This window comes from Balaenoptera ricei, chromosome 4, assembly GCF_028023285.1.
Source record: "Balaenoptera ricei isolate mBalRic1 chromosome 4, mBalRic1.hap2, whole genome shotgun sequence".
NCBI classification, from domain to species: domain Eukaryota; kingdom Metazoa; phylum Chordata; class Mammalia; order Artiodactyla; family Balaenopteridae; genus Balaenoptera; species Balaenoptera ricei.
Window position 1 is genome coordinate 19747916 of NC_082642.1, and position 144179 is coordinate 19892094.

A 144179-nucleotide genomic window follows, 5' to 3' on the forward strand; every position below is an offset into this window, starting at 1 on the left:
ATCGTATTCCATGTACTTATGCAAAAACTCTTTACATACGTTATTTAATAGTCAATAAGCTTAGGTGGAGAAATCTGTCATTATCCCCATTTTGAAGACAAGGAAACTGAGGCCCTAAAAAAGTTAGACAGGACTTGCCCAAAGTCACAGAGCTAGTAAGCAGTGGATCCAGGGTTTGAACTCAGATGTTGTCTGACTCAAGACCCCTCATCTTGCTGTCCCAGCTCCCCTCAGGATGACCCACTGTGAACTTGAATGGAACCTAAGCATGGTACAAGGCAGAGGAGGACCGTGCGGATCCTTGAGGGCTAGAACTTCACAGAAGGATCCTTGAGCAGAGACCTCAACCTTCTTCTTTAATGAAAGGATGGGAAGGTCCTATAGGCTGAGGGGAGGGAAGGCGGCAGTTCAGGTGTAGAGATGTGTGCATTGCAGCAGGTATAGAGATGAGAGGAAGGACTCAGTACAAATTGGGGAAAGGTGAAAGTAGACCAGATCTCGATGGCATTGGATACCAGAATAGGGGCTGGCAGTCTGTCGGATAGGCAACCAAGACAGTACATGTTAGAGATGAGGAGTAAGGGCTTAAAAGTGAGACTTTATAGAAAGACAAATGCCATGTGATATCACTTCTCTGTGGAATCTAAAATATGACACAAATGAACTTGTCTATGAAACAGAAACAGACTCATAGACATGGAGAATAGACTTGTGGTTGCCGAGAGGGAGGAGGGTTGAGGGAAGGATGGATTGGGAGTTTGGGATTAGCAGATGCAAACTATTATATATAGAATGGATAAACAACAAACAAGGTCCTACTGTAGAGCACAGGGAACTATAGTCAATATCCTGTGATAAACCATAAAGGAAAAGAATATGGTAAATAATGTATATACTATGTATAACTGAATCACTTTGCTGTACAGTAGAAATTAATACAACACTGTAGATCAACTATACTTCAATAATATAAATTTTTTAAAAAGTGAGACTTTTTGAAGTTCAGTGTGAGAGTGTTATAGAAATGGTTGGAGATGGGAAGAAATTGGAAGTCATCCTGTACTTATTTACTATCCTTATTTATTCTGGATAAGCATTTGCAATGTCTCTGCTAATGCAACATTTATTTCAATAAATTCCCCTAAATTCTTACTTTTATCAGAAAGCAGAATGTCTAGTCTGCTGATGAGGACTTATTTTGGTCTCTTATTATGGTTTTAACCAAATATATCTTGCAGCAGTTCTTTGCTAAAAATATTTTTAGGTTTGTACTTACTATGCGAGCGTGGATTGATTCCCTTATCAACCTACGTTCAAGAGCTAAATTCGGTAGGATAATTTTAGCAATGATTAGTCTTCACTATAAATCAGGACAGTCCATTTATAATCCTTGGATTATAATTTAGAAGATAATCTCAATCCTTGTATTTCATAGTATTTACTACACACTGAGATTCTCTGTTTATTAATCTCCACAATGGACACAAGATTAAGAGAAAAAGAAGCCACCCTGGAATGTGTGGCAAAGTCCCTTATGTACATTCAAGTCATGGGGCCAGGATTGGTACACAGGTCTGTCTAATCCTACTCTACCAGACTGCCTCGCTGAAATACTTGCTTAAAGATGTCTAAACATAGGGCATATTTATTGGATATGTGAATTTGGACTTGAGCTGAGTAAGTAGGGCAGATACCTTGAAGTACTTTTGTGGTCCTGTTCGCTGGCACAGAACCCCCTCCTCATTTGTGAACATATATTGTGATTCTCTGACTTGCTAACACAACATCTACAACAGATAATGCTGACAGCCCAGTCAACAGTCATTTCCCCTATTCTTCCTTGATAATCGGACCTTGATTTTTTTCAGTATCCACTGCCCAGGGGTAGCTTGATTAAACCAATAATAGACTCACCATCTGCTTGTCAGTGATTGGTTGAAGGGTGGGCATGTGCCCCAGTCTGGCCAATGAGCGGGAGTCTGCTCTGATGTGGGATTCTGGGGAAAGTTTTCCTTGCTCTACACAAGAGTTGCACAGGAGGAAATGATCCCAGTTTTTCTGTTTTGAGATCTTGTTGTATTCATGTTACTATTTCACTGTTGGAATTAGGACGGCTTCCCTAAGACCATGAGGGGGAATGAGAGGAAGAAAGCACATCAATAAGATGAGGATGAGGAGTTGTGAAAGGGCGAGAATTTAGTTCCTTGATGATTTCATAGAGCTACTGCATTAACTGAACCCAACTTTGAAACTTTTTGATGAGTGAGAGAAGTCTTTTTTTTTATTGTTTAAGTCCTTTCTGGTTAGGTTTTCTGTTGATGCAGTCAAAATCTGCCTATGTGGTAACAAAGCCCCCATCTTTAACATCTCAGGTTTTGTTTAAAATTGGACTTAACTGAATTTATACAACCACCACTAAGCTCTTATGTGTGGGAGCTGAAGCTCTTTTGGTATGCACATCTGAGTCTTCTTTTTATGGATTTTCTGTTCAGCTACACTCTATTTTCACATACTTTAATGTAGTAAAATTGTGATTATTTTTACTGACCAGTTTATATGGGTTGGCATCTGCTTGCTGTATAAATAACCCCTCAGTTTTGCAATTGGGGAGGAATAGGAATGAGCTGGGCTGAGTTTCTCCCTGTAATGATCTTGGAGCAGTAGATACTGCTGTCCTTTACGGCTGCTGGGAGCCATGTTGGCCCCAATACGATTGGGGGTCTAGAGAACGCCCTCCCCAAAACACACACATTGTAGCTCCTCAGCGCCTATCCCGAGTCCTATGATTGTGCTGATTTAGCCAGTCCTGATGCAGCTGCCCGTGGCTGCCCAGCAGTCCCTCTATTCATCTGTCATTCTGATTACTCTCCCTCAATGAGGCTGCAACTAAAGATCCATCAGACTCTAGCCATTTCATCTGTGAGGTGTCTCTTAGCATCTCTCTATGTCCAAACTAGGCTATTTCTTTCCCATCTTTTCTTTTTCTCCCAGTCTCAGAGGGAGAGATGCCTTCCTTTTCTCCAAAGTTCCCTGTACCAGAGGCTCATTATTCTATCTTCCTCTTGCTATAAAGCTGGAGCCTTTTATATTAACATGTCTTCTGCAAGGATGCCATTCTTTCTACCTAGGGATGGGCTCTGATTTCTCTTGTTCTCGGGCAAAAAACAAGACGACTGTGCTGTTCTTTCAGTGTACTAGACGTCGAGAGTGGAAAATCCATGCCTTTGCCTCCATGTCTTCCCTGCACCTCTGGTCCTTAACACCCTGCCTTCTGTTCCCTGCTCCTGTAAATTACCAAAAGGCAACTAGCGAAGGCAACCAGGCCCTTGTCCTGGCAAATGCATGACCTTCGCTCAGCCCTGCTTTCCCTCGACCATTTGCAGCTATTGGTGCTGTTCTCCATCCTCTAAACTTTTCTGCCAAAAAGTTTAACTTTAAACTTTCCCTGACCTCAGCCCTTTGATTCTTCCCTTTTCACTTTCTCTCTGGGACAGCCCAGTTGTGTATTGAAAACCTGGCAGCTGAGATCAGATGAGCTTCCTGCCAAGAACAGTCTGATTAACCTTGTACCCAGGACAATTCAGGGGCTCGTACCAAATAGCACAACAGATGCCTGGTGACTCAGACCTGTCTTCTGCTCAGACCTCTTTCCCAGCCTCTAACTCTGTTTCTGTGCTTAATGAGCATTTCCACGTGGATGTCTGTATATTGCTTCTTTTTCCTTCTGTCCAAAACAGAAGTTATCTTTCCTTCCATGCTGACTGCTCAGCTTCTTCCTTCTTTATTTCAGCCTGTCATAGCATGATTCACTGGGATTATTAGGGTTCTCACCGACTCTTCCTTTTCTCCTTTCTTTCATATGCTGCCACCCACCAAGCCTTGTCTACTCTTTCTTCTTACTGCCTGCCTATTGATCCCTCCTTTTTCTTTCCCATCTTTAACTTTTGTCACTCCATGCCTGAACTGACAGGAGCTTCTCTTTGTTTCCAACGAATCCACACAATTACCAGATTTCTATTTTAAAACCAAACTTAACACTCCACATGTCACACCTGTGTGCTGAGATGCCTTTCATAACATGGATGAGGTGTCCACTGCTCTCCTGACTCATAAGGAAATATCCAACTGGTTTTTCCCAGTCCACTTTGGTTAGGGGAGAGCCTTTCCCTTCCACCCATCTGCCATCCCAAGGTGCTGGGACTATTAGATGGTGGGTTTTAGGTAGACGGTGGGTCAGTTGGGCTGTGGAGGACCTGGCAGTGTCCTCAGGTTGGCGACACTGAGCAGGATTCCGCTCGCCCGCAGCTCCCTGGTTCTCAAGATGCAAAGACTCCACCAATCCTCCCTCAGGTAGAACTGAATTTCCCTTTCCTGCCCATGTGCCTCAGTTTTCCCACTCTTCCTCCTCCTTCCCTTCCTCCCACTGGGTCTAACTTTGTTTCAGGTTGTAGAAAAACCTCCCTGGACAAATAAGCACCCAATCCTCTGTCTTTTGTTTGGAGGCAATTGGTCTTTGTAGTTGCTCCCCAAGTGGGTGACTCTCACACTTTGGCAATGGCTGGCAGAGGGGAAAAGACCCTCAGGACGCCTGTGAGAGAGGAGGAGAGAGGGAAATCTGCTGAAACACAGGGACAGTTACTGAGGGAAGTAACCTTGCCACTCTTATATGACTTTCTGTCTTTAAAGTAAATTTCAAATGTCTATTTGAGCTTCAGTTTCCTGAACTATAAAAGATACTAATGCCTTTCCCACTGGCTGACATGGGGATCAAAAATAAAATACCATATAAGCAACAAACAAAATAGAAGCAGAACAAAGTGTTATTTCTCCATTATTTCTCTTCCTCACTGTGGCTCCAGATAACCTCTTGACTCTCACCCTGAGGTTACGCATATTCAATCTGTTCTGTTTCATTGTCCAGACCTGAGTCACATGCCCAACCTGGCTGTCAAGGGGGCTGGGAATTACAGTCTTTGTTTTGGACAGACGTGCTGCCCCAAATATTCTGTTACTGTGGAAGAAGAGAGGAGCTGGGGAGACAACCAGTGGTCTCTGCTATATCATCTTGGTGACTTTTAAATTTTTCTTCCTCTTGTCTATTTTCCTTGGGCACAGAATTTTAACAGAGTTCATAAGAATACGTTACACTGATCAAGAAATACATAGCCGGTGACACGGCAGCTCACGTGCTGGGAAAGTTGGTTCAGGGTGCAGGAGAAAGGTGGTTTGCGCTGTTTTGACTTCATTGGAGTCAAGCCTCAACTGTGACTGTGGCTCCTCCTGCTCCCACCAACTCTCCTTCAGCTTCTCCCGGTTCAGGTCTCTCCAGGCAGAACCTAAATGAACTCCAGGCTGCGACTGAGCTTTACCACCTTTCAGTGGACCATCTAGGAACAGCAGTCTGCCTTCCTCCATTTACCTCACATCAGTGTCAATTCTCAGACTCTGTCCTATTGCGTCTGCAGGAACCTTGATCATCTCACTAACCCACAGGCCATCATGCTGGTTTTCTACATTGTTGACATCCTACCAATCATCCCTGGAGAAAGAGGGTGCATGTTATCATGCTCAGTTGTTGAGAGAGAAAGAAAGCAACAATAATGGCATACTGGTGCTGCAGCCTTGTGGCTGACAGGGTCTTGGTGCTCCAGCCAGGTGGCAGGCCTGAGCCTCTGAGGCGGGAGAGCTGAGTTCAGGACATTGGACCACCAGAGACCTACTGGCCCCATGTAATATCAATCAGCCAGAGCTCTCCCAGAGATCTCCGTCTCAATGCTAAGACTCAGCTCCACTCAATGACCAGCAAGCTCCAGTGCTGGACACCCCATTCCAAAGAATTAGCAAGACAGGAACACAACCCTACCCATTAGCAGAGAGGCTGCCTAAAATCATAAGTTCACAGACACCCCAAAACACACCACCAGACGTGGTCCTACCCACCAGAAAGACAAGATCCAGCCTCATCCACCAGAACACAGGCACCAGTCCCCTCCACCAGGAAGCCTACACAATCCACTGAACCAACCTTACCCACTGGGGGCAGACACCAAAAACAATAGGAACTACAAATCTGCAGCCTGCTAAAAGGAGACCCCAAACACAGTAAGTTAAACAAAATGAAAAGACAGAGAAATATGCAGCAGATGAAGGAGCAAGTTAAAAACCCACCAGACCAAACAAATGAAGAGGAAATAGGCAGTCTACCTGAAAAAGAATTCAGAGTAATGACAGTAAAGATGATCCAAAATCTTGGAAATAGAATGGAGAAAATACAAGAAACGTTTAACAAGGTCCTAGAAGAACTAAAGAGCAAACAAAGAATGATAAACAACAAAATAAATGAAATTAAAAATTCTCTAGAAGGAATCAATAGCAGAATAACTGAGGCAGAAGAACGGATAAGTGACCTGGAAGATAAAATAGTGGAAATAACTACCACAGAGCAGAATAAAGAAAAAAGAACGAAAAGAACTGAGGACAGCCTCAGAGACCTCTGGGACAACATTAAATGCACCAACAGTCAAATTATAGGGGTCCCAGAAGAAGAAGAGAAAAAGAAAGGGACTGAGAAAATATTTGAAGAGATTATAGTTGAAAACTTCCCTAATATGGGAAAGGAAATAGTCTAGTCCAGGAAGCACAGAGGGTCCCATACAGGGTAAATCCAAGGAGAAACACACCAAGACACATATTAATCAAATTATGAAAAATTAAATACAAAGAAAAAATATTAAAAGCAGCACGGGAAAGCAACAAATAATATACAAGGGAATCCCCATAAGGTTAACAGCTGACCTTTCAGCAGAAACTCTGCAAGCCAGAAGAGAGTGGAAGGACATATTTAAAGTGATGAAAGGGAAACACCTACCACCAAGATTACTCTACCCAGCAAGGATCCCATTCAGATTTGATGGAGAAATTAAAACCTTTACAGACAAGCAAAAGCTAAGAGAATTCAGCACCACAAAACCAGCTTTACAACAAATGCTAAAGGAGCTTCTCTAGGCAGGAAACACAAGAGAAGGAAAAGACCTACAGTAACAAACCCAAAACAATTAAGAAAATAATGGTAATAGGAACATACATATATATAATAACCTTAAATGTAAATGGATTAAATGACCCAACCAAAAGACATAGACTGGCTGAATGGATATGAAAACAAGACCCGAATATATGCTGTCTACAAGAGACCCACTTCAGACCTAGGGACACATACAGGCTGTAAGTGAGGGGATGGAAAAATACATTCCATGCAAATGGAAATCAAAAGAAAGCTGGAGTAGCAATTCTCATATCAGACAAAATAGACTTTAAAATAAAGTCTATTACAGAAGACAAAGACGGACACTACATAATGATCAAGGGCTCAATCCAAGAAGAAGATATAACAATTGTAAATATTTATGCACCCAACCTAGGAGCACTGCAATACATAAGGCAAATGCTAACAGCCATAAAACGGGGAATCAACAGTAACACAATCATAGTAGGGGACTTTAACACCCCACTTTCACCAATGGACAGATCATCCAAAATGAAAATAAATAAGGAAACACAAGCTTTAAATGATACAATGAAAAAGATGGACTTAATTGATATTTATAGGACATTCCATCCAAAAACAACAGAATACACTTTCTTCTCAAGTACTCATGGAACATTCTCCAGGATAGATCATATCTTGGGTCACAAATCAAGCCTTTGTAAGTTTAAGAAAATTGAAATCGTATCAAGTATCTTTTCCAACCACAATGCTATGAGACTAGATATCAATTACAGGAAAAAATCTGTAAAAAATACAAGCACATGGAGGCTAAACAATACACTACTTAATAACCAAGAGATCACTGAAGAAATCACAGAGGAAATCAAAAAATACCTAGAAACAAATGACAATGACAACACAACAACCCATAACCTATGGGATGTAGCAAAAGCAGATCTAAGAGGGAAGTTTATAGCAATACAATGCTACCTTAAGAAACAAGAAACATCTCAAACAACCTAACCTCACACCTAAAGCAATTAGAGAAAGAAGAACAAAAAACCCCCAAAGTTAGCAGGAGGAAAGAAATCATAAAGATCAGGTCAGAAATAAATGAAAAAGAAATGAAGGAAATGATAACAAAAATCAATAAAACTAAAAGCTGGTTCTTTGAGAAGATAAACCAAATTGATAAACCATTAGCCAGACTCATCAAGAAAAAAAGGGAGAAAAATCAACAGATTTAGAAATGAACGGGGAGAGGTAACAACTGACACTGCAGAAATACAAAGGATCATGAGAGATTACTACAAGCAACTATATGCCAATAAAATGGACAACCTGGAAGAAATGGACAAATTCTTAGAAAAGCACAACCTTCCGAGACCGAACCTGGAAGAAATAGAAAATATAAACAGACCAATCACAAGCACTGATATTGAAACTGTGATTAAAAACCTTCCAACAAACAAAAGCCCAGGACCAGATGGCTTCACAGGCAAATTCTGTCAAACATTTAGAGAGGAGCTAACACGTATCCTTCTCAAACTCTTCCAAAATATAGCAGAGGAGGAACACTCCCAAACTCATTCAACGAGGCCACCATCACCCTGATACCAAAACCAGACAGAGATGTCACAAAAAAAGAAAACTACAGGCCAGTATGACTGATGAACATAGATGCAGAAATCCTCAACAAATACTAGCAAACAGAATCCAGCAGCAAATTAAAAGGATCATACACCATGATCAAGTGGGGTTTATCCCAGGAATGCAAGGATTCTTCAATATATGCAAATCAATGTGCTACACCATGTTAACAAACTGAAGGATAAAAACCATATAATAATCTCAATAGATGCAGAAAATTCTTTTGACAATATTCAACGTGCATTTATGATAAAAACTCTCCAGAAAGTAGGCATAGAGGTAACTTACCTCAACATAATAAAGGCCATTTATGACAAACCCACAGCCAACATTGTTCTCAGTGGTGAAAGCCTGAAACCATTTCCACTAAGATCAGGAAAAGACAAGGTTGCCAACTCTCACCACTATTATGCAACATAGTTTTGGAAGTTTTAACCACAGCAATCAGAGAAGAAAAAGAAATAAAAGGAATCCAAATTGGAAAAGAAGAAGTAAATCTGTCACTGTTTGCAGATGACATGATACTATACATAGAGAATCCTAAAGATGCTACCAGAAAACTACTAGAGCTAATCAACGAATTTGGTAAAGTAGCAGAAGATAAAATTAATGCACAGAAATCTCTTGCATTCCTATATACTAATGATGAAAAATCTGAAAGAGAAATTAAGGAAATACTCCCATTTACCATTGCAACAAAAAGAATAAAATACCTAGGAATAAAGCTACTTAAGGAGACAAAAGACCTGTATGCAGAAAACTATAAGACACTGATGAAAGAAATTAAAGATGATACAAACAGATGGAGAGATATACCATGTTCTTGGATAGGAAGAATCAACATTGTGAAAATTACTATACTACCCAAAGCATTCAATGCAATCCCCATCAAACTACCAATGACATTTTTCACAGAACTAGAACAAAAAATTTTACAATTTTTATGGAAACACAAAAGACCCCGAATAACCAAAGCAATCTTGAGAAAGAAAAACGGAGCTGGAGGAATCAGGCTCCGTGACTTCCGACTATACTACAAATCTACAGTAATCAAGACAGTATGGTACTGGCACAAAAACAGAACTATAGATCAGTGGAACAAGAGAGAAAGCCCAGAGATAAACCCACGCACATATGGTCACCTTATCTTTCGTAAAGGAGGCAAGAATATACAATGGAGAAAAGACAGCCTCTTCAATAAGTGGTGCTGGGAAAACTGGACAGCTACATGTAAAAGAATGAAATTAGAACACTGCCTAACACCATACACAAAAATAAACTCAAAATGGATTAAAGACCTAAATGTAAGGCCAGACACTATAAAACTCTTAGAGGAAAACATAGGCAGAACACTCTATGACATAAGTCGCAGCAAGACCCTTTTTGACCCACCTCCTAGAGAAATGGAAATAAAAACACAAATAAACAAATGGGTTCTGATGAAACTTAAAAGCTTTTGCACAGCAAAGGAAACCATAAACAAGACCAAAAGACAACCCTCAGTATGGGAGAAAACATTTGCAAATGAAGCAACTGACAAATGATTAATCTCCGAAATTTACAAGCAGCTCATGCAGCTCAATATCAAAAAAACAAACAACCCGATTCAAAAATGGGCAGAAGACTTAAGTAGACATTTCTCCGAAGAAGATATACAGATTGCCAACAAACACATGAAAGGATGCTCAACATCACTAATCATTAGAGAAATGCAAATCAAAACTACAATGAGGTATCACCTCACACCCATCAGAATGGACATCATCAAAAAAATCTACAAACAATAAATGCTGGAGAGGGTGTGGAAAAAAGGGAATCCTCTTGCACTGTTGGTGGGAATGTAAATTGATACAGCCACTATGGAGAACAGTATGGAGGTTCCTTCAAAAACTAAAAATAGAACTACCATATGACCCAGCAATCCTACTACTGGGCATTTACCCTGAGAAAACCATAATTCAGAAAGATTCATGTAGCATAATGTTCATTGCAGCACTGTTTACAATAGCCAGGACATGGAAGCAACCTAAGTGTCCATTGACAGATAAATGGATAAGGAAGATGTGGCACATATATACAATGGAATATGACTCAGCCATAAAAAGAAATGAAATTGAGTTATTTGTAATGAAGTGGATGGACCTAGAGTGTGTCATACAAAGTGAAGTAAATCAGAAAGAGAAAAACAAATACAATATGCTAACACATATATATGGAATCTAAAAAGAAAAAGGGTCTGAAGAGCCTATGGGCAAGACAGGATTAAAGACGCAGACATAGAGAATGGACTTGAGGACTCGGAGAGGGGGAAGGGTAAGCTGAGCCGAAGTGAGGGAGTGGCATTGACATATATACACTACCAAACGTAAAATAGATAACTAGTGGGAAACAGCTGCTTAGCACAGTGAGATCAGCTTGGTGCTTGTGACCACCTAGAGGGGTGGGATAGGGAGGGTGGGAGGGAGACGTAAGAGGGAGGGCATATGGGGATATACGTACAGGTATAGCTGATTCACTTTGTTATAACACAAGCAAGTAACACAACAATGTAAAGCAAGTATACTCCAATAAAGACCTTTAAAAAAAAATGAAAGAAATACAAAGCCCACCCTCTTGTTTCTTGCTGGCAAAGCCCACTTTTTCTTCTAGAGACTAAAAATGGCAAATACATACATTCATAGCCTCCTTTGCATTTTTGGGCGGCCATGACACCCAGTCGTGGACAGTGAGACCATGAGACATCACTTAAGAGCTTCATGAATGATTTTCCGCCCTACTGAAAAGAGAAACTACATTGGACACCTCTGGTGCATCACTTCAAAAGCCCCTCAGCCTCTCTGCTGAGGCAGTCAGCTCTGTGCCAGCCAGTGCCTGACTGCGCAGGTGCTGTCTGATGGGGCCTCACCTGGTCCCAGGCACTGTGCTTCTCATTCCCTGTTCTGGGGCTTCTCTGTTGCTGCAGCCTTGAAAGTCCACAGGAACCCTGTTCTCTGGAAGCAGAACCTGGGGGTGTTGGGGAACTTAATGCCTGTGAGGCAAACCTCAACCACTGGGAGGTCAGAGGTGATAAACCCTTTCTCCTTTTTTCTCTTGTGTGGACAATTATGAGATGCATTTTGTAAAGGCTCCTCAGAAAGCCCCAGTAGTTTGAGCACATCTCCCAGAGTGGTGGCCACATCAATAGTGCACCCTGCATTGGCTTTCCCTCCATTCCTGTTTCACTGCCCGTATCCTTACTCCTATTCTTTGTGAGAGAATCACATTCGCTAACCAACTACTTGCACACAAGTCTTTGTCTCAGGCTCTGCATTCAGAAAAGCCCAGACTAAGAGAATCCCTTGAAGAGAAATACCCTCACTCCCTATCTTCCTCTTCTCCCTCTTCCTCCCCTCCCCTCTCTTCTCTTTCCTACCTGGTGTCCTGTGGGGATGAGGTATGTGAAGCAACAGCAGCCAAGTTGTGACTATGAGGAGAAAGTCAATAGAATCAGTGAGAAGCTGATCCAGAGTCCTCACAGTGGTAAGCCATTGGACCAAGCCTGGAATGATCTATCAATACCTCAGATATTTCTGTTATGTGAGAAAAGTAAACTACAATTGTTTAAATCACTTTTAGTTGAATATTATGGAACTTGCGGCTGAAAGTATCAATATTTTAATAACACAGAATCCATAAATGCATTTGCTTGGAGATGAATAAATAATATTACCACACATATTTATTTACTCTTGTTTTTTTAATGCATGTTAGTGAACTACAAATTCATTTAAAAGGATGTGGGAGGCACTATTGTTTGCTTGCCTGACACGTATTCCTCCCTTCTTAACAGAACCCTGATTTTTCCCCTAGGCATCCACCCCCTTTCCCTTGCAGCCAGATACCCAGGGTGAGCTGACCCCACTCCCAGCTCCAAGAAGGAACCTGATCTGTTTTGGTCTAATCCTAATCTCTGTTCATTACTGGTCCAGGAGTGGGCATGTGTATATATTGAAGCCAATGAAACTTGAAGGAAAGTTTTCTAGGAGGCTTCTGGGGACACTTTCCTTTCTGTGAGCGAACTATGGGAAGATGTGGACTTCCTTGCCTTTCTGATGTGAGTCTGAACGTGACAGCTGGAGTGACAGCCCTTGTGCTGCCGGCCTGGAGGTGAAGCCCACAGGGAAGATGCAGAGTTGTCTGATGGGAAGACCCTGGGTCTGATGATGATGACCCAGACCCTGGGTCTGATATATATATATATATACATATATATATACACACACACACACACACACACACACACACACACACACGGGGTTGGCCAAAAAATTCATTTGGGTTTTTCTGTAAAATGTTACAGAAAAAAAACCGAACGAACTTTTTGGCCAACCCAATATATCCTGATTGGAAAAGCCAGTTTGAATCTGGATTTCTGTGTCTTGCTGCTGAAAGCATCCTGTTTCGAAGTATTACTGAATTCAGTGTAACTTTCTGTTCTACGTTTTCTCAGCCAACAAGTACTCAAAGCATATCCCCAATCATACTGAGGTCTGTGAAATACTTGGATGTTAGAAAGGGGTCTGTATCCTTGGGAACAGCTGGTCTAGAACATCTTTCAACCTCTTGCACCCTTCCTCTTTTGGTTCTTGTTAGCCTCTTCTCCCTTTCTGCTCCTCCAAGGGCTGGGAGAGTATTCAGGATGAAGAAACAAGAAGGAATTATCAAGGACACTGCCAGGCTACCTTTGTCAATAAGAGGGAGAGGGCTTATGCAGAGGAGGGCAGAGTGGACACTGGCTGGGGCAGAGGTTGGCTCTTGATGGTCACTCAGTAATTGGCTGTTGAATTTAATGAGCTCTTATGAGAAGGATGAGAGGGAGCCTTTGTAAAGACTTAGTGGAGATCTAGCCTCAAAGATGATGAGTGACCTATTCCTGGTAGAAAATTCAAGTCAGTTATACCCTAGTCAACAAATTTGTTCTGAGACCTAATATATGCAAAGCATCACGGTCGGTGCTGCATGAGCTTACACAGTTTGTAGTTCACACTCCTGCCATCCAAGTTGAAGAGTAGTTACATCATATACAAGATGCCATGAGATGCTACATGCCACATGCTACCAATCTGGTTGATGAGTAAAATTGTAGCATCTGAAAAGCAAAAAACTAATGGCTCCTCAGACTATATTGAGACCTTCTAATTCTACCTGGAGGGAAGTTTGATCTGTTGTCACCATGTGGATGGACCAACAGAACTAAGAATATCTCCAGATTGGGTGAAAATGACAAATCTTGTTCTTAGTCTAGATTTGTGAACACCAGTTTCATCAGATATTAGTAAGGAATAAGTGTCTAATTCTTTGTAGGAACCTTTAGGTTAAAAGTAGAAATAAGTTTTCTTTACTGCAAGTTTTCTGTGGCCTTTAATGTACTGGTGGGCTTTGTGAATCTTTCAGAGAAGAATGCTGTATGAATCTTTTCCTGAATTTATTTGGCTGAGCAATTCTTTCTTCAGTTGTCTGGCCTAGTGGAATATGTTTTGGGGAACACTGCTCCAGCTTAATGGAATTTAATGATAGGATCCAGTAAAAATGAAGCACCTGCAACTGGAAATGGTGGATTATCTATTGAGAATGTAAAGTTTCCATATAAATGGAATTATGATCAACATACTGTGTCTTCCCACAGTTCTTATACTGTGCTCTGTTTAGAACTCACCTCTCTCTTTTGGGAATAATAGCTAATAATGGGATCAGTTTCCCTTGAAAGTAACACTGAGTCAACACTCCTTTGTGTATGGCCTGTGTCCTTTCTGCAATAGCATCCTACAGCCGGAAACCTATTTGTGGTTCCCCAGCACAGTGTCTGATACCCAGCAGGAATGAATGCTTCTGTTGAGAAGGCCCAGACACTTCTCCTTTGACTATTGTCTTTTGCGCATTGAGGATTAAAGAAAACCTTCCTTCTGGATTCCCAGAGATTATGTTCCAAAGTGTGAGAAGACCTTGGATGTTCTGTGGATAGTGGTGAAATCTTTACCCATGTGACTAAGAAGCACATGTGAAGCAAGTAGTTACCCAAAACCTCACCAACAAGCCTTTGGGATAGATGAGATTGTTGGTTGCACAGTGTACCTGCCCAAGTCACAAAAGTACATAGAGTTATTGAATTCTAAGCAGGCAGAATTTTGTGCAGTTACTTTTGACCAGCATGGCTGGTTTCCCCATATTTCATGGGTGAGTGGAGGAAGTGGTACATTGCAGGGGAGTGAGGAAAAGCTGTCTTGCCATCAGTCACTGTGGGTGTACTCAGCAGACCCACGCACCAGGAAGTCCACCTCCAGGAGGCATACTATGAAGAAGAAAAGGGAAAATGATATGCCAGCTGATGTCCAGTCACAGCTGTGGGTGACATCATGCTGGAACAAGATTAAGAGAAGAAACAATTATTCATGTTACCTAGAGCAATAGTTCCCAAACCACAAGCCAGTTTTGTCTTGTGGGGAGATGAAGGAACTAAGAAAAAAAGTTATATAATGAATTTTTCATGTTTAAAATTTAAAGTATGACTAAGGGAAGTAAGTCAGAAAGAGAAAGACAAATACCATATGATATCATTTATATGTGGAATCTAAACTATGACACAAATGAACTTACCTATGAAACAGAAGCAGACTCACAGATACAGAGAACAGACTTGTGGTTGCCAAGAGGGATGGATAGATTAGGAGTTTGGGATTAGCAGATGCAAACTATTATATATAGAATGGATAAAGAACAAGGTCCTACTGTATTATAGCACAGGGAACTATATTCAATATCCTGTGATAAACAATAATGGAAAAGAAAAAAAAAGGAAAAAAAAGAAAATTTAAAGTGTGAGATTATGTTTTTCCTAATCTTTAAAAGTATACATGTCCTTGGTTAGGAAATGATAGTAGGTAGTAGCTGTTTTTCTTTTTTTTAATTTTGATATACTCGGCAAAATAAACAGTTATCAACTCTCATGTATATACCCGATATTTTTGTGTGTGATATTTTTCTTGTGCTTTGTTGGCAGTTATACTGCTCCACATGTCGGAACCACTGCTCAGCAGCATATTGAGAGCTTAGTCAAGACTTTCATGTTGGGTTGAAAGGTGGTGAGAATGGGCAAAGAAGTGAAATAGAAATGACTCAGAGGGTGTGAAAGTGAAGAAGAGTCCACCGAGGAGTTTCAGTGAAAATTGATGTATAATTTATATTTAAACAACATGTTTTAAGTAAGTTAGTTTTCCTGAAATAATAATGATACAGATATGATGCCTATTGGGGCAGCTGTGATGGTCCAACTCCCTGAGGGTTGGTTCTGGTTTACTATCCTGAGCGAATCCATACTCACAGGCTTGAGGGAAGGAAGCCTATGAGTCACTAGAAATCTTATTAAAAGGAGAATTAAAAAATTAATTGCTTCTGGTTTAAGCAGAAAATTTTAGGTTTATTATAAAATATTATATTGAAAGTTACTTATGATTCTGCTACCTAGTACGTGCCCATTACAAGTTATAAAATCATACATATTTTTTCCTAGTAAAGAATCTGTTATCTAAAATGGTGAGATACATCTTTTGAAATCATAGGATAAGAAGCCACTGGATTCAAGCTATCAAAGTTTCATAAGCCATTTCTACTGATGATACTAAAATACTTCATATATGAAGTTTGATTACAAGAGAGTTGGATGGATTTATATTTATGGTTGATGAAATCTGTCTCATTTATCCATAATAATACTTTGGACATGAACAAGAACTTTCATGTAGAGTAGAGCATAGTAACTTTGGAGTCAAACTCATTTCAGTCTCTCAAGCTTAGGCAAGTTGCTTAACCATTCTGAGTTTCACATTCTTTAACTATAAAATGTGGACAATAAAAGTTCCAACCTGAGGAAATTACGTTCAGTATGATGGGTTGAGGAAATGCTAAAATCTCCACACATACACCAAATCACCAAAATGATAATAAAAAGAAATACATAGCCAAGCCATAAAACAACAAAGGGGACTGTCTGTGTAGTGGAAATGAAGAGTCCTTAATAGAAAAAGCAGAACAGGAACCAGATCAGTAAGCAGAGGCCACCATACTGCTGCTAAGGACTCAGGTGGTCTCTTGGCTTTTGTAGCATCTTCTCTGTGAGTCTGAAGCTGCCACTGTCATGAGTCTTTCCCATCAAGAGAGGACAGGCTATATAAGTGACCCACAAAAAAACTGACCAGTAACTCAGGAAGGTCACCATCAAAAAAGAGACAATGTGACAGATTGTACTTTCTTAATTTGCCATCCCTACAACTCCCATTCCAGATTTTCTTCTTATAATATGACTTGGACACATTTCTTATTGAGAAATGGAATCTATGTTCTCATCCCTTAAATTTGGGGAGGTTTATGGCTACAGCAGAAGTGGTTATGGTACTTCCAAGGCTAAATCATAAAAGGTAATACGGTTTCCACCTGGATCTCTCTGGACATTTGCTCTTGGAACTGAACCACTCCATGAGGAAGCCCCAGCACCCCACATGAAGAGAAACCAAAGCCCCTGATTATCAGCACAGGCTGAGTTCCTAGCTGATAGCAAACATCAACTGGCCAGTCACATGAATCTATCTAATCTACCTATCTACTTATAGCTACTAAAAAAAAAAAATCCTCAATTTATGGTTTGAATAGCACATTGAACCACCTGAAGAGTGAATCAGTGAGCCAAACAGTTAAGCTGAGAAATTCTCCCAGAATGGTACTCAAATAGAACAAGAGATGAAAAGTAAAGTATAATAATGAGGGAAATGGTGCAGTCCCAGCCTTACTGAGGTGGAGAAACTCTCAGAAGGACAACAGCAGCTGCTGCCCACAGATGAGCATCCCACAAGTATTCCGTGGGTGAGATCACAATATTTTGTGGAAAATCCATAAGTAACTTGAGCTATCTCCCTGACTACAATGTCAGTGTGCTCTAGAGCACACAACTTTATTCAAACATCTACCAAGGACATAAAAATGAGTCTCACTTTTCCACGAAATGTGTTTACTTTTTATTTTATAAACCGTGTATCACCTTTTTTTTCTGGTAATCAATCTATATATGTTTGATCTTTCTCTTAGTCAAGTAAATTTCAGTTTTGCTTTTAACTAAACTGAATGTCTCGTCTTACTCTGACGAAAGTATGGAAAAAAGTAAAGGAAAAATGGAAATAGATAAAGAAACCCAAACATTGTGATAAGAGTATCAGGAAGAGAAAATGAAGAGAATGGAAGAAAGGAAATATCTGAAAAAATAATAACTGAAAAATTTCCAACACCTGAGATGGTCATAGTTTTCAGATTTATAGAGACCACAAGTGCAGAACAGGATAAATAACCCATACTTAGAGATGTTTCATGAAACTTCAGAACATTAAGAAAAAACAAAATTTAAAAGATAACAATTACATTAGAGAAATACAAGTCAAAACTACAATCAGGTATCCGCTCACACTGGTCAGAATGGCCACCATTAAAAAGTCTACAAATAACAAACGTTGGAGACAGGAGAAAAGGGAACCCTCTTATACTATTTATGGGAATGTAAATTGGTGCAGACACAATGGAGAACAATATGGAGGTTCCTTTAAAAACTAAAAATAGAACTACCATATCATCTAGCAATCCCACTCCTGGGCATGTATCCAGAGAAAACTCAAATTTGAAAAGATACATGCACCCCAATGTTCATAGCAGCACTATTTACAATAGCCAAGACATGGAAGCAACCTAAATGTCCAACAGATGATTAAATTAAGATGTATATATATATATATACATATATATGTATATATATATATATAAAATGGAATATTACTCAGCCATGTGGTATATATATATACATACATATGTGTGTATATATATGTGTGTGTATATATATATATGTATATATATATATATATAATGGAATATTACTCAGCCACAAAAAGAATGAAATAATGTCATTTGTAGTAACGTGGATGGACCCAGAGATTATCATACTAAGTGAAGTACGTCAGAGAAAGACAAATACCATATGATATCACTTATATGTAGAATCTAAAATATGATACAAATGAACTTATTTACAAAACAGAGACAGACTCACAGACATAGAAAACAAACTTATGGTTACCAAAGGGGAAAGTGAGTAGGGGAGGGATAAATTCGGACTTTGGGATTAGCAGATACAAACTACTATGTATAAAATAGATAAACAACAAGGACCTACTGTATAGCACAGGGAACTATATTCAATATCTTCTAATAACCTATAATGGAAAATAATCTGAAAAAGAATATATATATACATATGTATAACTGAATCACTTTGCTGTACACCTGAAACATTGTAAATCAACTATACTTCAATGAAAAAACAAAAATTATGAAAAAGATAACAATTACAAAAGGCAGATTAACTACAATGAAGTAATCATTTGAGTGACACCAGACTTCTATTCAAAACATTTAATTCAAGAAGACAACGGAGAAATATCTTTGAAACCCTGATGGAAAATAATTTTGAACTTATTTTTATACCCAGCTCAACTGTAATTCAAGTATGCATGTTAAATAAGTAAATTTTCAGATAATAAGGACTTGGAAACTTTACTACCACAGATCCTTATCCTTGAAAAATGTATTCCAACAAGAAGACAGTTTAATGAGATGATGCATAGGAAGCATTTAGTATGCTGTTAAATCTGCTTTTTCTCTACTATTAAATGGGACCGAAATATATAGCACCATTCTTCTCCTTATCACTTTATTCATGTATTGAATATGGATGTGATATGTGGAGATACAGCAATCGTCTTGTTACCATGAGACTATAAGAAGAAAAGAAAGAACAAAAGAGCCATAGAAATGTAGATCCTGAAATTTTTACCTATTGTATCATCTCCAGAAATTCATCTGCTTTCTTGTTATGTGAGAAAAATAAATTTCTATTTATTTAGGTCATTGTTGATTGGATTTACTGCTACTTCACCCAGTGTAGTCCTAAGTGACGTATGTCTCTACTTTTCTTATTCTTAAAGTATGAACTATTAGGATAAATTGGGCAATTAGGTTAAACTTTTCCAGTACGTAATTCATTCTCCAATAAATATTAAGCCTCTTCTTAATCCTACAGAATGTAAGCTCAAGAGACCATACTATCTTCATTATAGTATTTATCTCCATTCTCATTGTTTAAGCAATTCACTCCAGTTCATTGGATATTTATTGAATGCCAATTTACAGGTTAGGCACCTTGATAATTGCTAACACATAGTAGAATATCAATAAATATATGTTGAATGGAGAGATGAATAAAAGCTGCAGATAGGTCAGTAGGAATTAATATTGATGGTTGCCTTAAATATTATCAAATCAACCATCTGTCTTCTCTGTTTGTTTCTCCCCTGCTAAGACAGCTTTTGAGTTGTTCCAAAGAGTGCTTCTTACCATCTTTTGCCATCATCCTGGCTTCTTTTACTCTTAACATTCAACACATTTTTATTTCATTCTGAAGAGAGCTATAATTGGAGGGGAAAAGTGACTTTATTATCCTCTCTCAACTGACCCAGATTTTATCAATTTAAACTTATTTCAGGAGTTGTGAACTCCTTGAATTCTCAAACAAGTAAGCAAATGACAGCATATACAGAATGGAGCAGTGTTCTTTGTTCTTGTTTTGAAATAACTCATACACAGGGACAGAAAATGTTATGAGTGTTAATCTTTGAAAGGGAAGTGTCAGGGAAAAGGAAAAGGCATAAAAAAATACCCAAGAACATTATACACAAAGAATATTATACACATTATACACAAAGAAATGTCAAAGGAGAGCCATACTCATAAAGGAGAAATTTATGGATGAGTAGATGAAGTTATTAAAAATTGTTTGTAGAGGCTGCAGGAAATATCAATAGAATAACTTGGTCAAGTAGATAAGTCTTATAGATGATTTCACATTAAAAACATCTGAAAAAAATCCAAAACAAAACAGAAGTAGCACCAGGTTCTATATAAGAAAAGAACTATGTGTTTAAAGCAAGGGTATGAAAAACAGAAAACATGCCAACATCAGCCTTTGCTGTCATATAGTAGAAGATTCAGGAAGTTGGCTGCCCAGTAATATAGAAACAAAATCAGAGTTTATCAGAAAGGAAACAGGAAGAGCATATGTCTGTGATTCCCGCTGACAGATGGACTGCCTGGGAGAGCAGAAAAGGCAAAACACATGTATAATAAAGACTCAGGAGAGAAATGACCAGAGGCACCTGGTGGTGGGCAGCGTACTGGGCCTATGGTCAGACCTAGGCGGTCTCCTAGGTCTCCTTCCTAGCTGTGTGACCTTGAGAAGGTCACTTACTCTCTCATCATGATCTATAAATTGGGAATAAAACTGGGTTATTATGAGGATCCAGAGAGAATGGATGTAAAAGAGATGATTAAAATTATTAAGGAAAATAGAGGTAAGAGAAGGTAGAGAAGAGAAAATAAAAATGAGAATTAATTTTGTTCATAAGATAATGCTCATTGTTGGTTGGAGATGATTTTCTTGGTGCCAGGAAAAAGCTGTATATACCAAAAACATTTTAAGAAACGTCTCTGTTTGCTTACCACATACTAAGAACTATACTTTAATGATTCTACTATAAAAGATAGTCCCTTGGAATTTCATGTTAATCATGGAAATTACCACAGAAATGGAAGTAAAGAATAATTCAACAGAATATTGCAAAATCTATCATATATTATACATATATAGTGTGTGGTATAGGGACATGTAATGGTAAGTAATTTGGATTAGGGATTGGGAAGAGAGTTAGATGTATTAGTCAGCTATTGCTGAAATAATGTTGCATAATAAACCATTCCCCAAAGTCAGTGGCTTACAACAGGTAATATACAGTGTTCTCATTCATAGGTCTGCAATTGGGGCCAATGCTGGGCTCAGGTGAGATTAGCTGGGTTTATTGTCAGAGGCTATTGGGTTCAATAGATTGGGTTCAGGTCTGTTCCACATGTCTTCTCATTTAGGAGCCAGAAGGTACCTGGGGCATATTCTCCTCATGGCAGATGACAGACCTCAAGAGGGATGAGTGCACACTTGTCATGTCACTTAGGACCTCATCTTGAAGCTGTCATACTATTCTTTCTTTCTTTCTTTCTTGCTTGCTTGCTTGCTTGCTTGCTTGCTTGCTTTCTTGCTTTCTTGCTTTCTTGCTTTCTTGCTTTCTAGCTGCTTTGGGACTTCGTTGCTACACACGGGCTTTCTGTAGTTTCAGCTAGTGGGGCCTACTCTTCGTTGTGGTGTGTGGGCTTCTCATTGCAGTGGTTTCTCTTGTTGTGGAGCACGGGCTCTGCGCACGCAGGCTTCAGTAGTTGTGGTGCACGGGCTTAGTTGCTCCACAGCATGGGGGATCTTCCTGGACCAGGGCTTAAACCTGTGTCCCCTGCATTGGCAGGCAGATTCTTAACCACTGTGCCACCAGGGAAGTCCCCATACTATCATTTCTGCAAACAATCCATTGGTCAAAATAACTCATATGGCCAAGTCCACCATTAATGGGGAAGAATTATACTCTGCTCACAGGGGGAGACACTACAAGATTACATGGCAAAGGATGTGGAAGTATTATCTTACTGGTGGGGAATGAAGTATTGGGAGCAATAATTTCAGTCTATCATATATCCACAAAAAAAACACATATGCAGCATTATTCACAGTAGCAAAGACTGGAAACAATCAAAATGTCTATCAGCCAGAGAACAGATGAACAAAATGTGGTATATTCATAGAATGGAATCCTATGCAGTACTAATAAGGAATAGAGTTCTGATACGTTCTCCAATAGGGGTGAACCTAAAAAACATTATCCTACATGAAAGAAGCCAGACACAAAAGACCACATATTGGGTGATTCCATTTATTTGAAATGTCGAGAAAGAAAATTCTATAGAGATAGAAAATAGATTAGTGGTTGCCTGAGGTGGAGTTTGGGAATAGGGAGTGATGGCGAATGGGCTTGAAGGATCTTTTATTGGGGTGATGGAGATGTTCTAAAATTGTAGTGATGATTGCTGAACTCTGTAAGTTTACTAAAAGTGATTAGATTGCTCACTTTTAAAAAATGCATGAATTTTGTGGTATGTTAATGTACCTTAATAAAAGTATAAGAAGAAGAAAGAAAGAAAATAGATTCATTCTTGGGTTCCAAGAAATAGACAATTATTCTATCTCAAGGGTTTTTCTGAGGATCAAGTGAGATAATGTTTATAAAGTGGCTGACATAGGGACTGGCACATAGCAGGTGTACAATAAGTGATGGGCATTATTGTTATCATTTCAGGTAGATGGACCAAAAATGTGTACAGACTTACGGGTGAGAGGAAGCAAGGAATGTTCAGGATGCCAGTGGTTTGGAGTAGCTAGAAGGTGGATCACACGTGGGAGAGTAACCATAGAGGAACCTGCCCCAGGTCACCAAGCTGGGAGAAGGTAGAGCCTTTAATGGGGACTTGGCTCAGTCTGACAGCAAAGTAAATGTTTGTCTCCAGGAGCATGTGCCATATGAAGTGCAGTCTGGGGAGGGCCCTGGGTTGTAAACTTTCATTATCAATCCTTTAGGAAAAACAAAAGAAGCTTATTTGTAGGTGTTTGAATTAGTTTACAAACAGCAAGGAAACACTGTTTAACTCAGAAGGGAAATTGCAATGTCCTCATGGTGTATCCAGAGAGAGGGAGTCAAAAGAACAAGCACAGACTGGACACCCTGTGATCCCTGATTGGACAGATGAGTGTGGACTCGCTTAGATGTGACTAAAAGATAGTCTAAGGTGTTATGGTCCTCCTGATCGCTATAGGCTGGGCACCGAGGACAGAGGGTACATTGCCCCTTGCCAAGTGCATCCCCCAGGGACAAACAAGCCTGGGATATGGAAGAGACCAAGATGTGCTCTGGAAGTGGCTCACAAGGTCACCTGGGTTCAAAGTGGAGCCAGGCAACGATGTGTAGTGTGGAAGCAGGGGCCTAAGCCTTCTGCCAGAAAGAGTCACAATAAAGGGAGGAAAAGGCTGCTTCTGCATGCTGCTCAAGGTTGCCTTGGCAATCAAAAAAGATCACAAAGATCAATATGTATTGAAGAGTAAAGGCACACTTGATATACAGTAGAGTGAAAAAGAGCAACTTAGAGAATCATGTATGGTATGACCTCGTTTATGTACTAATGTGCATGAATATGTGTAATGTGTCACCTTCTGGCATCTATATTTATTTCTTCCTTTATTGTGTGCTCCCTAATTGGAATATGTACTCCAAGAAGGCAGGGACTGTGTTTTGTGCCTAGAACAGTGAGTGCCTGGCACATGGTGGGCACTCAATAAATAATTGCTGATTGATCTAATAATACATACAGGAATATGCAGCACACTATGTGTTCTCTCTGGGGAGTGTGGTTATGCACATGCATAAATATTTGTGTGTATATGTGTTAGGGAAGACTTTTGAGATCAGCTGGCAAAGATTATGGGGAAGAGAGTGCCAGAAGTCTACGTTGTCATTGAGAACTCAAGGGTTAAAAAGAGTGAAGGCAGCAGGGGCAATAGAGGGATCATGAGTTGGGCAACCTTGGATACAGTGGGAAAAGGAGTTGCATTTGGGAAGAATCAGGAAAAAGAAAACTTGCCCTGTGGATTAAACACACTAGGAACTGGAAGAGAAGAATGAGATGAAGGGAAGAAATTAAATCAGAGTACATGAGAATATCTGACTTTATCATGCAAGTTCTGTGAATTTGTCCTGTGCACTCCTGCCCCTAGTCCCTGGAATGTGCTGCTTTCTTTTCCAGGACACTCTTCACTCTTCATCTAATCAACATCTGCTCTTTCTTCTGTTCTCAGCTTAGATGTTTCCTCTAGAGAGTTTCTTCTGATGCCTCCTCCCTCCCCTGACTACAACCAGGGAAAGTGCTCCTCTGTGTGTTCCTATAGCATCTCCTTCTTCCACTGCTGTTGCTCAAGTCCATGGGGATTTTAACTGCCAGTTTTACTGGTCTGTCTTGTCCACTATACCGTGAGCTCCTTGAGAATAGGAACATGTCTTACTAACCTTGGTATTCTAGAATCTGCATAGCGGCTGGTTCAGAGTAGGTAATGAATGTTGATGAATAAATGAATGAACAGCATGAATTTGTGACTTATTAAACTGAGATTTGGATTTGGAATTAGAAAATCTTTGCTTAAATCTTGACCCCTCCAACTTCTAGCTCTATAACTATAGATAAGTCATTTAACCTCCTTGGGGCTTAGTTTTCTCAATTGTGAAATGAGATACTACTATCTATTTTGTAGTACCCTGAACACACTAATCTTGTCTGACCATAGGTTCTTGTGGAGATAAAGTAATATTGTGGTTGGAAAAGCTCTTTGTGAAATAAAAAGTGATTTTCAAATATGTTATTAGAGTTTAGAATGTGTGTGTGTGCGTACATGTGTGTATACATATATAGTTGATGAAGAAAGAAATTTTAATATGGAAAAACATTTATAATAAAACACAGGTAGCACCTCTGCTTCAGAATGTTTTTAAAGTGTTTTTGATAGGTTAGGACAGCACTGTCAAATGGAACTTTCTGTAATGATGGAAATGTTCTACATCTGTGCTGTCCAAAACATTAGCCCCTGGCCACCTGTGGCTGTTGAGCACTGGAAATGTGGCTGGTGCGAGAGAGGAACTGAAGTTTTTTATTTTATTTAATTTTAACTAATTTAAATAGCCACATGTGGCTAGTGGCTATCTAATTGAACAACATAGATGTTGAAAATTTCCCTCATGACAAAAACTTCTATTAGACAGAGCTGATTTAGAGTTTAAATTGGTGGTGAAAAATGCAGTTGACTTCATAAGTCAGGTAGATATTGTAAATGTCAGAAGTGATTGGGTGTGAGACTGAAGGGAATGATGTGCACCCCACTTAAAAGGCTTTTCTATTTATTTATAGAAACTTTGGTTTTGGATAGTTACCAATTTTAATTTCTGGATTAATACCTGGGGATATTTGCCAGTATGGAAGGAGCTGACCTGCCTCAAAGCGTCAAATCCACTGTTAAACTAGAGGAGTTAACTATCACTTATTTACCTACTGTTCTACCCACCTACCTACCTACCAAACTTACTCATATACATCAATAATAAAAGAAAGGATTTGGGCTATCTTGGATCCCTCCCAGATTCATGATTCCATCACTGTACTCCTAAGGAAATTGGTGAGAATTATACCCAAGTCAGTGATTCAATAATCTGCATATATGATGATGATGTAGTGATTCAGGGAATATGTTAATAATATTTAAGGATTGATAAGAAGACCTGCAGTGCTCACTTTAAATTTTGTGAGACCAGTATGAAAACCTCAAAAGAATTTTTTATCTGCATAATCTAATTTTTCCCTAAAATCTATGTTATACAATAGATGGCACTTAGAAAATGTTGCTCATCACATGGCCTCAACAGCAAGGAAAGACAGGTTCATTCTTCATTGTTTTCTAATGCTTATTACCTCCCTCTTCTGATAATTCTGCTTGTGTGTTCTGTTGAAGAAAAATAATAAGGTCAAACTACAGAGAGGATCTTGGAAGGAACTATAATTCACAGTATCTGGTGTATTATAACCATCCTTGGTTGTGTTGAGCAGCAGACACACTGAGGGCAAGTTTCTCCAGAGGCAAGTGGAAAATTCAGAAAGGTCACCAAGTGTAGATTAATGAGAAGAGCACACATCACCCACTTGAGTTAGAAAAATGAAATTCTACTTTTCTAGATGCAAATATTTTGTGGTGTTGATGGGCTGTGTTTTTCAATAATATGCCAAGATGATTTATAGTGACACATCGGTCTACTTTTAAAAGATATTTTCTGATTTTTCCTTTTCTGATTTTTTCATAGTGTACCTTTGTTTAGTCATGTCTAAACAAATAGGCTTACAGAATTAGCCATCACTAAAAAAACCTAAACCCAGTTTGCTTCAGTGTTCAGGGGTTCATTAAGGTCAATTAGTCTTTGTTTTCTAAATGACTTCAATGAGTGGCCCTAGGAACTGAGCTTTCTACCCCCTGCCCTGCCCCCTACCGTCAAGGTAGGTGTGCACAGTCACCAGCTTGGGCTCTGGTCACTGGCCACAAGAGTTGATTTAAGGCTTGCAGATAAAGTCTGTCTATAGCTTTGGCCTGGTCAGCGCTCCACTAGGATACAGTGGAGAGTAGATCCTATTTCAGTGCAGTGACTTAGCATAGCAAAATACTGCAGCTGAAGTACAGACCCTCCAAAGCAGCCTCCATCAGCTCCCTGCATCTCAGTGCTTCTGTGTGGGAGGCAAGGAGTCATCTGCTAGGATGAGTGAACATGGAAACACGGAATATAGAGGCCAAGGTTGGAAAACCAAACTCAGCTTCATTTTACCCAACCTCTAGAGCAGAACCTTCCATATAAAAGTATACAGAGCAGTAGAAAAACTCTAAACAATGGTTAAACTGTTAATTATTGTTCAAAAGGCCTTTGTAAACCTTTGAAACTCATAACATAAGTGAGGAGCATATTTAAAACTTTGATCCTACAAAGATTTATTTTCCTACAATTTCTTTTCCCCTCTGTCTCCTGTGCACGTGTGTGTGTGTGTGAGCCTCTAGCTAACTTACTAGAATTGTACCCTCTTTGTGATTGGAAATGTGCCCTCAAGAATATATTTTTCAACTCTTTGTTTTCTATCTTAATGTGGAACCCTTAAGATTTATTTTTAGAGGAACAATATCACTGATCTTGAGAAATTACTCCTTTTTATTTTTTAAACAAATGAGATAAGCTACTCAGGGAGCCCAGCATGACATTAGTTCTTGATAGCTGTGTCCCTCGGTTTTGTAGCAATGGAAACCCATTTCTGTTTGTGGAATCAGGGAAGGTTTGCTGAGGAGACAGCAGAGAAGATGCGCCTTAAAAAATGGGGCAAGTGTGTTTAGGGAGCATAAAGAACCAAAGCAGAAGCTAGGGATGCATGATGGGGCACCAGTGGTGATGGGCCTGGACAAGCTGGCTGGAGGTATTTTGGAGAACTGGGGAGACCAGAGTGGGAAGTCTGTACTTAATTCAAAAGGCAGAGGGACTTCTAGTTATGCTATGTCCCTAATGTCCCCCAAAATGACACTTACAGGATAAAACAGGGTAAAGGCATTGCAGAGAGATGTTAACCAAATATGGGAAGCTGGAAAGCTGATACACAACTGGTAACTGACCCAGTAGTCCAGAGAAAGCTGAACAGTGAAAGCCTGCAGAGGGTATGAGTGTAGGGGAAGTAAATGAAGAAACTGTCTCATTCCTTTCACAGAATCCTGAAGATCTTCAGAATTAGGGACACTGAAGGTGGGTGCAGCTGGTGTTAAAACATGTTTGACTCAAGAAGCAGTTAGAAGCCCAACCCCTGTCCAGGCCCCACATAGTTAAAAAGGGAAGGATTCCAGGCTCTGTATGTTAGGACTTCAGGAATATGACAGAGGCAAGGAGAAAAACTGTATTAGTTACTAAGGCCCAATGCCTCTGACACCAACTCCAAGAACACTGGCAGTCAGGATTTTCTCTCCTAGCCAGAGCTGAGAGGAGAACAAGATGCTGAAGAGAAAAGATGCACAGGCATTGACAAGTGGGAGCTCTTCTGACCCTGAACAAGCACAGCCAAGCACGCAGGGCTTCCTATCAGCTTTTTAGTGGCTCCCTCTTGAATAGGAGAAGATAGCTGTGCATCACCAGACATTTGAGGAAAATGTCTCCTGTGAAATATGAAGATCAAAATAAAGATATAGAAAGCAGGAAGTATAGAACAGAGAGATGATGCAGAGTGGGCCAAAGGAAATTGAACAACAAAAATAAAACCGTGTGAATAAATATTCTCAAAGAGATAAGGAAGGTTTGTGTTCATGAAACAAGAACAGAAAGCTAATAAAAAGGAAACATTCAGAGAGAAGGAAGAAAAGAGTTCTTGGAAATTACTATGAAAGCAGAAATGAAAAATTCAATAGCGGGTTTGAAAGATAAAACAGTAGCACAAATTGGCAAAGAATGGAAAACAGAGAAGAAAATAGGAGGAAAGGTAACATAATTAGAGGAGCAGGCCAAGAAATCCAATATCCAAAGAAAAGCCTCTTCAGAAAGAGAACAGAAAAATCACAGATGAGAAAATGACCAAAGAAGAAATTCAAAACAATTTCCTTTTGCCATGGGACATATGTTTCAAAGTTGGAAGGGCCCTTAAGAGAACTCCATTTCAGTGAAAGAAACACAACAATGGTAACAACAAGGCTTATATAAAGTTGTATTATTACAAAATTTCAAAACCCTGGGGACAGAGTGAGTACTTAAAAACTTCTGGATGTGAGAAATGGGTCATATAGAAAGGATCAAAAATCCGAATGGACTCAGAACCTGTCAACAGCAACAGTATAAACTAAAAGACAATAGAGCAAAATGTTTTCCAATCTGAGTTCCTATACTTAGCCAAATTTTCAAAAAACTGTGAGTAGAATAAAAACATTTTTTAGCATTCAGGTCTCAATTTACCTTTCATGCACCATTTCAGGAAAGCCACTGGAGGATGGGCTCTTCCAACATGGGAGATAGGATCAGCTGAAGACACTAGATTTGGGGAGTGAGAATCCCGCCTAGGAGAGAAGTGCAAGGAATTTTCAGGATGATGGTCTCAGGATGATGACTGTGTGGCAGGGATACAGAGAGCATATAGCTCAGATTAGGTTAAAAAAATCGGCTTAGACTCATCAAGAAAAAATGGGAGAAGACTCAAATCAGTAGAATTAGAAATGAAAAAGGAGAGGTAACAACTGACACTGCAGAAATACAAAGGATCATGAGAGATTACTACAAGCAACTATATGCCAATAAAATAGACAACCTGGAAGAAATGGACAAATTCTTAGAAAAGCACAACATTCTGAGACTGAACCAGGAAGAAACAGAAAATATAAACAGACCAATCACAAGCACTGAAATTGAAACTGATTAAAAATCTTCCAACAAACAAAAGCCCAGGACCAGATGGCTTCATGGGCGAATTCTATCAAACATTTAGAGAAGAGCTTACACCTATCCTTCTCAAACTCTTCCAAAATAGAGCAGAGGGAGGAACACTCCCAAACTCATTCAACGAGGCCACCATCACCCTGATACCAAAACCAGACAAAGATATCACAAAAAAAGAAAACTACCGACCAATATCACTGTTGAACGTAGATGCAAAAATCCTCAACAAAGTACTAGCAAACAGAATCCAACAGCACATTAAAAGGATCATACACCGTGATCAAGTGGGGTTTATCCCAGCAATACAAGGATTCTTCAATATATGCAAATCAATCAATGTGCTACACCATATTAACAAACTGAAGGATAAAAACCATATGATAATCTCAATAGATGCAGAAAAAGCTTTTGACAAAATTCAACACGCATTTATGATAAAAACTCTCCAGGAAGTAGGAATAGAGGGAACTTACCTCAACATAATAAAGGCCATATATGACAAACCCACAGCCAACATCCTTCTCAGTGGTGAAAAACTGAAACCATTTCCTCTAAAATCAGGAACAAGACAAGGATGCCCACTCTCACCACTATTATTCAACATAGTTTTGGTAGTTTTAGCCACAGCAATCAGAGAAGAAAAAGAAATAAAAGGAATCCAAATCGGAAAAGAAGAAGTAAATCTGTCACTGTTTGCAGATGACATGATACTATACATAGAGAATCCTAAAGATGCTACCAGAAAACTACTAGAGCTAATCAATGAATCTGGTAAAGTAGCAGGAGATAAAATTAACTCACAGAAATCTCTTGCATTCTTATACACTAATGATGAAAAATCTGAAAGAGAAATTAAGGAAACACTCCCATTTACCACTGCAAAAAAAAGAATCAAATACCTAGGAATAAACCTACCTAAGGAGACAAAAGACCTGTATGCAGAAAACTATAAGACACTGATGAAAGAAATTAAAGATGATACAAACAGATGGAGAGATATACCATGTTCTTGGATTGGAAGACTCAACATTGTGACAATGACTATACTACCCAAAGCAATCTACAGATTCAATGCAATCCTTATCAAACTACCAATGGCATTTTTCACAGAATTAGAACAAAATATTTCACAATTTGTATGGAAACACAAAAGGCCCAGAATAGCCAAAGCAATCTTGAGGAAAAAAAAACAGAGCTGGAGGAATCAGGCTCCCTGACTTCTGACTATACTACAAAGCTACAGTAATCAAGACAGTGTGGTGCTGGCACAAAAACAAAAAGAAAAAGAAATATAGATCAGTGGAACAGGATAGAAAGCCCAGAGATAAACCCACACCCATATGGTCACCTTATCTTTGATAAAGGAGGCAAGAATATACAATGGAGAAAAGACAGCCTCTTCAATAAATGGTGCTGGGAAAACTGGACATCTACACATAAAAGAATGAAATTAGAACACTTCCTAACACCATACACAAACTTAAACTCAAAATGGATTAAAGACCTAAATGTAAGGCCAGGCACTATAAAATTCTTAGAGGAAAGCGCAGGAAGAACACTCTTTCATATAATTCACAGCAAGATCCTTTTTGACCCAACTCCTAGAGAAATGGAAATAAAAAGAAAAATAAACAAATGGGACCTAATGAAGCTTAAAAGCTTTTGCACAGCAAAGGAAACATAAACAAGATGGTATGGAGGTTCCTTAAAAAACTAAAAATAAAACTACCATACGACCAGCAATCCCACTACTGGTCATATACCCTGAGAAAACCATAATTCAAAAAGAGTCAAGTACCACACTGTTCATTGCAGCTCTATTTACAATAGCCAGGACATGGAAGCAACCTAAGTGTCCATCAACAGATGAATGGATAAAGAAGATGTGGCACATATGTACAATGGAATAGTACTCAGCCATAAAAAGAAACTAAATTGAGTTATTTGTAGTGAGGTGGATGGACCTAGAGAGCATCATACAGAGTGACGTAAGTCAGAAAGAGAAAAATGAATACTGTATGCTAACACATATATATAGAATCTAAAAAAAAAAAAAGTTCTGAAGAGCTTAGGGGCAGGACAGGTATAAAGAGGCAGACGTAGAGAATGGACTTGAGGACATGGGGAGGGGGAGGGGTAAGCTGAGACGAAGTGAGAGAGTAACATTGACATACGTACACTACCAAATGTAAAACAGATAGCTAGTGGGAAGCAGCTGCATCGCACAGGGAGATCAGCTTGGTGCTTTGTGACCACCTAGAGGGGTGGGGTAGGGAGGGTGGGAGGGAGACACAAGAGGGAGGGGATACGGTGATATATGTATACATATAGCTGATTCACTTTGTTATACAACAGAAACTAACAACATTGTAAAGCAATTATACTCCAATAAAGATGTTTAAAAAAAGCAAAAAAAAAAAAAAAAACCCAAAAAGCAAAAACAAAAAACAAAAAAATCAATGGGCTTCAATGTGGTATATATATATGCATACAATGGAATATTATTCAGCCATAAAAAGAAATGAAATAATGCCATTTGCAGCAACATGGATGGCCCTAGAAGTTATCATACTAAGTGAAGTAAGTCAGACAGAGAAAGATAAATATCATATGATACCACTTATATGTGGAATCAAAAAAAAATGATACAAATGAACTCATTAACAAAACAGAAGTAAACTTACAGACATAGAAAACAAACATGTTTACCAAAGAGGAAAGGTGGGAAGTAGGGATAAATTAGGAATTTGCGAGTAACATATACACACTACTATATATAAAATAGATAAACAACAAGGATCTACTATATAGCACAGGGAACTATACTCAATATTTTGTAATAATCTATATGGGAAAACAATCTGAAAAAGAATATATGCATATGAATGTATATATATATATATATATATATATATATATATACACACACACACACGAATATGTATGTATAACTGAATCACTTTTCTGTGCACCTGAAACTAGACCAACATTGTAAATAAACTAAACTTCAATAAAAAAAATAAATTAGTTTAAAAAAAATGGGCTTCAGGAGGGAGGGGAGGTTGAGGTACTTACTGCTGGAGTTCTGGGTCTGTCTGAGTCTACTGAGATTATGTGATGGTCCACAGAAAAGTAAGCAAAATAGAAAAAACAAGACAATTGTATAAAAAAAGAAAAGAAAGAATAATACATTTCTTAACCATACATAGTATTAATATAAGCATAATAATGTAAATTCAGCTAAAATTTGTGATATCACTATATAGAAAGGATAGGAAGGTGTGAATGGATTGTGTTTTGCGTAGGGGTATTTTGTGAGTGTGTTAAAACTTCATCTTCCATAGTAATAAATCAATAGATAATATCATACACTGAAATGCAAGCGATGAGGATATATAATATGAATATCACATCATATTATATCACATAAATAATATAGTAATATATAGAGAAATAGCAGCAGAAGCGGCTTAAAAAGATGAAAGTGGCTGCAATTGGGTGGTAGGACCTTGGGGCGTTGGAGGGTGTGCGGTCAGGGGCCTCTGCATTTTCCATGATAAGCCTAGTAAAAATTTTCACCTTTTTAACAAAGTACATTATTATTTCGGTTTTTAAAAAGCAAAAGAGAAAAAGGTGATGGGAAACGAGTTTTGGTTTTTGACTTGGGGAGTGACAAGATCCGAGTTGCACTTTGGGAGGGTTGTCTTGTGTTGGGCAGGGCTGGGTTAGTAAGGGAGGGACCAGGAGCTCAGGTTGGAGGTCTTTGAAGTGGCCTAGCCAACAGATACAGGGGGCTAAGCTAGGAGGGCCCCCTCGTAAGGGTAAAGAGACTGAGTCTGAGGCCCTCTGCAGAGCCCAAGTGTGGAGAAATTCGCCCTCCTCATCTGGGCTTAGGAAATTATTTTTTTGAAGCAAAATGCAGGATCACACACTGTGTAGTTTAAATATCATGGTTTCAGTCCAACATTCCAGATAGTGTAAAGTTGTTATTATTTACTAGATTTATTTAAAATATATACATAGTGAAAACTCAGAACAGTTTTAAAATATATAGAAAAAAGTAAATTTTGATTCTAACTTATACCACAGATATCCTAGTTCCTCTCCCTAGAGACACTCATCAATTTCTTGATCTTCTTTCCAGTAATTTATCTATGCACCAATTATCTATGCACAAACTAGCAAAGACTATAAATATCTTCTTTGTTTTCACACAAGCTTAAACACAACATGTACACTCTTCAGCACCTTGCTTTTTTTCCCTCTCAATAGTATATTTATCTATTCAAACATATCTCTTGAGCACCTTCCATATGCCGGGCACTGATCCAGGCATTTGGAGATCTGAGCTACTCCAGAGATCATGTCGTATCCACATATGTGCATCTAATTTAATCTTTATGCAATTACCCAGCATTTAATAGGGTTGCACCACCATTTTCCATATCAGATTCCTCGTGGAAGGACATCTGAGGAATTCAAGGAAGTTGAGAGTGTTTTGATTTTGAGTTGATCCTTGCTGTGTTAGTGTTCCTCCCAGCTCTGTGCCACCGGAAAATTTGATTCATACATCTTCTTCGTGACACTGAAAGAAACGCTGAACTTTGTAGAGTGAGTCAGCACTGCTCCAGAGTATGCCTACGATTTTGCTGCAGTTTCTAAATTCTCATTGTGGGGATTTACCAGCTTCCATTGAACGACTTCTGGTAAGCAGTGCTCTCCACTCCTTCTCTAAACCCACTGAGGAGTTACCCTATTTTGCAGAATCAGGCTGGCAGCCTGCTCAGGTATGTCTAGGGCTCCTGCTGCTTCCAGCATTAAGGTTTATGCTTTCTAGGAGTTCGTTGTGTTTGCCCCAAGCCCATTGATACCAGCTGTTCTTGCTACTGTAATTATGGAAATTAATTAAATATCATGGGAACCAATGAAATATTAGTGTGAAAAGGAAAAGTTGTTTATATGAAAACTGAGCCAAGTGCTTTGAAAAAATTGATAAGGCTGAGATGCTTTAAAAAATTCTGCCCATTTAGATGTAGGTGAGAGAACTGTAGAAAATTGTAAAACAAACAAACAAACAAACAAATCACAAAAAAATATTAACGGGTTTAAATTTTTCTTTGCTAAAAAAAAAACCAAACCCAATAACCTAGAAATCATATAGGATTTATCAAAGATGTGCTTTTTGCAAGAAAGAGAGCAAAACATGTACCTTGGTCTCAATCCAAAGACTGCCAAGTGATTGTCCTTTTAATACATTTTAGCATCAAATAAAAAATTTAAAATATAATATATAGGTATCTTTTTTTTTTTTTAGTGATGCTTAACTCTGATTTGTTTTTTCAGTTAATGGGTGAAATACCAGGCTTCTACTGTAGATGATAAATGATCTAAATTCATCTGATAGTAATATCGTTGAGTACACAGTTATTTTATTCAAAATGGTACCATGGACAGGTGTTTCAGATGCTTACTGATATCAAAATACAGATATAAGTTCTCTAGTATTTTCCTTGCTCTAAGTAACTCCAGAATTGGGGATGTTGCAGCATGGTCTGTTCTTTGTAAACTCTTTTGTTCTGATTGATTTCTCCCTTTTTTTCTAAAAGATCACTTTTATGATGTGTCGGGATTTTCAAATCCTTCTAATAGAAATTATTCTAGTCTGAGATGCTAGGCTTCCAGTCTAGAAATTCTTCTAGTCTGGGATGTTGGGCTTCCATTCATTGGTGTGTCCTCCATTTGTGTATAGTAATTGGTGACATCTATATGAAGAAGTTACACCAACATATTTGGACTAGTATAACACCAAGAATGCAATTGCAGAGGAAAGGAGATGCACTAAAATGCAAGCTCCATAGGGCAAATGATTTTTCCCTGGAACTTGACTGTACATAATGTCAAGCTATTGGAGTAGATACTTAAGTGTGTCTTTTAACTTAAAAAAAAATTGGAATAGTATTTGCTTGTTTTCATTCTTCAGGTCCCCATTTCTAACATTGAAAGTGACCCTGAAATGATCCCTGCCTGCCTATAATTCAGGATTTGGAGACTTGAATTCAGATTCACTAAAGGACCCAGGGCTTTGTTGCTATTTCCTAACTCATTCTAGACATAATTACTTTGTGATGTGTCTTGCTTTTCACTTTCCATTTGAAGAGAATTCCACTTTCTGGTCACTTTGAAAATAAAACAGACGGTGTGATACAGTGGAAAGAGTCAGGAATCAAGACTCAGAAGAAATGAGTTCTATTTCCTGTTGTTTTTGACCATGAAAATTTCCCGGTAGGGCCCAGAAGTTAAGTGTCCATGCCACCGCTATGATTGCGGGAACACACTTCATGAACAAAGCAGGCATGGCTCTCCTTCAGATTTTCTTCTTTTGTTCTCCTTAAGAAGACCCCCAATCTGTTGTAAGCTCCCGTTCTCTCAGTAACTACTGGCTAGTTTTCCCCCCCATGTTCTGCCACTTCTGTATTCTTTGGCCTTTTTTATTACCTCCTTTAAATTAGCCTATCTCTGGTTTCCATTCTGGCTATTATTATACTTCTTATTGTTGTCAATCTTATTATAGTGGAGTGAAGTGAGCAAAACTTTACATTTTTTTCAAGGAAGGGATAATGCCATGTAAAAGATATGCACTTACACTGTTTCTCTGATGTACATTGTCACCTCTTCTTTCTTTCATTCTTTTTTCCCCTTCTTCCCTCCCTCCCTCACTCCCTTCCTCTTTCTTTCTTTTTTCTTCTTTCTTTTTTCTGTCTTTCTTTCTCTTTTTCTTTCTTTCTTCCTTCCTTGCTCCCTCTCTCCCCCTTTCTTTCTTCCTTCTTTCTTTCTTTCTTCCTTCCTTGCTCCCTCTCTCCCCCTTTCTTTCTTCCTTCTTTCTTTCTTTCTTCCTTCCTTCCTCCTTCCCTCCCTCCCCCTTTCTTCCTTCCTCCCTTCCTCTCTTCCTTCCTCCCTTCCTTCCTTCCCTCCCTTCCTTCTTTCCTTCCTTCCTTTTTTTTTGAGAAGAATGACTTGAATGCCTCCTATAGTTTATTCATTCATTTAACAACTATTTACAGAGTTCTTCCATGTGCACAGCCTTGTGCTAGGCACTGTGATTACAAGAGTGGATGAGACAGAGCTAACCTTCATGGGCAGAGGCATATAACAAAGTAACTAAACAACATAATTACAAAACAAGATGACCTAAAAAAATGAACACAGGACTGTGAAAGGTGGGGTGGAGCAAGTCCACTTTAGATGGCATGGCCCATGTAGCTGGACTGAGATTTAAGGTAAGAAAAAGTCAGCCATGTGAAGAGTATCCAGGTAAAAGGAATACATTGTGATGTCCTAGGAGGGGAAAGAGGTAGATATTTTAGGAATGGACCCAAGACTGATGAGGTGGGAATCCAGTGAGTAGAGTGGGAGACAAGGCACAATGATGTGAGTGGGGTAGAAAGATAGGGCCAGATAAATCAGGGCAAGACCATATTCATATCCCTGAGGTATACATAGACACCTGTTACATTACTAGTATATCACACAAGAACAGCTAACGTTTAATAACAGCTAGTGGCAGTGGAGCTCCTCATGATGTGTGTGGTGTTGTCCTAAGAGTCCCTATGAGACAGGTACAGTCATTATCCCCATTTTGCAGATAAGGAAACTGAGGCACAGAGATAACTTCCCCAAGTCCTACTGCTAGTAAGATTAACAAGTGAAATTCAGACCTAGCCAGTCTAACCCCAGGGCCTGAGCTCTAAGTTACTTTGTTCTACACTACAGCTTCTGAAGGGGTCAGTTGCCCTGCCCAAGTGGTTAAGAATGACTTTGACCAAGTCAGTTGCATGTGGGCAGCATGGGACTGGAGGTTAGATTTTAAAATTTGATGATTCATGTTAAAGAATTTAGGCTAGAATGTATCACAGGTGATATATTCATAGGGGAAAAGTTCCTTGACATTGGTCTTGATTTTTTGGTCAAATCATTGGTCAATGATTTTTTGGATATGACATCAAAGACAAAGGCAACAAAAGCAAAACTATACAAACAATACTACATCAGTCTAAAAAGCTTCTGCACAGCAAAGAAAAAAAATCAACTAAATGAAAAGGCAACCTGTGGAATGGGAGAAAATATTTTCAAACCATGTATCTGATAAGGGGTTAATATCCAAAATATATAAGGGACTTATACACCTCATTAGCAAAAAACCAAATAATTCAATTAAAAATGGGCAAAAGATCTAAATATACATTTTTTCCAAAGAAGACATATAAATGGCCAACAGGTACATGGGAAGGTATTCAACATCACTAATCGTCAGGGAAATGCAAATCAAAACCACAATGAGAAATTACCTCACACCCATTAGCATGACTTTTATCAAAAGACTAGAGATAACAAGTGTTGGGAAGGATATGGAGAAAAGGGAACCCTTGTACACTGTTGGTAGGAATGTAAATTGGTATGACCATTATGAAAAACAGTGTGGAAATTCTTCAAAAAATGAAAAATAGAACTACCATGTGATCTAGCAATCCCACTTCTTGGTATACACCTGAAGGAATCAAAATCAGGATCTTGAAGAGATATCTGCATTCCCATGTTCATTGTGGCATTATTCACAATAGCCAAGATATGGAAACAACTTATGTTTGTCAATGGATAAATGAATTAAAAAAGTGATATATATATATATATATATATATATATATATATATATACCATATATAAAAAATGTGATGTATATATCATAGAATTTTTTATTGAAATATTATTGACATAACATTTTAGGGGTTTTAGGTGTACAACATGATTTGATATTTGCACATATTGCCAAATGATCACCACAATAAGTCTAGTTAACATCCATCATCACACACAATTACAATTTTTTTCTTGTGATGAGAACTCTTAAGATCTCCTCCCTGAGTAACTTTCCAAATATATGACACAGTATCATTAACTGTAGTCCCCAGGCTGTACTAACATGGAATATTATTCAGCCACAAAAAAAGAAGAAAATCCTACCATCTGTGGCAACATGGGTGAACCTGGAGGGCACTATGCCAAGGGAAATAAGTCAGACAGAGAAGACAAATATTGCAGGGTGTCACTTATATGTGAGATCTAAGAAGAAAAGTTAAATTCAGAAACAGAGAGTAGAATGGCAGCTGTCAGGGGCTGCGGGTTGGGAAAAGAAGGAGATGTTGGTCAAAGCGTAGAAATTTTCAGTTATGAGTAGCTCTAAGTTAACAGTACTGTACTGTATTTCAATATTTTATTGAAATTTCCGAAGAGAGTAGATCTTAAGTGCTCTCACGAAAAAACAAAAACAAACAAACAAAGAAGGTAACTAGGTGAAGTGATGGATGTGTTATTTAACTTGATTGTGGCAATAATTTAACAAAGTATACATATATCAAATTATCACATTGTACAATTAAGTACATGTAATTTGTGCAGTGGGGGGGGGGGGGCGGAAATCTTCTCTGTCCTTAGATACCCTGAGTTTTCATAAAAGCTGCAAGTCTTTTTAAAACTCCATCTAGTTCCCACTTCCTTCCCCTGAACCACCCTCTCCAGCCTCCCCTCCATCCTCTTCCCAACAATACTGTTGTTCCTACTTCAAAATTTATTCTGTTTCCAGTTCAGGATTATTCAAATATTTACCTAAATCCTCCTCCTTGGTTGTGAGTTATGACTGTGTCTTCTGAAATTTAAGAAAGATAGGGACTTCCCTGGTGGCGCAGTGGTTAAGAATCCACCTGTCAGTGCAGGGGACATGGGTTCGAGCCCTGGTCCAGGAAGATCCCACATGCTGCAGAACAACTAAGCCCATGCACCACAACTCCTGAGCCTGCACTCTAGAGCCCGCAAGCCACAACTACTGAGCCCACGTGCCACAACTACTGAAGCCCACGCACCTAGAGCCCATGCTCTGCAACAAGAGAAGCCCCACAATGAGAAGCCTGCACACCGCAATGAAGAGTAGACCCAGCTTGCCGTAACTAGAGAAAGCACGTGCGCAGCGATGAAAACCCAACACAGACATATATACACTAATATGTATAAAATGGATAACTAATAAGAACCTGCTGTATAAAAAAGTAAATAAAATTCTAAAATTCAAAAAAAATGGAACAGAAAAAAAAGTAAATAAAAAGACCAACAATACCAAGTGTTGGTGAAGATAATTTTTTTTTAATTAATTAATTAATTAAAAAAAAGAAAAGAAAGATAATATGGCTCAACATTTAATCTTTCATTATTACCCAGTAACTCATTTTTCTCTTAGAAAACATATGTCTTTTCAGTTTAGAGATTCAAGTAGTTTGTGATTACAGTTATAAGTGAATTCTGAATCCTTAAAGAACATGTGTCTAAATCCACACCCAGTCTGTTCTTTACCTTCCCTCTTTAAATGTGCTTCCTATGCTGTTTTTTGTGTGTGGATGAATGTGTTTCTTAGGGCAGCGACACCCCTCCATTTTCTGGTTCCTGAGGACGGCAGGGAATTCTAGTTGGTTAAGCCTTTCCAGGACATGCTCTCTCTTTTTCCTGGGCCCAGGGCTGCAGGGCCTTTGGTGAAGGCTACTAAGGAAAGTCCATAGAGAATTAAACTGAAGGAGCCTCGGACTAATGAGCCTGATCCTGAGACTCTGTGGGTCTTCATCACCAGCACCTTAGGGGTGATGTTTGATGGATGGGTTGAAGTTGCCAGGGGGCTGTTTCACTAAACTTAAAGAAGTACAATGGATTACAACTGGACAGACGTCTTTAGCAAGACCAAATAACACTTCTGGGGATAATGTATCTATTAGGAATTTTGCAATTAATTAGTAAGGGTCTGGCATACAGTCTGGACTAGGAGCAAGAGTCAGACGGGCCAATAATAAGTGTGGAAAAAGACGTAGGTGAGGCCAGCCCTTCTCAAGATTGCAGCAGTGTAGGTGTCTGTAGTGGGAGAACACTACTCTCTCGAGTACGATGACTACCTTCACTGTATCCATCAACTTCTCTTTCCTCTCTAATCAATCACCTTTTTGGCCCATGCCTTAAATGTCAATCCCTAGGTGTTGTCCTCAGGCCACCTGTATCCTTAGTCTGCACACTCTCCAGGGGCTCTTTATTCACACATTGTTTCCAGAGCTTGCTGGTGACTGTTATATGTTTCACTCCCTGCCAGACTGCTCTTCTGGTTTGCCTCTGTACCTTGACCTTAGGACATCAAAAGCTAAGCATGTTATCTGCTCTTCTCTCCTCCTCAAGTCTCTGTTCCTCTTGTATTTTCTATCTTGGATAAATGGCACAAGCTTCTACCTGGTTGCCTAAGCAATGGTCTCCTTTACTCCTCCTTCTCCTGTCCCCCAAGCTGTCTATTGTGCCTCCTGTTTTACCTTTCAATGCTGTTCCCTTATTTCTATTCCACTTCCACCACCCTAGACCATGCCATCATTGTCTCCCACCTGGACTACCCTAATCCACCCTGAACATAGCTTAAAACCATTCAGTGGCTCATTATCACCAATAGGATCAAGTATCTACCCCTTAACTTGGTGTATGGCTGTTTATGACATACACCCTACTCATATTCCCAGCTTCATTTCCCCTAATGTCTTATGTCCCAGCTATATCAAACGGCCTGTCATCCTTAGAATAAGTCGTGGTGTGTCATACTCGTATACCCTTGCACATCCATCCCTCTACCTGAAATGTCCTCTTTCTGCATCCACCTGTAAATTACTGTCTTTCAAAACTTAACCTAGAAGTCACTTCTTCTGTGAAGTCTTCCTGAATTACTGGTTGCTTTCAGAGTTAATTGCTTTCTGCTCTGCACCACCTGTATGACTTGTGCACATTTTTATTATACAATTAATTACACTATGTTGATATTGCCTACTTACTTTTTTGTTTTTCACAATAAACTTTGAGTTTGAGGCGAGGGACCCTGCTGATTTATCTCTGATATTCCAAATCACACAGGTACAGAGGAGATCCAAGGGGGCCAACCTACAAAAGCAATTCAAGGAAGCCATAAGAACTGAATAGAGATATATCAACTGTAGCACGTAGTAGGAGATACAAAGTTTGCAGTTTGAGTCCAGGCATAAATGGACTAATGAAAAAAAAAAATCCAACAATTTCCAACTCAACCAAATCCAGAGTTGCTATAATGTATTATTTACGACATCCAGTTTTCAACCAAAATTATGGAAATGCAAAGAAGTAGGAAAATGTGGCTCATACTGAGGAAAAAATAAATAGAAATTGTCTCTAAAAGGGACCAAATATTGGACTTAGCAGACAGACACCAAAGCAGCTATTATAAAGATGTTCATAGGATCAAAGAAAAACATATTTTAAAATTTAAGGAAAAATAGTTTTTTAAAAACATTTTTATTGGAGTATAGTTGCTTTACAATATTGTGTTAGTTTCTACTGTGCAGCAAAGTGAATCAGCAATACGTATACATATATCCCCTCTTTTTTGGATTTTCTTCCCTTTTAGGTCACCACAGAGCATTGAGTAGAGTTCCCTGTGTTATACAGTAGGTTCTCATTAGTTATCTATTTTATACATAGTATCAATAGTGTATGTATGTCAATCCCAATCTCCCAATTCATCCCACCTCCCCCTTTCCCCCTTGGTATCCATGTTTGTTCTCTACATCTGTGTCTCTATTTCTGCTTTGTAAATAAGATCGTCTATACCAATTTTTTCAGATTCCACATATATGCATTAATATATGATATTTGTTTTTCTCTTTCTGACTTACTCCACTCTGTATGACAGTCTCTAGGTCCATCCATGTCTCTACAAATGACCCAATTTCATTTCCTTTTATGGCTGAGTAATATTCCATTGTATATATGTACCACATCTTCTTTATCCATTCCTCCATTGATGGACATTTAGGTTGCTTCCATGTCCTGGCTATTGTAAATAGTGCTGCAATGAACATTGAGGTACACGCGTCTTTTCAAATTATGGTTTTCTCTGGGTGTGTGCCCAGTAGTGGGATTGCTGGGTCATACGGTAATTCTACTTTTAGTTTTTTAAGGAACCTCCATACTGTTCTCCATAGTGGCTACATCAATCTACATTCCCACCAACAATGTGTGAGGGTTCCCTTTTCTCCACACCCTCTCCAGCATTTATTGTTTGTAGATTTTTTGATGATGGCCAATCTGACGGGTGTGAGGTGATACCTCATTGTAGTTTTGATTTGCATTTCTCTAATAATTAGTGATGTTGAACATCTTTTCATGTGTTTGTTGACCATCTGTATGTCATCTTTGGAGAAAAGTCTATTTAGGTCTTCTGCCCATTTTTTGGTTGAGTTGTTTGTTTTATTGATATTGAGCTGCATGAGCTGTTTGTATATTTTGGAGATTAATCCTTTGTCAGTTGCTTCATTTGCAAATATTTTCTCCTATTCTGAGGGTTGTCTTTTCGTCTTGTTTCCTTTGCTGTGCAAAAGCTTTTAAGTTTAATTAGTTTCCATTTGTTTATTTCTGTTTTTATTCTCATTACTCTAGGAGGTGGGTCAAAAAAAATCTTGCTGTTATTTATGTCAAAGAGTGTTCTGCCTATGTTTTCCTCTAAGAGTTTTACAGTGTCTGGCCTTTTATTTAGGTCTTTTAATCCATTTTGAGTTTATTTCTGTGTATGGTGTTAGGGAGTGTTCTAATTTCATTCTTTTACATGTAGTTGTCCAGTTTTTCCAGCACCACTTATTGAAGAGTCTGTCCTTGCTCCATTGTATATTCCGGCCTCCTTTGTTGTAGATTAGGTGACCACAGGAGCATGGGTTTATCTCTGGGTTTTCTATCCTATATCATTGATCTATATTTCTGTTTTTGTGCCAGTGCCACACTGTCCTGATTACTATAGCTTTGTAGTATAGTCTGATGTCAGGGAGCCTGATTCCTCCAGCTCCAATTTTTTTTTTTTCTCAAGGTTGCTTTTGCTATTCGAGGTCTTTTGTGTTTCCATACAAATTGTAAAAATTTTTGTTCTAGTTCTGTGAAAAATGCCATTGGTAATTTGATGGGATTTGCATTGAATCTGTAGATTGCTTTGTGAATGAAAATATCCCAATCTTAACAGAGAAATGGAATATATATGAAAATTTAGGAGATGAAATTACAGCCACTGAAATGACAAATTCACCAGATGGGCTCAACAGAAAACAGGCTCAACAGACCTGTGGGAGAATATAAAGTGGTACAATACATGTCATTGCAGCCCCAGAAATAAAGGTTAGAAAGAGACAAAATATTTAAAAAACAATGACTAAAAAAGTTCCCAAATTTGATGGAAAATACTAATTCACAGATGCAAGAAGCTTAACAAACCACATGCAGGATAAATACAAAGAAAACTACTCCTAGAAAACTACTCCTAGATACATTATACTTAAACTGCAAAGATAAGAGAAAATTTTCATGGCTGCTAGAGAAAATGATCCATTACATAAAGGAAAATAATGGTATGACAAAGAGCTGACTTCTCATCAGAAACAGAGGCCAGGAGATATCAGAATAACATATTCAATGTACTAAAAGAAAACAATATTAATTAAGAATTCCATATCCAATGAAACTATTCTTTAAAAATAAAGGTAAAACAAGGACATATTTATCTAAACAAGAACTGAGAGAATATACTGCCAGCAGACCTGTACTCTAAGAAATGCTAAAAGAAGTTCTTCAGGATAAAGGGAAAGTACACTAAATCTCTGGGAAGTAAGAGAGAAATGAAGAATGTATATATATATATATATATATACATATATATATATATATATTTAATATATATATATAATAATATATATATATATTTAATGTACCATTTTTTCACCCTAAAAGTTGATAGGAACAGAAGATGCCCCAATAGGTTTTAAGAGACCTTGTAATCGGATTTATTCCAATTTTGTATTAGATGTGTTTATCTGGATTAAATGTTCTTAGATTTGAACATAACAGAATAATTTTTTAAAGACTATTTGATCTCCACAGTTTCTTGAGGGAGCAGGAGAAAGAGAGGAATAGGGATAAAAAAGGGGAAGTGAGAGAGAGCTGGCTACAAACAGATATGGAAGGTGCCAGAGAAGTCTTGGATGCAGGAAAATATATTTTCACACACATACACACATACACACATGGGGTGGGCTGTGTGTGATGAGACAGAGAGAGAGAGAGAGAGAGAGAGAGAGAAGAGATTGAAGCTACAGCTGATTTAAATAACTCAGGACCTTGATAATTCCATGAGGACCGTATGAACAAAAGCTGATACTTACTATTTCCCAAAGGAGGGTGATCTTTTTTATTAAAGTGATATGTCTTTTAGTCAAAGCAGAGAATTTCCTCACAGGGGTTTCTTCTCTTTTGTAGTAAGGCACCCATTTCATTTTTGGGTCTCCTGAGAAGCAGGCAGCAAAACTGACTTAGATGTGAAAATATTTATTGGTAGAAAAGTCCTTAAAGGGAGAGCAGGCATAGACAGGGAAAGCCTTCAGACTGCAGTGTAAGTTTGACACATGTGAAGAGAGGGAGGGAAGGTGGGAAAATTGTGTATAAAGAGCCTCACTCCACAGTACAACTCTAAGAGAGTGTCAGCCAGGCAATGGGGGTGTCCCAGAGCAAAGATTGCCTGTTAGAGGAGTCCTATGTTGGGCAGGAATTTCCCAGGTATCGTACCTCAGCAGTTCTAAGTTATTGGCTAGAAACTACCTAGGGAATGTGGTGGATCTTGAAAGTGGGGCAGGTCAGTTGATTGCATTCCTTTCAGAAGTTCTGTCTTAACAGGAGATCTGAGCAGCTCACTCTCATGTCTGCTGCAGAACCTCTCCAGTGAATAATTTTGGTTGCCAATGCAATTACAAATTGTCCTTGGTGAACTTATGACATTTAGAAAGATAAATGCAAGACTTAGAATGCATAAGCCAAAATTCTTCCAGGAGGTAGCATAGTTTACTAAGACATGGCTGACAGTTGGTTTGACCCTAAGGTCAAGCTCATCTTAACTTCTGACTCAAGAAATCAGCAGCCCTTTGCAGGTCAGAGTGTATGGAGAGAAGAGCTCTCCTAAAGCCATAGTCTCACATACAGACCAGAATGAGAAATGTTCTTAATAGCTTTTGATGGTGACCCAAGGCAAATTTTGTCTTAAAAAGAATGCTAGGGCTTTCCTGGTGGCGCAGTGGTTGAGAATCTGCCTGCCAGTGCAGGGGACACGGGTTCGAGCCCTGATCTGGGAAGATCCCACATGCCGTGGAGCAACTAGGCCCGTAAGCCACAACTACTGAGCCTGCGCGTCTGGAGCCTGTGCTCCACAATAAGAGAGGCCGTGACAGTGAGAGGCCCGCGCACCGCGATGAAGAGTGGCCCCGGCTCACCGCAACTAGAGAAAGCCCTCGTACAGAAATGAAGACCCAACACAGCCAAAAATAAATTAATAAATTAAAAAAAAAAAAGAATGCTAGTCTATCAAGACCTTTTACTCAGTGGTTTTCAGGGCCAGATTGGAAGACAGAATTATGAAACCTGTATCCATTTTCTACTCTCTGAACTCCTTATAGACATAAAATAGTGTAGATAACACATGGGCATACAGAAGATTAATGGCAAATTATGGCTTTGGAAGACCTTTACCAATAAAGGCTGTTTAAAGTCAAAATTTTCCCTATACTTTTTCAAAAAGTTTTAGTTTTGAACTTTATCTTTAATTCACCTTGAGTTTTGTGTATGTGCAGCTAGGGATTGAATTTATTTAATAGTACTTCCTTTCCTTAGTGATTATCAGGGCCATCTTAATCATATACCAAGTTTCCATGTATACATTGGTCTGTTTTTGACCTTTTTCTTTTGTTATACTTGCATAGCTGGCTGTATCTGCACCAATACCATATTCTTTCAACAATTCTCATTTTAGAATCTTGAAATATGATAGAGCAAGTCATTCTACCTTGTTTTTTAGAAATGTCTTGGCCATTTGTCATGATCATTTACTCTTACATATAAATTTTGATTGAAGCAATTACGTTTCTTGGAATTTGATTTGAAATTTAATCGAATCCATCGATCAATTTTGGGAGACCTGCCATCTTTACAACATTTAATCTTCCTATCCATGAACATAGTATAACTCTACATTTATTTTATTCTCCTTTAATGCCTTTCAATATCATTTTATAATTATCCATAGACAAAATTTTACAAGTCTTTTATAGGATTTATCCCTAGCCTCACTCTTGTTCTTTCTCGCTCTCTCTCTCATTTTCCTTTCTTGTATTTTTTTTTTTTTTTTTTTTAAGATATCACTTCATGGGCATTTTTTTTTTTTTTAATAGGGAGCATTTTCTTTTTTCAAATTTTATTTATTTATTTTATTTATGGCTGTGTTGGGTCTTCGTTTCTGTGCGAGGGCTTTCTCCAGTTGTGGCAAGTGGGGGCCACTCTTCATCGCGGTGCGCGGGCCTCTCACTATCGCGGCCTCTCTTGTTGCGGAGCACAGGCTCCAGACGCGCAGGCTCAGCAATTGTGGCTCACGGGCCCAGTTGCTCCGTGGCATGTGGGATCGTCCCAGACCAGGACTCGAACCCGTGTCCCCTGCATTGGCAGGCAGATTCTCAACCACTGCGCCACCAGGGAAGCCCCCCTTTCTTGTATTTTATTTGCTTAGTTTTAATATCAAATAATCTCACAAAATGAGGTAGGAACTATTTCTTCTTCTTCTAGTCTCTGGAAGAATTTGTGTAATTGATCTGTCCCTTAGGATTTTGTTAGGCGTGAACTATAAAATCATCAGGTCTGGTGTTTTATCTGTGGGAAGATTTTAAACTATTGATTCAATTTCTTTAATAGATATTATAAAGTCTAACCAGGTTTTCTGGTTCTTCTGGAAACTACTTTTAAAAGTTATAGTTTTGAAAAATGTGTAAATTTTAACTCAGCTTACTAATTTATTGGCATAAACACATCAATGGTATATTCTCATTATTTTAAATCTCTGCTGATTCTATTGCATCTTCTTTTTTATTACTAATATTTAATACTTGTGCTTTATTTCTCTTCCCCACCCCCAGATTAATCTTACCATACATTTGTTCTTGATTAGTATATTCGAAGAATGCATTTTTGGCTTTGTTCATCTTCTGTATTTTATTTTCCTTTCTATTTTATTATTTCTGCTCATATCTTATATTGTATCATTCCTTATACTGTATCATTCCTCTTTGAATTTATCTGGATGTTCTTTCTCAAACTTCTTAAATTCTTAACTTTTAAGTGGGATGCCTATTGCTTTCTACTTTTCTAATATAAGCATTTAAGGTTACAAAATTTTCACTTAGTACTGCTTTAGCTTCATCCGATAAATTTGATCTGTAGTTTTTACATTATTATTCAATTATAAATGAAGTAAAAATCACATTTCCATTATGATTTTTTTTTACCAAGGAGTTATTTATAAGAATCTTTGTACATTTCCAGGTGTATTTTCTTTTGGTAAACTGTCTTATGTTATTGCTTTCTAACTTAATTGCATTGTGGCTAACAATGTGGTTAAATGGTATTGATTTTTTAAAAAAATTATTGAGACACTATCACCTAGTATATGGTCAGTATTTAAATATTCCATGTGTTACTGAAGAGTAGGTGTTCTAATTTTGAGTGCAGGGTTCTATATATGTCTAATGTTAATTTTATTTATTGTGTAGTTTGTATCTTTTGTATATTTACAGATGTTTTAATCTGCTGACCTGTCTTTAATTGATAGATGACATAATAAAGGCCATATATGATAAGCCCGCAGCTAACATCATACTTAATGGTGAAAAGCTGAACACATTTCTTCTTAGATCAGGAACAAGACAAGGATGCCCATTGTCACCACTTTTATTCAACATAGTACTGGAAGTCCTAGCTATGGCAATCAGACAAAAAGAAATAAAAGGAATCCAAATTGGAAAGGAAGAATAAAAACTGTTATAGTTTGCAGATGACATGACACTACATAGAGAAAGTCCTAAAGACACCACCAAAAAGCATTAGAACTAATAAATGAATTCCATAAAGGATATAAAATTAATACATAGAAATCTGTTACTTTTCTATACACTAACAAACTATCAGAAAGAGAAATTAAGAAAACAATCCCATGTATAATTGCATCAAGAAGAATAATATACCTAGGAATAAATCTATCTGAGGAGGTAAAAGACCTGTACTTGGAAAACTATAAGATATTGATGAAAGAAACTGAAGATGACACAAACAAATTGAAAAATATACCATACTAATGGATTGGAAGAATTAATATTGTTAAAATGACCATACTCCCCAATCTACAGATTCAGTGCAATCCTTATCAAAATACCAATGGCATTTTTCACAGAACTAGAACAAACACTTCTAAAATTTTTAAGGAAACACAAAAGACCCTAAATAGTCAAAACAATCTTGAGAAAGAAGAGCAAATCTGGAGGTATCCCATTCCTTGGTTTCAGACTATATTACAAAGCTAGAGTAATCAAAACAGTATGGTAATGTACAGATTTAGACACATAGATCAATGGAACAGAATAGAGAACCCAGAAATAAACCCATGCTTATATAATCAATTAATCTACAACAAAGGAGGCACGAATAAACAATGGGGGAAAGAGAGCCTTTCAGTAAATAGTGTTGGGAAAGCTGAACAGCAACATGCAAAAGAATCAAACTGGACTACTTTTTCACACCACATACAAAAATAAACTGAAAATTGATTAAATACTTAAGTGTAAAACCTGAAACCATAAAATTCCTAGAAGAAAACATAGGTAGTACACTCTGACATCTTCCATCTTAGCAATATTTTTTTGAATCTGTCTCCTCAGGCAAGGCAAAAATAGCAAAAATAAACAAATGGGATTACATGAAACTAAAAAGCTTTTGCACAGCGAAGGATACCATCAACAAATGAAAAGCCCAACTACTGAATAGAAGATATTTGCAAACAATATATTTATTAAAATTTAATATCCAAAATATACAAAGAATTCATACAACTCAAATTTTTAAAAAATCTGATTAAAAAATGGGCAGAGGACCTGAATAGAGATTTTTCCACAGAAGATTTACAGATGGCCAGCAAACACATGAAAAGATGATTTACATCATTAGTCATCAGGAAAATGCTAATCAAAATCACAATGAGATATCACTTCAGATCTGTCAGAATGGCTATTATCAAAAAGACAACAAATACCAAGTGTTGGTGAGGATGTGGAGAAAAGGGAAGACTCATGCACTGTTTGTGGGAACGTAAATTGGTACAGCCACAAAGGAAAACAGTATGGAGGTTCCTCAAAAAATTAAAAATAAAACTACCATAAGATCCAACAATTCTACTTCTGGGTGTTTTTCAAGAACAAACAAAAACACTAATTAAAAAAGGTATATAACCCTTATGATGATTGCAGCATTAGTTACAATAGTGAAGATACAGACGCAATCTAAGTGTTCATTGATAGATGAATGGATAAAGATGTGCTATATATCTACAATGGAATACTACTCATCTATAAAAAAGAATGAAATCTTGCTATTTGTGACAACATGCATGAACCTAAAAGGTGTTATGCTAAGTGAGTAAATCAGCCAGAGAAAGACAAATACCATATGATTTCACTTATAGGTGTAATCTAAACATCAAAACAAATGAACAAACATAACAAAACAGAAACAGACTCATAGATACAGAGAAAAACTGGTGGTTTTTAGAGGTGGGGGGTGGGGGGGGGAGGAACAAAATAGGTGAGGGAGATAAAGAAATATGAACTTCTAGTTACGAAATAAATGTCACTGGGATGAAATTTTCGGCATGAGGAATATAGTCAATAACATTCTAATAATTTTGTATGGTGACAAATGGTAACTAGACTTAGGGTGATCATTTTTTAATGTATAGAAATATCAAATCACTATCTTGTACACATGGAACTAACATAGTGTTGTAGGTCAAATAGACTTCAGTTAAAAAAATTGATAGATGTGTAACAAAATCTTCCACTGTGATAGTATATTTGTCAATTTCTTTTTATAGTTCTATTAGTTTTTGATTTATATAATCTGAGCATTTTTGCTATGTTTATTTATGGTTAAAATTATTATATATCTTCCTGCAAAATAAAACCTTTCATCATTATGTAGTGATCTATGACCCTAGTAAATTTTTTTGTGTTAACTTCTATTTCATTTGATATTACTATAACTAACTCTGGCTTACCTTCATTTTGAATTTTCTTGTAATGCCTTTTACCATCCTTTTGCTTTCAGCCTTCTAGAGCCATATGTATTGCATTTCTTCTCTTGTATTTAATACTGGTAGACTTTCTTTTTATTTACTGTGATAATCTCTGTACTTAGCAGATGAATTTATTTATTGTGATTACTAACATATCTGGACTTATTTCTGCTGGGAGACAATTCTATGTAAGTCTCTTCTGTTTCTGCAAATCTTTCAAGAGAAGTACTGAGCGCCTTTTGTTCCAAACTAGCTTTTCAAGGATGTTTGTGTAGTGAATAGCCTTAGAAGAGAGAGATAGTGTCTCCCTCTGGAGCAAAGGGCAATTTTACTTACAGCCTTGGAGGTTAGAGATGGAGTCTCTCTCCAGAGCAAAGAGCAAGAATGCTTACTATTTATCATCAAAGATTCAGGTTTCCTAAGCTCAAGGTTCCTCTCCTGTAACACAACCCACTTCAAGTGCAGGTGTCATCTGGCCATCTCCTATCACACTGTGGGAATTGTGGTTTGGAGAATAGGTACAAAAATGCTGACACACTGGCTACTGCTTCTGCTGTGAGTAATAAATCGTCTCTTGTCTTGGACCAAGGATTCTTGTGTCTTCTACCAGTATCCATGAAACTGGCAGGCTAACTTGTTAGCTTTTAAATAGGGTAAAATCTCAGTCTCTTCACTATCCTTGACGATTTTTGCTTTTATTATTTAGTTTTTTCGCACTTGTTTTTCCCATCCTATTTCCCTTCTTCTTTGCCTTCTTTTGGATCAGTTAAGGTATTCCCCCACTCCCCCACCTTCCTTCCTCTCCACTGGCTTGAAAGCTAAATTCTCCATTGCTATTCTCTACTCTCCTCCTGGTACTTAGAATAATAACTCTGATCATCCACTCCTGATATGTATACTATTAATGTTACATATTTAACTATATTTTGTGTTTTTTCTCAACCTCACAAATTAAACATCATCATCATTTCACAGAGTCAGTATTTGTTTAGGTCTATTAACACGTTAACTAATTTATTCACTCATCATTTCATCCTTCATATCAGGTCTTCCTTCCTATCATCACTCCCTAGTGAAATTACAAAACATCCAGGATAAAAATTTTAAAGGCAGTCCCAGAAAAATGGGAGATAACCTCAAAGTGAATTAGACATGAATCCATAGACACAGGCAGAAAACCCAACATATTCCAAGCCATACAAATGAAAAGAAGTCCTTGCTTAGACATGGGTCTGAAAATGTCTTTTCAAAAGTCTTTATTTGAAAATGTCTTTGGTCCTCATTTTTGAAATAGTTTTTTTTTGGCTATTCATTAATAGATTGATAAATGTTCTCTCTGAACACATTGAAAGTATTGTTTCACTGCTTTCTGGGTTAATTATTGATGTTTAGGAGTGTGCTATTTGTATAATTGTAATTCTTTTGAAGGTGATCTCTCTTTTCTTCTGTTGCTGCTTTTAAGATCATCTCTTTATCTTTGGTGTTTTATAATTTCACTATAATGTGTTGAAACACAAACTTCTTTTTTATTTATAGGCTTTGGTATATGTTGGGCTTCCTGTATCTAGATTCATGTTTGATAACAGGTCTGGAAAACTCATGTCTTTGATTTTTTTCCATCTCTCCCATTCTGTTTTTTCATTCTGGAACTCTGGTTAAACATTTTCTCTCATATAACCTCTCTTTCATAAGTTCTACTTCCTCTGTTTCTCTGTGCTGCAATCTGGGTAATTTATTTTGATCCATCCTCCTATCCATTTTCTTTTCAGCTGTGTCTAATCTGATTTATAATCCGTCCAGTGAGTTTTCAAAAATGATTAAATTTTAATGTTTTATTTGATTCCTTTATTAAATCATTTTTAATAGTTTTTAATTCTTTGACCATTTAAAATTTCTGTCTGATTTTTTAAACATTTCATATAGAGATACCTCATAAACATTATCCAAAATTTCAGTAACTGAGGTACCTGTGAGGAGGGATGTCTAAATTTGTGGTTTGTTTTTTTTGCTTCATCTCCCTCATGGTGGCTCATTTCCTTGTGTAATGCTTTCATTTTTAATTGTGAGTTCATGTTTGATCCAACTTAATCTGTGTGATCCTGAGCAGTTAGGGAGTGTTCACCTTTATTTTTACCAGGTGCCACAGGGTTTTATTAACCTTGAACTACTTTAATTTCAGACTGAGTGGATTCCTGTCCGATGAGTATCCTACATTTGAACTCTAGATCTGAGTGTGAGGGCCTAGGATAGCAAATTTTCTGGAGAGACTAGTATAATTACTATGATTATCGTTATTGCTGCTGTTATTGTTCTTTTCCACATAGGACCATCAGAGCAAAAAGAATTCCTCCAGTCTCCCATTACCGACAGGTGGATAATTTACCCCTTATTTCACCGATGGTGCTACTCTTTTCAAGGGTTTTGGCTTGGGATGAGAAACTTTGGCATATTTCCCACATTTTTCTTGAGCCCAAGGTTTATTCTTCCATTTCCCTGCATAGTAGTTAATCCCCAAGGCTTTGGTTCCTGAATTCGCATTTTCTTTTAGGGCCTCACAAGATTTTGTTCTTCGTTATCATTTACGTTTTGTTTTTTTGTTTTCATTTTCAAAAAATTTCAGCTTGTGCTGTTTTGTTTTGACTTTAGGAAGAATTTCTCTTTATTATTAATTTTTTAAATTGAAGTCTTATACAGCACAGATAATTTCTCTTTATTTTTAGCTCAGATGTTAAAATATATGTTTGTTGGAACATATTCAGGATCTAGGCATGTTATTAAAATGGGAAGGCATTTTGGAATTTCTAGTATTCCAAGCTGTCAGAAAGGAAATATCTAGCCTTAGATTTTTTCATTTAATAAACCATGTCTCCTTTATTAGCTTCTTTGTTGAAGCTAAATAACAATCTAGAATCTTCGTGTGTGGATGAAAGGCAGGGGAGAAACCATTTCCAAATAACCAATTTGCAGTTTCCAGAATCTATTTTTTTAGTCAAAATTGAGACCATATAAATCCATCTCTATTTAATCTCTTGACAACTTTCCTGGTTTCCATAATTCCATAAAAATTATCAACTGGTAAAATTGTTTGGCATTTTCCTCTCTGTTTTTTTAAGCTCCTTCTATGTAATTCATTTGGATCTGGAAGCATCCTCATGCTACCTCTCACCTCTCTTGGAATTCAGCTTTTCTTACCACCTGATTGAAGATTATTTCTTTTAATAGAGAAGGTAGAAGCCTTGTTAATACGCAAATTGTAGAAGAGTTGGCAGGTGAAGGATTACCTTATGAGTGGCTTATCTTGTCAATAAGAGAAATCCATAGGCTATGAGTCTTATGCTCACATGGCTCTAAGTCATTTAATTTGGTGTGTGTTCTTCCTACCTTGACTTTCTGCATGATGTGGACATGTGGGTGCTTTTCAGGGGCATCTGCTGCTTCACGGCCTCTCTTTCTGGGCTTTCCCTGCTACTCTTGGGTGAGTTTCTCCTAAAGGAATGTGTGCTCTATTCTCCTGATGCTTGAGCCCCATTGCCAAGCTCTCTATTTTATTGTAGTCATGGGGGCTCTTGGATCTGAGTTTTACAAACTGGGGATCCTGCTAAGTATTACAAGATCCTGGTCTGGGGCATATAGTTGAAGCTTTAGAGGTAAAATACTGGTGTGTGTGGGCAACTCTGGGCTGGCTCCGCAAAGCTGGGCAGCAGAATAAGGATGAAGACGTCAACCCATGGTCCTGGACTCTGAGGTTAAGCCCCACCAGATTTCAGGGAGAACCAGCCACGGAGGTGCCTGGATACCATAGTGATGCCCTGAAGTTTGAAGTGATAGTCCATTGTCCAAGGCAGGAGCTCTGTGGTTGGTTGAGGCCTGCTGCAGCTTTTAAGCTAGTGTTTTTTGTTTTTTGTTTTAGCTTTATGCTTCACCCATGTGCCTCTAGTTTAAAAGCAGTGGCCACACTGGTTTCCTCACGGCCATCACTCCTTGGCAAAGGCAGCCAATGTGGACTGAAGGGAGGGTCAAGAGGCCTCTCCAGGGACCCTGGCCTCCTCCTGTCATCTTGTTATTATTGCCACATAGAATTGGGCAGGGATCCTGCTCACGGTCCCCCAAGGGACAAAGGTAGATCACATTTAGGTAATGGAGGGAGCATTTGCTTGAATTCTGTTGGGAAGTTATGACATCAGTAAGGGGAAGGAAAAGAAGAGGAAGTGTTTTATCCCACTGCATGTTTTTGCAGCTGCAGCAGTAGATGCATGCTGGTGTCTGGGTGCAGCGCACACGTCCAGCAGTACATGCCATGGTTTCAGATTTTCTGTGTGCTTGTCTGTCTTCCCCAGCTAGAGTAAGAGTATTTTTAGGGCAGGGACACTGTTTTATCTTTAAATCCTGACAGCCCCATTTAGTGGGTGTAGGGCCTTGGGCAATTTCCTTATTCATTCCAAGTCTTGGTTTCCTCATCTGTAAGATGGGAATGATAATAATAGTACCTACCTCAGAGTGTCATTTTGAAGATCAGAGCATGTCAAATGAATACACAATGAATGAAGTGCATTTTCCTTCCATTTTTATTCCCTTTCAGGAAGTTCAAGCCAAATGGTGTTAATGTTGTTAAACGGTGTGGGATTGTGTGTAATGGTCCAAGTTCTCCCATCAGGAGTGCTTGGAAAGAGAAGTCAGTAACCCATCCTTCCTTGACCTCCCCATTTCCCCTCTCCCACCTGGATTCTCACGGGTTGGGAGTTGGGTAGGGATGGGGAACCCCATGCTGCTGAAAAACTGCCTTTAAAGTCTTCGGAATCAAAGGCAAGGAGCCAGAATCAAAGATTACCTTGTTTTTTGGAGTGTATCACTGGCTATTGTCCCCATCCAACAAAGCCCTTTCATCAGAGGTTCTTAAAACACTTTTTTCCCCTCCTTTATTTTGCTTTGAAATAAGCTGGGCAACAATTAATTTCAGAGAGAGAGAGAGAAAGATAATTCAACAAGGATCTATGACTACTCTCAGCTTCTATTGCTGTAATGAAAATCTATTTCCTTTCCCTTTTGTGTCCCATATAATTTAATGCCCATTTTATTAATGGTCTGAAATAATTATGGAACCCTTTGTGATTCTCAAGTATGTTTCATTTAATTGTGCAATAAATGCCTAATCTCTTTCTCCATCTGAAGCTATTATGGCGTTAAAATTAACAATTATGCAGCAATGCGCCGGGGTCCATAGAAATCACTCCAGATAACTAGACATATATAAATCATTCATGAGAACAATTTCTGAAAAGAGACGGAGGGGAAAAAAATTGTGTTGAAAATGACATTGGGAAGCCAAGGGCCCAGCCTGTAAGAAGATAGCAACACCTTTAAAAAATCTTTTTTCTTTCCTTTTTTGTTATTATTATTTTATTAATTGTGTGGCACAGCCCCTCCCCCCCCCCCCCCCACTTCTATTAGCCTGACAGATATTTTCAGAATTAATTAACTGTTAGCTCTGAGGATAAATCGTTCATTATCAATTTCCCCCCCTCTTTCTTTCTTTCCTTTTATAGTTTTTCTTTTTCTTTCAGGCCAGCAATTACATTCCCTGCCTTTCTCCAACAGCTCCTGTTCTTCACAGCTATCCAAATGGGGAAAGTGCTTTTTCTTTCAGCCCCATTCACGCCTCCTCTTCTCCCTTTTGTGGGATTTAATAACCATGGCTGATAGGCTCACGCTGGACCGAGAGGTTAAGTTTGTTGTCTCAGCACTTTGCTGACAGGGGACAGTGCCGGAATTCTGTAACTTCTAACCAGCCCTGTGGGGCTGCCTAAGGCCTGGCCCACACTGGCATAGCCTGTAAACAGTGTTCAGAAACCCTGCAGCCCCATACATCCTGCTTACCTAAGAGCACTTCCATTGACGCTGCTAAAGCCCGCCTCCATCTTTTAAAACATTCTTGAATCCTAAGAGATTCCCAGCAAATATCCTCCAGCCCACGTCCTGCCCCAGGACAGGTATGTGCATGCGTGCACATGCACATACACACACAGAAATGCTTGCTGTGGAGCAATGGGCAGGGTCAGAAAACCAAGTGCCCTCAGGGCTAGGTAGGAAATATAGGTGAATGAAGTGGGTGGAATGGGGAAAACTGGGCAGAAAACTGCCCTGCCTGAAGGGGGCAGCTGTGACCCAGCTTCCAGTGATTGCTGCCTTCTGGGAATGTGGGCTCAATGTGGCCAACTCTTTTGATACTTCAGGAGAAGCCTGAAATTTTAATGTGTCAACTAATTGTTGGCAACCAATTTAGAAAAATTTAAGACAGCATAGGCTAAATGGGCAGGATGGATTCTGGCTGGGGCTGCTACTTTTGGGCCCCTGCTATAAAGGATTGATGCTTATTTCCCGAATTTGGTCCAGCAGAAGGTTCCTGGAAGGGACAGGCTGAGCACGCTGTCCCTTGGCTGTCCACACTTCACAGGGTCCAGGCTTGGGTCTTTTGGGTCTGAGGTTGCTCTGAAGGTTGAGCTCCATAATGAAGAGGGTGTTGGGGGAGGGGAGGGGTCACCTTTGATTTCCTGTCAAGTGTCACCAATTCTAAATCATCAGTTTAAGTACTGAAGAATCATCAGGGTGGTAGTTAAGGGTGACAAGTCCATCTGTGCTCCTGTTCCTGGTGACTTCACAGGTGATTTGGCTCCGTATTAATTGAGGGCTCATGGGGTTTAGAGTCCAAATGTGCTTGGTGTGATGATGCCAGAAATTTGGGCTCTGTTGATGATAGTTAACATTTATGGAGAGCGTACTACCTATTAGGCCCTAATCCATGTAACTGATATTGGATTAACTCACTCAATCTTCTTTGTAACCTTATTAGGTAGGCATTATTATCATTCCCATTTCGCAGGTGAAGAAACTGAGAAGTTAAGGAACATGCACCAGACAGTTTAGTGTAAACAGCAAAGGCAAGATTAAAGTCATGGCCATCTGAGCCCAGAGCTTTCTTGGCACTTGGTAGAACTAAGCAAGATCGAACACAAAGGTAGGACATGACTGGAGAAAATTTAGTAAATGATAGCAATCAAAGCACATCTATATAGAACTAAACAGTTCATAACATGTTTTAATGTTCATTATCTAAGTGGGAGACAAGTTTTAACTACTATGGACAGCACACTGATAAACATCTCAATATCATTGTACTTCTTTCTTTATAGACTGACAAAATCATTTTCTTAAAATTAAGTCATGGAGATGGAATTCTTTTACCAAAAGATATGGAAATTTATAAGGATTTTAAATATATACTGTTGAATTGCCCTCCAGATTATTTGTATGTACATCCCCACCAACAGGTCCGCCATCATTTTTATTGGTTGCGTAGCATTTCTTCACAAGGTGGAGCTATACTAATGTCAGACTTCAGGTTTTCAACTAACTTTTATTTAAACCTTTCTTCTAAAACAAACTCTGATTCTTGCTCCCAAGGTTAAGTGAAAAGCCAGCTTGATTCATGCTGACACATCCTCATAGAATAAAAACATTGACTGGGCTGGCACTTTGGGACATCAGGGAAAGTTTGACACCCAAATCCCTAATAAGTGTCTTTCTACCATGTCAATATTCTTTAATTAACTGCTTATATGAATAAAAGAGCAGGAGCTAGTTCTTAGTACTTCCAGCTAGTTGTTTTACTCAGTTTTGGTCTCTTTTTATAAGTACTATCCCTGGTTTTCTCCTCCAGCAAAAAAAGAAGCATCCTGTCTGCAATTTGCATGTATGTAGCCTGAAACCACCTGTCGCAATGTTTCAATTCAGAATTTTGTGATTTTCCTGGTCAGTGGCATCTAGACTACTCAACAAACAGTGCTACTCAATTTTGTTACCAAACTCCTGACTCAGATTTCTAACTCTGTAAATTTAGCTTGCAGATAAAATGTCTTTTAGGGAAACACATTAAACATTTAAACAGAATATCCACTTCTAAACAATAAATCACCTGGGACCTGCTTTCGGTAGTAGAATATCTATCTCACCCCTGAAGACCTTTACAAAATAGGATAATAATAAAAGCTGACATTTATTGAGCACTTATGATCTGTGAGGCACTGGGCTTTGCAAGCATTAATTTATTTGCTTTCACAGTAATCTTACAAGGCAGAGTTTTTGCTATTTTTCTTTTTTTTACCCTATTTAACAGATAAGGAGCCAAAGCTTAGAGAGTTTAAGTAATTTGCCCAAGGTCACACAGGTAGTAAATGGAAGAGCCTGTATCCCCCCACAAGCCTGTCTCTTAATCACTGTGTTACAGCACAGTGTCTTGATTGGTGTGCAAACTGTCCCAGGAACAAAGGCATCAGGACTCCAGGCCACAGAACATTCTGAAGTGAGTGCAGAGACCCTTACCTATGTGTCGCCCATGCACTTTGAGGAGTAGATATGTGGTTTTGAGGTCATTTAACAGCTTGACGGGACGCCAGCGAATGGACATTAGAGCCACGGGGCCTGCCCATCCCAACGCTGCAAAGCCCTGGTGTCCAGAGGGGCTTCTCTGGGCCTGCTGTGATCTTGGGGATGGTAATATATTTCTCTTAGAGGCAGAATTCAGGGGTGACACGTTATTACCTTTCCTTGCAATTGTTTTTTTTAAATTTCCATTTGAAAATTTATTTCCTGTGAGAATGAACTGACTAGAATTCATTTGTGCCCGGGAAGGAAGGTGAATTTCTTATGAACTCTCCCAGGTAATGGACAGCTGCAGCTTGGGCTGTGGGGCGGACTGGAATCGCTCAGGGCTGGGGAGGGCGAGCGAGGGCTTGTGTCGGGTGTGACGGTTGCCAGGCAGCCCAGAGGGGAAGCAGTGTGCTGTGGGCCTGGGCGGTGTGGTCTGCAAGGCAACACACTGGTTGAAGTTTCACACAAAAATGTAGAGGAGGCAACTCCTTCAAATGGGAAGAGAATGTCGTCTTTTCCCCTGGCTGAAACAGAGACCATATTAAGGAAAACAAACAAAATGAATGTTTTTAAGCAATTATAAAAATCCTTTTTTGAAACAAAACTTATTTCCCTTCCTATGGTTGGCAAATGTGAAGCTGGTGTCGATTGAGGCTGACATATACACACTACTATATGTAAAATAGATAACTAATAAGGACCTACTGTACAGCACAGAGAACTCTACTCAATACTCTGTAGTGACCTATATGGGAAAAGAATCTAAAATAGAGTGGATATATGTATAACTGATTCACTTTGCTGTACACCTGAAACTAACACAACATTGTAAATCAACTATACTCCAATAAAAATTTTTTTAAATTTTCTCCAAAAGAAAAAAAAGGAAAGGAGTTTTGTAAAGCAGCAAACGCAGGGAAAATGTCAAGACATCTTGCTCATGCCTTTGTCTGTGAGCATGTCTGAGTGGGACCCTGGGCAACTGGACGTTTATTCTGCAGTGGCCTTGGCACTCCTTTCCCTGATGGCCTTATCCTTGGACAAGCTGGATGGCTCAGACCCTGCATATTGAAAACCTCAGAGCCTACCCTGTCAGCACTGCCTGCCAGTGAGTGGCCAAGTGCCATCCGCCCTCCCTCCCAATGTACCTGGTGTCCATTGCTTCTGCATCTACTGCCCGTGCTTTGTTTCAGTCTCCCATCCCCTTGTTCAAGAGACCCCATTCTGAGCCTCCTGCCTCCGGTCCATGGCCTTTGAAACTGTTTTACATGCTGGCACCAGATTCATCTTTCTAAAGCGTGACTTTGGTGATATCATGCTTCTTTAAAACTTTTGATAGCTTCCCATTGGGTAAAACAAATGTCTTATCTTGGTATCTAGTGATGTTTCAGCCATATTTCCCCATGATCTAGACTCACCTGACTCAAAGCAGCTGCTCCTCTTGCCAGCATCCCTGAAAATGCCCCTGGCTGTCATCCTCTTAAGCCCAGAGGCAGAACTGAAATATCTTCAGGGGCCAGGCAGACCAGATAAATGGTATCTAACACTTGGTCTCATGTTAGGGCAGAAGAAGAAAAGCTGTTGTGGACTCTGGAGAATTAAACAACACACATCCCACGTCAGGGGGGCAGCTGCTACTCAGACCCTGGTAGTCTTTCCATGTAAGTATTTTTTTCCAGCTTTTCTTAGAAAATGTACATGTTTCTCTGGATCCTGAATCCTGAGAAAAATCAGTCAAAAAATCAGGAAAATAAGAAAAAGTGTTAGAATTCTTCCACAAGAATTAAAGTTAACAATCAATATGGAGACATAACTTGTTCAAAGGAATCCACTTTTGGCAAGTTGAAAATAAACAAGAAATGGTGACATGTGGAATTGAGGGTTAAGTGTGTGTTGGCCCTGTCTGCTGCTTAAAGTGTGTCAATTTTGTAAATAAAATAAATATTAAATTTATATGAATTGTATATTTAATACAAATCCTATGAATGGTGTTCCAAACAAGAACAAACTGAGAACAAAGTCAATTCTAAAACTGGCAATTTTGACATATGATTCTGTGTAGTGTCAGTAACCTTGATAGATCTACTTGAATACTACCAATGATTTTAGCTGCTCTTTACCAGTCTTTATTGTGGCCTACATTTATATGTAAATATTGCCAAGCTTAATATTTATTATTTATTGAACAAAATGTTTTAAAATATCCACAATAATAAGTAGTGATTTTGAAGAATTGTGAAGATATTTTAAGGTTAACTTAGGAGTTAAAGGAAATAGTCAAGAATTCCCAGGGATTCTAATTTCTCCTGTTCTTGAATCCTGAAGATTAATATCTATAGGGAATTTTGAAACCTAGACTCAGCTGATTGTTGCCAGATCGAATAAAGTGTGGGCTTAGTGCTGTTGGATCTCTCCTGACTTTATAAGAGATATTAGAAATATGGACACTTATGTAAAAATATTAAATCAAAATATTTTACAATGTTCAATTTTTATGATCTAAGCTGTTGATCTTGTAGACTTAAAGAAAAATGTACAATGTGAGAGTTATGAGTTTAAGTTTTATTCAAGGTCTTACTGAGGACTATAGCTGGGGAAACAGCTCTGAATAAACTGCTCTGAAGAGGTATGGGAGGAACCAGTATATGTATGAATTTTTTGATTAGAAAGTACATGTAGTCAAGTATACTTCTTGATAAAAGATTATTGCAGGATACTATAAAACTCCTAGAGGGAAAGATGGGCAGAACAGCCTTTGACATGAATCGCAGCGATATTTTTTTGGATCTATCTCCTAGAATAATGGAAATAAAAGCAAAAATAAACAAATGGGACCTAATTTAATTTAAAGCTTTTGCACAGCAAAGGAAACCATAAACAAAATGAAAAGACAACCTATGGAATGGAAATATTTGCAAACAATGTGACTGACAAGGGGTTAATTTTTAAAATATACAAATAGCTCATACAGTTCAATATCAAAGAAACACACAACCCAATCAAAAATGGGCAGAAGACCTAAATAGACATCTCTCCAAAGAAGGCATATGGATGGCCAACTGGCATATGAAAAGATGCTCAACATCACTAATTATTAGAGAAATGCAGATCAAAACTACAATGAGGTATCACCTCACACCAGTCAGAATGGCCATCATTAAAAAGCCTATAAATAATAAATGTTGGAGAGGGTGTGGAGAAAAGGGAACCCTCTTAAACTGTTGGTGGGAATGTAAATTGGTGCAATCACTATGCAAAACAGTATGATGTTCCTTAAAAAAATTAAAAATAGAGCTACCATATGATCCAGCTATCCTACTCCTGGGCATATATCTGGAGAAAATTCTAATTCAAAAAGATACATGCACCCCAATGTTCATAGCAGCACTATTTACAATATCAAGAAGTGGAAGCAACCTAAGTGTCCAGGGATAGATGAATGGATAAAGAAGATGTGGTGTATATATATATAAAATGGAATATTACTCAGCCATAAAAAGGAATGAAATAATGCCATTTGCAGCAACATGGATGGACCTAGAGATTATCATGCTAAGTGAAGTAAGTCAGACAGAGAAAGACAAATATCATATCAATTATATGTGGAATCTAAAAAAAATGATACAAATGAACTTATTTACAAAACAGAAACAGACTCACAGACATAGAAAATAAACTTATGGTTACCAAAGTGGACGTGGGAGGTGGGGAGGGATAAATTAGGAGTTTGGGATTAACATATACACACTACTATATATAAAATACATAAACAACAAGGACCTACTGTATAGCACAGGGAACTATATTCCATATCTTATAATAACCTATAAAGAATATATATAAGAATATATATATATTAAACTGAATCACTTTGCTGTACACCTGAAACTAATACAACATTGTAAATCAACTATACTTCAATTAAAAACAAGTAAAAATAACAAAAAAGACTACGGCTAATCGCAAAGAACAGATACCTCAAGTTGATGATTTTAGTACTTTTCTGTATATGGGAAGATGCAAGACTCTGGGGTCATTGAAATTTTTCCTGAGATATGCATCGAACTATCTAGGGGGCCTTTTATCAAAGGACAGAGTGCCGCATCCTGGTTTTCATCCTGAGTTCCCCTCAGGGTGCACTGTCTGTAGGTGACTTCGGTGGGTTGAGACTTAACCCTTGTATAACTGGTTGATGAGTGACGTGCTGTTCTTTTTTTGTTCACAATCTCAACTTTTCCTCTACTTAGTACATCTTTTCTCTCTCCACACTTCTAGCCCTACAGACAAAATCCTCCCCATCTTTCAATCCCTTTCCTCTCAACTGTCACCCTCTTCAGGAAGGCTTCCTCTTTACCCTCCACCCCTCAACCTTTAGAGCTACCTGGGCAATTTCCGTGGTCCCACAGGGCATTGCTGATATTTGGGTCCACATCTAACAGCAGGGTTTAGATTCTTACCTGGCTGGAACTGTGCTGTCTTCGTATTTGGATAACCCACAGGCCCAAACACTGCAGGGGCTCAATAAATATTTGAGTAAATGGGTGAAAGAATATACGAGGCTTCCGACTGCCCCCCCCCCCCCCCCGCAGGACTCATCATCAGACAACATATAATATTTCAATCAGTGACCTCTTCCAGGGAATGAAGATTGGCCAAAGGCCAAACAGGGAATTGCAATTAACAAACTCATGAATATCTTGTTGACATTTCAAACAAGCTCATAGCTTGGTTTCTGCATCTAAAGGATTGTGCTTTATTTATAGACAACTAATGACTATTAATAAGTGGAACTGTGGTTGAATTTCACAAATGTTACAAACATTGAGAACAAACTCAATCCACCTTGTTGTATGGAAATTACTCTGATTAGAGCATAATGACTAACTAAAGAGTTATTTGTCTATTCAATTGCAGGGCAGAGAAGGGTAATGAGTTTACTGGCTCAGGCTCCATTCTTTTAGGAGTCAGTAGGAGGGAACTTTTGGTCTTCAGACACAATGGTCCAATTGTTGAGAAGTCTCAGCTGACTTTCCAAGAATCCACTTCTCTGGACCCTCTCCCTATAGGAACAGGAGGTTGATCATCCTTGTGTTTCACTCACATCCATCACAGAGCCTTGAACTTAGTGAGTGTTTAAGAAATGTAGGAAAGAATTCCAGAATCTTATATTTTCACCCCCATTTATTTGGATCAAGCATTTACTATGTCCATACTGAGTATTATGGGCTAGGGATACAGAGAATAACACGATATGTGTTCCTTGCCTTAAAAAGTTTACACTCTCGGGGCTTCCCTGGTGGCGCAGTGGTTGAGAATCCACCTGCCAGTGCAGGGGACACGGGTTCGAGCCGCGGAGCAACTAGGCCCGTGAGCCACAATTACTGAGCCTGCGCGTCTGGAGCCTGTGCTCCGCAGCAAGAGAGGCCGCGATAGTGAGAGGCCCGCGCACCGCGATGAAGAGTGGCCCCCACTTGCCGCAACTAGAGAAAGCCCTCGCACAGAAACGAAGACCCAACACAGCCATAAATAAATAAATAAAATTTAAAGTCAAACTAATTGAGTAACAGACATTTAAAAAAAAAAAAGTTTACACTCTCATATGGGAACGGACAGATAAACAAATGGTGGTATGTAACTCAGTGAGGTAAATGTTAGGACTGTTCAGGACCTCATAACTTGGGCATTCCTCACTGTATCTTGTACATAACTTTAATAAGACCTTCAACTGCTCTGTACTTCAGTTTGTTTTCTCATTTGTTTCCCCCACTACACAAGGAGCAACTTGAGAGCAGAGAACGTGCCCTATATAATAGGCTTTCCCTAAGAGTTGAATGAATGGATAAACGAATGGGAATGTCACAGAGCTCTGACACGGCAAGCTCACATGCCTGCAGAGCATGGAAGGAGCAGAGCAGCCCTCCTAGAAGTCTGCCAGGGATTGTGTGTCGGGGGCGGGGGTGGTCTATCAAGGAAGCATGCTTGGTCTTACAAGGAAGCTTCAGGGCCCGCTGCTGAGAAGTGGACATGACCGCTAGCTTGCTGTAAGGCATGTGCCTCCAGACTGGAAGTCCTGGCCTGAAATGACTCACTGTAAGTTAACATACCAACATCCTAGGGACTCTGTGTCAGCTGTGACATGAATTGGTTTCCCTGAAGCCCCTCCACTTCCGACTCTGATCAGGTCAAGTATCCAGGCTGGCAAAGCTAAGGACTAGGTTTTGGACCCAGAAGAATCATGGGAGCTGGAATTGCTTATATTTCATCTCACATTGTTGCCTGAAGAAGAAAACCATTTGCAATAGGAAGGAATGAGGTCAACAAACAAAGAAAAGAAGAATCAAGAGTTGGCTCCTTGATGACATTGTTCCTGCATCTAGGTGTGCCTGAAAATAGCTATCCTCTGGATTCTTCAGTTATGGCAACCAATAAATTCCTCCTCCTCCTTTTTTTAGTTTGATTTTCTGTCTTCTTTGACTTCTTAGAAAATACCAGTAAAGGACCTGTGCTTTGGATTGAGACAAATCTGGTTTCACACTCTGACCACTGCATTGTTGAGTCGCTCTATTACAGCAGCTCAGCCTCTTACCCTAGCTAAATACACCAAGTGAAAAATTATTCAGGCCTGAAGTGAGGTGGTGGCAGAGGACAGAAAGAAGGAGCTAGATTTGAGTGCCTTTAAGGAGTTAGAATTGACAGAACATGGAGTAGTTTATTATATGTGTGAGAGTAAAAGGGTGGGGGGAGGACTTGAGGAGAAGTCTTGGCTTGAGTGACTGGTGGACAGAGTGCCCAGGGCCACTAACTCCATGGGCATGTTTCTTTTTTTTTTAATTGAAGTACAGTTGATTTACAATGTTGTGTTAATTTCTGCTGTACAGCAAATTGATTCAGATACACACACACACACACACACACACACACACACAGAGGTATATATATATATATATATGCACAATCTTTTTTGTATTCTCTTCCATTATGGTTTATCACAGGATATTGAATATATTTCCCGGTGCTATACAGTAGGACCTCGTTGTTTGTACATTTTATATATAATAGTTTGCATCTGCTAACCTCAAACTCCCAGTCCATCCCTCCCCAACCCCCTTTCTCCTTGGCAACCACAAGTCTGTTCTATATGTCTGTGAGTTTGTTTCTGTTTCATAGATAAGTTCATTTTTGTTATATTTTAGATTCCACATATAAGTGATATCATACGGTATTTGTCTTTCTCTTCCTGACTTACTTCACTTAGTATGATAATCTGTAGGTCCATCCTTGTGGCTGCAAATGGCATTAGTTTGTTCTTTTTTATGGCTGAGTAGTATTCCATTGTATACATGTACCACATCTTCTTTATCCATTCATCTATTGATAAACATTTAGGTTATTGTGAATAGTGCTCCTATCAACATAGAGGTCCATGTATCTTTTTGAATTATAGCTTTGTACATGTATCTTTTCAAATTATAGCTTTGTACATGTATCTTTTTGAATTATAGCTTTGTCATGGGCATGTTTCACATACTCTTGATCGGTCCTGTTGTGACAAACTTCCAGATGAGCTACTTTGCTCCTTCCATTCTCTAAACTCTTGAAAAGTCCGAGTTCTGGAAGGCCCATGACACTCTTGCTCTTTCTTTTCATTCATTCAACTCTTATTGAATGCCTACTGGGTACTGGTTTGAGCTCGCACCAGGACATAGAACCGATTAAGGCATATTCTCTGCCTTCAAGTAACTCACAGGGTAGTGGAGTCAACTGATGAGAAGACAATAAACTCCAATAACAGAGAAGGTGAAGGTCATAATTAAAGTCACAGGGCCTCACACTTGGTTTAATGCTCTGTTATTCCTGTCTTGAAATTCCTAAAAGTTTTTGAATGAGGGGCCCTACATTTTCATTCTGCACCAGGCCCCACACATTATGGAGCCCGTTCTGGTGTACCATTCACTTGGAAAGGGCGTGATGGCAGAAGAACAGTTTAGGGGTGAAAGATACTGGATTTGGTTTGGAAGTTTAAAGGTTAGAGGCTGACAGGAGTGGTCCGGGATGGCTGAGTGAGGAGAAAGGGCAGCAGTGGGAGTGGTCAGACTTCTAGAGCTTGAGGGGCAAGTGTTGTGAATTTCATGTGGGCCAAGAGGATGTGGAGTCCCTGAGCTGTTGTCTTGGAAACATGGGGATCACAACCCCTGTGGCTCCTGAGAATGCTTCCTCCAGTTTCTGAAGACCCCATGGACACATAACCAGACATGCTTATGGGAGGCAGATCAAGAGACTGAGGACAAAAACAAGGCAGCTTTCCGGATGAAGGTTTATAGAATGAAGGTTAATAGTCTCAATATCTTGCTCATACAGATGCTGTGAAAAGAACAGAAATGACTGCTCTTAATCTACTGCTGTATTCCTTGGCAGATAATATTTTGTTTGTTTTTGTTCCAGCAATTTGACAGTTTGACTGTGGATAATGTATCTCTCTGGCAGCAGGGCTGGAAGCAGTCCTATGCAGCTCATGGGGGAGTGTCCAATATTTTATCTTGAGAATTTTTTTTAAAAGCCTTTTGACTGATTTAATTTGATGTGAGTCAGAACGTTCTGAAGCATAGTGCAAAGGGTCCTGGCTCTGAAGTCAGACATCTCAGGTTCAAATTCAAGTTCCACCAGGTGCAAGCTGAGTGAACTTGGGCAAATCTCAGAGCATGTTTCCTTACCTGTGAAAAATACACACCTTGTGGGGCGTGTGAGGATTGGAAGTGAGAGTGGCTGGATGTTGAATGGTTGACAAAGCTGGGGAAGATTTTAAGTGATCTTAAAGATCTTAGAGAGTCTTTAGCAGAGAAAGGCTTGCTAAGAGGTGGCCAAACTGATGCAGTAACCATCTCCTCCAGTAGCCTAAACAGTGGAAGCTTGGAGGGTGCATTGTGGGAGAATCTTGGAGGGGAATTTGTAGGCATAGAGGATGCAGAGGGGAGGGTCAGGGTGCTTTTATCCTACCTCAGCCAAGTGAGGAGCACCCCAAAAGAATGACTTAGCAAGATTGGGGGTGCCGAAGAGGAGGGGAGACCCTCATTTCACTCCCTGCACTGCTGGCAGAGGGTGGCTTGAGAGAGTTCTTGGGAGACCCTCATAGGTCACCTGAAGTTCAAGGGACCTGGAAACTGCTGGCTGGAGAGAGGGCAGCTGAGGGAGGGATTTTCACCTCACATGATGGCCAAGGGTTAGTGAGCTTCCTTATGGGCTATGAGGATGCCCGAGGAGGTGACCAGGCAAGAGCTGTCTTGAAAAGACTACAGCAAGAGAGCTATTTTCTAAAAGGGGAGTCTCCTGAACACCCTAAGGCTTTATCATTGAAGCAAGAGCTTAGGATGTTTGCAGGCGGTCAGGTAAAGAGGACATCATCCTCATCAGGAAATGAGATGGTGCACAAGTCCTCATCTGTGTGCTGAGCACTCTCTGAAAAAGGGGCAGGACTTGGACTCCTGCATTGAGAAGGAATTGACAACAAAAGGAGATTTACCAACGGTCCCATGTAAGGTAGAAAGGTATTTGCCTATGTTTCCTCTAATTCCTCTTCCCTGATCTGACCTCAGGGAGGTTTGAAGGTGGAGGGGGATCAAAGAAAATTTTTTAAAATATCAGAATTTGGACCTAAATTTGGAGGTTGGGAGCAGGGAGGTAGAAGAGAGGGTATAAATGAAATAACACTTAAATTGCACAAAAGATTTTATTTAAATTGGACTTGACTTTTAACTGTGGAAAATTTCAAACATATACAAAAGTAGAGTGAAGAGTATAATAAGCTCTCAAGTATCTATTTCCCAGCTTCAATAATAATCAATTTGTGGCCAATCTTGTTTCATTTATAATCCTAAGTACTCTCCATCTCCTGTATTATTTTGAAGCAAATCCTAGACATCATACCATTTCATCTTATAGTTTTCAAGTATGTCTAAGGTATAAGAACTCTGTATTTAAGCATTACGACAATATCATTATGATACCCAAATATTTGACAATAATTCCCTGATGTCATCAAATATCAAGTCAGTGTTTAAATTTCCTCATCTGTCTCATAATATTTTTTTATAGTGAGTTTGTTTGAATTTGGATACAAAGTTCATACATTGCATTTGGTTTATTGGTCTCTGTATTGGTTTCCTAGGTCTGCTGAAACAAAGTACCACAAACTGCGTGGCTATAACAACAGAAATTTATTCCCTCATAGTTCTGGAGGCCAGAAGTTCAAATTCAAAATGTTAGCAGGGCCCTGCTCCCTTTGAAGCCTTTAGGGGAGGATCCTTCCTTGCCTCTTCCAGTTTCTGGTAGCCCCATGCTTTCCTTGGCTTTGGCAGTTCAACTTCAATCTACCTCTATCTTTGTGTGCCTTTCTTCCCTCTGTGTGTGTCTGTCTTTGTGTCTCTTCTCATAAGGACACAGTCATATTGGATTAAAATGACCACATCTTAACTTGATTACACTGTAAAGAACCTATTTCTAAATAAAGTCATTTTCACAGGTACCAGGGGTTAGGACTTCAACATGTTTTGGGGGGAGACACAAGTTAACCCATAATAGTCTTTTAAGATGTTTTAATCTATTGATTTCCCATCCCTCTTTTTCTCCCCCCGTGAAATTTGTCTGAATTTCTCACATTCCAAATTTTCCTATACATTCCCACAGTGTCATTTAGCACATTTCTCTGTAAACTACTTTTTATTTTTTTTTAATTTTATTTATTCATTTATTTATTTATTTTTGGCTGCGTTGGGTCTTTGTTGCTGCACGTGGGCTTTCTCTAGTTGCATCGAGTGGGAGGTACTCTTGGTTGTGGTGCGCGGGCTTCTCACTGTGGCAGCTTCTCTTGTTGCAGAGCACGGGCTCTAGGCACGCGGGCTTCAGTAGTTGCAGCATGTAGGCTCAGTAGTTGTGGCTCGTGGGCTCTAGAGCACAGGCTTAGTATTTGTGGCTCACGGGCTTAGTTTCTCTGTGGCATGTGGGATCATCCCGGACCGGGGATTGAACCCGTGTCCCCTGCATTGGCAGGCAGATTCTTAACCACTGCACCACCAGGGAAGTCCCTAAATTACATTTTAGATCTCGAAGCTTGATCTGATACAAGTTTGATTTTTCCCAAGAAGTGTTGTATTGCAAATGTTGTATTCTTCCATCAGGTGCCATGTAACTTTTAGTTTGGACTGGACTTTTCAATGTTGGAAAATAAGAATTTTATTATGTAAAAGAGACTAACAAAGTATAGAATTTGCCTGTAATGTCATCCAGAGGCTGGGAAGGAAGTTCTGATATGGAGTGTGAGGGAAGTGGTACAAAAAGAAGTGTAGCAGTAGCCTTGCCGCATTAGACCAGGGTTCTCACCTCAACTCTGTCATAATCTACATTAGTGCTCTTGGGTAAATCCAGGCAATTCTGTGTTTTTGTCCTCATTGGCAAAATGACAGAGTAGCATAATTTCCACTCTAAACATTAAATGCCTTATCAAAAAGCCTGTAACAGATCCTCACTCTGAACAAGGCTCATGGTAGACTAGGAAACTTGAATAGTCACCTTAGACATACACCACTACTTCCCCATTAAAATATGGGTCTTCCTCACGCCTGACAATTTCTCTACCCTCTTTCTAGGATGACTCAGATCTCCACTTCAGGTTGGTAGTGATGCCAAGACCTGGGAAGAAGAGGAGGTAAATATCCCACATAACGATCTAGTCCGAATGCTAAAAATTGATTTCTAAAGACTTTCATTTAAATTTATTTAATAAACACCTATGTTACATTTATTTTCTTCCAACCATGGTTCAAATGCTTTACAAATATTAACTAATTTAATTCTTACAACTACACTCTGAGATAGGTACTAATTCTAATTTTACAGATATGGAAACTGAGACACATAGATTTTTAACATGTTAAGTCACACAGCTAAGGTCAAAGTATACTTAAAAACAGTTTAAAATATCTCATATAAATATAAAGTGGATATGTATCAAAATTGGACTCATTAATGAGGAGAACAGCAGGATGGTAAATGTAGTTCAAAGAGCATTTGGAGAAGAGTTATTTATATAATTAGTTGGGAAAGCCCAGCTAAAGTAAGTTTGCTAAATTACAGACAAAGCTGGTTAATGTCTTATAGGGCAATAAAACTGTAACCTTTGGAGTTATCTTCTATAAGACAGAAATTGTTTGCATCTCTGCTGATGATTTGTAAGTTAGCACATAACACGGAGAGTTTGGGTCTTAATAAATAAATAATAGTACTTCAAACAATGGTTGTTCTCCTAAAGAATTAAATAGTCCTCTGGTCTCCTGTTAGATGAGGCTCCAGTGTCATATCAAAAAGAGATGCATTTCTCCTTATGTCTCAGTTCCAAGTTTTGGATTCAAACCCAGCAGTTTGGTTATTAGAGCTCAAACTGGAACCACTGTATTGCATTGCATTTCTAAATGACAGTATTACCCTCCCCAGTTAAGTCATGACCAATAAGAATATGTATGGTATAAAAAAGAACACTATTTTGTTTTTATAATCTTAGTATTGTAAAAGCACATTCATGTCCAAAGACCTGCATTTTTAAGAAAACTCCTTTCTCCTGTGATTATTCTTTCTTTTCTATTGGGAGGGGAAATGTAGGAAGGAGGTGGGAAAAATCTGTTCCTGGGAAGATTAACCATTCTGTAAATTCATGTTGACCTCTGACTGGAATAGAAGCTGGTTGTCTTGGAATAAAATGTGGGGACAGAGAATCTACCTAAGGGTCCCTCATGCCTGTCAAAGTTATCCTCTTCTATCTAGAGAAATGGACACTGACCTTTAGTTTCTTAAAAATATTTATTGTGATTATAACATTGCATAAACAACAAATTGATAAATATTATATAAAAGTATCTTGTTGGCTGAAGTTTGACTGGTGGGAGTGATGGTAGCTGATGTGAGTATAGAGTTGTGTAATAAATAACAGTGAATTATTTATTTGTGAGAAAAAGAGGTCCACCGAGTACCTTTCAATATGCTCCATTCCCTAGAGATTTTTCTAAACCCAGACTCCTTAGTGAGCTGTCCTTTATCAGCTTAGTTGTTTAATTCCTGCTGCCCTTTTATTGATTCTGGGCATGAGTTATCTTCGTAAGAGTTGACTTCTGTCAATTTCTTCTCACTCATTGTTACTGGGACTGTATTTAAGATCTTCCATTTCTCTGGGCTTATTTGGGACCCACCACCAATTTCATGGAATAATTATCCCTTTCTTGACTTCTCTGTTGCTAAGCACCTAACACAGAAAGGTAAGTGTTCTGTATCTCAACAAGGGGGTAAGTCACCACTGTTCATTGCCATATTTTCCAGGTACCCTGATTTCATATTACAATTTAGTCTTGAAAATGTTTCCTGACAGAAGTGCAGATAGACAAAAAGATGACTTGATCCATTTGTAGAGGCCTGGAAACCAAGGATATAGAAGAAATTAAAGTTAACTTAAGAGGGAAAAAAATGAATAGTAGGTGAAAAAAGGATTTGAGGAAAAAATATAAAAGATGAAATACTGTAATCATGGGCACAAGTTAAGTTATAGGACTCGAAGCAAAAATACAGAAAAGGTTCTCTGTCCCTTGGTAAATAGGTAGCCGTGGTAGAGCTGTACTGTTTGTAAAAAAACAAGCAAGAGGTGAGCATGAGCCATTCTTCTTGCCTTGATTTGGGCTCACTCTATTTATTTCTCATTTTATTCACTTTTCATTTATTCATTCATCATATATTGGGCATTCAGGTATAGTGCTAAATTCAGAAGGTAGCGATGACCCTTCTGCCCTCATAGAGCTCATGGTTTGCTCCTTCTCACTGAATTTTTCATTTTGTCTGTGCACAGCAGAAAATAATTATCAAAGAATTGGTCAACCTATATTTAAAATAGATAACCAACAAGGACCTACTGTATAGCACAGGGAACTCTGCCCAATATTCTGTAATAACCTAAATGGGAAAATAATTTGAAAAAGAATAGATACATGTGTATGTATAACTGAATCACTTTGCTGTATACCTGAAACTAACACAACATTGTTAATCAACTGTACTCCAATACAAAATAAAAATTAATAAAAAAAAGAATTGGTCAACAAAATCCTATTATCAGGCTCAGTAATTTTGCTGAAGTATTACTTCAGTGAAGTAATACTGTATATATGTGTATCTATGAGTACATAGATACACATATATATATATGCGCACACATATTTATAATGTATAAATATACATTTATAACATATAGTGTTTTATAACGTTGTAACCTTGCAATGAATTGAATTTTTATTGAATTATTGATTATTGTTCCCATTTGCTCCCCATTAATTCACTCTGTTAATCTCCTGTGATATGACCATTGAGAGGTCATGACTCATTTCCTGGTTGTCAGATGCAATGACCTTTTCCAGTTTTCTACTGTCCTTGAATAGGGGACATGTTCTCTGAAATGTTTTCGGAGCATCTGACAGTGTTGAATACCCATCCTTCCTAACCCCTCTTCTCCCTTCCTTGCGTTCCTATCCTGGGCAGGATTGTGGGCTTTAGCGTCAGGCCAAACACACTTTGAGTCCTTGCTCTGCCACTTTCTGACTTTATGACCAAGGAAGCAGTCACTTCATCTCTTGTGCTTCTGTTTGCTCATCCATCCAGTAGGAATGACATTACTGCCTATGTCACAGGGCTTCAGAGGGTGAGGATGAAATGAGATAACATATATGAACAATATAGTGAGACCTCTGGCTCAGTCTTCTTTCTTCCCTCCAAGTGCATCCTTTGTCTAGGTCCTTGAATTTGAGCCTTAGTCATCTCAGCCAACAGCCTGTCTTTCAGATCCCATCTTTTCCTGTGGCTTTGTTGCCCACCCCCCATATGAATGAGAATGACTCTCCAATCATTATCTCTAATTCTAACCTCTATCCCAAGAGTCAGTTCCACCTCACTACCCAGAGTGCTCAAAGATAAGGACACAACCTCCATTTTTCAGAAGCAACCTAGGATAGTGTTAGGGTTTCACCCCCATTGTACAATGATGGAGGAGGGCAAACCAGGCTGAGTATGATGGGCTAAAGCTAGGGTGGCCATCTGTCCCAGTTGCTCAGACCAGTCCTGGATAATGCATGTTGTCCCAGTGTCCTGCCCTGTCCTTCCACTCTCACTCTCAATAGCATCACAGTTAGGAGAATAAATTATTCAGCCACCTTAGTTAAGAGGCTAATGTTTGAACATAAATTGCTGGTTGAGTCATTCATTTACTTGCTTACTCATTTGGTCTTTTACTCAACAAATATTGAGCTTTTCCTCTGGGTCAGGCCCTGGGGCCAGAGAACTGAATGACATGTAATCCCCACTTAAGAAATTCACAGTCCAGTGGATGGGACATATAGTAAGGCAATGATTATAGAATAGTGTGATCAGTGCTGTGACAGGGCTTAACCCAGAATGCCACAGGAATGTGAAAGAAGGAGAGACAGACAGACAGACATAGCCTGAGGGGTGTGTGAGGGGACCAAAGGGTACCGATGGGTCTGGGGAGGGGACAGACCTCTTTCCAAAAGAGGTCCCAGGAGAACAATGGCATTATGAGGTTGATATACTAGAGTAAAGGTTTAGGGAAGGGAGATGGGAGAAACAATTTGGGCATTTACAAAAACTGGGGTTTTACCGAAATCACATCCCAGGCTGCAGAGAATCCCTTAGCAAAAGAAAAAGATTGCCACAACCCCAGGGATGTTTCCTTCCCTTTACAAGGCTCTTCACTTCCTCCTACTTGATAGCAATGCCCCAAAGAGCTGCCTTATAAAGAGAAGTTTAAAAATGGCCTTCCAATTAAGACATAATTTCCACACCATTTGGAATTTTTTGTTAATTTTTAATGTAGTTTGTCATCTAAGGGATTTTATTTTGCCAGTTTTCTCTTCAGAGGGAATAGGTGCAGCAAAATGTCTTCAGCCATCCCTGGCGTTGGTTGGGGGATGGGGTAACGAATGAGGTTTTGTGCTCCAAATTGGCCACTATCTCACATGTGGGTAGAACCCCATGAACTGGTGCTTTAGAGGCCAATTAGTCAGCGCTGCTCCAGCAGCCTCCATGCCCACCACACCTCAGACAAGCCTTGCATTAGCTGCCCCCAGCCACAAAGAAGCCTGGGGAAATGTTTGAGAAATGCTTGAATTCCACTTAATGAGGATACGTGTAACTCGCCAGCTTTCAGTGGGCATGCAGTTTTCTTTACTGACATTTTGTGGGGTTTTGATCTTGCTGCTTTTACCAGCCAGAATACTTGATCTCAAACAGAACCTGAGTTAACTGGAGCAGAAAAAGAAAATTTATTGGAAGGATATTGGGTAGATCACAAAATCTATAAGAAGGCTGGAGAACTACACTGAAAACTTGACAACCAAGGCCACACTCATGAGTCTGCTAAGGACACCACTGACATAATGGCTAACAGCCAGCTAGTCTGTGCCATTGGATTGCCCTGCCCCAGGAACTCACCCCTGTACTTCTGGACCCTTGGCTCCCTCAGGGCCCTGGTGAACTCTCTCTGATTCTCCCTGTGCCCTTGTGGCACTGCCAACTCATCTCAGGCAGGATCATCTGACTGACTGAGCCTGGACTGCTCATGTTGTAGCTGTAAGGAGGCTGGTAGAAGAAAGATTTTCTCTTCCTTAAGATCTATCACCCACCTGTCTTGGGATTTCTCCCCCCAATAGGGCTGTTTGTGATGTAGTAAAAAGAAAGAGAAAAACAAAAAAAGATAATCCAGATGTATTACTGACCTAAATATGAAAGATAAGACAATAAGCCTCCCAGAAGACAATTTGTAAAAGTTTCTTCATGACCTTGGAGTAGATAAAGATTCCAAAATAGGACACAACAAGCAGTAACCATAAGAATAGGTTGATAAGTTGGACTTCAATAAAATTAAGAACTTCTGTTCACCAAAAGACATTATAATGAGACTGAAAAGATAAGCCACAAAGAAGTAGAAGATATTTGAGATATTTGCTATATATGTGCCATATATATAATACATATATAATACATATGTATATAGCAAATATCATCTATCTATCTATCTATCTATCTATCTATCTATCTAACATATGTAAATAACAAATAAAAGAGAGACAGGGCTTCCCTGGTGGCGCAGTGGTTGAGAATCTGCCTGCCAATGCAGGGGACACGGGTTCGAGCCCTGGTCTGGGAAGATCCCACATGCCGCGGAGCAGCTGGGCCCGTGAGCCACAATTACTGAGCCTGCGCGTCTGGAGCCTGTGCTCCGCAACAAGAGAGGCCCGCGCACCGCGATGAAGAGTGGCCCCCGCTTGCCACAACTAGAGAAAGCCCTCGCACAGAAACGAAGACCCAACACAGCCATAAATAAATAAATTAAAAAAAAAAAAAAAAAAAAAAGAGAGACAAACAATTTTTTTTAATGGGCAAAGATTTGAACAGGAACTTCACAGAAGAGGATGTCCAAGTGCCCAGTAACATATAAAAAGGCGCTCAAACTCATTAGTCATCAGAGGAATGTGAGTTCAAACCACAATGAGATACCACAATATATATCAGAATGGTTAAAATAAAAAAGACTGAGAGTAGTGGGTGTTGGTGAGGATGCTGAGAAACTGGAACACTCATATATTGCTGATGGGATTGATACAACCATGTTGAAAAACAGTTGGCAGAATCTAACGTTCACCTACCTTATGACTCAGCAATTTCACTCTTAGGTGTAGAAATGATGTGTACAGATGTCCGCCAAAAGACAAGTGCACGAATGATCGCAGCAGCTTTAGCAGCATTATTCATAATCACCCCAAACTGGAAACAACCTAATAATGTCCATCAACAAAACATAAAAATACATTTTGGTGTATTCATACAATGGAATGCTGCTTGGCAACAGCTACACACATGACATGAGTTAATCTTACAGACATGATAGTAAGCCCCCCCCCCAAAAAAAGCCAGAAACACAAGAGTATACACTATATAATTTCAGTGATGTGATTTTCAAAAACAAGTGAAACTGTTCTATAGTGATGGAGGTCAGAAAAGTGGTTCCTTTTGGGGTATTTGAGAGAGGCCAAAGGGAAATTTCTAGGGTCTTGGAAACATTTGCTATCTTGATCTTGAGCTGTGCACTTGAGACTTGTGTACTTTATTGTATGTTAGTTACACTTCCATAAAAATATTTTTAAAAGTTGGCTCACAAAAATGGCAATGCTCTGTTTGGTTTTTGTCAAATAAATATGTCCACATGGTAATAATTAAAATAGGACAGAAAAATCTACACTGAAAATTGACAGTCTCTTATCCCAACTCTCCTTTTTTCTAGTACTAATGGCCAGATTTAATTTTTAAGACAATTTCTTCTTTTAATTCTTCTGCCATAAATATAAATAAGTGCTTACACTTTAATTTCTTGATTTATATACTTTAGATAAGATATATGGATATTTCACTGTGAATAAAAGATTTGGATCACATACACAATTTCCTCCTTCACTCTACCTAATATTTTATAATTTCAATATTATTATCTCTTCTTGTATTATAACTTTAAATAATATAGTAAACTGTCATATCTTGCCCTGTCAGCATTTGACAGCATCTCTCTACTACCAACTTTATAAGATAAGGATAATAACAGCCTACACTTTCTTTTATACTTTCTCCCCAATTCTACCTCCTTCCATCAGCTCACTTTTTCTTTTTTATTGTGAAGGTTGCTAAGGTTTACATTCTGTCCTGCAATCACAAGCAAGTCTTCTGTGCTTTGTTCACAGACAGACACTAAACATTAAGCAATAAACGTTATTAATATTATTACTACTAGCACAGGGAATTATAGCTATTATCTTGTAACAACTTTTAATGGAGTATAATCTGTAAAAATATTAAATCATAGTGCTGTACACCTGAAACTAATATATTCTTATAAATCAGCTATACTTCAGTTAAAGTTTTTCAAAAACGTTACTGCATAAATATTGAACTTTGATGGTCCAAGTAGTGGGCTAGAATTTTATTTCCTTCTCTATAGGTTCAATGCAATGATCACTATTGAATTAGATGAAGGATGAAGGATTTTTGGATGAAGGATACTTCTAGCATTAAGATAAAAACAAATGATTACACTCTATCAATCGCTTTAAAACATGCCTCCTTATTCAGAGACCTAAGAGCTAAAAAAACAATATGTCCTCTGCTATGCCCAGTTAACAATGATGACACACATATAGGATAATCAGAATACAAATTGCCATTCAATAAGAGGAAAATTGGGAGCACAGCAAACACAAGTCTATAGCAATCCTGAAATCCTGTTGGTAGGTGCTGCATGGGATCAGACTCCTGGGGGGTGAGTATGTTCCTGATCCTGTGCTTAGGGAGGAGCTCCCAGCCACTTTTCTCTGAGGTTCTTTCCCTTCCTCTATCCTTCTTGGCCACATCTGAAATGGGCATTGGAGAATACGTCCTCCTTATTCTTTCAGCAGCTTTCTCAACCCACTTCCTTCTATAGAATATTGGAAACCCAAGTGTTGATTTAGGTCTTTAGCAACTCAATATTTTGATCTAGCACATTTTGGGGAAGGGGGAAATAAACACAGCTCTCTCAAGAATTTAGTCAGTTTCTTATCTATTTGATTCTAATTAGCATTGTACGCCAATACCTACACCCAAAATTAAAAAAAAGAAAAGTTTTCTCCGACCTCGTCCCCCCTGTCTCTTTCTCTTTCTCTCTCTCTATTTATGGGTGGGTATCTTGAATCTATCAGGCTTAGGTGGGAAAACCTTACCCTTGTCATCTCTCTGAGTCATTTTGACCAACTGAAAGGATTTACTGGTATCACAGTCTTGACTGGGTATTTGCTGTCAGACATAATCCGTTCAGAGGTTAACAATGGGTATGACAACCATATGTTTCGATTTGCTTTTCTCTTCTAAGCTGCTTGTTCTCCTCTTTGTCTGGAGATCTTTGTCTTTCTGTTTGTTCCAACAGGAAACCTGACTAGGAGCTCTGAATGTGGTGGAGGATGATGGCCGTTCCTACTTCACTTTAGGAATTCCCTATCATTCCCAAAGGGATTGACAAATCAAGAGATATAATAAAACATTATTAAGAATACTTGAAATTCTGCACCCAGAGCAGTAAAGTCCATGGGGATGATACATGGGATGTGTGTTTATGGTCATAGTAGCAGTAAAAATGCCACCTCTGATGTGGTCCCTGTTTCTTTGTGTTTCAGCAGGAGCCCTGGTTGCCCACTGACCTCTGATTTGGGGCAGACAACGAGGCAGAAGGGATAAAGATAGGTCAATAAGCTGAAGGATGGTTTGGCACTCTGGTAGTTCAATACAACCCCACAAGAGAGGAAAGACATTGTGATACAGTGATTCTGTACCAGGAACAACAGACCAGAGAGAGTGGTGGAATTTACACATTCTTGACACTGAAAAGAGACCCACTGTTTAGGGATAGCCTGGTGAGGATCTGTGCTAGTTTGTCAGACAACCAGAGACTGGATGTGGTGGATGGGGACCCATCAAGGTAAGGTGGTACATCACAGTAATCTCTCCACTCAGGAACCAGTGGGAGGAAATCTGCCTGCCGTGGGACACTGCCTTTGAAACCCAAGACAGAATTTATAGGCAGTATCCTAATGGGACCAAAACACAACTCCAGGGCCAGACACAGGGAGGTGAGTTGAGAGTGGAAGGCAGTGATGGGACTGGCCACTCTTGGAGGTGGGGGAGGCAGTGATCTATGAGCTGGGGGGTTGCAGATTCTCTTTTGTGGAACTATGTCCAGAGCGAGCAGTATTTGAGTCCATGGGACACAGCCAGTACTTGTCCAATGAGGAAAAGGGTATTGTTGAGGAACAGATGGTACTTATCTCTAAGCAGGGGTTGATCCATCTCCTGAGGGAGAGGAACAAGCGTCCACTACCCACTGGGGGTACTGGGAAATCCGCCCTGCCTCTCAGGGGTGTGTGACGGCATGGCCGGGGTGGTGGGGGGCTTTCAGGGCCATAAACTGCCTGGTGTGTGGGAAGCAATGGAATAGACTCTCGTTCCCCACCTGTGGTGGAAGAGGCTGTGTATCAGCCCCTACACCATCACTTGAGTGTGGTTGGATGGGATTGTCACTGTCAGGACAGAAGAGAGGAAGAGAGTGATTTGGGGTTGGGCAGCCTGGCTCCAATTCCAGTTTCAGGCCTTTCTGGTTCTGTGGCTCTGGGCAAGAAGCTGAGGTCCTCTTGGCTTCCTGCTCTCCACCAGTGAAAAGCAGATAATAATATTAGTACCTAAATCATTTCACAATATATACAGTTATCAAATCATCACATTGTACACCTTAAACTTAGTGTTATATGTCAATTATATCTCAATAAAGCTAGAAAAAAATAACAGTACTTACATCCTCAGGATGTAATGAAGGTTAAATGAGGCAGTCAATGCAAAGTTCTTGGTACAATGCCGACCACATAGTAAATACAAATTAAATGTTAGCTGTTATTAATATTTACCCCCCTACCTCCTGGAGCTGTGTATATCCTAGGCTAAAACAATGAAAGGGTGCTGTTTGTAATTCAATTCAAAGCTGAGAAGGAGACAGTTACTCTCTTGGTAGTAAGGCAAGTCGAGATGTCATGGTTTTTCAGATGTGCCACTGGCTCACTAAGAGCCTCCCTCCATTCCTCTCTCCCACTCTCCCCTTACCTGGCAGAGGAACTAGTAGGGGCAGAGAATGGCTGACAGCCCTTTCTGGGGTCTGTGGAACAATTGGAGGTGGGAACTGGATGGAAGGGTTGGAGAAGGGGTTTGGGACTGGAGGGCTGGGGGACAAGGGAAATGACCCAAGGAAAGGATTCATGAGTGTGCTGAGTATTTGACATCTGAAGGGGTGGCCACAATGCCTGTCGGGAGGCCCTGAGCCTGTGAATAGCACACTGAGGCAACCTGCCTCTGCCAGGGACAGTACTCAGAGGAATAGTATCCAGAGGAACAGTACCCAGAGGAACAGCACTCAGAGGAACAGTACTGAGAGAACAGTACTTAGAGGAATGGTACCCAGAGGAACAGCACTCAGAGGAAGAGCACTCAGACGAACAGTACTCAGAGGAATAGTACCCAGAGGAACAGTACCCAGAGGAATATACCCAGAGTATCAGCACTTAGAGGAACAGTACTAAGAGGAATAGTCCTCAGAGGAATAGTACCCAGAGGAACAGTACCCAGAGCATCAGCACTTAGAGGAACAGTACTCAGAGGAATAGTATCCAGAGGAACAGTACCCAGAGGAACAGCACTCAGAGGAACAGTACTGAGAGAACAGTACTTAGAGGAATGGTACCCAGAGGAACAGCCCTCAGACGAACAGCACTCAAATGAACAGTACTCAGAGGAATAGTACCCAGAGGAATAGTACCCAGAGGAACAGCACTCAGAGGAATAGTACCCAGATGCAGCCAACCTCTACCAGGGTGGTCCCCAGGTTCTGTTACCCTTGGGTCTCAGAATGCAGTGAGCTATATAACCTGTATGTGAAGGAAATCACTGATGGGACATTATCGTGGCTGTCACAGGACACGTTGGTGCGGGGCGTGGTTCAGTGGCTGCTCTTCCTCCTCAGATTCCCCCAGCCACCTACGAGGATTTCTCTCGGGTGGAAGGCAGGTTGCAAAGAACCTGTATGGGCCGACATAATATCTATTTAAGTTACTGGATCTACCACCACTTCTTCGTACATGAAAGGAATGCTGAGTTAACACAGGGAAAAGTACAGTCAAGGGAGCTTAATAGAGAGTGGGGACCAAGAAGGGAAGGGAAGCTTCACTTAAGAATGGGACGTGGGGAGAGAGAAGGGCAAGCAGGAGTGAAGTGTGAGGTAGGCAGGGAGTCTTATATCCTCACGGGGGTGTAAGGGACCCACCATCTCTGTGTGTTTCCTGCCGGTTGTGCTTAGCAAACATGTTAGCTTCAGGGCCTAATTTCTGCAGCAGCTGAGCTGCCTGGAACCACTACTGCTATTTATTTTCTCTGAGCCTGTGTTTAAGGCGTGATGAAAAACAACTTAACGGCCCAAGCACAACTGCCCCATATTGAGAGACCATTAAGATAAAGTCTCGCGTAAGTGGCCCTAATAAAAGAAATTCATCACAAGACATGGAGAGGAAGGTGTCTTTATTCACTACGTGAATAACACCAGGCATCATCAACGTCGCTTTTCAAGGCTCAGAAATTATCATTCATTCTCCAAATTACCAACCGCACAAAAATTACTAAATGGTGCGTTATCAGTCCCTCTCAGCGAGAGAATGTCTTTGTTTAACGTTTGATTACAAATGGCTTTCCTACGATTATCATCAATAAATCACAGGTAAGCGTAGCCGTGGCTGGGACCGAGGCAGAAAGACTTCATAAGCTACTGGGAGAAGGAAAAACAAAAAGCATGCGATAGCTGACACTTCAGGGAGGGCTGGATATCTAGGACTGACTTTTTTGGGGGCCTTGTGTGGGTATCTCAGAAGCAGAGCACTGTGTCTATTCAAGGGAGGTGGGAGTTCTCTAGGGGTCTGATGATGTGCTTTGTGGTCCTACAGCATTTGCAGATGGAGTTTCATCTCTGAGGAGGAGAGTGTATGCAGAAAAAAGTACACAGAAGGGAGAGAGGTCTTCGTCTGTGCAAGAAAGAGGGGACCTGGTCATTAAGAATCTTTGAGAAGAGAGAAAATTAAAGCAATGGAATTATGATCTCTATTGTTAGGAAGGAGAGCGATTAGAGAATGTTCCATGATTTCATTCATTCCTTCATTCTTCCAGTCTTTCAGTCAGCAAATATTTATTGAAGTCCTACTATGTGCCAGGTACTGTTAAGGGGCTAATATGGGAAAGTAAGGAGACAGTCCTTGCCTTCATGAAGCTCATGCTTCTGGAGAGAAATAAACAAATGAGATAATGGTAGTTTGTAATAAGTGCTATGGAGAAAATAAACAGGTTAAGGATAAAGAGTAACTGGTGTATGGAGAGCTACTAATACTTCGGTTACAGTGCTCAGGGTTTCATGTCTTTAGAGAGGTATAATATTTGAATGGAGACCCTAAGGGTGAGAACAATGAATCTTCCGAAAGAACATTTCTAAGAAGGAGTCTGAGGACAGAGAGAGATGAAAGTTTCTAGCAATAATCTAGATGAAGTGATCAGCTTTGGACTCAGGTCCAACACTGTCACTCAAGTGTCAACAGGCTATTTGGGAGACAAAACTGAACATGGAATGAAATGGAATGAATTCTTTAACTCCTCACCTGGATCTGCTTACAGTGCCTCCAACTGGAGTGCCCACTTGGCCACTGCTTTTTACCCAGGTTTCTCCAGACCTTCTTGGAACTGGGACGGTACCCATGTGGTCTCCCGGTGCAGGTATTTAACAGACGGGCTTCACCCTGATTCCGCAGTGCCTGATGTTTGACTGGCTCTCTTGTAAACGTGTTGCTCCCAGGCCTGGTTCAGGTTGTGTGACAGACACTACCAACCAGGACACTAGCTAAGGGGAGACAGTTATTTTGCCGAATTGGCAAAATATACGCATCAAGGATCAAAAAAGTCACTCTCTTCCCTTTTGCCACATACATTTATCTTAAGCCTCTGCTTCTATTTGTGAAAATTTGCCAAAGTGTAATTTTACTTTCTTAACAATTTCAGAGGTTGTTGACAATGAATTGAGAACTACCGACATGTTAAAATTAAATGTGGCCTAAACTCTCTGGGAACTCTTGAGAATTTAAATCTGATGGATGTTGGGACTTCCCTGGCAGTCCGGTGGTTAGGACTCAGAGCTTCCACTGCAGGGGTCACCGGTTTGATCCCTGGTCAGGGAACTAAGATCTCACATGCCACGCAGCACGGCCAATAAATAAATAAATAAATAAATAAATACATAAATACATAAATTTGATGGGTGTTTATGAGAAAGACAAAGGAACAAGAGAGCTAGAAGGATGGAGAGGGAGATCCAAGACCCTACAAAGAGTGAAGGAAGGAAAGAACCAGGCTGTGAAAAAGAGACAAAGGGAGGTGGCCACAGAGAAGTACAAAAACGGTACAAAAAGGGGTCAGGGTGGTGGGAAAAGAGATGGAGAGAGACAGAGCCAAGAATGGGGAAGGAGGGGGTGGGCAGCAGGGCTGCTGCTGTGTGAAGGGGACAGTGTGGAGATTAAGATCTCTATCTGAGCTTGTGGCTGGAGCGATTACAGTGTATTAGGGTCCTGTCAGTGTTGACAAACACTGCCCCAATTAGGAATTAGTTCCACAAGGCATCAGATATCCAGGCTGCTGTTGACCTGTAAATAGACGGGTCCTCCCTTCTGCCTCTCTTATTCAAATAGGCGCAGCTGTTTCCTAGAATAGCCCAGGAAGCCCAGCCCTCTAAGGCTCCGCCTACAGCAGTCCCCAGGGAACTGAAGTGAATATCAATCATCTGGTATTCAAAAAAAAATTTTTTTTTTAAACACTGGTATTCTGGTAAATGCAAGTTCTTTCCCTAAGAATGTGTGTTCAACAACCATAAGAGTTCATTCTCCCCACACTTCATCCAGCATCAATCACAAGACCCATCTCTTTACCACAGTTTCAGGGACGTGGAAGTACTGTCTAGGGGAGGTGCCTATTTCATGGCCAATAGTCAGTAGGCAATTTTAAATTAATTGCCAAAGACTGGATCAAGAGGGCAGTTGAGCACACACTGCAGACTCATCCTTCCCCAAATCTGAGAAAATGATAGAAAAAGGGTATAGTTCTTGGAAAAAACACCCACAACCAGAGTGGAAAATAAGAGGTTTCATGGATGCATCCAAAACTAGAGGGGAAACTCAGAGAGATGAAAGGTAGGTGAAATCAGACAGAAGCAGGCAATGTCTGCAGATAAGCATGGCAGCAAAGGAGGGTGTGGCTGGTGGGAGCCCCAAGCCTCCTGAGGCCGGATCCTCAGAACAGGAGCGCTGCTGGGTCCAGAGTGGGAGCCTCACCTGGCAGGAGAAACGTCTTCAACTCCCTACCCTTCTCTTTTCTGTCAAGGCAGGCAGCATGGGGCAGGTGGGCTTTTGCCCAGAGAGGAAGGACAGCACCTCAGGAGGTTGGTGCTCCCAGAGAGGCTCCAATATTCAGGAACCCAACTACTGGGTCACACTGCCCAGCGTGTGTTCCATACCTCTCCAATAACCTTTGGAGGCAGGCTTTCACCTATAGGCTAAAGGGAATCGAAAATACAGACATGAACACACAACCAAGATTCATTAAATATCTGAGAGAAGCCAAAACTATGAAAGTGAGTACCAAACTCAACAAGTGGATGAGCTGATATCAGGAACTTGGGCTAATTAAGAACAAAATGAATAAGATGTTAGAATAAGGATAATTAAAATCATTAGAGAGGCATAAAGGATATTACATTCATGATAATCACCTAGAGATTTGGAAGTTAAAATTTTGATTTTTGAAATAAAAACTCAACAGACTGAATAATAGGATGGAGACAGCTGAAGAGCAAGTGAGTAAGCTTGAAGACCAAGCTGAGAAATTCTCCTGGAAAGCAAAAATATGAAATAAAAATTAAGATGCATGGCACATGTGCCAACACACATCTAATGGAAATTGGGGGATAGGTCATTAGCATTAGCTCACAGCAAAGAGAAAACAAACAGAAACACAAGGATCAACTTTAATCCTTGTAATTATGATAAATCCATAATTACAGTGAGAAACCTTAACTTACTGTGCTCACAATCATTAGATGTCATAGAAAAAAAAGAAATGAAATGAATTAAAGTATGTAGAGAAATAGAATAACATAATTAACTGTATATCTTAACTTACTCCAACAGAGAAAACATATTTTTAAACACAAAAAAATCTTTCATAAAAAGTGATCATGTTTTAAGTTATAAAAGAAATCTTGATAAACTCCAGAAAACAAAAATCATGTGATTTGTATTTATTGATCACAAGGCAGTAGAAATATAAATTAACAACCAAAAGAAAGCTTTGTCCAGGAAAATTAAAAATCATGCTTCTAAATAATTTTGTAACAGAAAAGGAAGTAAAAAATGGTTATTACCAACTCTGCAAATGCACAAAATTAAAAACACACCTATCAAAGTCTATGGATTAGGCAGAGACAGAGGAGTAGGCATAGTATTACATGCATTTACTAGAACACAAAAAACATGAAAATCAATTAACTAAGCTTTCAGTTTAAGAAGCTAGAAAAATGATAATAAAACAAAATGATCTCAAATAAATTAGGAAAAAATAATTAGCAAAAATAAAAGCAGAAATTATTAAATTACAATATCAAAAATAGAGGAGATGAATACAAACAGAAGCTGATTCTTTGAAAAGATTACTAAAATATACAAATATTTGGCAAATCCTGTAGAGGAGGAAAAATAATTTTCCTTCTGCCCAGTTAAGGAAAACAGAGAGAAGGTAAAATTGTTTATTTAAAAAATAAATTTAAAAGGGATATGGCTACAGATATATAGAAAATAAAATTATAAAGCACAACTTTATGCCAATATATTAAAAATACTTTAGACAAAATTAAAAATGCTTGGGAAAATATAAATCATAAAAATTTGCTTAGAAAACAGAAAATCTGACTATAACGATAATCATAGAAGACTTTGAAAGAGTAATAAAACAATTACCTATTAAAAGGGCACCAGGTCCAGACAATGTTAAGGATTAGACTTACAAACTTTCAAGGAACAGATAATTTTCATGTAATATAAATTATTCAAAAACATTGGGAAGAAAAAAAGAGATACTGTAAGAAGCCACCCAATTGTTTTATCAGACTAGCAACCCTAATCACAAATAAGTATTATTCAGTGCACAGCACACTCCCACTGGCCCATGCAAGGCCCCTCAATTTGTCATTTGTTCTCACTTTCATTTTTTCCCTTTGCCCTTCAACTCTGCTGCCTGCATCCTGTCCCCTCCCCAGCCCTTGTCATGGGTCAGTCAGCACTCTAGTATATTTGCAACCTTGTAAAAGGCTTTTGTATGCCTATGTTTTTAAATTCGGCAAATGACATGCTGTAAATTTTTTTTCAAAAATTGTACTGTAGGGAAAGAAAAAATTACTGGCTTATCTCATATCAGAATTTAGACACAAAATTCTATCACAACTATTTTTCCAGTACACACCCTGGTATATTACATCCACTATTATGCTCAGATGTCCAAGACACAGTTCAGCAAAAATGTTGCAAAAAAAGTGCCCAATATTATCCAACTTTTTGTGTGTGTATCCTTGTAAATTTGTAAATTGCCCTTAAATTGCCAGAAGCCTGCTCAAGAAACTGTTGGTAGAGGTTGCTTTGGGGCAGTGGAAATGGAATATTGGGTGGGGTGGGGTATTTGGGAATATTTCTTGTCACTTGTGTTCTTTAGAACTTTTTTTCTTTTTAACCATAAGTGTGTTTACTTTTAAGTTTTAAAAAGAAAAAAAGGGGGGGAATACAATGGTTTTTATTGTTCACTGATCTAAAGTCTGATTTCTAGAACCCTCTCCAAGACTTAATGATTCTTTCATTTGTGGGGTTGAGTTCCCCTAACTTGGAGAAAGAGGCATATTTTCTGGGATCCCAAGGAGCAGAGCTAGGAAGAACGAGCGGGGACTGTAAGGAGAGAGAGACGTCAGCTCCCCTTGAGGAAACTTTCTTCAAATTACAGAGAGCCAAAGATAAAATGGACCTCCCTGTTTCTTTTTGAAACAATTGTTCCTGTCAGGCAGAAGTTGGATGAGGCCAGCTGGGAGTAGTCAGTTTAACTCTGAGGTTCCTAGTTCTTTCCTTAAACCTGATTATTCTGATCTTAAAAAGTAGGTAAATATTTGTTTTGCCAGTTCTGTACGCTTGACATTCCTCACTATACATACCCATATATATGACTACTCTGTGAAATTTAAAGTGCTACAAATCAAAGATAACGTTATTTTAGCATATTAATCAGTAAGCGCCTTAATTCCCCATTTAATTCGTGCTTACATTACATTATTTGTAGGTTTTGAAAACGTACAATTTTTTTTTTCTATCATAACCTTAAAATCCTTATAACAATCTTGTTAGGCAAGCAGAATGAGTACCATTACCGCTTTTTTGGAGTCAAGCCGCTAAGCTGCTCGGTCAGGTTCACCCAGCCCAGTTCTGGCTAGTTTAGGGAAGGCCACCACATTCTTAACTCTAAACTCAGGGTTCACGTAAATTGCATCATTAGGTCGCAATATGCAATCTCAGTCAACAGAATCAAACAGACTGTCACAAATGTAATGAGTTGGTGGGATACTTGGAGCCAAAGAAAATCTGTTTTTGTTTGTTTATCCGTCTTCTTCCTGAATGATTTACCTGGGCGAATAAGGAGGGTTGTTGCCTAAGTTTTCTAGGCATTTCTTCGAAACAACGGTGGTTTACTTTGTACTGTGTAGACCTGCGCTGGCCAAGCTGCATTTCCGAGAGGCACGTGAGTCCCCGGGTCTGGTGAAAGCCAGGCTGTTTTGATCTACTCCTGTCGTCCTGGAGGTTTCAGACAATCCCCGGCTCCGCTTTTGGAGGATGAATCATTCATTGGAAGTTGCTAATGGGCTGGGAAACAGCAACCGGATCCGGTAAACGGTTGAGTGGTGTTATTCGCGCGTTGTTTACACTAGACTGTAGAATAACTCAGGGGCGAATTGGCCTTAAGTGAATTACTGACACAACCAGCGCTAGGCCTGAGGGAGCTGCAATTAACGCACTAATCACAAGGAGCCACCGGGGCCGGCGTGTTAACACACGGGGATTTAGTAGCACTCCACTAAGTTGTTGATGAGGCCTGCGGCGGGATGAAAACCCTTAGAATACAAATGTGACATCCCATGCCCCTTTATTTGTTAGTCAATAATCTGAATAACCCCAGTTTCACAGCTTCTGTGTTGGATTTGCTCTTCTTTTCTCTCCTCCGCTAATCGCCAGCGTGGCGCGATACGGTAGACTTTAACTTTGATTTGAACCCCCTCTCCCTCCCCCTAAATAAAAGCACAGGTTTTTATCCACATGCGTATATTGCATAGACATCAAAGAAAAAAAAAAGCCTCATGCATTTCCATTAAAGCCGCGCGGACCAGGGGGAGGCACCAAGCTGGGTGCGCGCTTTTGAGGCGGTGGAAATTGATAAGGTTCATCTGCATACAAAAGACTGAATGGAGAGGCAGCGGGGTGAGCGAGGTCAGACACCCAGATGGATTTTTTAATTCTGGGGAAAATAACACCACGCTCACAAGTGATAACTGAGCCTTTCTTCCCAACTCAGACCAAAATATGATTTCCATTTGTGCATTGGAGGAGAAGAAAATTATACAGAATTTCATTCTGCAGCATAATAAGGCTTCGCACTGAATAATGCTACCATAAGGCAGTGTAATTACTGAAGGGCAGAAAATACACTTTCAGTTTATATCTAATCACAATACCACATTGTCTGCTTCGGAAAAAAAAATCTGGGGCGGGGGTGCGGCGCGTTGCTAGATTGTGAGTGGGACCGAGGGGAAGTTGTTGGTCTCGAGCTTATCAGAGTGCTGAGAAAAGGTGATAGTGGGTGCCTTGACATCATCTAAGACTGGATGCATCCAGGAGGTATGGGCTTCTTTCCTCTGAGGATCTCTAGATGTTTCTCCTCTTCTAAAATGAATTGTCCTGCTCTATGCTGACCCATTAAGACCATGGGTAGTGCACACAGTGATCAAATAAAGAGCTGAGACTCTTCAGGGACTGAAAGAGACAGAATCAGCCAAGTTATTATTACTGTTTGATTGTCCTGATTATTTGAAATAGCTGAAGAGGAGTTTTGGTTATGTATTTCTCGTTGGTACTTGACCCACTACAAATTGTTCCTTCCATTTTGCGATCTATTTCTTATCCACTCTAAAGTAATATATGTTTATTATAAAATATTTTGAAACATAGAAAAGTCTAGTGGAAAAAAGCATCAATTTTTCTACCAGGTAAAAAAATAAAACTGTTAATATTTTGGTGAATTTTTCTTCGTGGTGTGTGTGCTGTGTTTCGTTCTGTTTCATCCTGGATAATAGAAAAGAGTTTTCACAATGACAGAACTTGTTTGCACAGTAGATATTAAAAGCAATTCTGATTTGAAAGCAATGTATTTTAGAGTTATATTTTAGATGCAGTGTAAGAAACTTCTAGGCTTAATAGTTTCCAGCCCAGTGGTTCTTAAACGTGTATACATCAGAATCACCTGGAGAGCTTGTTAAAACATAGATTGCTGGGCTCCACCTACCCAGAGTTTCTGAACCCGCAGGTCTGGGGTGGGGCTGAGATTCTGCATTGGTAACAAGTTCCTAGGTGATGTGATGCTGGTACTGATTTGGGCGCCACACTTTGAGAAGCACTGCCTTTGACTGGTTGAGGGTGTGGTTGGGAGAACCACAAAAATTGTAAACTCCCAGGGCAGAGAAATGCACAGATTTGGCGGAGGTCTTAAAATATTGAGTAACTGTTTGTGAAGCAAATTTACTGAAATAATCTCATTTGTAGTGTGGTAGACAGAATAGTAGTTCCTCAAATATATTCACATCCTACTTGCGAGAACTTGTGATTGACAAGAGAGAATTAAGGTTGCAAATGGAATTAAAATTGGTAATCAGCTGACCTTGAGATGCGGAGATTATCCTTGTTTATCTGGATGGACCCAATGTAATCAAAAGGTCCTTATAAGTGAAAGAGGGAGACAGGAAAGTCAGTGTCAGAGTCAGAGAGGGATCTGAATATGCTGTGATACTGGCTTTGCAGATGGAGGAAGGGGCTACAAGCTAAAGAATGTACGTGGCCTCTCTTGACTGGAAAAGGCAAGGTAACGTATTCTCTATTAGACGCTCCAGAAGCAATGCAGCCCTACTGGCACCTTGATTTTAGCCTGGTGAGACTCATTTAAGACTTCTGACATCCAGAACTATAAGATAATAAATTTGTGTTGTTTTAAGCCACCAAGTTTATAGTAATTTGCTGTAGCAGCAATAGGAAACTCATACCAGTAGCTATCCACTCACATACACACATACACACAATGTGCTATGACACAGGGATCCCATCATTGTTTCCTGAGCAGCTTTCTTCATCAGTTAACATTGTTTAGATTCACCTAGCACCTGGACTGGCCAGACCTGGGGAATCACCATTGCCTCATGCCAGTTATAAGGAAGGCTCAGAAGGCGTAGGCCAAGCCAGAGACCCTTACTGAGACCTGGTGTTCTTGGCCTGGTCCCTGGGCAAGTCCAGTTGATGTGCTCAAAGGCTGAAGCCTCCTCAGTCACCACTAGGGAAAGTGCTGAGTCCTAACCACTGGACCACCAGGGAACTCCCTCTGTCACCACTAGGAATAAGCAAGGTGTTTATAAACATTTTCTTACTTAAGGGACACAAAGATTGGTGGCAGGGATCATTATAGATGGTACATTAAGAAATTGGGGCCAGATTTTACAGAGTTTGCTAAGGACTTGGAGGAGGAGAGGGTATCATTTATTTTGGTCTCAGATTCCCCCTAGAAACCTTTTCTAGCACTGGTTATAGCAACTAGACCTAGCAGATCCCATAGATCTATGTGTCTATCCCTCCCCTCTGCCAATACCAATCTTGATTACTGTAACTGTACAGTAAGTCTTAAAATTGGATAGAGTGGTTCCTCCTGCTTTATTCTTCTTTTTCAAAACTTTTAGCTATTCTAGTTTCTTTTTCTAAAATATGACTTTTAGAGTGGTCTTGTCTATAACTACAAAAAATCTGGCTGGTATTTTGATGGGAATTGCATTAAAACTATACATCGTTTGGGGAGGCTTGACATCCTTTCTATGTTGAATCTTCCAAGCTATGAACAAGATTTGTCTCTCCATTTATTTGTCTTTTATTTCTTTCATCAGCATTCAAGCCATGTACATATTTTGTTAGATTTACACTTAAGGATTTTCTTTTATCTTGATTATAAGTAGAATTGTATTTTAAATTTTGGTTTCTATATGTTCATTGCTGGCATATAAAAGTACAACTGATTTTTGTATCCTGCACCATCCTGAACTCACACTTATACATCTAGGATTTTTTCTTATTTTGTAATTTTTTTGTTGATTTTCTTTTTTTTTCCAATTAATTAATTAATTAATTTATTTTTGGCTGCGTTGGGTCTTTGCTGCTGCACGCAGGCTCTCTCTAGCTGCAGCGAACGGGGGCCACTCTTCGCCGCGGTGCGCGAAACTCTCATTGCGGTGACTTCTCTTGTTGCAGAGCATGGGCTCTAGGTGTGCGGGCCTCAGTAGTTGTAGCTCGCAGGCTCTGGAGCACAGGCTCAGTAGTTGTGGCACATGGGCCTAGTTGCTCCACGGCATGTGAGATCCTCCCAGACCAGGGATCGAACACGTGTCCCCTGCATAGGCAGGCAGACTCTCAACCACTGCACCACCAGGGAAGTCCCTTGGTGATTTTCTATGTAGACATTTATGTCATCTGCATATAGGGAATTTTATTTCTTCCTTCCTTGTTTTTGCTTTATTGCCCTGGCTAGGTGTTCCATGTTGAATGATAGTGGTGAGAACAGACATCCTTGCCTTGTTCCTGATTTGGGGGAAAAGTATTCATTCATCATTAAGTGTGAAGTTAGCTATAGGCTTTTGTAGGTGCTCCTGGTCCTTTGACTAGAGAGAGCAGGCTTTTGTTGCCATTGTTTTTTTTTTTGTCTGTGACCATTGGCATTTATGGTTTGTTGGCTTCTTTAATACCCAGTGGGATATATGAGGCAAAAAGAAAGTCCAAGGAACTTACCTCCTCAGGTCCCAAGATCCTTAGCCAATTCTCTTCCTTCTCTCTGCCTTCCATGGCCTACTTATCGTTGTTTTATATAATGTCCAGTGTGTTTGGCTGTACTTAGTTGGGGGAACAGAAAAAAGTACACCTACTCTATCTTCCCAGAAGTAGAAGTCTTGGCACATTTTTATAATAGTCATGGTCAGATAATTTCAACCTCTGTGCCATCTGACATTGGTTTTGTGATTTTCTTTCTCCATGTGAGTTAAGATTTTCCTTGTTCTTCTTGTATATCCTGGACATTTTAATATTATGTTTTGAGATTCGACATTTTGTCTAAATTATATGGAGAGTGTTGAAATTTTTGTCTTAGTAGGTATTGAGGCCACAACTTCAGATCTACCTTCTATGGGTTCCAATGTCAGTTCAATTTACAAAGCATTTGTTATGCTCTTCAGATCTGCCCTGTGTGTGTGCTTTTCAGTGGCCAGTCTGGGGTCTGTGTAGTGATCTATCCTGTAATTCAGTTGTCAAAGTCTAGGTATGTTGTTTAGGGTCAAATCAATGCATGCATCACTCATGTAAGCCCAGGATTTCATAAACAACTTTAAGAAGTCAATTTTCTGAGCTCCTCTGACTCTATGATCTCCCTGGTATTTTCTGGTTTCCCAAGGCTCTCCCTTTTTGACCCTCTGGCCAGAAGATTGCAGCTTTATAATCCTGCTCAGATGTCCACTTCCAATGATGATGTCACATCTCAGGCCAAATGGTAGGATGATAGGGAGAGGAGAAAATTTTGAGCGTGTTCTTACTCCCTTGGGGAAATCTCTTCTAATTGGAGAGGAAGGTCACCCTCAAAATTTTTGCCCTTTCGAGTTCCCCTTAATGCCATTGCTGCTGCCACTGTGAGATAGGTTGGTAGTGGGGTCACAGAGAACACAGAAAAGAAGGGAAAAAATTGGAGCTTCTTCTACTGTTTCTGAGTTTTAGGAGTTCCTTTATCCTGTTCTTTGAGCCAGAGATTGAGGGATTTTCCTGAAGCTTTCTCTGTCTGTGCCCTAGTGCCCACTTCTAGGTTTGGGGCTATGTTGAGTTCAGGCCAAAAGAAAAACAAACAGTAAACTTACTGCTGCTTTGGTGGTATTTTGAGTCTTCTTCCTCAATCTGCCTATTACTTAACTAGTTTACAGAGACCACAGATACCTGCTCTCCATTCATTCTATTCAGGTTTTCTGATCATTATAGAGACAGGAGAAGTGTACCTATTCCATCTTACCTGGAACCAGAACTCTTCCTCTAATTTTTTTTTTTGATTAATGATTTCTAAGCTCTCCAATGATTAAAAAAAATCAAACCAGGATACATGGTGTTTTACCCCTCAGCCTTACTCTGACCATCTTGTGAAGCTTTCAGTATTTATTACTCATAGTTATCAGGCCGTGTTTATCTATTGTTCTAGATATCAGTGAGGGTCAGGTTGAGGGTTGCAAGATAATGCTACAGCAACATTTCTGAGATAGAAATTATCCCTGAACTCCTAAGATACTTGTTTGTAAAGACAAGCAGGGAAGAGCTTAAATAATCAATAAAAACAAGTCAAGTTCTTTCTGGCCTTTTCTATGAGCCACTACTTAATATCATTAAATTGTGACTGGAGGTGTAGGTGAGTTTGACCATGTTTTTTCTCAACATTAGTATTTTCTAAGTATATTTGATATGATGTTAATAGGCTGTATGTAAAAATGGAACTCGGGTTATATAAGTTAGTCAATGTTGGGAGAAATAAAGTTAAACAAATTTCTTTACTGAGAACTTCTAAAAAGATTTCATATGTTAATGTGAATTATGTATCTTCCAGAGGCAAAATTGCAGTATGCAACATTGCCCTAAGAATGGAACAAGATGGCTACTTCCCTGGGTCCCCTCTTAGAGGGGTAAGGAGTCTCCAGAACCAAGGATGTGTGCCCACTCACAGCCCACCCCTCTTTCTAGACCACACTCCAGTTACTAGGACCCTGGAATACACCACTCAGGTGGTCCAAACTAGCTTCTAGAACCTGAATGGCCACTTCAGAGAGCAAATTTCCCCACCAATGGGCCTGAGGCAAAGGGCGGCTGTTTGGAGAAAGGTGGGGATGGGATATGAGTGCACAGATTGGAGTGTCTGTAGGCCCCTTGGCCTTGTAGGATAAGAAGGGGGGCGGGTAAGGCCACAAACTGGGGACTGCCTCTCTTTACCCAACCATGTTCTGCTGTAAAAACTCCCAGTAGTCCAGAATTTCTAAATGTGAACCTGGCCTTCTATGTCATTTTGAGGGTATCTTTGTCAAGGTGAAAGCATAGAACATACTATATTTAACAGTTTATTAGCTTGACTATAATCTATATTTTTAGATATATATTTCATCATTTAGGGTGACCAACTGTCCCAGTTTGCTCGGGACTTTCTCATTTTAGCACTGGATGTCCCATGTGCCAGGAACCTGAAAGAGTTGATCATCTGCCCCAGTTCTTGAAAATGTTAGAAGTGGGTGTGGCTGTATAAAGCATTTCCCATACTTACCTGATTTTGAAATCCTTTCCTCTTAACTCCCACCCAACCTCATGAGCATCTTATATAAGTGTAGAGACAAGTTAAATCTGTCATAAAGAAGCACATCTTATAGAGAAACAAACTTTCAATCTATATTTTCCATTGATTGAACTTTGACAACACTTTTCTAGTCAGATTATTTAAGGCTCATGTAATTATTTTTTAGTTAATAGGTTTATTTTTATTACTATCATTATAGCTAATAATAACAACAATAATGTAAGACCTACCATTTTTATAAATGCTACCAAGTGCTAAACACTATGCTAGGTGTTTTACATGCATAACTTCTAGTTCTTATAAACACCCTATATGGCAGGTATTATGGTTCATGTTCTACAGATAAAAAACTAATGGACAAAGATAGATTTGAACCCAGATTTGTCTTTCTCTTAAGTCTATATCCTTTTAATTATGCCTGCAGGATGAAAAATAGTAGATGAGATTCTTAAATTGGATCTGGAAATCTAATGATTCCACATTGACTATGATAGTAGCAATGTATGCTTTGAAAAATATCAGCTCTGACTTATCCAGGAACTACACCAAGGTGAGGGGGATCAAGTGTCTGTTATGTACTTACAGTTACTCATAATTGCTCCTGCAGTTATATTTGACGTCTGTGAAGGTAGTATGACCTTCTTCTCTTCTAAAATTTCATATTTAGGGCCAAAAAAAAAAAGTGCCAAAAGCTTTGAACTTAAGAAAATTTGTTCTCTCCAAAATCTTGTCTCTTCTAAACAAATAATGTCAAAATACAAGAGATTTGTTATTCAGGCCTTTCTATGTATCTGTCAGTGAAATGTTCAGAGTTTTGTTATATGGCTCTTACACAGGTTGTTTATCGTTATTTTATTTGTTGGTGTTGCTGTAAAAAAAAAGATGTCCATTACATATATTTTTTCTATTAGTTTTTTTATTATTTTAACCTAAGTTTTCTTTTTGTTTAACATCTTTATTGGAGTATAATTGCTTTACAATGGTGTGTTAGTTTCTGCTTTATAACAAAGTGAATCAGCTATACATATACATATATCCCCATATCTCTTCCCTCTTGCATCTCCCTCTCATCCTCCCTATCCCACCCCTCTAGGTGGTCACAAAGCACCAAGATGATCCCCTGTGCTATGCAGCTTCTTCCCACTAGCTATCTATTTTACATTTGGTAGTGTATATATGTCCATGCCACTATCTCACTTCGTCCCAGCTTATCCTTCCCCCTCCCCGTGTCCTCAAGTCCATTCTCTACATCTGTGTCTTTATACCTGTCCTGCCCTTAGGTTCTTCAGAACCATTTTTTTTTTTTTAGATTCCATATGTATGTGTTAGCATATGGTATTTGTTTTTCTCTTTCTGACTTATTTCACTCTGTATGACAGTCTCTATGTCTATCCATCTCACTACAAATAACTCAATTTCGTTTCTTTTTATGACTGAGTAATATTCCACTGTATATATGTGCCACATCTTATTTATCCATTCATCTGTCGATGGACACTTAGGTTCCTTCCATGTCCTGGCTATTGTAAATAGCGCTGCAATGAGCGTTGTGGTACATGACTCTTTTTGAATTATGGTTTTCTCAGGACATATGCCCACTAGTGGGATTGCTGGGTTGTATGGTAGTTCATTTTTGGCTTTCTAAGGGACCTCCATACTGTTCTCCATAGTGGCTGTATCAATTTACATTCCCACCAACAGTGCAAGAGGGTTCCCTTTTCTCCACACCCTCTCCAGCATTTATTGTTTGTAGATTTTCTGATGATGGCCATTCTGACTGGTGTGAGGTGATACCTCACTGTAGTTTTGATTTGCATTTCTCTAGTGATTAGTGATGTTGAGCATCCTTTCATGTGTTTGTTGGCCATCTGTATATCTTCTTTGGAGAAATGTCTATTTAGATATTCTGCCCATTTTTGGATTGGGTTGTTTGTTTTTTTGATATTGAGCTATACGAGCTGCTTGTAAATTTTGGAGATTAATCCTTTGTCAGTGGCTTCATTTGCAAATATTTTCTCCCATTCTGAAGGTTGTCTTTCTGTCTTGTTTATGGTTTCTTCTGCTGTGCAAAAGCTTTTAAGTTTCATTAGGTCCCCTTTGTTTATTTTTGTTTTTATTTCCATTTCTCTAAGAGGTGGGTCAAAAAGGGTCTTGCTGTGATTTATGTCATAGAATGTTCAGCCTATATTTTCCTCTAAGAGTTTTATAGTGTCTGGCGTTACATTTCGGTCTTTAATCCATTTTGAGTTTATTTTTGTGTATGGTGTTAGGAAGTATTCTAATTTCATTCTTTTACATGTACCTGTCCATTTTTCCCAGCACCACTTATTGAAGAAGTTGTCTTTTCTCCATTGTATATTCTTGCCTCCTTTATCAAAGATAAGGTGACCATATGTGCGTGGGTTTATCTCTGGGCTTTCTATCTTGTTCCATTGATCTATATTTCTGTCTTTGTGCCAGTACCATACTGTATTGATTACTGTAGCTTTGTAGTATAGTCTGAAGTCAGAGAGCCTGATTCCTCCAGCTCTGTTTTTCTTTCTCAAGATTACTTTGGCTATTCGAGTCTTTTGTGCTTCCATACAAATTGGGAAATTTATTGTTCTAGTTCTGTGAAAAATGCCATTGGTAGTTTGATAGGGATTGCACTGAATCTGTAGATTGCTTTGGGTAGTAGAGTCATTTTCACAAAGTTGATTCTTCCAATCCAAGAACATGGTATATCTCTCCATCTGTTTGTATCATCTTTAATTTTTTTCACAATGTCTCTTATAGTTTTCTGCATACAGGTCTTTTGTCTCCTTAGGTAGGTTTATTCCTAGGTATTTGATTCTTTTTTTTGCAGTGGTTAATGGGAGTGTTTCCTTAATTTCTCTTTCAGATTTTTCATCCTTAGGATATAGGAATGCAAGAGATTTCTGTGCATTTATTTTGTATCCTGCCACTTTACCAAATTCATTGATTAGCTCTAGTAGTTTTCTGGCAGCATCTTTAGGGTTTTCTATGTATAGTATCATGTCATCTGCAAACAGTGACAGTTTAATCTTCTTTTCCAAATTGGATTCCTTTTATTTCTTTTACTTCTCTGATTGCTGTGGCTGAAACTTCCAAAAGTATGTTGAATAATAGTGGTGAGAGTAGGCAACCTTGTCTTTTCCTGATCTTAGTGAAAATGGTTTCAGGCTTTCACCACTGAGAACGATGTTGGCTGTGGGTTTGTCACATATGGTCTTTATTATATTGAGGTAAGTTCCCTCTATGCCTACTTTCTGGAGAGGTTTTATCATAAATGCATGTTGAATTTTCTCAAAAGCTTTTTCTGTATCTATTTAGATGATCATATTTTTTTCCTTCAATTTGTTATTATGGTTTATCACATTGATTGATTTGCATATATTGAAGAATCCTTGCATTCCTGGGATAGACCCCACTTGATCATGGTGTATGATCCTTTTAATGTACTGTCCATTTCTGTTTGCTAGTATTTTGTTGGGAATTTTTGCATCTATGTTCATCAGTGATATTGGCCTGTAGTTTTCTTTTTTTGTGACATCTTTCTCTGGTTTTGGTATCAGGGTGATGGTGGCCTCGTAGAAGGAGTTGGGGAGTGTTCCTCCCTCTGCTATATTTTGGAAGAGTTTGAGAAAGATAGGTGTTAGCTCTTCTGTAAATGTTTGATACAATTCTCCTGTGAAGCCATCTGGTCCTGGGCTTTTGTTTGTTGGGAGATTTTTTATCACAGTAAATTTCAGTGCTTGTGATTGGTCTGTTTTTATTTTCTATTTCTTCCTGGTTCAGACTTGGAAAGTTGTGCTCTTCTAAGAATTTGTCCATTTCTTCCAGGTTGTCCATTTTATTGGCATATAGTTGCTTGTAGTAATCTCTCATGATCCTTTCTATTTCTGCAGTGTCAGTTGTTACTTCTTTTTTATTTCTAATTCTATTGACTTGAGTCTTCTGCCTTTTTTTCTTGATGAGTCTGGCTAACGGTTTATCAATTTTGTTTATCTTCTCAAAGAACCAGCTTTTACTTGTATTGATCTTTGCTATTGTTTCCTTCATTTCTTTTTCATATATTTCTGATCTGATTTTTATAATTTCTTTCCTTCTGCTAACTTTGGTTTTTTTTTTGTTCTTCTTTCTCTAATTATTTTAGGTGTAAGGTTAGGTTGTTTTTTTGAGATGTTTCTTGTTTCTTAAGGTAAGATTGTATTGCTATAAACTTCCCTCTTAGAACTACTTTTGCTGCATCCCATAGGTTATGGGTTGTCGTGTTGTCAGTGTCATTTGTTTCTAGGTATTTTTTGATTTCCTCTGTGATTTCTTCAGTGATCTCTTGGTTATTAAGTAGTGTATTGTTTAGCCTCCATGTGTTTGTATTTTTACAGATTTTTTTCCTGTAATTGATATCTAGTCTCATAGCATTGTGGTCGGAAATGATACTTGATATGATTTCAATTTTCTTAAATTTACCAAGGCTTGATTTGTGACCCAAGATATGATCTATCCTGGAGGATGTTCCCTGAGCACTTGAGAAGAAAGTGTATTCTGTTGTTTTTGGATGAAATGTCCTATAAATATCAATTAAGTCCATCTTGTTTAATGTATCATTTAAAGCTTGTGTTTCCTTATTTTTTAATTTTGGATGATCTGTCCATTGGTGAAAGTGAGGTGTTAAAGTCCCCTGTTGTGTTACTGTCGATTTCCCCTTTTATGGCTGTTAGCATTTGCCTTATGTATTGAGGTGCTCCTATGTTGGGTGCATAAATATTTACAATTGTTATATATTCTTCTTGGATTGATCCCTTGATCATTATGTATTGTCCTTCTTTGTCTCTTGTAATAGTCTTTGTTTTAAAGTCTATTTTGTCTGATACGAGAATTGCTACTCCAGCTTTCTTTTGATTTCCATTTGCATGGAATATCTTTTTCCATCCCCTCACTTTCAGTCTGTATGTGTCCCTAGGTCTGAAGTGGGTCTCTTGTAGACAACATATATTCGGGTCTTGTTTTTGTATCCATTCAGCCAGTCTGTGTCTTTTGGTTGGAGCATTTAATCCATTTACATTTAAGGTAGTATTGATATGTATATTCTTATTACCATTTCCTTAATTGTTTTGGGTTTGTTATTGTAGGTTTTTTCCTTCTCTTGTGTTTCCTGCCTAGAGAATTTCCTTTAGCATTTGTTATAAAGCTGGTTTGGTGGTTCTGAATTCTCTTAGCTTTTGCTTGTCTGTAAACGTTTTAATTTTTCCTTCGAATGTGAATGAGATCCTTGGTGGTAGAGTAATCTTGGTTGTAGGTGTTTCCCTTTCATCACTTTAAATATGTCCTGCCACTCCCTTCTGGCTTGCTTAGTTTCTGCTGAAAGTTCTGCTGTTAACCTTATGGGGATTCCCTTGTATGTTATTTGTTGCTTTTCCCTTGCTGCTTTTAATACTTTTTCTTTGTATTTAATTTTTGATAGTTTGCTTAATATGGGTCTTGACATGTTTCTCCTTGGATTTATCCTGTATGGGACTCTCTGCATTTCCTGGACTTGATTGACTATTTCCTTTCCCATATCAGGGAAGTTGTCAACTATAATCTCTTCAAATATTTTCTCAGTCCCTTTCTTTTTCTTTTCTTCTTCTGGGACCCTATAATTCAACTGTTAGTGCCTTTAATGTTGTCCCAGATGTCTCTGAGACTGTCCTCAATTCTTTTCATTCTTTTTTCTTTATTCTGCTGTGCGGTAGTTAGTTCCACTATTTTATCTTCCAGGTCACTTATCCTTTCTTCTGCCTCAGTTATTCTGCTATTGATTCCTTCTAGAGAATTTTTAATTTCATTTATTTTGTTGTTCATCATTGTTTGTTCTTTAGTTCTTCAAGGTCCTTGTTATACATTTCTTGTATTTTCTCCATTTTATTTCCAAGATTTTGGATCATCTTTACTATCATTACTCTGAATTCTTTTTCAGGTAGACTGCCTATTTCCTCTTCATTTGTTTGGTCTGGTGAGTTTTTACCTTGCTTCTTCATCTGCTGTGTGTTTCTCTGTCTTCTCATTTTGCTTAACTTATTGTGTTTGGGGTCTCCTTTTTGCAGGCTACAGGTTCGTAGTTCCCGTTGTTCTTGGTGTCTGCCCCCAGTGGCCAAGGTTGGTTCAGTGGTTGCGTAGGCTTCCTGTTGGAGGGGGCTGGTGCCTGTGTTCTGGTGGATGAGGCTGGATCTTGTCTTTCTGGTTGGCAGAACCATGTCCGGTGGTGTGTTTTGGCCTGTCTGTGACCTTATTATGATTTTAGGCAGCCTCTCTGCTAATGGGTGGGGTTGTGTTCCTGTCTTGCTAGTTGTTTGGCAAAGGGTGTCCAGCACTGTAGCTTGCTGGTCATTGAGTGGAGCTGGGTCTTAGTGTTGAGTTAGAGATCTCTGGGAGAGCTTTCGCCGTTTGATATTATGTGGAGCCAGGAGGTCTCTGGTGGACCAATGTCCTGAACTCAGCTCTTCCACCTCAGAGGCACAGGGCTGACACCCGGCTGGAGCATGAAGAGCCTGTCAGCCACACGGCTCAGAAGAAAAGGGACAAGAAAAGAAAGAAAGAAAAATAAATAAAATAAAGTTATTAAAATAAAAAAATTATTAAAAATTTAAAAAAGTAAAAAGGAAAAAAAAAAGAAAGAAATAAAGAAAGACAGCAACCAAACCAACCAACAAATCCACCAATGATATCAAGCCCTAAAAACTATACTTAAAAAAAAAAAAAACAAAAAAACGGACAAATAGAATCCTAGGACAAATGGTAAAAGCAAAGCTATACAGACAAAATCACAAGGAAGCATACACATACACACTCACAAAAGGAGAAAAAGGAAAAATATATATATAACTATATATAAAAATAAAAGGAAGAGAGAAAACAAATCAATAAACAAATCTACCAGTAATAATAAACTCTAAATACTAAACTAAGATAAACATGAGACCAGAAACAAATTAGATGCAGAAAGCAAACCCCAAGTCTACCGTTGCTCCCAAAGTCCACTGCCTCAATTTTGGGATGATTTGTTGTCTATTCAGGTATTCCAGAGATGCAGCGTACATCAAGTTGATTGTGGAGATTTAATCTGCTGCTCCTGAGGCTGCTGGGAGAGATCTCCCTTTCTCTTCTTTGTTCACACAGCTCCTGGAGTTCAGCTTTGGATTTGGCCCCGCCTCTCTGTCTAGGTCACCTGAGGGCATCTGTTCTTCGCTCAGACAGGACAGGGTTAAAGTAACAGTTGATTAGGGGGCTCTGACTCACTCAGGCCAGGGGTAGGGAGGGGTACAGAATGCAGGGTGAGCCTGCGGTGGCAGAGGCTGGTGTGATGGTGCAACAGCCTGAGGCATGCTGTGTGTTCTCCCAGGGATGTTGTCCCTGGATCATAGGACCCTGGCTGTGGCAGGCTGCACAGGCTCCTGGGAGGGGAGGTGTGGATAGTGGCCTGTCCTTGCACACAGGCTTCTTGGTGGCTGCAGTAGCAGCCTTAGCATTTCATGCCCATCTCTGGTGTCTGTGCTGATAGCCGCGGCTCTCTCCTGTCTCTGGAGCTCATTTAGGTGGTGCTCTGAATCCCGTCTCCTAGTGCACCCCGAAACAATGGTCTCTTGCGTCTTAGGCAGTTCCAGACTTTTTCCCAGACTCCCTCCCCACTAGCTGTGGCACACTAGCCCCCTTCAGGCTGTGTTCATGCAGCCAACCCCAGCCCTCTCCCTGGCATCTGACCTCCGAAGCCAGAACCTCAGCTCCCAGCCCCCACCTGCCCTGGCGGGTGAGCAGACAAGCCTCTTAGGCTGGTGAGTGCCGGTCGGCACCGATCCTCTATGTGGTAATCTCTCTGCTTTGCCCTCTGCACCCCCGTTGCTGTGCTCTCCTCCGTGGCTCCAAAGCTTCCACCCCACCACCCCGTCTCCACCATTGAAGGGGCTTCCTAGTGTGTGGAAACTTTTCCTCCTTCACAGCTCCCTCCCAGAGGTGCAGGTCCCATCCCTATTCTTTTGTCTCTGTTTTTTCTTTTTCTTTTGCCCTACCCAGGTACGTCAGGAGTTTCTTGCCTTTTTGGAAGTCTGAGGTCTTCTGCCAGCGTTCAGTAGATGTTCTGTAGGAGTTGTTCCACATGTAGATGTATTTCTGATGTATTTGTCAGGAGGAAGGTGATCTCCACATCTTACTCCTCTGCCATCTTGAAGGTCTTCTCCTCCATTATATTTTAAAAAGTAGTGGGTTTTAAATCATACTCCATGAAGCCCTGTTGTTCTTAGGAGTCCCTTGGAGAAAGGGACAGGGCAGGAGCAAGCAGGCTGGACTCTGGGTTCCTCACACCTGCTTCAACCAAGCAGTGCCATGTTTCTTTACATTCTGAGAGTTCAGATAAACTTTTGTTTAAAGTTCTTTTTTGGAAGAACTATAAGCAAAATATAGCTTTAATTCATTATAATTATTTATTACATTATACCAGAAAGCTATTGCCTTTGAGATATTTATTCCTTTTAATCAACTTTATTGAGATATAGTTAATATCCATTCATCTGAAGTATAAAATTCAATGGCTTTTAGTATATTCACAGAACTGTGCACTCATCACCACAATGAATTTTAGAAGATTTTCATTACCCCAAAGAGAAACCCCATACCTCTTGGCCATCATTCTCTAATCCCTCCATTTCTCTCAGCCCTAGGCAACCAATCATCTCTTTTCTGTCTCTATAGATTTGCCTGTTCAGGACATCTAATATAAATAGAATCAAACAATATATGGTCTTTTGTCACTGGCTTATTCTACTTAGCATAATGTTTTCAAAGTTCATACATGCTGTACATGTATAAGTACTTCACTCCTTTTTATTGCTAAATAATATTCTATTATATTAATATGTCACATTTTGTTTATCGGTTGTTTCCACTTTGGGGCTATTATGAATAATGCTGCTGTAAATATTCACGTATAAGTTTTTCTATGGACGTATGTTTTCATTTCTTTTGGGCATATGTCTACGAATAGAATTGTTAGATTGTATCGTAACTCTATGTTTAACCATTGAAGAACTGCCAGACTGTTTTCCAAAGCCAGCTGTACCGTTTTACATTCCCACTAGCAGTGTATGAAGGTTCCAATTTCTCTGATTCTAGTATTTGACTGTTTAGGTAAGCTGCCATACTAATTGTATTTCAGTTATTTTATTCTTCAGCTCTGTTTGTTCTTCTTCATATTTTCCAAACTTTTGTTAAAATTCTCACTGGGTTCATCCATTTCCTCCTGATTTTGTTGAGCATCTTTATGATCATTACCTTGAACTCTTTATCAGGTAGATTGCTTATCTCCATTTTGCTTAGTTCTTCTTCTGGGGTTTTGACATATTCCTCTGTCTCCTTATTTTGCCCAGTTCTCTGCTTTTATTTCTGTGTATTATGTTGGTCAGTTACGTTTCTTGATCTTGGAGAAGTGGCCTTATGTAGAAGATGTTCTGTGGGGCACATTCTCCTCTGGTCACCAGTGCTATATACTCTAGTTGTGCCCCCTGTGTGGGCTGCAGGGGCCCTTCTGTTGTGGTTGGGCCAACTTTGCTTGGTGTACTGGTAGGTGGGGCCTGGCTTCAGCCCAGTCAGCTGCCAGGACTTGCTTGATGTGGTGGCTCTTGGCCATCTGAGGGTCCCTGGGCTGGTGCCAGCCCATCTGTACGTAGGGTCGTGTTCCAGGGCACTGTCATACTAATTTTAATAGTTCATCAGTTCTCTTGGCTTTTATAGTTGACAGTGATATCAGCTCTAAATAATATCCAAATTCATGTCTTATTGCATTGGACATAAATTTTATTTTAATTTTAAATAATAATGTTGTTAGAATACCTCTTAATCTTGTTCCTGATTTTGCTGGGATTACCACTAGTGCACTGGTCCTCAAACTTGGGTGCATACTGAGATCATCTAAAAAGTTAAAAAAAAAAAAAAAAAAAGCGCTAATGCCTAAAAACCCTCTAGGTGATTCAGTGGGAGGCAAAATTTGAGAACCACTGCTCAAGTGCACACAGACCTTTGTCATATCATTTGTCATATTAAACTGTAATTATTGATTTCTTTTGTCTGTTTTTCCCAGGAAGGTCCTTGGGGGCAGAATTTACGTTCTATTTAACTTTCAGGTTTACTTTCATTTGATTATTTTCTCTATCACTGATTTTTAAATTATTGCTCATGTCTTATTTGACATTGTACCTTTGATATCAGCACAGTGCCTGCAAAGTGGTAAGAACCTCATAAAGGTAAAAATTTCAAATATGAAGAGAAGGGTCAAATAATATCCTTAATCTTGAATAGTAATGATTGCAACAATACATTTTTAGGGCAAGTCTTAAAGGAAAGGGCAGAGAGTAGTTTTGGGGGGAGGATCAGACATGAAAAAGTTTGACTTTAAATGTCCTTGGTCTGGTGTGTCTGGTCAAAAAACCATAGGCTTCCCTCTGTGTTTCCCTCTAGTCAGGCATGTACAATTTCTCCTATCTGTAAGTAAGGAGGAGTCACAGTTCTTTCCTCAGATGCAGGCTCTCCACTTACCCTCCTTGTCAGAAAACACAGAAAACTGTTCCTTAGGTCAGCCTCTATGGGCAATGAACATTTGATTATTGAAAAGAGACTAAGTTTTGAACATTTGGTAGCAAAACTAAAAAAAAAAAAAAAGTTCCTTTATCAAGGAAGATCAGATGAAAACAGGAGGATTGTGTTTGTTTTGTTTTGTGCTATTCTTTTATTCTTTAGTATAAACTGGGAAAAAAGAGAAAAAGTACTTCAGAATTATACAGACTTTATATTTTCTACTTTTCCAAAATCAAGTACAATTATATTTATAGTGGAGAAACCATTTTAAGTTTATATTTAAGATGGAAATTTTATTAATTAGAAATGTGTTCAACTGAAAGTACAGAAAAGTCCACTATAGTGGCTAGAACAAAAATAGCTTTAATCTTCTCATCTAACAATAAATCTGGAGGTGGGTGGCTGTTGACATTTGTTGTGTTGTTAAAAGTCCCATTGAGAAAATATCCAAACCCTCCTAGTTTTAGTGAGTTGACTTTTATTTCTATGCATATTACCTCAGGGTAGCAAGGTGGTTGCTGAAGAATTGGAGAGCTAGTCTGTCTTCAAGACAAGAAGAAGCGAGGATAAAGAGCAGCACCAGCAACATCTGAAGCCCCTTTCCTTCTTTTAAAAAATCAGAATACAACAGCTTTCCAAAAAACCTGCAGAAGACTTCATTGTCATGGGCCAGAACTGTGTTACATGGCTACATATAAGGGAGATTAAGAAAGTGGGTGTCTCACTTGGGACTGGGAACATGGCTACTCCAAACCAAGCTGAGCTTTGTCAGCAAGGATTAAGTAGGGAACCAGTGTTGAGAAAGCAAATAACAGTGTCTAACTCAGGCATTCTGTTTAGTTGAAATACATATTAAAAGTTTTCTCCTACTTCTCTGACAAGTTCTTCTTAGTTTCTAATTTACCCTTCTCTACCAGACTTTTAAATGTTAGGATTCCTTAAATATTGGTCCTAGTCCCTCTTATATTTTCACTTTATACTCTCTACTTAGGCAATAGCATCCCCTCCCATGACCTAATTACCCTATAACTTAATGATTCCCAAATTTATGTCCTCATTCTTGAACTCTCCTATAAGCTCCATAGTTAAAAATATATTTATTTTAAAAAATGAATGGAATAATTACATGCTTAATATCTGTCTCCTCTACTGCAAGGGATAATACCAAGTCTCTTTTAATCACTGCTCCATCTCAATGCCTAGCCAGTAACTTCTATATTGTGGGTACTCATGAAATATTTCATAAATAAATGAGAAAATTTTCTAAGCTACTGACCATGGGCTGCATCCCTAGCCAGCAGCTGGCATGTATGGCATGGTAAGGAATGCCAGTTGATTTCTGCAGGAGCCAGTAGAGTCCTGAGTACTGCAGTCATGCCACTTGGAGAAGGGGGAGAACAACATCCACTAGTCTCTGCATGGCTACTCCACACCACATGGAAAAGAAACCCCTGGAGAACAGCTCTCGCCATACCTTTTATGGCCATCCCTTCCTTCAAATATTACAGTGAAACTCCAGAAAATGTCTCTCACAATGTCTGAGACTACAATAATATAAACAGACTCCTCTGAAACTGACAGAGCCCATTTGCACTCACAATATTGGACAAACATAAACCTCATCTTGGTAAGAGTGAACAAACAAAATATCACTAGAGTTATGAAAAGACCTATCATTACATAAAAAGGGGACCAGAGCAGAAGTACAATTTGATATGGACTTGTATCAAGATATAGGAGTAAATATCAGAAAATTTTTATTTTAAATTGCAATGAGATTAGAGAGAACATTATGTTTATAAAAAGGGACCAACAAGTTGAAGTCTTTCTCATAATTGAAATTCAAATGTTCTGGTGAAATTTTTAAATTACAAGGATAAAAATCTACCCTTTAATATATAGTCAGAAAAAAATACATAAAAAGGAAAATAAAATCTTATTATCATTGGGATTTTCATTGATTTCATACTAAATACCAGGAAATGGTAGACCAATATCTAAAAAGTTTTGAGAGAGAGTTTGTGAACCAAGAATTTTCTATACCCTTCAAATAAGAAAGAAACAGGGAAGGATTAGATTGAAGATTCTCAAACCAGACACTTATATAGCCTGAAAAGAAGTGTTGCCATATGATTCAAAATCAAGATCTCAAGTATGGGCAGAACATTTACCCATTCACCAAACATTTACGGACAGCACAAATTGACATAGTGATTTACATTCTTTTCTTCCTTTCTTTCTGCCCCATCTCCCAAATCTTGGCCCTCATTCCTCTTCCAAACAGGTATCCATAATACTTTAATTTTCTTTCCTTAGGATTTTAAGAAGAATTTTCTAAAGTTTTTCTAAACTTTTCTAAATTTAGTTCTGTACAGATTAGTCTATTTAGGAATTAACAACCATGAGAGTATTACAAATTAAATCTATGGGACATGGCCAAATCTGAACTTAAGGCAAATCCACAGGCCTAAATAGAACTAGAAATGTTTTAGAACTTGAGAAAGTTTGAAAATAATAAGTTTTCAATTCTAGAAATTAGAAAAAGGGCTGAAAAATTAATTGTAAAAAATAAGGAGAAGAAAAATGAGGGCAAAAATTAGTGAAAAATTAAAAAAATACAACCATTAAGAACAGGGACAGAAATTAGTTTTATTCAAAATACTACTGTGTATAAACGCAACCAGTTATACAAATTTAACCAGATATCCAAACCTGGTGATAATTGTGGTAGAGAGAAAAAGAGAGTTCATACAAATACACAATGTTAGGGAATACAATCATGTAAAAAGAAGAGACCAAAAATTTTTAAAGAAATCACCATGTACAACTTAATCCTAATAAACATTCTGGATAAAATGGATGATTTCCTGAGGAAATAAAAAAAATTATTAAAATGGACTCAAAGAAGGTGAAAACCTGAATGGAAAATTACTATGGAAGAAATTATAATAATAATAGTATTAAAAATTGTCACAGGGAATTCCCTGGTGGTCCAGTGGTTAGGACTCAGTGCTTTCACTGCTGTGGCTTGGGTTCAATCCCTGGTCGGGGAACTAAGATCCCACAAGATGTGTGGCATGGCCAAAAAATAATTGTCACAGAATTATTCATAATAAGCATGCTAGACCTCAGATGATTTTTGATGAAAATTTCAGCACACTTGCAAGAAACATACACAACTTTCTTTGCTATTTAAACTGCTCCAAGCAAAGAGAAAAGGGTGAAATTTCCAATTAATTTTACAAGGTTAACAGGAACCCAGTGACAAAGCCTAATGTTAAAAGGGGTATACATAAATACAAAAACTACAGAACAACAGAAGTTAACAGTGTATAAATAAACCACTGGCAGGTACACTCAGGAATGTATTAAAAGGGCAATACACCTTGTATTAGTTAGGATTCTCCAGAGAAACAGAACCAATAGGATAGACACACACAAACACACACACATTTATCAAAAGGGATTGGCTCATGCAATCATGGAGGTTGACAAGTCCCAGGAACTGCTGTCAGCAATCTGAAGACCCAGGAAAGCTGGAAAGTGTAGTTCTAGTCTGAGTCTGAAGGCCCAAGAACCAATGGTGTAATTTCCAGTCTGAAAGCTAGCAGACTCAAGACCCAAGAGAAGCCAATGTTTCAGCTAGAGTCCGATGGTAGGAAAAGACTGATGTCCCAGCTCAAGGCAGTCAGGCATGAGGAGTTCTTTCTTGGTCAGCTGGGGCTGCCATAACAGAATACCATAGATTAGGTGGCTTAAACAACAGAAATTTATTCTCTCACTGTTCTAGAGGCTCAAAGTCCAAGGTTAAGATGCCAGCATGGTCTGTTTCTGGTGAGACCTCTTTTCTTGTCTTATAGACAGCCACTTCCTTGATGTGTCCTCACAAGGCAAGGAGAAAAAGACAGCAAGCTCTGTGGTATTTCTGCTCATAAGGACACTAATACCAATATGAGGGCACCATTCTCATGATCTCATCTAAATCTAATCAGCTCCCAAAGGCCCCATTTCCAAATGCCATCACATTGGAGGTTAGGGCTTCAACATATGAATTTGAGGAGGATATAATCCAGTCCATAGCACACCTTAACTAAGTAGGATTTATGCCAGGAATGTAAAGGTGATTCAGTAGTTGGGATATTTTGATTAAATTCATCAAATTAAAAGGTTGAAGTAGATAATCTCAACACAGGCATGGTAAGCTTCAACATCTATTTCTTCTATAAGATGATAGAAGTGCTTTCTGAAACCAAAAGCACTTGTTATCTTAAGAGTACAACAGAAAATGACAAGGATACTCACTATTATTGCTATTATTCAAAAATTTTTGAATGTTCCAGACAGAGTAATAAGAAAAGAAAAAGCAGCAAGAGAGCTAAGAAAGACAAAATTATCATAGTTTGCAGATTATGTAATTATCTAATAGGAAATTACTAGAGTCAACTAAAAATCTATCTAAATAATACCAGTTGAGTATGTGACCAGTATACGGATAAATGGAAACAAAATCAGTAGGTTTCCTACACCAGTGGTAACCAGAAAATATGAGAAAAAATAATTCTATTTATAATAGCAACAAAAATATAAAACACCTAGGAATAAACTTAGCAGGAAATATGTAAGACCTACATGAGAACACTTCAGAACTACTGAGGGCATAAAAATAGATCATGTTTTCAGAAGGAAAAACTCAACACAGAGACTCTGAGTTAAATGTAGAAGCTGCTCTCCAGGATAACACATTCTACAGCAAACAATCTTACACAGCTTTTGAGATCTTCTCTTTCCTTTGGTATTCTGAATTTCGCAAGGAAGTGTCTAGGTGAGATTCTATTTTTTGTTCATCTTGCTCAACACTGAGTGGGCTCTTGCAATTTAAAGATTGTTATCTCTTTTAGAAATTTTATTCTTCAGTAATTTCCTCCTCTCTGTTTTTTTCTATTTTCATTGTTGGAGAAATTTATTATTTGGTTGCTGAACCACCTGGATTAATATTCTATGTTTCATCATTTAGAATAGCGACACAGTAAATAAATTATCTAGGAATAAATCTAACAAAAGACTTATGTACGGTATTAACATTAGGGGAAACTATACGTGGGGTAGACTCAGCCCTTTTGTGTTATCTTTGTTACTTTTCCGAGAATCTAAAATTATTCCAAATAAAAGCTTTCTCATCAAAGATGTGAAAGAACTATATGGGGAAAATATAATACTTTACTGAAAGACATTAAAGGAAGCTGAAACAAAGAGAGAGATACATCATATTATAGAGGACCCAATAATGTAGAGATGTCAGTTTTCCATAGATTTGGTGCAATTTCAGTAAAAATCCCAACAGGGTTTAAAAAAGAAATTTGATAAGCTGATGCTTAAATTTATATAGATGAGCAAAGTCCTGAGAATAACCAATACACTCTAGAAAAAGAAGAAGATGGAGAGGGAGGACTTGCCTTTCAGATGTCAATAATTATTATTATTATTTTTTTTTTTTAACTTTTGGGTTTATTTATTTATTTATTTTTATGGCAGTGTTGGGTCTTCGTTTCTGTGCGAGGGCTTTCTCTAGTTGCGGCAAGTGGGGGCCATTCTTCATCGCGGTGCGCGGGCCTCTCACCATCGCGGCCTCTCCTGTTGCGGAGCACAGGCTCCAGACGCGCAGGCTCAGTAATTGTGGCTCACGGGCCTAGTTGCTCCGCGGCATGTGGGATCTTCCCAGACCAGGGCTCGAACCCGTATCCTCTGCATTGGCAGGCAGATTCTCAACCACTGCGCCACCAGGGAAGCCCCAGATGTCAATAATTATTATAAAAGAATTAAAGCATCTGAAATTAAGACAATGTGGTATTGGTTCAAGGATAGAAAAACAGATGAATGGAACAGAACTAAGGGCCAAGAACTATACACTTCATCATATTTAAACTTGATATTGACCCATTGACCTCAGAATGTGACTTTACTTAGAAATCAGTAATTTGCAGACATAATTAATTAAGGATCTAGAGGTGAAATCATCCTGAGCCCTGAATCCAATACCAGTGTCCTTACGAGAAGAAGAGAGAACACAGGCACAGAGAAGAGGGTAATGTGAGGAGGCAGAAATTGGAATGATGCATCTATAAGCCAAGGAACACGAAGGATTGCAGGCAACCACCAGAAGCTAGGAGAGAGGGGAAGGGTGATTTCTCCCTCAGAAACTACAGAAGGAACCAACTCTATTGACACCTTGATTTCGAACTTCTAGTTTCCAAAACTGTGAGACAATACATTTCTGTTGTTTTGAGCCACCAAGTTTGTGGTAATTCTTATGACCCTAAGAATCTAATATACTCATATTGCAAATCAGTAGAGAGAGGAGAGTTATTTGATAAATGATGTTGAGATATATATTAGGAATTTGGAAAAAATGGAATTATATCTCTTAGTTACACTATATATATATATAGTTTTAAAGTCCCTGATGGATTATACTTAAAGGTGATTGCAAAACTTTAAAAACCTTTATCAGAAATGCAGGAGATACTTTTTCACCTCAAGATAGAGAAAATACTAAATAAAAATTTGATAAAGTTGATCATTTTAAATTTGAGAGCCTCTGTTCATCGGAACACACCATTAATAAAGTGAAACGATCAGCCCCAAACTTGGAAAAGATATTCACATGGCATATTATTGACAAAGTGTCATTTTCTAGAATATACAAAGAACTCTTACAAATCAATAAGAGTAGTAAGCCAAAACCCAATAGAAAACATGAGCAAATCATATAAGCAGGATTTTATAGAATTAGGAAACATAATTGATGAATATGTTGAAAGATACTCAACTCATATGAAAACATAGAAATGCAAATTAAGATAGTGAAGTATCATTTTACTCTCGTTGAAGAAGAAAAAATTAGGAAACCTGACAATACCAAAAGGTTGAACTCAACAGAAAGTTTTACATCCTGTAAAGTGTTTATCATTTTGGAAAATAATTTGGTGATTTGGTCTTATCATGTGAAGTTGCACATTCTTCTATGCCCAGCAGTTCCACTCCTAGGCATACGAATGTATGTTCTAGAGAAATTTTTGCATCCATACACCAGTAAACAGGTATAAGAATGCTTAAAGCATCATAGATTTTAATAGCAAAAACGTGAAACAACCTAAATGTAGATTGATAGAATGAAAAGGTAAAATACAGCATATTCTTATAATATAATGTTATGCAGTAGAAAAAAATAATGACAACTGCATGCAACAAAATTGATAAATCTTAGAAACATAAAATTGCGTGAAAAAAAGTCACAGAAAGCAAAGTACAAAACAATAGTGACAATGGTTAATATCCACATAGCAGTTACTCTGTGCCACGCTCATTCTAAGCATTGTATGTGTATTACTTCATTCAATCCTCATAACAGCCCTTTGAAAGAGATATTATTATCTTCATTTTGCAGGTGAGGAAACCAAGGCTTTAAGAGGTATGTAACTTGTGTAAGTTCACCTCGCTTGGGAGTGGTAGAGTTGGCGTGAAATGGCACTCCAACCTTTAATCACTGTGCTTTGCTGCTTCTCAATCTAGCCTTATGTCTGTCTATCTTTCTCTATCAATCTGTCAGTATGATGCCATTTTTATTAGGTTCAAAAACAAGTAAAACTATTGTTTAAGGATACATTCATATGTGCACAAAATAAAATTTCAAAAACAAGGTCATAATCAATAGAAAATTCACAATTACACTTACCTCTGGTTGGGAGGCAGGAGATGGGACCAGGGAGGGAGTAAGCGGTTGGTGATGCTCTGATTCTTGAGTTGGGTGGTGGGCCCACTGCTGTTAATTTGATTATCATAACTTATATCTATGTTACATATATTCTTTTGTATCTGTCAGATACCCTATGATACAAATTATAAAAATAGTCTCTCTTGACTTTTCCCTCATGCTTTCAATGTCTGTCTTTTTGTTCTACTTTGCAGGAGATTTCTTTTTCTTCCAGTTGTTCTGTAGCACTTTTAATTTGGGCAATCATATTTTTAATTTTCAAGATTTCTTTCTCGTTTCCTAGTTGCTCCTTCAACATTGCAGCCTAAACTTACTTTGCAGCTGCAGCATCTTCTCAAATCTCTCTAAAAAAATTCACTGGGACTTTTTTTAAAGCTCTTTACTGTTCTCTGAGTTGTGTCTACTTCCTCTGGGGCCAGTTGTTTGATTTGTCAATGTGGTCCTCTTTCATGTATGCTGTTGTTTTCCTCATAGGTTTGGTGGACTTTGGTCATGAATGAAAAATTAGGTGATGCATGAGGGAGCCATTGTGGGCCATTGCTTCTTAGGGGCAACTTGCTTAGGGCTCATTCCTGGGATCATGGGAAGAGTGTATCTGTTCAAGGACAGGACAGCTCTTTCTTGAGACTTCTGTTTTAAACTTTATTCCCCTGGCAGGCTCAAACCCAGACCCAAAAGTGAGCATGAACTCCCATTTTCTTTTTATTTATGGTCTGTAAATTTTTTTCTTTCTTTCTTTCTTTTGAGCTTGGCTATGTATTTTAAAGTTTATTTTTAACAAAAATTTTACCTATATGTTTGTATTTGGAGTGGTGGCAGGGGTTCTCTTATATAAGCTCAGTAGACTATCTTGACAGGATATCTGTACTATGACCTCTGCAATCCTATTAGAAAATGCCTCTGCTTATGTGATATTTAGTCTATCTCCATGCACAAGGAACTTTGGCACACATGGTGAGAGAACACATCAGAAAAAGGCAGGATCCCTACCAGATCCTCTAGTTATAAATCCCAGAGGTATCTACCCAACCAGAAGCTAGGTTTCACTCTTCTTCTGAAAGCAGTCCCTTACTGTCTAGAATGTAGCTTGTCTCTCTCTTCCTAGTTCATGGCTCATAGTCCCCTATGTTAGTTCGTGGTTTTATATAATAATGCTGAAGCTCTAAACATAGAGACTCTCCAACCCTCACCATTGGCTCAGACCTGGCCCACACTTTGCTCCACAGGCAAATAAAGAGTAGATGTGGTTGTGCCACCTTTACTCCCCTTGTCTGGTGCACTGGGGACAGATGCTACCAGGGCTATGGCCACTCTCTAATGTCCACCTTGCCAGTCCATCCACAGGTCTAAGCATATGGTCTGCTTTCCCATCCTCTCTGACTTGAACTGTCTCCTGTGACACTTGGCCTACATTTTCCAGCCCCTTCTTGAGGCTAAATATTGTACGTCATATCCTCGGCTCCTGAATAGGTTACTGTTGAAAACTCGACAGTTTTTATCTTCACTTATTCAGAGATGACTCCCAAATTGGTATCTCTAGCCCAGCCTATTGGATTTCTCCAGTAGCCTACCCAAGAGGCCCTCAAAATCAGCATTTCAAAAACAGAAGAATAGTCTTTTTCCAAGCACTTCTCTTTTCTGGTGTCTCTGTATAATAATCAGATTTGCTCAAGCCAGAACTGTGGGAAGTATCATAGACAGTCCTCTTATTCAATCCCCACATCTAAGCAATCAAGTCCTACTGAGCATAACTCCTAAATATTTCTGTTTGTCTCTTTATCTCCATCCTTACTATTACAGCCCTTGCTGAGTCATCTTACTATGACAGAAGTCTCATCTTTTCTTGTAGAAAGTCTGAAGGGCTCCCCACTGCCTACAAGTCAATGCCTGAGCTTCCTGTAATAGGATGAATGGTAGCCCTCCAAAAGATATGTCCACCCAGAACTTGTGAATGTGACCTTATTTGGCAAAAAGGTCTTTGTGGATGTAATTAAGTTAAAGATCTTGAGAGGAGATCATCTTGGATTAGGGTGGGCCCTAAATGCAATGACAATTGTCCTTAGAAGAGAAGGGAAGAAACCACGGAGGAAAGGATGATGTAAAGATGGAGGTAGAGGTTAGAGTGATGCTATTTACAAGAACACCAAGAGTTGCCAGCAGCTACCAAAATCTAGGAGAGAGGAATGGAACCGATTCTACTTCAGAGCCTCCAGAAGGAATTAACCCTGATTTTGAACTTCAGGTCCTCAAATTGTGAGAAAATAAATTTGTTGTTTTAAGTCACCTAGTTAGTGGTAACTTTCACAGCAGCCCTAGCAAACTAATGTACTCCCCAATATGGTGAACACGGCCCTCCAGTTCAATTTCTGCCCACTAACAAGGCTCAGTACTCCTTGTTTTTTATTTGAATTAACTGCATGGTCCATGCTTTTCCACTGCACAGACTACGTTCTTGTTTGTTTCCATAATTTTACTCACTTCTTCACTTCTTACTGAAATCCTGCTGCCCCAACAATAACCCAGACCCATTTTCTGGACTCACATTCTTCCTTCAGGGTTTGTCTTGGGCACTTTCTCCAGGAAGCCTGCCGGGACCTCCTCATGTTGGTGCATCCGTCCCCTTCTCTTCACATTCATGTTTGGAGCTCATTCTCATTTAAAAACTAATAATGAGAATTCAGGAGGCTAAGGAAGATTACTTTTTCCCCTTTTGAAAGGCCAAAGTAGGTTTCTGCAAAAAAGAAAGCTAGCAGCCTTTTGGAAATTACTCCAGTGTCTGACAAGGGAGAGATTGAATCTGCAGACAGTCACCCCTGTGAAGAAGCCTCTGATAACTTTAGTTTCCAATGTGAAAAATAATATGACTGCAAGATAAGTAGGTGAGGGAAAGACTCAGAGATTTACTTCCCTTTGTTAAGAAGGGGAAAGAACAAAAAAAGGAATGGTGCATCAGAGCACTGATTGACACTAGATATTTAATTTCTTTAAATGTTATTCTAAGTTATGTATGCTCTACTTCTAGGGTTTATGGCCCGGGGTTCTGGACTGCTGTAATAATTGAAAACTATGCTTATCTGTCCCATTGGTTCTATTTCTATAAGAAATACACAATTGGGAAGAAAAGCATGCTCTTCTTTTAACTCCATTTGCCACCCTTAATGAGAAGAATGGCTGATTAAAAAGGTACTATGCCACCTGTTACTGAATTTCCAATGTATAAAGAGAATTTGGATGGAAACAAATTGATTTCTAAATGTTTCCTTCCTGGACAATACTCAGTTGAGTTGTGGCAGATATCATGGTGGTCATACTTATAATAGCAAAGTTGGGAAATATAGAAAGTGGGACCAATATCTTGTTTTTTTTAAGGTAGCCATGTGATGGTATAACTTTGGTGTACTGTCACTTGGTACTCAAAAACACAAGTAAATATATGGTGTGGCATAATTATTTTGGAATTTCTATATTTTAATTGCTCCTTGTGCAAGATTACCTTAAAGCCATGTCCTGAAACAGGAGTGCTCTTTACATTATGAATCCGTGAGACCTGAAATTAAACATGGCATATCTTGGGGCATCGATTTTCCTCATTTATTTATACCACAAATATATTTTGAAGTAAAACCAACAGGATTTCCTGACAGGCTGTATGTGCATTGTGAACAAAAGTGTGGAATCAAGGAGAACCCCAATCAGGGAATAATAATATTATTTCCTGAGATCAGGAACATTGTTGGGAGAGGATGGTGGGAATTCAAGGGCTTGTTTTCTGCATTTTAAATATGAGTGTCCTATTAGATATCTGAGCAAAGATGTCAAGTAGGCTGGCAGATATATAAGTCTGGAGTTCAGGGGAGCAGTTGGCCTGGAGATTAACACCTGGAAATCATCAGCACAGAGTTGGTTGTTAAAGTCAGGAGACAAACGGAAATTACCTACCAAGAGTGTGAGAGTAAATAGTGACTAGGACTGAGCCCTGCAACATCCCATAATTTAGAATAAAAGAGGAAGGATCTAGCAAAGAAGAACAAGAAGGAGGAGCCAGTGCCAGGAGAATGTGGTGTCTCTGAAGACAAGTGACAAAAGTGTCAAACGCTGATGAGAAGCTAAGTTGAGACCTGAACTTTATTTGGCCAGGTAGAGATTACTGGTGATATTGACAGGAGAAATTTCAGTGGAGTGGCAAAATAAAAGCCCAATTGGAATGGGTTCAAGAGAATCTATGCAAAGAACTAATGGATATAATGAATATAGACAACTTTAAAAAGAATTTTGCATAAAGAGAAGTGAGAAATGGAGCAGAGGTGGAGCAAAATGTGGGGTTAAGGAACATAATGCAGCATGTTTGTAAGTTGATAGGGATTTTGAGGCTACTTACTATTGTAAGAAACAGTAGATTAAAACCTCAAAACATCAAAGCAAGAATTCCAAAGAAATTCAAAGCATAAAACATTCATTCTTGATGGCAAAAAGTTAGGCATATTTCTTTTAAACAAAGATGCCTCATTCCACAGTATAACAGAAGTCCTTGCTGCAGACAATGTGATTTCTATATTCACAATCTACAAACTTACAAACCATTGGACTTAAAGAGTTCAGTAAAGTTGTTGGATATAAGATCAATACACACAAATCATTTGTGTTCCTATCTGTCAGTAACAAAAATACTGGATTTTAAAATCCATTTTAAAATGGATTTTTAATATGTAACACCTAAAAAAATAACAAAACAAACAAAAAAAAAAACCCTAGAAAATAATTCAGAATTTATGCAACAAAAGATGTATGGAACCTGTATGTACTGATATAACATCAAATTTGCCCAAAAGACATAAAGGATCTATACAAAAGAGATAAATCTTGTTCAGCCCATTAATGGAATGATTTAGTTCTTGTAAAGATGGCAATTCTCCTGAAATTAATCTATTCATTCAATACAATTAAATACTTCATCAGATGTGTGTGTGTATGGAACTTTACAAAGGATCAATAATAGCCAAGACAGTTTTGAAGTAAAATAAGAATAGAGTAGGTTGACTTGCCCTATTATAAAGCTATAATAATTAAGGTAACATTGGCACAAGGATGATCAAATAAAACAATGGACCAGAATAGAAATCCCAGAAAAGGTACTATGTATATATGGAAAATTGATATGTGACAGAAGTAGCATTTATAATTACAAATCTTTTTGGAAATAATTTTCTATGATAATGCTTATCCATATGAAAAAATAAAACATCCCTACCTCACACCATATGTAAAAATATATGATTATAAACCTAAAAGAGAAAAGCAAACAATTTTTTTAAAAAGAAAAGATAATTATGGATTATTCCTACCATAACCAGAATCTAACCCTGAGAAAACATCTGACAATTGAGGGACATTCTACAAAAATAAATGACCTGTACATGTAGCAAAAAAGAGTCCATGTCAGTAAAGACACATAAAGGCTGAAGTATTACAGATTTAAGAAACTTTAATAGACATACAATTAGATGTAATGTATTATCATGAACTGGATATTATACCAGAAAAAAATTTCCCAAACTTACATCATTATAAAAACGGACAAAATTTGAGTATGAACTATAGATCACAGTTTTTTATCAATGTTAAAATTCCTGATTTTGATAGTTATACTGTAGTTATGTGAGTGAATGTCTTTGTTCTTGGGATCTATGCAGTGAAGTATTAAAGAGGCATGATGTGTACAATTTTCAAATGATTTAGAAAAAGTATACTATCAATAATGCATACTAATTAAAATAACAGTGCTTAATATAATTATATAATGTGAATTATATAATTTATTATTTTCTATTATATGTAGTATTATATAATATACAACACATAATTATATTAATGTGCAATAAATTTATGTATATATAGAGATAATAATAAAGCAAATGTGACAAAATATTGGCAATTGTCGAGTCTGGATAAAGAGTATCCAGAATTTGTAAGTTCTCTGCATTTGAATTATTTTAAAATGAAAAGTTAAACAAAGTAAATATAGGAGAATATTGTACTTATAAATCCAAATATCAAATATACATCATGAAGAGAAATATTCAGAAATTTGACTACATTAAAAATTTCAAAAAGCATCTGTGTGAGAAAAGACCAAGAACAAAGTGCAAAGATAAGTCACATATTGAGGGATAGTTGCAAAACTTGCAACCAGTTAGGATCTAAAATATATTAAAAATCCTAATAAGTTAGCAAGAGAAAACTAACAAGCTTAAGGATATAAACAGGCAATTCACAGAAGAGGAAAGCTTAATGGCTACTAAATATGCATCATTATTCAACCTATTCAGAATAAGGGAAATGAAAACTGAAGCAACAATTTCACATCAACCGTATAGGCAAAAAACTTAAAAATCGGGCCATGCCAAATATCAGCAAGGATAGTGAGTAGTGTGAACTCTAGGACAGGACTGGTGGGTGTTTAATTTATTATTACTAGTTTTGGAGAGCAATTTGACACTAATCCTACAAACCCAATCCCCATATTCCTATGTTAACACATCAGACAAATGACCACACAGGTGCACAAACAAGATGTAAAAAGAAGTTTATTGCAGCACTTTTTGTGATGATAAATCACAGAAGCAACAAAATGCCCATAAAGGAGAATGGATAAGTAATTGCAGTATGTTCATACAGTGGAATACTATACTATACAGTTGTTAAAATGAACAACTTACAGTTACATGTTCTGAGACAGATTAATCTCAAAATTATTAGTAAAAGAAAAAAAGCCAGCTGCAGAATAATATCATTTATGTAAGTTTTAAAACATCCAATCAATTCCAGGTATTGTTTATAGATACTATTATGGATTGAATTGTGTCTCCCAAAACGATTTGTTGAAGTCTCAGAATGTGATCTTATTTGGAGATAGTATTGTTGTGAGTCATTAAAGTCATAATCCAATATGACTGGTGTCTTTATAAGAAGAGAAGACAGAGACACACAGGGAGAATGCCATGAAGGCAGAAACTGATGTTAAAGCTACCACAAGCCAAGGAACACCTGGGGTTACCAGAAGCTGAAAGAGGCAAGGAAGGATTCTCCACTAGAAGTGTGGAAGGAGCACGGCCCTGTTAACACCTTGATTTTGGACTTCAAGCCTCCAGAACTGTGAGAAAATAAATTTCTGTTGTCCTAAGCCACCAAGTTTATGATACTGTGTTACAGCAGCCCTCAGAAATTAATACAGATAAATTCACATCTATGGATATAAAATGGAAAATGTATATATAGTCACACATGCAAGGGGATAGTAAGTACCAAATTCAGGATGGTGTTTACCTCTAGGGAGCAAGGAGAGTTTCACAGATGGCTCTAATTATAACCAAAATGTGTTATTTCTTTTAAAATATAGCAAAATAAGGTTTGACATAATTTGGTAAAGGGTCTAAAAGGGTTTGTCATATTTTCCTGCATGTATAAAGTACTGTATAATACAAAAAGAAAAAAATTGTAAATTTTAAGAAGTACCTGGGGCATGTGTGAGTGGGGCATGAGTTCTTCTGGAGTCAGTCTAGCAGGGTTGATGCCCATTTGGATGGGGATAACTGTTGGGAGGATGTGGCGGGGAGGAGTTACTGGATATAGTGGTTTGGCGCCCATTGGTAGAGGCTGGGCAGTGACAGAAATTCAGTGATGTTGGTTACTCTCCAAGACTGGCATTGCCTTTAAGATACATGCAGCCCAAGTGAAGGTAGATCTTTCTCAAAAGAATTATCAGAAATTAATTTTTATTCATTACCTTAGGAGAGAGGCTGCCTCATTGTTGAGAAGCTCTTGTTAATAATAATAACTTTTAACTGTACAGTTCTTTAAAGTTTAAAATGTAATTAGAAACCAGTTAAAATATATTAAACTGGATTTTTCTCGCCTGCAACTTTACCTTGCAGTCCAGATTCTGTCTTTATAAGCAGAATCCTTCTTTGCTATCACTTGATCTCGCTAGATCTTCTCTCCCCAGACTCAATGCCCCTACTCATTTTTTTTTTTTAAAGACAGCCTCTAGGACTTCCCTGGTGGCATAGTGGTTAAGAATCTGCCTGCCAGTGCAGGGGACATGGGTTCGAGCCCTGGTCCAGGAAGATCCCACATGCCACGGAGCAACTAAGCCTGTGCACCACAACTACTGAGCCTGCGCTCTAGAGCCTGCGAGCCACAACTGCTGAGCCCATGCGCCTAGAGCCCGTGCTCCGCAACAAGAGAAGCCACTGCAATGAGAAGCCCGCGCACTGCACTGAAGAGTAGCCGCTGCTCGCCACAACTAGGGAAAGCCCGCGCACAGCAACAAAGACCCAACACAGCCAAAAATAATAATAATAAAAAAGAATAAAATACCTAGGAATAAGCCTACCTAAAAAAAAAAAAAAAAAAAGACAGCCTCTAATGTGCAGATCTATCTTCAAACTAATAAGACTATAGGTGTGTTCAAAACTTTCAGCGTGCAGCTCAGAAGCACAAAGAATTTTTCAGCTTTCTTTCTGACTTATGGTTGTTTGCTGAGGTGAGGACCCAGGGGTCTGAGCTGGCAGTGCCACTGTGAAGAGTGCTGACCCTCAAGTCATACAGGCTCTGTGGCCTTCATTATCCTCATCTGCAAAATGGAAATAATTCTAAGCTAATAGTGTTGCTATATGGGTTAAATGAGATATTGCAAGTGAAGTGTCTGGTGTCTAGGAAGACTTAGTAAATGTCAGCCACTGTTATTTATTTTACTGGCCCCTAGCTCCACAGAAGTGGGTGTTCCTATAGTATTGGCAAGGTCCTCATTAACCCTAGTGGACCATCCTAGGAAAAATATCACAGAGGAGTTTTGGTTTCTACAAATGAATTTATCACTTAATTTCATGATTCAAAATATCTCACAGCATGAAAATTTCTTTTTTTCTCCGGTTTATTGAGATGTAATTGATGTATAACATTACATAATTGACACTTAAATTTAAGGTGTACAAGGTGTTGATTTGATACACTTACATATTGCAAAATGATTAACACCACAGCATTAGCTAACACTTCCATTAGCACAAAAATTTCTTATATTGAGGCTAATGCTGAAATAGCATGATTTCGTTCTTGTTCCTGTTTTCTTTCTCTGAATTATCTCACCAGGTGTTGGTTCTACACACAGAAAACCAAGAGGATGTGGGGTTTCTTATTATAACTGAAGCCTTAAATTCTACCTTCTCCTTCAGTGTTAGATTAGGGGAAAGTTTTTAATCCTCTCTCCTAGGGGAAATGGCCAGCATCTTCTAGCTTCTATGGGACTTTCCTTAGGGGCTAATATTCCTGTCACCAATTTTGAAAAATTTGAAAAAATCCATAATTTGGGGAAAAACTGCTCCATTTTACTTTAGGCTAGTTTAAGATTATTTTTTATAATGAGAAAATCCAGTGTCAGCAGGATGACACTGAAATGAAATAGTCTCATATACTGCTGGTGACAATATGAATTAGAAGACTTTCTGGAGAGTAATTTAATAGCTCGTGCCAAATGCCTCAAAAATGTTTTGACTGTTTGGCCCAGCAATTTTATTTACAGGAAAATTGAGCTTTCTAGGGAAAGATCAATGAACAAATATGTTTAAAATAACATTATTTATAGCTGGGGAATTTTTTAAAAAAGAAATGTTCAAAAATACGGCATTAGTTAAATTTTGTCCTATCATCAGATGGACTATTATACAGCTAATAAAAAAATGTTTATGAAAAGTGTTGAAAAGTGTGAAAACCTCTGCTTATAAAATATCAAGAAAAGAAGATATCTAAGAAAAGATATAAATTATATTCAGAGAATGGCTTATGTTGTGGAAAATGATACACACAGGAATAAAGAATGGCTAGCAATAGATGACACTGGATGGATAGTTTTTAATTTCCTTTTCTAAATTATTATGTATCTTCCAAATCTTCAATAAGCCTGCATACCCTTTGTTATCTGAAAAAGTCCATATAAAAAAGAGCAAAAAAATGTGTCACCCAAACTTAACTTTTATGTTTATCAATATATTACCTTAAATAGTCAAATAGTGCTAAAAATCTTATAACAAAAAATAGCAGTCACCTGCCCCTCTCCTCACCTTCCTCCTCTATCCTGTAAAGAAGTAACCACTTTAAAATTTCTAGCTTCTTTTTATGGCATTTAATCCATATACCTACAGAGATTCCTTGTTTCATCACATTTATACATTGAATTTTTATTACAGTAGATGAAGGTTTTAGGATGGTCAACTATTCCCATTAACCATTCCCTTTCTTCCCTGTGTATATATACCCAAATTTTCAGTTGAATACTTTCTATTCCTATAACTGTGGAAATACTCTTCCTTGCTTTGCCAGGCAGGGTATTATAGTGTATCTTATATTACAGTTTTGTAGTGTATTATAGTATATAGTGTATATGTTCCCTTTCTTGTATGACTTATGATTTTTCTTGAAATTAATTATTGTCTTTTTTTTTATTTGCTTAATTTTCTTTGGCCTAATGGCTGTGTTTTTCAACACCCTCCAACTACTCAGTAAGCCATCTCTAAATACAGCTCTCCCCATGATAAATATCTTTAGATCATCTCTTTGCTCATCCTGCCTGACACCTACCTGAGACCTACATCCTACCTGAAGATGAGACATCCTACCTGAAACCCTCTGTTTTCCAGCTCACCCTGGACTGGTTCCTCTGTAGTCCTCTTGTGCATCCTGGCAGTTTCTATGCTGTTATAATGGATATTCATGCTCTTATATTAGATACCATATTTCTAGGATCTGATATCCTCCCATATCTTTTCTTCATTTTGTCAAGGTACATCCACCAGGGAAAGGCTTCATGAAAGATAAAAATGTGATACATTACATGTGTAAATATACTCATTCTATCTTCACTCATAATTGATACTTTTGCTGGGTATAGAATTCTATGTTGAAAACCATATTCAATCAGTTGCTGTTGAGAAGGCCCATGGCTTCATTTACTTGATTCTTTGTAGGTAATCTGCTTTTCCTCTTTGGAAGTTCTTTGGGTCTTCTCTGTATATTCTTGAATTTTATAATTATGTACCTTGACATGGGTCTAATTTTGTTTATTGGGCAAGTACTGAGCAGGCTCTTTTAGTCTAAAAGCAAGTGTCCTTTATTTCTTAGATACTTTCTTGTATTAAAAAAAATAATTTCCTCTCCACCATCTTATTTGGTCTCACTTCTTTAAATTATTCTTATTTGTATATTAAAGCCCCAGAGTGATTTTCTGATTTTCTTACTTTTCACATTCATTTTTCCTCTTTCTTCTTTTTAGTTCTACTTTTGATCACTTTACCAACTTTTAAATTTTGACTAATTAATCATATGTGTAATTTCTAAGAGCTCTTTCCTTCTCTGATTATTCTTTTCTAAAGTTTGTTGCTTTTATCTCATGGATGTAATATTTTCTCTTTAAGGATATTAATTATGGTTCTTTGGGAGTTTTCATCTGTTTCTAGCATTGTCTCCTCTGTTTCCTTCAAATTTCCTTTTGTTTCTTTGTTTTTGATCCCTTTTTTTTTTTTTTTCATGGTAAAGTGTTGTTATGCATTTATATCTAAGAGTGAGTTTCCTAAAACCTCATTGAAAGTTCTGTGGATATGGGTAAGGCCTTGCATCTGGAGTAGTTTACTTTCTCCAGAGAAGAGTCCTTCAGTCTTTTGCCTGCAGGTATGAGCCTAACTGATAGCATTCTGTAACTGGGTGGGAAAGAACATTGGAGAGGGTTTTCTCTATTCAGTGGTTTTCACTTAATCTTGCCTCCTGCATTCTATCTGAGCCAAGTCCAGAGTTCTCTTGTTCAAATTTTTCAGAGAATATATTTCTAGTACTCTAGAGGTAGGGGATTAATCACTTGACTATGAAGTGACATGAGCTTGGAGATTCTAATTGTTTCTTTTTTTTTTTTTTTTTTTTTCACACACACACACACTGTATTTTATTTTTACAAGAGATAAATCGACTGACACCAAGCATTGTACATGGATGACCACAACAAAAGCAACAATGATTGCAATTACCAAACATGAAACACACTCATACTATGTCATAGTATTGACATTCAGTCCAGTAATCCTCCACTGTAACAGCTCCTTTACTTTGCAGTGAAAATTGATTTGTATATTCTTTGCCTCTGAGTCCTTGTGGAATTTTTTTTTTTTTTTTAAATTCAGACAGAAAGTCACAAAAATTATACTCATCCTCATCAGTTCACTCAGTCCCATGTAATTAATTTTTTTTTTTCATCTTGATCTTTTGTTAGCACTTTTATGAGTTCATCAGTTTTTCATTAGAGTTCTGAAAATGCTTATTCATTCAGTTCAGCAGTACAGTCCGTTACCAGAAACCTGTACTTGTCAGAGTCTTTTCCATGTATTTCTTGAAGATGAAACCCTTTTATAGGAACATATTTGCAAAATCATCAGAGTACACCCAGAACTGTCTGTAAATGACAAAAGACTTAAAAATGACCACGGTTAAAGATTTGATGACAGTTCATAATAATGCAGTTGACAAGAAAATTAGTTATTTCTGAGATATACATTTTAAAGTAATAAATAGGATTATTACTTATAACATTATACCAGAACATATAAGATTTTTAGAAATTTCATGTAATGTCTGAAACATTTATATTAACATATTTCCATACATATTTCCATACAAGTACAAATATAAGATTTTTAGAAATTTCATGTAATGTCTGAAACATTTATATTAACATATTTCCATACATATTTCCATACAAATACAAATATGATTTTTAGAAATTTCATGTAATGTCTGAAACATTTATATTAACATATTTCCATACATATTTCCATACAAATACAAATATAAGATTTTTAGAAATTTCATGTAATGTCTGAAACATTTATATTAACATGTTTCCATACAAATAACCCAATGAAAGTTTAGTATTAGTTGTTTTGTTTGTTTTTTTATACTGCAGGTTCTTATTAGGCATCAGTTTTATACACATCAGTGTATACATGTCAATCCCAATCGCCCAATTCAGCACACCACCATCCCCACCCCACCGCAGTTTTCCCCCCTTGGTGTCCATATGTCCATTCTCTACATCTGTGTCTCAACTTCTGCCCTGCAAACTGGCTCATCTGTACCATTTTTCTAGGTTCCGCATACATGCATTAATATACGATATTTGTTTTTCTCTTTCTGACTTACTTCACACTGTATGACAGTCTCTAGATCCATCCACGTCTCAACAAATGACTCAATTTCGTTCCTTTTTATGGCTGAGTAATATTCCATTGTATATATGTACCACATCTTCTTTATCCATTTGTCTGTTGATGGGCATTTAGGTTGCTTCCATGACCTGGCTATTGTAAATAGTGCTGCAATGAACATTCGGGTGCATGTGTCTTTTTGAATTACGGTTTTCTCTGGGTATATGCCCAGTAGTGGGATTGCTGGGTCATATGGTAATTCTATTTTTAGTTTTTTAAGGAACCTCCATATTGTTCTCCATAGTGGCTGTATCAATTTACATTCCCACCAACAGTGCAAGAGGGTTCCCTTTTCACCACACCCTCTCCAGCATTTGTTGTTTGTAGATTTTCTGATGATGCCCATTCTAACAGGAGTGAGGTGATACCTCATTGTAGTTTTGATTTGCATTTCTCTAATAATTAGTGATGTTGAGCATCTTTTCATGTGCTTCGTGGCCGTCTGTATGTCTTCTTTGGAGAAATGTCTATTTAGGTCTTCTGCCCATTTTTGGATTGGGGTGTTTGTTTCTTTGATATTGAGCTGAATGAGCTGTTTATATATTTTGGAGATTAATCCTTTGTCCGTTGATTCATTTGCAAATATTTTCTCCCATTCTGAGGGTTGTCTTTTCGTCTTGTTTATGGTTTCCTTTGCTGTGCAAAAGCTTTGAAGTTTCATTAGGTCCCACTTGTTTATTTTTGTTTTTATTTCCATTACTCTAGGAGGTGGATCAAAAAAGATCTTGCTGTGATTTATGTCAAAGAGTGTTCTTCCTATGTTTTCCTCTAAGAGTTTTATAGTGTCCAGTCTTATATTTAGGTCTCTAATCCATTTTGAGTTTATTTTTGTGTATGGTGTTAGGGAGTATTCTAATTTCATTCTTTTACATGTAGCTGTCCAGTTTTCCCAGCACCACTTATTGAAGAGACTGTCTTTTCTCCATTGTATATCTTTGCCTCCTTTGTCATAGATTAGTTGACCATAGGTGCGTGGGTTTATCTCTGGGCTTTCTATCTTGTTCCATTGATCTATGTTTCTGTTTTAGTGCCAGTACCATATTGTCTTGATTACTGTAGCTTTGTAGTATAGTCTGAAGTCAGGGAGTCTGATTCCTCCAGCTCCATTTTTTTGCCTCAAGACTGCTTTGCCTATTCGGGGTCTTTTGTGTCTCCATACAAATTTTAAGATGATTTGTTCTAGCTCCGTAAAAAATGCCATTGGTAATTTGATAGGGATTGCATTGAATCTGTAGATTGCTTTGGGTAGTATACTCATTTTCACAATGTTGATTCTTCCAATCCAAGAACATGGTATATCTCTCCATCTGTTGGTATCATCTTTAATTTCTTTCATCAGTGTCTTATAGTTTTCTGCATACAGGTCTTTTGTCTCCCTAGGTAGGTTTATTCCTAGGTATTTTATTCTTTTTGTTGCAATGGTAAATGGGAGTGTTTCCATAATTTCTCTTTCAGATTTTTCATCATTAGTGTATAGGAATGCAAGAGATTTCTGTGCATTAATTTTGTATCCTGCAACTTTACCATATTCATTAATTAGCTCTAGCAGTTTTCTGGTGGCAGTTTTAGGATTCTCTATGTATAGTATCATGTCATCCGCAAACAGTGACAGTTTTACTTCTTCTTTTCCAATTTGTATTCCTTTTATTTCTTTTTCTTCTCTGATTGCCGTGGCTAGGACTTCCAAAACTATGTTGAATAATAGTGGTGAGAGTGGACATCCTTGTCTCGTTCCTGATCTTAGAGGAAATGCTTTCAGTTTTTCACCATTGAGAATGATGTTTGCTGTGGGTTTGTCATATATGGCCTTTATTATGTTGAGGTAGGTTCCCTCTATGCCCACTTTCTGGAGAGTTTTTATCAGAAATGGGTGTTGAATTTTGTCAAAAGCTTTTTCTGCATCTATTGAGATGATCATATGGTTTTTATTCTTCAATTTGTTAATATGGTGTATCACATTGATTGATTTGCGTATATTGAAGAATCCTTGCATCCCTGGGATAAATCCCACTTGATCGTGGTGTATGATCCTTTTAATGTGTTGTTGGATTCTGTTTGCTAGTATTTTGTTGAGGATTTTTGCATCTATATTCATCAGTGATATTGGTCTGTAATTTTCTTTTTTTGTAGTGTCTTTGTCTGGTTTTGGTATCAGGGTGATGGTGGCCTCATAGAATGAGTTTGGGAGTGTTCCTTCCTCTGCAATTTTTTGGAAGAGTTTGAGAAGGATGGGTGTTAGCTCTTCTCTAAATGTTTGATAGAATTCACCTGTGAAGCCATCTGGTCCTGGACTTTTGTTTGTTGGAAGATTTTTAATCACAGTTTCAATTTCATTACTTGTGATTGGTCTGTTCATATTTTCTATTTCTTCCTGGTTCAGTCTTGGAAGGTTATACCTTTCTAAGAATTTGTCCATTTCTTCCAGGTTGTCCATTTTATTCTAATTGTTTCTTATACAGACTAAACAATCCCTGTTTTCAGGTCCCCCTCCACCCTATCTTCTGAAGTACGTGATACTTACTGAGCCTTTCCGGGATTCTGTGGTAGTTACTCTGTGCAAGTAATTAAATTGACCTTTCCATTCCTCAAAGTAATTTATTTTACTTACCCATTGCTTGCCCTCTGTCTATATATTCTACTTCAAGTGTCAATGAAAATGAAGTTTGTTTGTTTACTTATTTAATTTTTCTCCTTGGTATTTGGAAGTGATTTTCAAGCAGGAAGAGAGGTGAAAACATCTTAATTTCACTTTTAAATGTAAGAAAATGTATCCTCAAAATGGACACCAAGTTAGCCTCTTTCCTCATGCCTCCTGCATCTTCATGGGGGCAGTAGAGGACCAGCTAGTGCAGGGTTGAAAGGAAAGAACAGGGGCAAGCTCTCTGCTGACATGTTCCTAAACATAATGAGAATATGCATCCAGTGTTGGACAAAACCTGTTTTTCTTTCTGTCTCTCATTTTTTGATGTTCAAATTAAAAGGAACTTATATCCCAGGTTTGCATGTACCCTGCAATATATAACTGATTCTGTTTAGGATGATTCTTGTAAATAAAGTGAATAGGGCAAGCAAAGTGATTTTTGTAGATGAATTAACATTTTTAGATGCCCATGGGAACTTGCTTTAAGAGTAGTAAATCCTTGCAGAGCACGTAGATGGAATTTTTAAAGGAAAGATTTTCTTTAAAATATGCTACATTCATGCAGGTACAGAAGAAAGACCCAGTAGCCATTCTCTTTCTTAACAAAATTCCAAGCTGGGATTTCTCTTTGGTTCTAAAGCAAGACTCTTCATTAATAGGATGTGCATTTGTCCCACATGGGAGATTTCCCTCAGGCAGACACTTCCCAGTGACTGTCCTGCATGGATGCTGTAGTCAAGTGTGTCCCATATGATTTTCTCATATGAATATTACTAGCAGTCTCATATCTGTGTTGGGGGTTGAGAGTCTTTATTTTGAATAATCTTGATACAGTTTGTAATAGGAGACCAGTAGAACATAGCACAGCTCCTAAGCACTTTCACATTTATCTGGAACTCAAAATATGGATGTTAAAACAGATCTCACTGTCTTAATTTACTTCTTATTTCTATACATGTGATTCTCAGATCATGTCTATTTGCGTCTTTCTATCTTGAAAGACCATCTAGGTATTTTGAAAACTCTGAGTTAAGAGAAAGGGTTAGGGTCTTAAATATCTCTAAATAAAATATTTCCATTAATGCCTGTAAACAAAATCCCACATTCCAGCAGCAAAAATAAAGAGGATGGAGGCAGGAAATAATGGAGAAAGGGAGAAGAGAAATCCCTTTCTTGGGAAACAAATTGTTTTGTGTCTGGGGGCAGAGACTGAGGAGGAATGGATATTTGGCTGATTCCCACCCTGGGGCAAGCACTCCTCTCTTCACTGTATAACATTAAATCACTACATCCACACAGGAGTTCTGCAAAGCAGGTATCAGCATCCCCAAATTGTAGGTGAACAGACTGAGGCTAGATATTTTATGTAAACTGCCTATAGTAATTCAAGTAGTAAACAAACCTTCTATGTAAGTAGTAAAGACAAACAAATAAAACAACAAGAGCAACAACAGCAACAATACCAGTCAAGTTTCCCTAAGACTAATCATGAGAGCTCGGAGGAGCAACTTGGATAATTTAAACCATATTATTCAATGAACACCTTAACTGTTTAGTGCTAATGCTATGTTTATACACTCCCTAGTACATAGGAAAATGGAGAGGTTGATGACATTGAGGTTGACAATGAAAGTTTTCTTGACTAAATGTTCACTTTATCACTGAGCATAACTTAAAAAGATTTTCAAACCCATGTGGAGTTTGTTATATGTTTACAGCCCTACAGCATTAGGATCTCGCTGTCATGGAAGACACTTGAACCCTGAACAAATCTAATTATCTACGAATTCCTGTTACAGAAAGGGGAGAAAAAAATTATTGGGTCATAGTCAGGACATCTGGATTCAACCTTGACTCTTACATTTAATAGCTACATGATTATTATAAAAAATAAACAAGACCACTTTGGGTCTTGATTTCTTATCTGTATGATGAAGACATTGTAATATGAGATCTGTTATAATTCCTATTCTGTTAGAGTACGTCCTTCCTGCTGGACAACTTTCCATCAGAAAGAGTTCATGGATGATAAGTTTGTCCTTAACTTTCTGAAGATGTATTTATTTTGCCCTCCCTCTTAAATGATAGTTTGGGTGGGTATAACCTTCTATATTCAAAAGTATTTTTCTTTACAACTTTGAAGACACTGATTTACTGTTTCTCTCCATCCAGCATTCCTGATAAGTCTCATTTCAATTTTATTTAACAAACAATTGTATAGAATATACTATGTGCCAGACATTGTTCTATGTGCTTTCTAAATATTAACTCATTTACTCCCTTAACCACCTTAGGAGGTAGGTATTATTATTATCCAATTTTACAGATAAGGAAAATGAAGGACTAAGGATAAAGAGCTTGTCTGAAGTCCCACTGTTTGCAAATGGTAGAACTAGGATTCAAATCCACGCATTTCAGTTCTTAACTAGCATGCTTTTTTGGCTCTTTTTATTTATTTATTTTTTGGCTGTGTTGGGTCTTTGTTGCTGCATGTGGGCTTTCTGTAGTTGCAGAGAGTGAGGGCTACTCTTCATTGTGGTGAGCAGGCTTCTCATTGTGGTGGCTTCTCTTGTAGCACGAGCTTTCCATGCTCAGGCTCAGTGGTTGTGGCACATGGGCTTAGCTGCTCCGCGGCATGTGGGATCTTCCCGGATCAGGGCTCGAAGCTGTGTCCCCTGCATTGGCAGGCAGATTCTTAACCACTGCGCCACCAGGGAAGTCCCTTGTTGGCTCTTTTATTCCTGTTTCTTTGTACATCATCTGTTTTATTTTTTGTAAAAGCTTTTAGGATCTTCTCTTTTTCTTTGGTGTTCTGAAATTTCACCATGATATGAATAGGTGTGTATGTACATGTGTGCGTGTGTGTGTTTAATCTTTATTCTACTTGCTAAGTCCTTTTAATCAGGTGGGTTTAATAATTTTTTTTAATTTAATTTTTGGAAATTTTATCTATACATTCATGTATCTACTCCCTTACATTCTCTTTATTTTCTTTTTTGGAACTTCTTTGAAACAGATGATGAAACTTCTGGCTCTTTTGACCCTGTCCCTTCATTTTGTTTTCATACTCTTACATCTTCATTTCTGCTGCATTCTGGTAAGAGTCCTCCACTTAAACTTCCAGCTCATTAATCATTCTTCTGCCAAGTGCATTTTGCTTTGTAGACCGTCTATTGAATTTCTTCAACAATCTAATTTTTAATATCTAGTACCTTGAATTGATTATTTTCACATGCATATATAAGTGTGTATATACATATATACATCCACAAGCACTATACTTTCCACATGTTTTTGAGGAAATTAATTGAAGTGAATCTACTGCCCTGCTCCACTAATTCTATTAATTATTCTTTCTTAGGTAACATTTACTCCATTTGTTGAGGTCACTGGCACTCGTAGTGTTGGGTTTCATCAAATATTTAGTGATTTTTGTTTGAGAACACATTTTTATAGTGAAATAACATGTTAGTAGAGTATCTTCTAATAGCCATACTGGAAAAAGTAAGATTCCCTTGGTACATTAGAAACCGTGAAAGATTTCTTGAAAGATGCAGGTCCCATGAGAACATATTGAAAGCAAACCATGCTCCAAAAATATGTACAGAAGAGACAACTGCAAAAAGTAGGCGTGACAGGCACTAGGAAGGCTCTTCATGCAGTGGGAATAAGAGGGATGCCAGGGAAAATTATAGGAAAGTGAATTTCCCACTGGGGTCTTGGTCCTCCCTGGGATCTTAGGATGACATTTTAATGATAACATCTCTGGTATCTTGTCCTTGGACCCTGACTTAATTCTTTGTTTTTTAAAATTTAATTTTATTATTATTATTTTTTGGCTGCATTGGGTCTTTGTCGCTGACCCTGGGCTTTCTCTAGTTGTGGCGAGTGGAGACTACCCTTCATTGTGGTGCGCGGGCTTCTCATTGTGGTGGCTTCTCTTGTTGCGGAACATGGGCTCTCAGTGCATGAGCTTCAGTAGTTGTGCCTTGTGGGCTCTAGAGCACAGGCTCAGTAGTTGTGGTGCACAGGCTTAGTTGCTCTGCGGCATGTGGGATCTTCCTGGACCAGGGCTGGAACCCACGTCCCCTGCATTGGCAGGCAGATTCTTAACCACTGCGCCACCAGGGAAGTCGCCTGACTTAGTTCTTAATAACGTTTATTGCTTCTTCTCTCCCAAGTTTCTCTTTCAAATCTCTCTTGCCCTTTTTGGTGATTGCCCCACACCCCTCTGCCCACACCCTCAATGATGTTCATTTCACTATGTGATAATTTTTTGGGCAGCTGCTGTATAACCAGAGTAAAGATGCACAAGTGTTTGACAGGGAGGAGAGAGAACTGGACTGAGAGCCACAAGACCTAGTTCTTAGTCTCAGAATTGACTTGAATTTTTGTTAGGCTTTGAGTTTCTGATTTTTTAAAAAATAACTTTATTTATTTATTTATTTGTGGCTGCATTGGGTCTTTGTTGCTCTGCCCGGGCTTTCTCTAGTTGCGACGAGCGGGGGCTACTCTTCGTTGCGGTGCACGGGCTTCTCATTGCAGTGGCTTCTCTTGTTGCAGAGCATGGGCTCTAGGCACGCGGGCTTCAGTAGTTGTGGCACATGGGCTCAGTAGTTGTGGCTCGTGGGCTCTAGAGCTCAGGCTCAGTAGTTGTGGCGCATGGGCTTAGTTGCTCTGCAGCATGTGGGATCTTCCCGGGCCAGGGCTCGAACCCATGTCCCCTGCATTGGCAGGCAGATTCTTAACCACTGTGCCACCAGGGAAGCCTGATTTTTTTTAATTGTAGTAAATATACTTGGAGGATGAAGATTTATATAAGTTTTTTTTTTAAATTTATCTATTTATGTATTTATTTTTGGCTGTGTTGTGTCCTCATTTCTGTGTGAGGGCTTTCTCCAGTTGCGGCAAGCGGGGGCCACTCCTCATCGCGGTGCGCGGGCCTCTCACTATCGCGGCCTCTCTTGTTGCGGACCACAGGCTCCAGACGCGCAGGCTCAGTAATCGTGGCTCACGGGCCCAGTTGCTCCGCGGCCCGTGGGATCCTCCCAGACCAGGGCTTGAACCCGTGTCCTCTGCATTAGCAGGCAGATTCTCAACCACTGCACCACCAGCGAAGCCCTTTATTAAGTTTTGCATTCAGAAATTTTGAAAACTGTAATGTCAAAGTTCCCTACTTCGTTCCAGCAATGTGAGACTTAAAATATATGTTTTGCTCAAACGGACCATTAATATCTTTAATCCAACATATATAATGAGATAAATGTAAACATAAAATTAGAAAAAAATGAGCTGTGCATTAAAATTAATTACAGCTTCTTCAGAAGCATGTCAGTTAAACTGTCAAATTATCAAGGATTAATCATATATGAGCTAAAAATTGCTAAAGAAAATTTAGGCATTACAAGTAAAATTATGAAGATAATCAAATAATAGTCTTTAAAGGGAAAAGTCACTCCAGCTCCAGATTCTGAATTTACAAACGGAACAGATTCAGGTCAAGTCCTCTGAAGGGAAGAATGAATGGCATGATGAGCTTGGGGGAGAATCTGGTGGAGGGGAGAATGCAGAGAGCAGAAGCCCTTTACAAAAGACTCTGCCCCTGATTCAGTGGAGTTTATTTCTGCTTCACTTTCCAACTTCACACCCATAAAAGAAAGAAGCTTCTGTGGGTTGCATATAAGGAAGCTGGTTGTGTCCTGAAGAGCACTGGACACAGATTCCGGAGCTGGGGTTCCAGTTCTTATTCCTCCACGTGATTGCAGAGGGAGCCTGGATGCATCCTAACGTCTTGGGACTTATGTTGCCTTGAGCACAGAATGAGAATACAGGGCCATGTGACTTTCCTTCTAGGCTTGAAAAGCCGGGCATAACCAAATGGGAACATACTTAAACATTTTAGACAACTTATGAGATCCAATCTTTCCTTTTAGTTTAAGTGAAATTACAAATGAAAGAAGTCAGGCAGTGTCCCAGATTTCAGAAAAACAAAATTATTTCAACTCTCCTTCCCCAGCTCTGTCAATGTGCTGTGTCTATTTCAAATCCCAGGTCATTTTTGGCAACCCCTTGGAGAGAGGATTAAACACTTTCCCCTAATCTAACACTGACAGAGAAGGTAGAATTTAAGCCTTCAATTGTAATAAGAAACTCCATCCAAAGTTGATTGTATGTAGAGTGGTATGCTGTATAAAAGATGATGGTGACTATACTTTGGGTGATAATGATGACTGTTCTTTCTTTCCCATGTTTTCAGACCTCTCTCATGCCTCCACACCAGTCATTCTTCTCTGTCTTCCCCAAGACATATCTTTCCACCTCACCTCACCTTCGTTTAAATCTCCCTCCCTTTCTGACAGATCCCAAATTTCCAACAAACACATTTTGCCAGGATCAAAGGCAAACACGTTTCCATAGCAGTCGAACCATGCTCAGTGAACTTCACAGTGCATCCAAGTTGTTTAGCTGGAGTGGAGTTCCATAATGAGCATGGTGCTGGAGATCTCACTCTCATTGTGCAAATGCTAGAGCAGACAGGGAGCTGACAGCTGTATAACTCTCATTGAAATGGCACGTTTTTCAAGGCTGCTCTGAAGCTAATAGAAGGAATGAAGAAACAGTACAAACGTGCTGCCTTTGCACAGTTTGCCTCAAAACATTAGATATTATTATTTAGTGGGGTTAGCGAAGAGAGAGAGAGAAAGAGAGACAGCACGCAAGCGAGAGAGAGAGAGATCTCTAATGGAAGGGATTTAAATATTCTATGTGTTAATAAATAAGGGGGATTAGAGGGTCCTCAAACTCTGCCATGAAGACTGTAGTTATAACTTAGCTTCCTACTGTCCTTTCCTCCCTTCCTTCCTTTCCTCCCTTCCATGTGAAATGCAATAAGCACACAATTGGGCTCTTATTTTTTGTTTTTGTTTTTTTTCTCCTGGGTTTGACTGCAAATGGCTAACAATATATAAAAAGAGATTCAACTTTAATGACTATTTCACTAACCAGGTTGGCATACCTTTTTAAAAGTGTTACCCAGTGTGCATGAGGTACAAGAAAGTAGGCATTTTTCATGCAGTGCTAGTGGAATTCCAGATTGTTATAACATTTTTGAAGGGCAATTTTGCAGTTTGTGTCAAAAGCCTTACAGGTACTCACACAGTTTGACTCAGCAGTTGTACTTAAAAGTACAAATATGCACAAAGATTTAACTTTAAGAATGCTTATCACAGTATTGTTTATAGAATTTAAGCACTTGAAAACAAAGTGTATGTTCAGCATAAGGGGAATAATTGAATAAATATATTTCATACACAAGAGGAAATGCTTTGCTACCATTAAAACAATGTGATGACAAGGAGTTCTTCTTGACACTGATAATATGCCTGATACATATTTAAGTTTTAAACACAGCATATGATGCCATTTTGTAAAAAATTGAAAAGGAGTGCATTAAAAACATTGGAAGGATAATACATCAAATATTAACAGTGGTCATATCTGATGATAGGCTTATAAGAGGCATTTACTGTTTTCTTTTTTATATCTTTATTTTTGAAATGTCTAAAATAAAATGGATTAATTCAGTAATAAAATAAACTGTTTTATAAATGAAAGATTGAGCTGGGCAGAAATATAAGATAAATCAGAGAGAATGGAGATGAAGGAATACAGTTAAGAAGATGTTACAAAAGCACATCATGCTGATGGCTTGGGCTAGCCTGAGAGTAGGAAGGAGGGGTGATGTTACAGATATTTTTTAAAGGTAGAATCAACAATATTTCATGACAACAATGAAAGAGTGATGAGGAATGGTGACTTTTTGAGATGTATGTGTGTTTATATGTGTGCTTACTATTGTGAGAAACAACAGTTTATTGTATCGATTTGAGGTGGTAGAGAACATCTAAGGAGATGTCCTACAGATAGTGGAAGAAATGAGACTGTGTTAGGTGTAATGTCAAGGGAGGAGGATTTATTTTATCAGCACACAGCTGCAATGGTAAGAGTTAACAAACGAAAAGACTGTAGTCATTAAAGACCCATGTATAGGGAGATTAGTGAGCATGGAGATGAAGAAAAGCCAGTAAGAGAAATAGATGACTGCCTAAAGAAATAGAAGGAAAACAACCTAAATGCAGCATAGGGGAGGGGACTGTAAGGAAAATGAGGTGGAAAACAGAATACTTTATTTCAGAAAGATCAAGGAAAACAATGACAGAGAAAGGGCCACTGAATTTGAGAAAGTATTCTTTTTAGAGCCATTAGAAGAGAAATAATCCATCTCTGGAGACCGATGGAAAGAAGATATCAAATTGTAGAGAATCATTCATTCAAAAACTGTGCCACTGAAAGGAAAGAGAGAAAGAGGGAGGTCTTTAGAAAGACCTTTATTTGAGCAGAGCCAAATAAAGCAGAGTTCTCCAAGATAGAGGAGAGCTGTGTGTCTTTGAAGGAAAGAGCCTGCAAAGAGAGCTGGAAATAATGAGTGAAGATGATTTGAGAACAAGTTTTCTGAAGAGGAGGGAATATTCGGGTTGCAGAGTACAGATTTCACAATTCATATGATAGTAAAGAGACCATCTCTTTCTATTAGAAATCAAGGAAAGATAAGAGAATGAATGCGGACAACCACAAATGTTGAGGGATGAAAACATTGGGTGAATAAGTACAACTTGGATAGCCTCAAAGTAGGATTTGGGATCCTTTATTCACCTGTAGTGAGGTCCTGAAATGTGGGCCCAGGAAAACAAAGGGGGCTTAGAGTGTTCATTTTAAGTAGGGGAAAAGGAAGAGATGAATAAAATGTTTGCCAAGCATCACACTTGAGGGGAGAGTGGCTGGTGTTGTTTGACTTCATTGTCATCTTCTGCAAGTCTAAGTCGACTTAATCTGTCTGTACCCAACAGTATCATGCAGAGCAGGAGGAGGGAAGAGGGCTGTGAATCATGGTTTATGAGGGAAGAAATATGGGAATCTGGGGTGGCTGAGGGCTGCCCCAAGAGTGAAGACTAAGCATTGCCAGAAGGGGGCTCATGAAGTTGGTGAAATCAGATGAGATGGTAAGTCAAATGAGTGGAGATCAGGGAGGGGCATAGGAGGGAAGAGATGGTGAGAAAGGCTTCGTGGAAATGGGGAAGTAGGAAAGGTGAAAAGGCTGTGGTGAGAGATAGCACTAATTTAATAACTGGAGGATGGAACAGTGGAAAGAGATGCAATAATATTGGTGGGACACATGGGAGCACAGAGAGGAAGAGAGGCTGATTTGAGCAGAGGGTGTATGTAAAACTGGGAGCTAAGTGAACTGAAAGGTCATGGAGGTGAATGTAAAAGTGGATATGAATGCTGATATCAGGGGTCTACCTCATGAGGACAAAAACTCATCATAGCGCTAGAAGTAGTGTAGCTAAAGGATATATGAGCATGGGCTGTCCCACCTCCATGACATCCAGGTTATATGACCAGGTGGATGGAAAAAAACCTCTCTAAACCTCAGTTCCATCATCTGCAAAATAAAACTACTGATCTCGTACTGATCTTGTGAGGACTGAATGAGATAATGTAAGTGAAGTATCTGATATAAATGTCAGCTATGCTGATGGTGATGATGATGACAGTGGTGTTGAAAGTCTTTTGGGTCCCAGATATTGACACCTTTGAAGACACTTGGTAGAGTGTCCAAGTCATTTAGGAGTTCCTAGGATATGGGGCTGATTATCTGATTCCTCAGCCACTTGAAAAGGTGGCCTTAGCACAGGTAGGAATGTTGTGAATGGCATGGAGGAGGAGCTGTCTGTTGTCCTCAGATAATCTTTGCTTCAACTCTAACCACTCTCCACTTATTCTCTGTCCCATTCCCCACTGCTCTCAACACAATTAAACTTAATCCGGCTGCAGATTTCTAGTTTCTGTCCCCATTATGTCTACAAAATGTCACTTGTCTGACTTTCCCTATGGATTTCATCTCCAAACTATTGTCTTTGTTCTGGCCTTAATCCTTGAGAAATTTTGATTGCAGCCATCTTTTCTTTTTTCGTTTTTAAAAATAAATACTGCAATAATTAATGATAATAATAGTAGTCCTGAGTGTTTTAGAAGTTTTTATGTCCACTTTTCTCTATTTGAGAAAAGCAAGGAGGTATATAAGATACTATAGGCCTTTTATTTCATTACAATAGTTGAGAGAAATGATACTGAAATTATTAGGAATAATAAGTTTGAAAATTGCTGATAATTATAAATAGAAAAGGTGTTGTACCAGTGTATTCTTAAATTAGGCTCTTATTTTTAGTATGACTTTTAAATTTAGTCACTTAAGTAAGATCATCCATGTTTTGTCAGATTTTATGAAAATTACCTGGAAAAGCAGTTCAGGTAAGAAATACAAATTCTGTGCCATTCACACATAAATATAAATGTAAGCATCTTAATTCTAGTAATTATTGCTGCCTGACAGTAATAGAGGATGTAGATCACACCTCAAAAACATGAGTATTTTCAGGGGTTAAAGTGTAGAGATGATAAATAAAATACTTATAGTTTTTTCTCATTCACGGACATGATTCTGTCTCCTATATACATATAATTTATAATTAGCCATGGACTACATATGCATGTGTTGAGGGAGCTTAATCATAGGTCAGGCTTGGCATTAGGTTTGAGGTTATAAGAAAAAAGAAAGAGTATTGGAAGCTATTGAGAGTTGACATGGCTGGACAGGAAGTAAAGATCAAAGCTACTCAGCATTAAGATCAGGTTGATTTATTAGACGGGAAAACAATGAAGGCTGGACTTTCTCTCCACTCCCCCCTTTTTACTTCCCAGCCTATTAGATAAATTACTCGCATAACTAAATAGCTAAGGTCAGCTAATATCCACAGAAATGAATAAAAATGTAAACATGAATGGCTTATGCCTTTATATTCACTTTGATCCACAAATCTCCTTATCAGTTTCCTTAATTAATATCTTCTTTTGACTGGAGACATCAACACAGAAAAGTATTTGAGTCTTGTTTCTTGAAGTGAAATGAAACACCTTAAGATATGTGGAAATATAAATACAATTTGTGAATTTATTACCTCACTCTGATGGAGCAGGCTGTATACTCTCAAGGGCATTATTGACAAATGAGGACTTAAATGTGCCCATGAGTCTAAAAGTTCATGATTCAAGTACAAGAGAAAGTTAGAAAGTCATTACTATAACAAAGCATTTATGAAAATTGCCAACTAATTTATTATGAATTTAAAATACTTTTGGATTCAAATAAAAGAGAAGTTTGGAGCCATCACTAAAACAAGAGGATCATTGATAGATGAAAATATAACCACTTAAAATCCTTTTGGTTCAAAGGCAATGCAAGTTTGCTATCTCCCTCTGAATTTGTGTGAAATTACTGGAACCCAAAGAAAGTTATTAAAGTAATGAAAACATCTAACTTATTCTTTAATGTTTCTATTCTGTCAGTCCATTTGGGGTGTGTTTTGGTTCTCTCTGGAACCTATACAAATGGAAATGTATGTGTGCACCAATGTGCTTTTGGGTGATTTATAGTCTTTCATTTTTTGAATTCCCATTACTGCACCACCCAAACATCTGTTTTTACCTTTATCATGTCTGCTGCCTGTATTTGGCTAACCCCTAACCACTAACCATTTTCAACTCAAGTGCCTCTGCTTGGTACTAAGCAGCTAGCTGAGAATATTCTTCCCTCCCGATCAACACAACCATAGCACGAAATGAAGACACGGAATGAGGCAGAAAGAGAGGAAAAGAAGGGGAGGGGGCACTATTTCTATTTAAAAAATCCTCTGACTTCTTATGTGTTCTGGAAGAACTATTAATATTTCTTCCTAACTCCTCCTGCACTGCTAGGCTTCCCTTCTCCCCCACCCTCACACCTCTCCATGCAGGCAAAGTCTTGAATCAGCAGATTCAGTAAAGAGCTATTGAGGGACACACTCTGATAGCATTACGGCCAAACATGGAACACTTTTCTGTGGCGAATCGCTGAGTTCTACCTGGTTATCTCTTGCCTTGCACATCACTTCCAAATGACATGCTCTCAGTCTGGGCAAAAATGAGAGTTTTTTAAAGAACTGGGATTTCAATAATATGTGACGAAAGGATGAGATTACTTTCTGAGGTAGGGAAAGGCAGGGAGGAATGAGGGGCGGGGGAAGAGGGAGAGGGAGAGAAGTGGGGGGAGCCGAGAGAGAAAGAGGTAGATTTGTGTATCCCTTAGGGCACTTGATACATGCATTTCTCTAGTTCTTACAACCAACCTTTCTGTAACTTCAGGAAGTCAAAAAGAACAAGTCATTTTAATTTCCTTTATTTGTCTTCTCTCCTTCTCCTGCTTCTCTCACTGGTGGCAACCGAATGTCGTAGATACTTGAAATACTCGAGTTATTTACAGGAATTACTGTAATTTGACTGCTACACAGTTAAGGATGAAACTAGTACTACTATGCGTTCTCCAAAACACAAAGAGTGAAATAGGCAATAGAACCCTTCAGGGAAATATATCCATCTGTGTTGACCAATTGGGAAATTTTGAAACCAGCAGTTTGAGAAATAAAATTAGTAGCCAGCTCTCCTCTCTGCTTATAAGAAAAGAAAGGCAGTCCTACAGTTCCCAGCACCCTCCACTGTCCTGAATGCCTGCCACCTCATTCCAAAGGTTTCTAGAAGAAGAAATGGAGGCACATTTGATTGCTTCGTATCTGTAATCAATTGGCATTGTTATGATGTGAATTTCTTTTCATTTTAATCAAGAAACATAAAGAGATGATGAATGAAAGAAACATTTTTTTGTGTATCCTTGTGAAATTTTTTTCAGAAATCAAACATGAAAAAGGCAGTCTTTGACCATAAAATTTGCTTCCACGTATTTCCTGCAAGAGAAGATACATTTTCATTTGAATTTGACAGTAACATATATTTCTCTCAGTTAGGGATATAGTCTTATGGCCTGAGATGTGGTTTGCAGGGTCTAAATTGAGGCTCTTCATAACAGCCTTCAGAGATGAAGTAAGGAAAATAAGGACAAGCAGTGAAAAGGATTCCTAAGGTTTCTCTAGAGTCTTCAATGGACTCATATCCTGGGAGATGTATACAACAATAATAAAAGGACCCAATAGAAGAATGAATTAGAAACAGGAGCAGAACCCTATCAAAAAGCATTACAGAGAACACGCTTCAGAATGGGTCTTACCCTTTAATCCCTAACATATTTTGAGCAATGTGCATTACTTAGGGTTGCTAGTGCAATGTTTACAAATGACAAAGAGAAGTAAAATCTATTGTTCCAAGTACATATATGCATATTAACTGAAAAATCACGCAAAGCAAGTATAGTAAAGTGTAAAGGTTTTACTTCACCAAATCCTTCACCTCCACCCCCGATATAATGTCCTTTCCTAGGAAAAAACTACAGTTAAGATTTCTATGAATAGTCTACCCTTGAACAACACTGGTTTGAACTGCACGGGTCCACTTATATGCAGATTTTTTGCAATAGCAAATACTACAGTACTGCATGATTTGCAGCTGGTTGAATTCACGAATGCAGAACCAGGGATACAGAAGGCCCATTATAAGTTATACACGGATTTTTCCACTACGTGGTGGCCGAGCCCCTAACCCCTGTGTTGTTCAAGGGTCAACTGTATATCTTTTCAAATTATTTTCTAGAAATTTGTTATATAGAGTCATATAGAATTTTTTTCTTTGTTTTTACATAGATGGATCAGACTTGGCATGTTGTTATATATCTTGCTTTTTAGCAATATATCCTGAAGAGCTTTTCTCATCAGGAAAGAATGAGATACATCTTATTCTTTTCAAAGTCAGCATGATATTTCTTAATTTGAGTGTACCTATTTATTTAAGACCTCTCTTAAAGATGCCTATGTAGGTCATTGTGAACTTTTGCTC